At 36.5% G+C, this 135170-nt stretch overlaps 11 protein-coding genes, 1 long non-coding RNA gene and 1 pseudogene across 17 annotated transcripts; 8 read left to right on the forward strand and 5 right to left on the reverse strand.

The window, feature by feature from the left end:
• Nucleotides 1–6810: 6810 nt before the first annotated feature.
• On the forward strand, nt 6811–11343 carry LOC141596163 (14-3-3-like protein C). Its single transcript, XM_074416254.1, has 7 exons — nt 6811–7044; nt 7401–7707; nt 9050–9137; nt 9941–10050; nt 10146–10294; nt 10916–10968; nt 11056–11343. Exons 1-7 carry the CDS (start codon nt 6972–6974, stop codon nt 11056–11058), a joined length of 783 nt encoding a protein of 260 aa, XP_074272355.1. The 5' UTR covers nt 6811–6971; the 3' UTR covers nt 11059–11343.
• A 1177-nt stretch (nt 11344–12520) lies between these two features.
• On the forward strand, nt 12521–13787 carry LOC141596164 (pollen allergen Che a 1-like). Its single transcript, XM_074416255.1, has 2 exons — nt 12521–12787; nt 13185–13787. The coding sequence occupies exons 1-2, from the start codon at nt 12619–12621 to the stop codon at nt 13535–13537; spliced, it is 522 nt and encodes a 173-aa protein (XP_074272356.1). The 5' UTR covers nt 12521–12618; the 3' UTR covers nt 13538–13787.
• Nucleotides 13788–28773: 14986 nt separating this feature from the next.
• On the forward strand, nt 28774–29226 carry LOC141594023 (uncharacterized). The gene is made up of 2 exons (XR_012521981.1): nt 28774–28829; nt 28963–29226. It is a non-coding gene; the product is annotated as an uncharacterized LOC141594023 (long non-coding RNA).
• A 4738-nt stretch (nt 29227–33964) lies between these two features.
• Nucleotides 33965–35846, reverse strand: LOC141596159 (uncharacterized). Of its 2 annotated transcripts, none has more exons than XM_074416249.1 (4): nt 35762–35846; nt 34811–35650; nt 34633–34696; nt 33965–34511 (listed from the first exon to the last, which is right to left on the reverse strand). In XM_074416249.1, the coding sequence occupies exons 2-4, from the start codon at nt 35575–35577 to the stop codon at nt 34326–34328; spliced, it is 1017 nt and encodes a 338-aa protein (XP_074272350.1). In that variant the 5' UTR covers nt 35578–35650; nt 35762–35846; the 3' UTR covers nt 33965–34325. The 2 variants fall into 2 exon arrangements, with proteins under 2 accessions (XP_074272350.1, XP_074272349.1); XM_074416248.1 differs by having other exon boundaries at nt 34237–34550.
• A 3199-nt stretch (nt 35847–39045) lies between these two features.
• On the forward strand, nt 39046–40130 carry LOC141596160 (23 kDa jasmonate-induced protein-like). The gene is made up of 2 exons (XM_074416250.1): nt 39046–39577; nt 39682–40130. Exons 1-2 carry the CDS (start codon nt 39131–39133, stop codon nt 39862–39864), a joined length of 630 nt encoding a protein of 209 aa, XP_074272351.1. The 5' UTR covers nt 39046–39130; the 3' UTR covers nt 39865–40130.
• A 126-nt stretch (nt 40131–40256) lies between these two features.
• LOC141596161 (DNA oxidative demethylase ALKBH2) lies at nt 40257–43318 on the reverse strand. The gene is made up of 5 exons (XM_074416252.1): nt 43223–43318; nt 41674–41954; nt 41451–41567; nt 40884–41073; nt 40257–40661 (listed from the first exon to the last, which is right to left on the reverse strand). Exons 2-5 carry the CDS (start codon nt 41929–41931, stop codon nt 40459–40461), a joined length of 768 nt encoding a protein of 255 aa, XP_074272353.1. The 5' UTR covers nt 41932–41954; nt 43223–43318; the 3' UTR covers nt 40257–40458.
• Nucleotides 43319–45092: 1774 nt separating this feature from the next.
• On the reverse strand, nt 45093–47525 carry LOC141596162 (uncharacterized). Its single transcript, XM_074416253.1, has 2 exons — nt 47375–47525; nt 45093–46113 (listed from the first exon to the last, which is right to left on the reverse strand). The coding sequence occupies exon 2, from the start codon at nt 46096–46098 to the stop codon at nt 45376–45378; it is 723 nt and encodes a 240-aa protein (XP_074272354.1). The 5' UTR covers nt 46099–46113; nt 47375–47525; the 3' UTR covers nt 45093–45375.
• A 1610-nt stretch (nt 47526–49135) lies between these two features.
• Nucleotides 49136–54487, forward strand: LOC141596166 (23 kDa jasmonate-induced protein-like). The gene is made up of 2 exons (XM_074416258.1): nt 49136–49684; nt 54144–54487. Exons 1-2 carry the CDS (start codon nt 49232–49234, stop codon nt 54330–54332), a joined length of 642 nt encoding a protein of 213 aa, XP_074272359.1. The 5' UTR covers nt 49136–49231; the 3' UTR covers nt 54333–54487.
• A 249-nt stretch (nt 54488–54736) lies between these two features.
• Nucleotides 54737–68565, reverse strand: LOC141596165 (SCAR-like protein 2). Of its 2 annotated transcripts, none has more exons than XM_074416256.1 (9): nt 67443–68565; nt 61736–61899; nt 60533–60656; nt 60320–60452; nt 59930–59994; nt 56320–59800; nt 55724–55828; nt 55403–55513; nt 54737–55027 (listed from the first exon to the last, which is right to left on the reverse strand). In XM_074416256.1, exons 1-9 carry the CDS (start codon nt 67598–67600, stop codon nt 54983–54985), a joined length of 4386 nt encoding a protein of 1461 aa, XP_074272357.1. In that variant the 5' UTR covers nt 67601–68565; the 3' UTR covers nt 54737–54982. The 2 variants fall into 2 exon arrangements, with proteins under 2 accessions (XP_074272357.1, XP_074272358.1); XM_074416257.1 differs by having other exon boundaries at nt 60533–60664; nt 67443–68448.
• Nucleotides 68566–78538: 9973 nt separating this feature from the next.
• On the forward strand, nt 78539–79276 carry LOC141594525 (putative fructokinase-5; annotated as a pseudogene).
• Nucleotides 79277–86018: 6742 nt separating this feature from the next.
• On the reverse strand, nt 86019–87232 carry LOC141594024 (uncharacterized). The gene has a single exon (XM_074414241.1). It carries the CDS (start codon nt 86832–86834, stop codon nt 86226–86228), a length of 609 nt encoding a protein of 202 aa, XP_074270342.1. The 5' UTR covers nt 86835–87232; the 3' UTR covers nt 86019–86225.
• Nucleotides 87233–94432: 7200 nt separating this feature from the next.
• Nucleotides 94433–95935, forward strand: LOC141594025 (scopoletin glucosyltransferase-like). The gene has a single exon (XM_074414242.1). The coding sequence runs from the start codon at nt 94455–94457 to the stop codon at nt 95922–95924; it is 1470 nt and encodes a 489-aa protein (XP_074270343.1). The 5' UTR covers nt 94433–94454; the 3' UTR covers nt 95925–95935.
• A 33764-nt stretch (nt 95936–129699) lies between these two features.
• Nucleotides 129700–134475, forward strand: LOC141596169 (uncharacterized). 4 transcript variants are annotated; one of them, XM_074416260.1, is made up of 5 exons: nt 129735–129978; nt 130099–130178; nt 130629–131781; nt 131984–132814; nt 133999–134475. In XM_074416260.1, the coding sequence occupies exons 3-5, from the start codon at nt 130708–130710 to the stop codon at nt 134038–134040; spliced, it is 1947 nt and encodes a 648-aa protein (XP_074272361.1). In that variant the 5' UTR covers nt 129735–129978; nt 130099–130178; nt 130629–130707; the 3' UTR covers nt 134041–134475. The 4 variants fall into 4 exon arrangements, 3 of the variants coding, with proteins under 3 accessions (XP_074272360.1, XP_074272361.1, XP_074272362.1); XM_074416259.1 differs by lacking the exon at nt 130099–130178 and having other exon boundaries at nt 129700–129978; XR_012522398.1 differs by lacking the exon at nt 130099–130178 and having other exon boundaries at nt 129732–129978; nt 131984–133029; nt 133602–134475.
• The last annotated feature ends 695 nt before the right edge of the window (nt 134476–135170 follow it).

Below are 135170 nucleotides of genomic sequence, written 5' to 3' on the forward strand. Positions count from 1 at the left end.
AATGGGAGAGGTTTCTCATTAATATTTATGAAAGACCGTCTCTCTTAAGAATTTGTGAAATTTAAAAAATCTATGAATTTAAAACACGTGATAAAATTAGGCTATCAAATTTCTATGTTATTTTAAATAATTGTATTTGATATATTGACTCTATACCAAAGTAGTTACAAGGATTTGTATAATAGTAGATAAGATTTTGCTTCATAGACACTATAATCTGATTGTAAGTACAAAAGCTTAATATTTGTTTATTCTCTTCAACCCGATTAATGATTATCTATTTTTGTTGGTAAAAGACCAAATTAAAGTAATATGTGAGAGTGATTTTAGACCACGTAAAATGCAAATCCCCACCTACAAATGAAAAGTACCATTAAACTTTGAATAATACACACCAAAAATGAAAATAGATAACTTCTCACCTAGACAAGGGTAATATCACATAAAAGTAATCGTTATAGAGTTGTGTTCTTTATAAGGCATACCATCAAAATATAAATGTGTTCGACAATAATAATACAAGTACAAATTTTTCATTTGCGGTGGCCGGAAATTACCACTAGATAAATGAGGCAAGATTACAAAAAAATACTCCGTAACCATTTATGACAAAAAGTGACCAATAAAATGTTCACTTTCTAATGATAAACCGGTGGTAAACTGGTTGTCACTCCTAAGTCCTAACCCTCATATAGCTCTTGTTTGCTTACAATTCTTTAACATAAATAATTCGAACTATAGGTGGTCTTCCCATAATAATCTAAATTATATGTAACTCAAAATAAACCCAGCTTTGGATATCCTTTTTGCAAAATAGACTCACATAATTTTTATTATGATATATTAAGTTAAAGTTGACGTGGTGTCGACTTGTGAAGTCGATGTGGCAAAGGCGTGGCTTTTACATATTATTAAGGCAAAACATTTTGTTTTAAATATGTTACACCATACCGAGGCCGTGTTGCTCCTGTGGCTTATAGACACCAAAAAAGTATAAATAAATAGGGTAAATTAATAATTTATAGGTAGTAACTCCACTTTTCAAACTATACCTAAGATAACCTTTTTTTAAAACTTATACCTAATAATTTAAATATATTTTTTCCAAACTTAATGCCAAATTAAAAAAAGAAGACACGAATTGGCTATTATGCTCTTACTAATTACCCAACCCACCTTTCCTCCACCATATTTACCCATCAACCTTTACCTACACATAACTCCACCACCATCACTGTGATCCACCGCCTCTCATGTCGACACCGCCATCTACCCCGGTGTTTCCCATGTGTTGTTCTCTCTTGAACCCACTACTACAGATACATGCTATAACAACGGTTAAAAACCCTTGTTATATAAAAAAGCGGACGTTGTTAAAGCGTCCGTTGTAAAAGGTTTTAACAACGGTTGATTTTCTTAAGGAATCCGTAACCGTTGTTAAAACTATTAACAACGGTTTTAAGTATAAAAACCCGTTGTGGAAAGTGTGACTCAATTTTGGGGGGAAAGTTATAACAACGGGTTGTAATATACAAAACCGTTGTTATAACTAAAGACAACGGGTTGTTTCTCAATAACCGTTCTTGTTTGTTTTTTTAAAAAAAAAAAAATTAAATATTACTAGATGCATGCATAATTACGGCTCGTTATAATTCCGACGCATGCAATATTACTGTCATCCCTGTGCATATGAATGGACAATATGGAATGAGAAGGGTTATAATAAGATTTGAAGCAGCAGAGAGAGATATGATGATGATTATGGCACAACTTCCTAACATATATTAATTAAAAAACAACTCAAACCACACATTACTTAGTATAAATACATGCATTATCTCAACTACCATTCCATTATCTCACTATCTACAAACCCTAACTGCTAAAACAAACTCCAAATCCTAATTAATCTTTCAAACAAACTCCAAACTTCATCAACAAAATGAATGATATCATCCTTAAGACTCTTACTATGATCGAGAACAACAACAGTTCATCCGCCGGTTGCTCCACATTGAGGACAGTTTCAGGAGCTACCTTGTGGATGCTCGATCCGTACTCAAGGACGCCAAAAAAGATGGCTTGACAGAGCAACAGTTGTTGCAGCTATATGACGATATAACAACTGCTGAACGGAACCTTCAAATAGCTAAGGAGGAGAGGACGGATATCATAGAAGAGAATAAGACTCTCTTTGAAAATATAAGAATTGCATTTTTATTAATGTAATTTTTTTTTAATTTATGTATTTATATATATATATATATATATATATATATATATATATATTAAGTTTATCATGCATTCCCCCCTATCATCTTGCTTCTTCTTTGTTTTATTTAATTTAATTTATTTTACTAGCTAATTAAGCGAATAATACTTAGAGAAATAACATAATGATCGATAAAAACACATACATGCAAATGAAATAATTAGAAAAAGAAAATAAAGACGATGAAACCAACAGTGACGGCGAGATTTACCTGATAATTAGAGAATGTAAGAGACGATGAAATCAATAGTGACGGCGAGATGATAAAGCGACGATGAGAAAGAGAGAAAGAGACGATGAGAAAGTGTGTGTTTTGTGTTTGTGTTTGTATTTGTGTTTGTGTTTGTGTTTGTGTTTGTGTTTGTGTTTGTGTTTGTGTTTGTGTTTGTGTTTGTGTTTGTGTTTGTGTTTGTGTTTGTCTGTGCTTGTGTTTGTGTTTGTGTTTGTGTTAAGGTTTGTGTTTTGTGGCTGTAGCTGATCTGTGTTTGTGTGGTTTATAGTATGGAAAGTATTGACAACGGTTGTTAAACAAAAACCGTTGTTAAAACGTTTTAACAACGATTGTAAAACAAAAACCGTTGTTAAATAAGTTTTAACAACGGGTTTCAAAAATAACCGTTGTGATTACTTTTCACTAACTTTGCGTCAATTTTGCGCCAAATTATTAACAACGGTTGTGCATGTTTGACCCGTTGTTAAAACTTATAACAACGGTTATATAACCATACCCGTTGTAATTAATTTTAGTAAAATTCGCGCAATACATTCTACAACGTCTATTGTGATTTTCGTGAATAAGCGTTGTTAAAGGGGCGTTGTAGTTGCCTGGATTTGTAGTAGTGACCCACCACCCAAAATCCACAACCCCCAACAATCATCACACCCCCACCACTATCAACACTGCCGACACTAACACCATGCATCACTTCCTACCCCGTCAAACACCCACCATTCCAAAGCATTAATTAGGCATCAATATCTAGCCAAAAAAACTCTCTTCACCCCTATAAACCACCTCTCCCACCCTAAAAAAACATTAGGTCATGTGCTTTAACGGAGGAGGCAATTTCGGTGATAGGGAAGGATTTTCTTTGGTGGAGGTAGTTATTAGGGTTTCGGCGTCTGGATGGGACATTAGGGGAGGGGAGCGACTGCAATTATTAGTAGTGGTCCCGATATGGGAAAGAGATGGGTGATGGTGATGGGATGTTTATGTGTAGTGGATGTGAGAGTTAATGGGTTAAGGTAGTGGGAAATGGTGGTGAACGGTTGGGAAAGTGTGTAGGAAGGGTCACCAGCGAGAGGTCGGTCGTGGGACTGCTGCAAGTGGTGGTGGTGGTGGTTTTTGGTTGGGGTAATGGTAGTAATGATAGATGTTTAGGTCAATGGGTGGGGGAAGGGTGATATGTTATTTAGTAAGGGCAAAATAGTTAATTTATGACTTTTTCGGAGAATTGATATATTAAGTTTGGATGAAATTAGGATTTTAGGTATAACTTTTACAAGAAAAGTTATCTTAGATCTAAGTTTTGAAAAGTGGTGTTATATTAGGTATAAATTATCAATTTGTCCAAATAAATATGATATACTATAGGTTTATAATTTTTCTTTTCATAACAAAGCCCAATTATACTTTCAATTTCGATAAAAAAACCAATAGTGCTGAAAGACAGATAATTCAGGTCTCACACTTTAAATTTTTGTAGACAGTTACACGTACACTCTTAATTCTCTTATAAAGTTTTTTTTCACAATAAAGATAGTTTCCTTACGCAATACCTACCCGACTCTCCGAGTCGGACTTTATTATTACATTATTTGAAACGGAAATTAAACTAAGGATGGAGTTAGCAAGCAGAATAGGTTTCTTGAGGGGACGATATGAGCTTGCTAAATGAGCGAAATCTTTTTTTTCACTTCTTTATCAATTAAAGTTTAGAAGAGTACTTGCAACAAGACACACTTACGCCTCAAGAACGTAGAAATTTACGGAAGAAGGATCTACTTGTAGAGAGTAGATAAATTATGTCTATTCTCTTATAAAGTTAAAAGGATAATAAAACAATAATCAATGCCAAACTCTAATTAATAAAACAAATAGTCAAATACTAATAATTCTAAAAAACTACCTAGTACCTATCATTTCTACAGTCAACCTTTTTGCTTGTGTCCGTCACAAAAAGACGAGATTTTATGACAATTTTATGACCAAATATAACCACAATGTTCTATCTAGTTTTACGACTTATGATAACTTATTTTTCCAAAAATGGTTACATTTGACCAATGGTCTCAAATATTGTATTTAAAAAAAAAGAGTAAATTATAAATAACCCTCTTATATAATCGACCTTTTTAAACTAACTCCCTTTTTTTAATTTTTTATTCAAATAACTCTATTTTAAAACATGTTTTTATACAAAACAATGCCTCTTCACCAGAATGAGACTTATTTTTGAATTTTCTGGCCAAAAAATCGTTTTTCCTTCATTTTTCACTTGTATGAGATGTTAAATTACTATTTTGCCCGTTCTTTCACTATGTACTTCTTTAAAATGAGAGAAAACGACGAATTTATGCTTGATTTTTCTTCGTTCAGAGTGTATCATTTGAATGTATTTTACTTAAAGAGAGATTTAGAATTGGTCACAAGTTATGAAAACATATTAGCGATATAGGGATTACGTTATAAGAATGGTAAATCAATCAAATTATAAAAAATAAATCTAGTTCCAGTGAAGAGACATTGATTTGTTGAAAAACAAGTTTTATAAGGGAGTGTATTTGGATAAAAAAATTATAAAAGCGGATTATTTTCAAAAAGATGATTATATAAGAGAGTTATTTATAATTTACTAAAAAAACAAATTAATCCGTCTTAAGGAACAAAAACTATATTATTTTAAAGATATTTACTTTAGAAAATTTCTATGTTTTCTGGAAGACCGTTCTCATTACTCCTAAGAACAATCCATCAAATAAAATACGTAATTGCTAAATCTCGCGCACAATTTTACTAAATCACGCGCACTTTGCTTATTTTTTCCATCCATACCCTTATCATTAAAGAAAAAAAAAAATACAATCATACTCCTTCAGACCACCGTTCCCCCTCCCCTGACCAACCATCCCTCAACACCGACGACCAAACCATGCGCCGGCAACCACCCTTGCGCCGTCGACCAACCACCCCGCGCGCCGTACCCGTCACCGTGTTGTCGTTGTGCCTTTGTCATCAACCTGTCATTCCCTATTTCAAACCCTAATCAAAATTGTCTCATTATTTTCAATTATGAAAATCTTATTAACAATCAAACAAGTAATTGTTTCATTTTATTGATTAAATCATATAAATTTTAATTTAATTGGAGTTAATCCTAAAATTTTCAATTGGGATTGTTACTTGAAAGTGGTGGTTTTGGCCAGTGTGAGAGGCAGGGTAGGGCGCCGGCGTGCAATAAAGGGCAGCGAGGGCGGCGACAATGACGAATGGTGGGGCTGCACGGTGGTTGCCGGTTAGCAGGTGGTGGGTGGTGGGTTCACGGCTCTATTTCTTCTCTCTCAGTTGTTGTAAATTGTGGGTATATAGTGAGAGGGGTAAAATCGGAAAATTCTAATAATTTGCATAGAATTAAGTAAAATTGTGCGCGGAATTTAACACGTCCTATAAAGGGGGTGTTTGGCCAAGCTTTCTAAGTGATTTTCTAATTGTAAAAGTAGAAGCAAGGTCAAACACTATAATTTTGGAAGATAAAAAAGTACTTTTAAAAAGTCAGAAGTTAATAAAAAGCTACTCCCTCCGGCTTGCTGTTATCTCCCAATTTCATTATAATACTCCTCACATATATTAGAGAAATAAGAAGAAAAATAAAAGCAGAGAGAGTACTAGAAACAGAAGCACCAAATTGATGTTTCTGCTTATACTTCTACCAAAAAATCTTAGGATTATGGAAACTAAAAAAAAAAAACTAAAAAGCAGTAGTAGGCCAAACACATCAATTTGTTAAGAAACTACTTTTACAAAAGTTAGGCTAAACAACCACAACTCTTTCAAAAAGTAGTTTATGAAAATACAGTAGGTCTCCCTTGCGACGGGTCGGATATTGCGACGGGTATTATGTGGGTGGAAATGGGTAGAGGGGACAAGGTGGGCACCCACCCCATGTGCTTTGTCTCTCACCTTATGGGTTTTTTGTGAGACGATATGGTATCCGTCGCAAGTTTGCGACGGATACCCTCCGTCATAAGGGAGATTTTGTGATGAAAAAACTCATTCTAAAAAGTAAAAGCTATTTATCACAAATTCTCATTTGTGACGGCGATATCCGTCACAAACTTGTGACGGATACCGTTTCCTCTCACAAATGACCCATGAGAGATGAGTGGAGAAACACATGAGGGATGACCCACCTTATCCCCTCTTCCTTTTTGTGAGAGGTCACATAAACTAGGTCAAACAGCACCAAAATATGATTCTCACACGACGACGGACACAATAATTTTTCTTACTTTATGAGTGTGCGACTGTACATGACCTCATTTGACTAAGACCCATAATTATCCTTTTTTGACTGCAGTAATCTAAGTTTGAGTGTTTGACTACTCAACTCCTCAACCTTCCTCCTTTTTCCTTAACTCCTCACTAAAATTTTCCCCCAAAATCTCTCATAAACCCTAATTTTCTCTCTCTATCTCTCCCATGGCTTCTCTTCCTCAACGCGATCACTTTATCTACCTCGCTAAACTCGCCGAACAAGCTGAACGCTACGATGGTACACTTTCTTTTATTTAATTATTCATATGTTCTTCAATTGATTTAATTATTTTCATGTGTTTCAATCAATTCTTCGCATAATTAGTGGATTCTTTTGATACTTTGTTCATTAATTGAGTTTATTAACTCTATATTTGATAAATTATTGGCAGAAATGGTAGATACGTTTAATTAATTGAATTTATTTACTTGATGAATTATTCGCAGAAATGGTGGATGTTTCTAATTAATTGAATATTCGTCAATTGAATTTATTTACTGGAGAATTATTCGAAGAAATGATGGAGTCTTAGAATTAATTGAGTGTTTGTGTATTGAATTTGTTAAATTGATGTCTCAATGAATTATTTGCAGAGATGGTGGATACGATGACTAAATTGGCGAAATTGAACATAGATTTGACTGTTGAAGAGCGAAATCTGCTCTCTGTAGGGTACAAGAATGTTGTCGGATCTCGCCGTGCTTCGTGGAGAATTCTGTCTTCCATTGAGCACAAGGAGGAAACTAGAGGAAATGAGGCGAATGTGAAGCGTATAAGAGATTATCGCCATAAAGTTGAGGCGGAACTTGATGATGTTTGTGGCGATGTTATGAGTGTTATTGATGATCATCTTCTTCCTTTCTCTTCCAGCAGTGAATCCACTGTCTTCTACTATAAGATGTTAGTGTTATTATCCCAATTATTGTTGGTGGTTTGTTTTTTAACTGCGAATTTCGTTCATATGTGATTTTGGGTGTATGTAATATAAGTAAACGGACTATTGCGGTTGTATATACAACCTACTTATTGAGCTCCTTTAGAAAGTTTGAGCTTGGAGCTTTTAGTTGCTGAAAAACTTGTTAAGGAACTCAACAGATTGTAAGGGAGGTCAGGAACTTTCTGAAGGAGCTCATTAAGGAGCCATCTGTTGTATATATACAAGTATACAACCGGTGGTAAAAAAAGAAATGTTGTATTTGCCCGTTGGTTTGAAATACTCCCTCCCATCCACTCTTTTCTTCCCCTTTGAAGTGGGCACGGGATTAAGAGTGGGGAGTATAATATTGATAAAGATATGAGTGAGGTTTGGTAATTGGAGAGAGTATGGATAATTAGGATTAAATATTAATAAAGGAGATGAGTGGGGTTTGGTTATTGGAGAGAGGTAGGAATAATTTAAAATTAAATATTAATAAAGGATATGGTGGGGTTTGATGAGTGGAGAGAAGTAGGAGTATAATATTAATAAAAACTTTCCCAAAAAGAAAAAGGGAAGAAAACCTGAATAATCCGTTTTAGAAAATAGGGAAGAAAAGAGTGGATGAGAGGGAGTATTATGTTTTTTCCAGCTTAGTTGACGCTAGATATTGATTAGGCATTGTGATAGGTAGAGCTTTAGATAGTCGTCTGTAAGACGTACGTAGATAGGCTGGCTAACCTCTAGTCATTTGTTCAAGTGTCTTGATTGGAAGCTATGTAATTATACTCCCTCAAATCGACAATACTTTCCCCCCTCCATTTATATGCAAGAATAAATGCCAATACTTGTGTTGTGTGTTTTTTTGTTTTATTTTGACATCTCTTGGATGAGTACTATATATTCGTCATTGAAATGGAAATAAAAGAACAAAAGCACTAATATTGGTATTTTTATGTATAGAATACAAAAGGTATTTCTGATTGAGACAGAGAGTAAAAGGTTTCAAGTTCTTCTCTGGCCTCCTAATGTTAAATACGTGATGAAGAGCTGGAGACTATAGTGGTGCTTTATGATATAGAGAGGACTATGACCCTTTTATATATGTATTTACAAGCAAATGGCGTCCCTTCCATCAAGGGCAACTATCCATATCTTAATTAGAGGCTATTGGCTAACCCCTTGTAACATTATTAAGTATGTAGTAATGACTAACATGTAGTCTCGGAAACACGTGGTAATGAGTAATGACTAATGACTAAGATGTAATTTCTGTAACAGAGAATTGATTTCTTTGGTGGTTAAATAATTAATTTTTTGTTGCAGGAAAGGTGATTATTATAGGTATCTTGCCGAGTTTAAGAGTGGTGATGACAGAAAAGAAGCTGCCAGTCAATCCTTGAAGGCCTACGAGGTATAGTTTAGTGATTTGTGGACCAGGTGTTAAATTATGACCTAGATATATAAGAATAAATATCCCCCCTTGCAAATGGAAGACAGAAGTCAACTTTAAGGATTGATGGTTTGCGTATTGCACAGACATGAAATCATATTGCATCAACAACATTACCTAGTCCCTCAAGGGCTAACGCAAAATTGCAGGATAGTGCGTGGGTGGGTGGGGGGCTGGATGTAAGCAACCTTACCCTTATGTTTGAGAGACTGTTATGGATGTAACTTGAAACATGCGCTGATAATTGCTTCTAGTGACTGCTTCACACTAAAAAAAGTGCACCTATTTTATTGAGCGATTTTACTTTATTCCATCATAATCCGTAACCAAAGAGTAATGTACTAATGTGTCTTTAACCCATTGAAAATGGAAATATGAAATCATGTTGCATACAAGATGAAAATAATTATCTACTTTATATTTGTGGAGAGGGCGTTTGAAGCTGTTATTTACTGTATTAAGAATTGGGTATTTCAGAAGCTTTCATGCCACTTTTCCTGCATGATCTTTATTAACTGTTACATCGCTTAAATCTGTTAATTCCAGGTTTTTAGAGTTTTCAGAAGCTTATGATGCACAATTCTGTTTATAGAGACGAGAAACCAACCAATTTCATGTACTGTTTATATATTTGGTTAAGTTAGAGGAATGCAATTTTAATTGTCCAGGACGAATAATACAGCTTGAATTTCTAATTTTCTACATTATTTTTACTTAAGAGTTTGGCCTAAACTTTGCTACTGGTGTTTGTTTTGCTGATGCAGTCAGCAACTGCCACAGCTGAGGCGGAGTTACCATCTACTCACCCAATTCGTTTGGGATTGGCCTTGAATTTCTCTGTCTTCTATTATGAAATTATGAATTCTCCTGAAAGGTAGTCATTTTATTGTATCCAATTGTTTCAAATTCACGTGTGTCTGTGTAAGTTTCCCTTTAGCTATTTCTTACAAATTCCTTTTGTATGTTTAGAGCATGTTCCTTGGCAAAAAAAGCTTTTGATGAGGCCATTTCAGAGCTGGATTCTCTAAGCGAGGATTCTTACAAGGATAGCACATTGATTATGCAGCTTCTGAGGGATAACCTTACACTATGGACTACTGACCTTTCAGGCGAGGAAGGTATGGACTTTTCTTTTTAGGTTAAACGATTAATTTTAATGTAGTTACTGCTGCAGAGGCGCTACAGAAACTTTGGTTAAGCTGTGCTATTTTATTGGTCTTTTACGATGATTGAAGTAGTCTATTAGGTGTGCAGGAAATATAAACAAAAGCACCATATTGGTGCTGCTGTTTTTGTGCATTATTATTTGGTTTTATGCTTCAAAACAAATTGGTTTTGACTTCTAAAAATGCTGGGTGTTTTGCCAAGTTAATGGTTATGGAGAGTAAACCTACAAAAGCTTGATAACCTTATTGTTAATTGTGTTGTTACCTATATTTAAAACCGTCGTTACATCCCTCCTTCCTTTAAGGTTACCTAATTCGATATGTTATATGCCACATTCAATATGTGATACTCTTTGTAGTGTCTAATATATAGATTTTGAGGTCGACTATGTTAGACCACAGTCATACTGTTTCGCGATTCGCTTGGTGTTAGATCTGTACCTAGAATCCCTCCCTTCAAACCAAGTTTTAGAGGGTATAGAGCCGAGTGCCAGAACTGTAGCAAAAAGAACTTATTTTGGTCTCTTTTAAATTCTTAGCTTATTAATTGTTAATGTTTTAACGACTTGCCAGATGCTGCTCATAAGGTGGATTCATCTCTCGCAACTGACGGTTGTGAACGTGAAGTAAGTAGTACCTATTTACCGATTTATCTTCCATTTCTCAGTTTTTTGCCGTAGAATATACTCAAGTATTCTATTTTATTCTTGCAGTGAACCCGACTAAAGTGAGGATATGAACTTTGCAAGTGGTGTTCTAGTTGCTGTAGATCAAGTTAGTTAGCCTTTTCGTTTCTTATGGTTTCCTGTAGTTTGAAAGACATGGAGCAATACAGGTAAGAGTGTAGTTGCGCTCATGTAGTGTGTTCTTTAATGTATCGAGTGAATGTTTTCTAGTCACAGCTTTTCGCGACAGTTATTTGGTGTGTGAATGTAGTGTGATACAATGATATTAAGCCCTTAGTTTTTAGTGTGTTTTGCACGAGTTGTGTGCTTTATTCATGTCGTTCATTTAGAGCACTTCGATAATGCTCGACCATTTCGTTGACTTGGCTTAGTGTCATCCTTGTACAGTCGTACTGTAGACTTGGTTTCTGAACCAGGGGTTGGGTATTCGGTTAAACTCTTAAGTTCTAGCAATTGAAGGATGAAATTTTATTTTTTGATTGATACATTGGACAAGAATCAAGATATGCAGGTAAACAAATGATTGGGATAAAGGGAATATGCATTAAGCTCATTTTTATTCCAGCATTCGTGGTCCTTTAATGTGAAATGAACTTAAAAAAAAAAATTAACAGATCAATTATGCATGTTATTTGTTTCTCTCAAACACCTCTTAAACTATGACTTGACATTAATTTTGATTGATGTTAGGAAGATCAGCTCTATTGTAAATATATTGTTCACACTTGAGTCGATTTTGGTGGACAACAAGTTACAAATTTGACCATTGATGCTCGATTTATAAAAATGATTTGTACTCGTATCATTTTAATGGGAGAAATATGATTAAAAGTTGATATCAGTTAACCACCAAAGTCATTTGGAAAATATTAATTTTTTTTTTTCGAGTTAATATCGGTCAACGTTTATATTACAGCCAACTAAGTAAAATGGAGATAATGCAAATGGGCCTAAAGGAGTGTAGCTAGTCTTGCTATAGACGGATATATCCGTCTACAACTAAAGACGGGTCAAATAGCTTGAAAGTGGTGACATTTTTGGCCCCACCACCCACTTGTTGTTTGTCCTATTAGGAATGTGGTATTGTATTTGACCCGTCTTTAGTTATAGACGGATATGTGCCGTCTATAATGAGATTTTGTGAAAGGAGTGTTACATAAGGCCTAATGATAAAACATTACCCCATAAATTTTTAACAATTAACCCTTTACATGTTTACCACCGACTTACCTAAGATGAAAATTGTTTTAGAAGTAACAACCAAATTACTAAACACTAAATTAGGAAACAATTATCTGTGGTTCTCCTTAGTTGTAGCTTGTTTATAATTAGAAAAAAAAACCAGATTAATTACGAAACAAAAATAAACCAGTCATTTTATATCAGTTACTATAATTAGTAAAAATCCAGATAACATAACCTATAATTAGCAACTTTAATCTCTTCTGTATAATATATAAATTGAGAGAATTTCTTTCTTAATTTTCTTAAGCTAAGTCTTCAGAATTCAATCAATCTCCAACAAATTGCAAGAATACCTTGTTTACTTTTAAAGGAGTGCCATCTTTTAAACAGCACAAGATCAATATAATGGCCAAGTCTCAGGCTATTTTGGTATTTGTGGCGGCCGCTATTTGCCTCCTGTCGCTGGCTGGCGTTGCTACTGCCACCGCTGACAATAAATTTTTCGTTCAAGGCATGGTTTATTGTGACACTTGCCGTATTCAGTTCATGTCCCGTGTTAGCTATATGATCGAGGGTAAACTATCTTTTCTCCTTGCTTGTTTTCATAATAAAAACAAACCGTTAATTAGTCATTTTGTTATATTCCATCATATTAAAAAAAAATAAAAATATCTCAGACGTGGAAATTAAGGCCATTAATTTGATGACTATGAACAAAATCCTGAAAAAATTAACAATTAAATAATGGCAGATTCTCATTTCAGTCGGTTGAATCTATCTGAAATTAATACGAATAAAATATGGCTATTTTACAAAATATGAATATTTCCTGATAAAAAATGACAAGCTTAATTATAACGTTTAATAATGGTTATCCGTTTTTTTATTATAAAATAGTGAAAATTTTCTCGTCCTAACTTAATGAGACCGTCTCAGGAGAGACTAACTATTATGGTATTATGGTATGACAGGTGCAACTGTAAAGCTAGAATGCAAGAACATTACAGAAGGAACAGTGACATTCAACGCCGAGACCAAGACAGACAAGCTAGGATTATACAGTATCCCAGTCGAGGGTGACCATGAAGACGATATTTGCCAAATAAGCCTCGTGAATAGCCCACAAGCAGAGTGCTCTGAGATCCCAAGTGACGCATATGCGCAAATGGCAGCTCAAGTATCTCTTACAAACAACAATGGTGAAACAGGTCCTGTTCGCAACGCAAATCCCCTGTGGTTTATGAGGAAAGACCCTCTCCCTGACTGCCCTGAAGTGCTTAAGGAGTTGGATATCGTTGATACTGATCTCAATACTCAAGCTTGATTTACGTCGACTGCTATTAATATGAATCGAGTACTACAACTACAATAAAACATGATATTTGATTATTTTCGACAAAAATGGGAGAAAATTTGGTAGTATTTATATATAGATTGTGTTTTTTCGGGTTTTTGTTTCAATTTGGTTTGTTATGTGTTGCACCCTTTGTAATCAATTTGGTATGAGATTGCATTGTTGATTTGTTGTATATTCAAAGTTATAATATGAAGAATCTATAATCTATAATTCTATATATATATGTTGTGATTATTTGTTTGTGAAAATTGATATGACGCCACCAGATAATATTGAGACCTTCGATTTGTAACAGAACATCTATCAGCGTCAATGAATCGTTTTTATGGTAATAGTCGTTGTCAATTTGTCATGCTTGGAGTTTTAAAGCTGGTACTGTTTATCAATTAATCCAAATACTTTTAGCATAATGTATTTTTCATTTATAGCAAACTTTACAAATCCCAGCTTATAAAATTGTGTGAGTCGCCATACATAAAATCGACAAACAGAAACTGAACTTTTGATTGTCCTTCTCCACGAAGTTCGTCGTTGATGCCTTGCAATACCTGTCAACCATAACCATTGCACTTTTCAATCGCTAGCATGCATGTCTATTCTTGAATCGAAACAATGTGATGCGAAATCTAGGCGTCATTTTGGAATTTGGATTAAATCGTCTTATAATGTGTTATGGTGAAATGTGTTGGAAATGTGTTGGAAAATGAGTTAGTGCCACGTTGGAAAATTTGAATTACCTCATCTTGTTGCGAGTCTTCGAGATGGAAAAGATCGCCTTCAAACCCAAGTTCATTCATTTTCCTGCACAACAATGTATACTAGTTTTATCCCGTGCAAAAAAAAAATGCATGGATCGGTTTTAAATTATCATATACTGATCTTCTATGAATATAATTAGATATAATATTTATTTTATCAACATTTAAATAAAAAAAAATATGAATTGAAATTAAATTAATTAGAGAATTGACATTGAATTAAATTGGAATGTAGTAATAATGAATTAAATAAATTACCCAAATACTTTAGAAATTTTGATGAAAATTTTAATTAATTGTTTGTTAAGATCATGGGTAGACCCACATTACTCCCTATGTTCCGATTATTTGTTTATCTTTGGTTAAAATACACCTCACAATGAATATAAAAGATTAAACAAATAATTGAGACAGAATGTACCTTATAATCATATCTGAAAATGGTACCCCTTCTTTCTGACGCAACTTCAAATACGCTCTCGAATTGAACTTATAAAAACTTATTGACACTGCATAGTATGCAAAGTCCAACATACACTGTTTGTACAAGGATACATCCTCAACAAACCTTCTTACATCGTCCTTGTTCCAAACATTCAATCCTTCAAGCTCCAGAGCAAGCATTTCCATATGTATCGCAATCTTCCTTACCCATTTCGTTGATGTATGATTTAAATAGAAGAATCGCAAACTTAAGTTAATTCCATACTTAACATAATCCTGAATGTCTCTAGCAATGTCGGCCTTGATTAATTCACTCTGATTTACTCGACTAGTTTCGATCTGTTCAGAGTAATTTTTCCTTAAGTTACTGAATTTGTCATAAGCAACTTTCATTTCATATCGAAGCTCCTTAATAAGGCCGGTCCAGTTCTTTGGCAACCACGTCTCAAGCCGTTCCATGGTCATGTCGATTGCCTGTTTTAGACGATCTTGTGCGTCTTCAGTAATACGGGCCTTGGTGGGCTTCCTCCATTTTTGCCTAATGGCGTTAAAATCCTTGCATTTATCCAATAGGCTCATGATTTCGTCCTTACCGTCCTTGATTACTTTTACGTATTTGCACGAGTTCGGGTCTGAATTGAACGCTTCCATATCCTTTAATGGCACTACATCGTTGAAGAGTGTTTCGGCGAGTTCTTGTAGTTCGGAATCCTCCGTTAGCATCACGGTACTGATCTTTTTCCATAATTGATCCGACATTTTTGTTTGGTATGTCTACTATGGACATTAGGCCGCACGTTCAAATTCCCGCTCCTCTTAATTAAAATCACGAACAAAATTGAGGTTTACGATGTTTTCTCAATTTTCTAGTACGGAAATAAGAGAAGAAAAATATCACATAACCAAATAAATCAAGAGTTAATCGAGAAAAATTTCACCATTTTCATAATATAAAAAGTGATCATTTAACTAAAATGGTCACGTTTCTAACAATAAATTGATGGTAACCTTTTTCTATATCAGGATATTTTCCTATTCTACCGTAAAATAGTCACATTTATTTATATATCCTTCCTAATTTCAGATAGACGGATACCACCCGTCTGAAATGTGAAGTTGCCGTAAATCAATATAAATTCTATAGTAAAATTGCTTATGGAATTCATTTCCTACATTAGCAACCAAATAGTTTTGCGGAATTCACCTAATTGTCTATCAGACAAGTTACCCATGCTGCTTTTACAAATCCTTGATCAATCAAACGACATATTATGATAAATTTCGCCTCACAAACAGACTAATTGATTGATTAATCAATCAAAAAACCTCACAATTCCGCCATTATCGCTCAAAAAAATTTAAATACATGCATTAAGTATTTGTATCTAATTGTTGCAAACATTGTAATTCGTATGTTGGCTTGTAAAAGGGAGAGCAACTTACAAGTGCAAATGGCAATCGGATGTAAGATTGTTGACTTTTTGAACTTTGATGCAAATGGCAATCGGATGTAAGATTGTTGACTTTTTGAACTTTGATCATTTGTCGAAGGAACCTGTATCAATTATAGTAGTTCGTGCGTGGACAACGTCGTTGCCTCGTTGGGTTACCCATTCAAAGGGCTGACTAGTAAGTCCCGTTTGTGACCGTTTTTTTCAAAAAGACCTCTCACAGCCGCTCTTCCATTTGCTCTACCACTTTCCGCTTCTGAGAGATTTTTTTAAAGTGACGAAAAATATCTGTCTTCAATGAGAATTTATTTGCCCCGAATTGACACAAAATGAACAATTTAAATGAAAACTGGTTTTGGTTTCGGTTCTTAAAAATAAAGCTGGTTAACCAGTTTTTGAACTCGATTAATTAGCTGAAAAACACAAAATTCTACTTTTTAGTATGTGGGAAGAGACAAGATAAAAGTTTGTTCATTTACATGCAATGGCATGAATTGCGAGGTCGCGGGTTCGACTCCCTGCATGGGCAGTATGCAGTTATTACACGGGGACCTCCGAGGTATGTTAAAAGAGGGTGCCGGCTTACCGTGCTGTCGCATATCTCTCAGGGTTTGGTTTCTCAGAGGTGTATCACCCTAGGCTGCTAATGAGAGATGTTCCTCGTTACCAAAAAAAAGTTTGGTCATATATTCGTAATAGCTAGGCTGCATGCCTACATGGCTTATGGATGTTTGTTGGTAAAACTTAGAATTTTGCTTGGAATCACATTCTTAAATCACGGTGAAAAGTTGAAAACTAATTAAGTGTCTTTATAATGACTAAGATGTAGAAAAAATTGAAATCGCCTTCACTACTACAAATACAGGCAACCACAACGCCCCTTTAACAACGAGTATTCACGAAAATCACAATAGACGTTGTAGAATGTATGGCGCGAATTTTACTAAAATATATTACAACGGGTATGGTTATAAAAACCGTTGTTATTAGTTTTAACAACGGGTCACACATGCACAACCGTTGTTAATAATTTGGCGCAAAATTGGCGCAAAGTTAGTGAAAAGTAATCACAACGGTTGATTTTGGAACCCGTTGTTAAAACTTATTTAACAACGGGTGTTTTTTACAACCCGTTGTTAAAACATATTTCACAACGGTTGTTGTTTAATAACCGTTGTCAATACTTTCCATACTATAAACCACACAAACAAGTCTCTGCTGAGCCCACAAAACACAACCCTTAATACACAAACACAAAACAAAGCAGACAAACAAACACAAAACACATACACACTCTCTTTCTCTCTTTCTCTCTTTCTCATCGTCCCTTTATCTTCTCGCCGTCACTGTGATTTCATCGTCTATTACGTTCTGTATTTATCAGGTAAATCTCGCCATCCGTTAGTTTCATCGTCATTATTTTCTTTTTCTATTTATTTCTTTTGCATGTATGTGTTTGTATCGACCATTATGTTATTTGTTTAAGTATTGTTCGCATAATTAGTTAGTAAAACAATGAAGAAGCAAGATGAAGAAGTAAGATAAACATAATTAATATATATATATATATATATATATATTTATAAATACATAAATTAAAAAAAAATTACATATGTAAAAATGCAATTCTTATATATTCATAGAGGATCTTATTATGCTCTATCGTATCCGTCCTCTCCTCCTTGGCTATTTGGAGGTTCCGTTCAGCATTTGCTATATCGTCATATAGCCGCAATCGCTCTTTGCTCCGTCAAGCCATCTTCTTTGGCGTACTTCGGTGCGGATCGAGCATCCGCAAGGTAGCTCTGAAACTTTCCTCAATATGGAGGAACCGGCGGATGAAGTTGTTGTTGTTCTCGATCATGGTAAGAGTCTTAAGGATGAAATCATTCATTTTGTTGGAGTTTTTTGAGTTTGTTTTGAAAGATTAAGTAGAGTTTGTTTTAGCAGTTAGGGTTTGGAGATATGAATATATTGAGATAATGGAAATGTTAGTTGAGATATGCAATGTATTTATATACTAAGCAATGTGTGGGTTGATTTGCTTTTTAATTAATATATATGTTAGGAAGTTGTGCCATAATCATCATCATATATCTCTCAATAATGCTGCTTCAAATCTTATTACTAACCCTTCTCATTCCATATTATCCGTTCATATGTACAGTGATGTCAGTAATAATGCATGCATCGGAATTCTAACAGGCCGTAATTATGCATGCATCTAGTAATATTTAATTTAATTTTTATTTTATTTTTTAAGAACAAACAACAACGGTTATTTTAAAACAACCCGTTGTCTTTAGTTATAACAACGGTTTTGTATATTAAAACCCGTTGTTATAACTTTCCCCCCAAAATTGAGTCACACTTTCCACAACGGGTTTTTATACTTAAAACCGTTGTTAATAGTATTCACAACGGTTTCCTTAATAAAACTAACCGTTGTTAAAACCTTCTACAACGGTAGCTTTAACAACGTCCGCTTTTTTATATAACAACGGTTTTTGACCGTTGTTATAGCCTGTATCTGTAGTAGTGCTTTGAAATCCATTTTCTGTTAACTGGTATGTAATTTTGGTTTACAAATTGTAAAATATAGCGTGAAAAAAGAAACATATTTTGAAAACAGGTTAAGCCGAACCTAACTTAAAAATTGGGTTGGTTTACCGATTCTGCTCTTCCCTATCTAAAATCATTCAACCTAGACTCATTCATAAGATATCGTACAACTTTTATTTTCGAGTTATTAACATAAACAGTGACAAAGTTTTTTATCAACGTTAAGGACGCGAACTTTGAGTTACAATGTCCTTTTTATCATGGTAAAGTTCTCCTTCATGTTTTTTAACACCGCTACATGAATACTAAATTGCTTATTTTATATGGGTGTTACAACCACTACCCGTTAAAAATAATAATCAGAAAAATCTAGACTGAGAATCATGTAGATTTGTGAAAATGCTATCTTGTAAATCAATCAACTTGAAAATGACACTCCACTTTGTATACAATCAACAAATAAACAAATCAATAACAAAACATTCACATACACAATCAACTCTCCCTCGTTCAAATACCTTGTCCACGCTTACATACAACATAAAACTAACACTGCCCCCGACACCACCTCATTTTAGCATCTTGTCGGTTATGCACCACCTCCTCCACCGTCCACTGCACTACCTCCCGATCTAAGTAAATGAGGACGTGTTTGAATACTGATGATACTTCGGCGTGCTAAAGTATTGGTGGTTCGAAGGTGGTGGTAAGCAAAATATGGTGCATAAGTGGTGAAGCAAAATGAACAAAAATTTACAAATATAAAGTCAACAAACTGAGCTTTTGATGTATTTTTACCAATTAAAAAGTCAACATCTTTATAAACATAGTTGCTATAAGACTAAGATTAACGGGGACGAGCGATGAGTATGAGCAACAGTACCAGCCAAAAAGTAAAGAAAAAGCAACCTTACTGTAGCAAAATCTTAGAGTGGGTCTTGGAAGTGTTTTGTTTGTGTAAAAGTGGGTCCTTTTTACTGTTGTTGAGATTTTTGATAGGTTTGAGGTATAAAGTGGAACAAATAAGAGAGTCTGAGTTAAGTCTTAATGGTAAAGTTGATCTTATTTAATGATGTTAAGACTGATATTGGGTTTGTGAATAAATTCATGTGAATTGTAAAAATGTTGTTTGGTTGTCATGTGGGAAATGAATTCATGTGGGAAGTTGCACTTACCAAGGGGGAGCTAGGTAAGCAACTTTCTACATTATGGATCGATGAGTATGAGCAACAGTACTAGCCAAAAAGTAAAGAAAAAGCAATTTTAATGTAGCAAAGTCTTAGAGTGGGTATTGGAAGTGTTTTGTTTGTGTAAAAGTGGGTCCTTTTTATTGTTGTTGAGATTTTTGATAGGTTTGAGGTATAAAGTGGAATAAATAAGAGAGTCTGAGTTAAGTTTTAATGGTAAAGTTGATCTTTTTACTGTTGTTAAGACTCATATTCGGTCCGTGGATAAATTTAGAAATCTTGGAATGACACTCGTCTTTGAAATAGAAAGTCAGCAAACTGAATTTTTGATGTATTTTTACCACCAAAATCGTTGATGATGCCTTGATATACCTGTCAACCATAACCATTTTCAAATTTTAATGCTTGGCACGCCTGTTCGTAACATTTTATGTAATTAAGAGTTCGTCTAGGCCCTGGATTGTATAAAACCGTTTTATAATGTATTATGGTGAAACATTTCGGGTGAGACACGAATTCATGAACGTATCAAGTTAAAAACTCACATCCGAAACCAATCTGGGGTATGTATGACATAGAAAATTTGAATTACCTCATGTTGTTGCGAGGCTTTAAGATAGTGAAATTGATTAGCAAAACCAAGCTCATTCTTTTTCCTGCACAATGTTTAAATACTTAAATCATAAGTAATTCGCTAACTCATTAAAGGTTAAAAATTAAGAGGTGATTGTTTTTCGTGAAATCACTGAAGAACAATGTATATCACATCGCGGAGCACAAATTCTTGTTTTTCGTGAAATTACATAAGAACAATGTATATCCAAATAGATACCAAATCACATGATAAGTTGTCTAGAAATACCAAAATCTTTGTTCTTATTAGCAGCATGTGAGTATTTGGATTCGTTCTAGAAATAAAATAACGGTTACTCTGTCATAAGCAAAACTTACTCTTTAATCAGATCTGAAAATGGGATCCCTCCCTTCTGACGAAGCATCATATACTCCTTCGACTTAGAGTCATCCAAACTTCTCATCGAATTGTCTGCAAAGTCCAACATACACTGTTTGTACAAGGATACATCCTCAGCCAACCTTCTCAATTCGTCCTCATTCCCAACATTCAGACCTTCAAGCTCCCGACCAAGCATTTCAAAGTGTATCTCAATCTTCCTCATCCAAAACACTGACATATTTTCCATTTTAGAAAAGTGCAAATTTATGTTAATTCCATACATAACATAATCCAGAATGTCTCTAGCAATGTAGGCCTTGATTAATTCACTCCCTTGATTTCCTCGACCAATCTCAATCAAACCAGAGTATTTTTTCCTTAAGTTAATGAATTTGTCATAAGCAACTTTCATTTCATATCGAAGCTCCTTAACAAGGTCGGCCCAGTTATTTGGTAACCATCTCTCAAGTCGTTCCATTGTCACGTCGATGGCCTGCTGTAAACGATCTTGTGTACCGTTGGCGTTGTGAGCCTTAGGGGGTTTGCTCCATTTTTGGCTATTTACATTAAAATCCTTGCATTTATCCAATAGCCTCACGATTTGGTCCGAGTATAATTGTACATAGTCTTTCCTATACTCCGGCACTAGTTTGAGGAGATTTCCAGCGCTTGCTCGTAATTCAGAATCCTCCATTACCATCACAAAACCGCTTTTTTTCAAAACAATTTGGTACGTCATTATTATTTGGTATGTCTATTGTAACAATTATCCAACGAGCTAGGACGACTGGGTAACGAGTACTATAGAAGTATAGATATTAGGTCGCAGGTACGAAATCTGTACCTCCTCCACCTCTATTGAGAAAAACTAAAGATAGACGTCAACAATGTTTTCTCGTTTTCCTAGTACGAAAAAAGGACAAAAATTACCACGAAAACAAATAATTCAAACAAAATAAGATGTAATTTATAGGCTAATAGCAGCAGGTAAAAATTTGTGAAAGGTAAGATCCAAGAAATACCCAATCTACATAGTAGTTGACTAAAGTAATCACAATTCCTCCACAACAGCCAGATAAAATTATACAAATTCTTATTAAAGACGGTCAAATATCACAACAGCTAGTATTAAAACGGGTTAAATATTACAACAGCTAGACAAATTCTACATGGTTAATAGGACAAATATTTTATGCTTGTATTTTAAGTCAAATAAATGCATTTAGAAAAATAAAAGATTTGTCCTATAAACCAATGTAGAGTGATATTTACCCGTTTTAAATTTTAATATTAGTTGAATAACTTAAAATACAAGCATAAAATATTAGTATGTAATTGTTGCAGAAATTGTAATTCGTATGTTGGCTGATAAAAGGAAGAGCAACTTACAAGTGCAAATGGTAATCGGATGCAAGAATGTTGACCTCGTGAAGTTTGATCATTTGTTGAAGGAACTTGTATCAATTATAGTAGTTGGTGCGTGGACAACATCGTTGATCGAGTTTGCCAACCAAAGGGCTGACTATATCTACACCCGAAAAATATACCCTTGGCCTTGATGAATAAGTCCTCTTATAAGTTTGATATGGGCTTATCAAATTGGACAACCTGATTATAATTCGAAACTGAAGTTGACTTCATCTAAGGTGTTGTTTGGTCTTGCTTATGTAAAATGGTTTATCCTTTTTTAAAGGAGTTTATTCACAATTTACTTTTTGGAAAACTTTTGGTTGTTTGACCGTACTTTTGTAAAAGCGGTTTCTCATAAAATTTATATGTTTGGTCTAACTACTTTAATACAAGTTTTGTTTGTTTTTTTTGTTCTTTATGTGAAAAGTAGAAGTAAAGGTAGTAAATATCCACTTCTACTTTTGGAGGTGAATAATTAGTTTTTGACTTTTCAAACACCTTTAAAACTCTCTAATTTATCGTGTTTGGCCAAGTTACTACTTTTTCAATTACAAAAACACTTTTGAAACTTGGCCAAACAGCACCTAAGTCAAACCCGACTCAAACTTTGTTGGGATTCAAAATGACTTGCTTTGAAAATGACCCGAATTCAAAATCATGAAAACCGAAAATAAACCGATCCGAAATAAAACCGTATTTAGCCTAAAAAATTGTAATGAGTTGTCGTAAGTGATCTAGGGTGGTAAGGTGGCAGTGTCGACGTGGAGTGCGGTTCGACGTAATACGATGAAAGTGACAATGTGGCACACACTTTATTTGAGGTGATGATGTGGCATGTGATCCGAGGTGATGTGTTGCAGTGCTGATGTAGGGTGCGGTTCGGCATAATACCATGAAGGTGACAATATCGCACACACATTGAGGTGATAATGACATGGCTTGTGATCCGAGGTGATGACGTGGCAGTGCTGACTTGGAATGCGGTTAGATGTAATACGGTGAGAGTAATGACGTAACACACCCTTCAAGGTGATGACGTGGCATGTGGCCCGGGGTGATGACGTGGCGACGTGGAATACGGTTCAACGCAATATGGTGAAAGTGACGACGTGTCACACTTTGATGACGTGACATACCGCATATATACATATTTTTCCTCAAAATTTTTATTATTTAATACATATTTGACATTGTGTATTTTCACAAAATCTCATTGAAAACGGAACGTATCCGTCACTTTGGAGTGACGGATACCATTTCCTCTCACAAATAACCCAAATAGAGGAGAGAGAGAAGCACATGGGGGTGCCCCCACCTTGTCCCCCCTATCCGTTTTGTGAGTAGCATTACCCGTCACTTGCTCCGACCCGTCTTCAGCAAGACTTATTGGTGTATTTTAAGGAAGATATATTGTTTGGACCAACGGTCAATCCGTTACTGGTCCGGTTTTGACCCACTATTCACCGGTCGAAACGGGTTCGGGTATCTTTCAGGTTCGAGTTGAAAAAACCGTGTTATTTGCGGGCTATTTACGGGTCGGGTTATGGTCGATTTTCGGGTTGGATCGGTTTTGATAGGTCTAGTGGCTAGACCTGGTGAACAGGTCAACCTGGTTGGGTAAGTTTGGGTTGAGTCACTTTCGAATGATTATAAGAGTTCGGGTTAGGTCGGACCGGGTTATCTTGGATTCGAGTCATTTTCGGATCAATTGTTATCAAATTATTTATGGATAATAATCAATTTGTAACAATAAACATTCGAGTCAAACTCGGATCTTGAGTTCGAGTAGGGTTTTGAATGCCTTATGAGTTCGGATCATATTGCAATAATTAAACAAAATAACTATACGTTCCCTAAACCGGTGAACCAGTTTGGCATTAAAAATAACTAAATTACCCTTACATCGACTACCTATTTACAAGTTTACCATCCACTCACCCACTCACCAACTACTTATTTAATCCACCTAAACTCATGTGGCCCCAATCAATATTTCCTACTTTACCCCTCACTTTTCCACCTTTTTCTTAAATAACCTATTTTTGCTTATGTTTACATCTGTTGGATCGGAGGGAGTATTTGTTCTACGCATCTACCTTTTTGAAGGTCAACTTTTGAAAATTTTGACAATTAGTAAAGGAAAATATAATATTTCATAGCATGATATTTTCATACTTGACTTTGTTATAAAAAACTCTTTTATAAGAATTTATTTTCATAAAAAAAAAAAAGTATAGAAATGGATAAAATGATGGTCAAAGTATCGTTTAGGAGGCCGGGTTTTAAGAAAAGAGAGGCAACTTCGTTAAGTTTCCCATCCAAAGGGCTTACTTTATCTGTACCTGTAAGGATATCGCGAATGCGTGCTCTGATTAGTTTGATTCGGCCTTAAAATTGATACAAATGGACAGCCTGATTACGATTTGGAATTGAAGTTGACTCGGTCTCATTCAAACGCAACTCCGAGTAAGTGGGCTCGACGAAGACGCGGAAGTTGTCACGACAAGCGTGTATCTAGTCGACGATGCCAAGATGTGGTGGAGGGCTAGGTGCAGGGAAATTGATGCGGGCACGATTTACGGTGATATCGCGGGCCGACTTCAAGAGTATCTTGAAGGATCACTTTTACCCCGAGAACACGGAGTTTGTTGCTCGGAAGAAGTTGAAGGAAATCAAGCACACCAAATCAATCCGGGATTATGTGAGGGAATTCTCTGGATGCTCGAGATTACCGAAATGTCCGAGACGGACAGGACATTCGAATTCATTGACGGGTTGAAGAGGTGGGCACAACAGGAGGTCATGAGGCAGAATCCCAAAACTCTGTCTTCGGCCATATCGGCCGCGGAGCGCCTGCTCGACTTCCACGGGGAGCGAGAGGCACCAAGAGTTGTGGCACCAACGGGGAATACTGGTGTGTCACAGAGTGGGTACAATGGAAAAAGGCCACAAAATAGCGCCATTTCAGTTGGGAACAGTCGGTTCCGCTCGCAAGGAAGTCAAGCCCAATCGGCGAGCACTACGAACTCGCCCTCAAGCTCGTCTTCGAAGGCGGGAAACTCAACTGCTTCCACAACGAAGAAACCGTTCGCGTGTTTTTTGTGCAAGGGTCCTCACAAGATGGTCGATTGTCTGAACAAAGCGGAGTTCAATGCCATGTTCAAGAAGATGCCGAAAGGGGCTCAAGAACGTCTTGATGGGGCATTGGTCGACTATCACCAAGAGTATGACGAAGACTCGAGTGATGGTGAAGACCAACCACGGATGGGCTCACTTAAAAGGATTAGCGCGATGGGGAAGTATGAAGATTCCTGGGCCAAGAAATCCAACGGGCTCATGTACGTGGACTTGATGGTGAATGGGAAGCAAGCACGAGCCTTGATCGACTCGGGCGCCTTCCACAACTTTGTTACGAAAGGGGAAGCTTATCGGTTGGGGCTAGTTCTGCGGGATGCTAACAGCTGCCTGAAGCCGGTCAATGGGAAAGTGAGACGCGTCCAAGGAGTGGCTAAGAAGGTCGCGGTCCAAGTGGGTGAGTGGGCAGGGGAGCTCGACTTTACCACCGCCCCGCTGGATGACTTCAAGTTAGTACTCGGGATGCAGTTCTTTTAGAAAGCATTGGTAGTATTGAAACCGAGTGACGGATCGATGCTACTAATGGGGTCTATCGTAGTGAAGACGGTAGACAACGACGAAGACAAGGGACAACATCGAATTTCGGCTATGAGGGTGATACCGACGCCGAAACAAGGGATGCGACCTTGGAGAATGCCTAAAGGTTCGGTGGAGCCGAGGGCGAACAAGACCCATGCTAACTACGCTGCTAAGTGGCCTGGGGGACGAAAAGAGGGTCTACCACCTCGCCGAGGAGTAGACAATGAGGGCCGAGATGCCCAAAGAAGTAGGCCTCGTACCATCAGGGGGCCGCGTCGATATGCTGAATCGACGTCCTGGTTTGCGGGTCAGTCGACCCAAGAGATAAGGCCTCGTACCATCAGGGGGCCGCGCAGAAATGTTGATTCTGCGTCCTGGAGATCTCACATGTCCTTGAATCCAGGTACCACAATGAAGATAGACAAGGGGAAGGTCCATGAAAGCAAGTGTTTGGAGAGGCCCCGAGAGATGTTTACTCGGACAACGACAAAGTGGAATTTCCTGGAAGACAAGGAGCGAGGAGTGGACTTGGAGAACATGATGTTCGGCAACTTCCATGTCAAGGAGCTTCAGCATATCCTTGAAGGGACGATGACGCCGATCATTGTGTGGTCAGAAGTTCGCCCACAAGCCGGAGTGCAGAGAAAGCCAATCCCAACACAACATGGACAACCAGGGCTCAAGCACGATGTCTCACTGAAGCACCATTCAAGACTATGGCGTTGCCGAGGGCGGCAACAAGATTAGGTGGGGGAGAGTGTGATGATCCGCACACTTCGAACCTTTAGATTTATTTATGCTTATGTAATTTCATTTTCCTTGTATATTTGTAGTAAATACTTTCCTAGTTTAGAATAGTTAGTATAGCTTTTCTTTCCATAAATAGGTATATCGCTATTCTACACTAGTTTTGTAAATTCAATGTTTCCTGCTACCAGGATGTAATAATCAAATTTCCCTCTTTAGGGAGTACTAGTGAATGAAAATATGCTTCCTACCTTGTGCCTTCGTATTGCTTGTTGTTGCTTTGTTGTGAACGACTCTTTGCCTTCACTTTTCTAACAAGCCGTGTTTGTGGGATCGACACTAGGATCCCGACTCACACACCGAGACCGATTACGAATGCCTAGTGTTTGACAAACACTAGTGCTTGACGCTCTCGTTGCAATCCTGTCGAGTGTTGCCGAGACCCGAGTATCGTGCTAGGGAGCGATATTTCACTAGTACGAAGATCCTTGTCGCTTGCATCTTGCCTTGAGCCGGGCAAGGGTGCGCGCCACGATCCGGGAAAAGTACCGGACTGTGACACTAAGTAACCCTTGTCAAAAAAAAAAGTTAAAGGTAAGATATAAGATAAATTTGAAAATATTTATTTGTTAATTACTTTAATTAAAGCAAAAATTCTACCGTCCTCCCGGAGGACGGTACTCCTCACACACAAACACAATCCACCCAATTGGAATATTATAATGGCTTGTGTGTGAGGAGTACCGTCCTCCGGGAGGACAATAGAATTACTCTAATTAAAGTATCACAAATTCTCATTTTTTACGAGCATATTCGTCGCAAGCTTGCAACGGGTCAAGTACTACCCATGTGGAGTAGGTAAGACAAAAGCAGAGTGCCTAGGGAATAGTAATCTGTTTTGTCTTATCTAACCACATGAGTATTATTTGACCCGTCGTAAGCTTGTGACGGATATACCTGTCACAAGAGAGACTTGCTGTTAAATTATAGGTAGTGGATAAGAATCCTTGGAGTTAACGGGGTTAAGCCATTGCACTTGGGTCTCATGTGTTTGTCATTTTACGCAAATTCTTGTTTAAGACGATCATTTCGTTTGAAACAAATAAATTAGAGTTTCGTGACCATATAATAAATAATCTATTTGATGCTAAAGTTTATAATAACTTGTTTTTCAAAGGTAATCACATTTGACTTTAGATAGTCTCATGAGTCATGACCAATAGCATCTTTGAAGGGAGACCAAGTAGCTCGTCATCTTATTCACATAACATAGATTAACGAGTAGCTAAGCATGGTATCCGGCATTCTCACGTGCATTTTGCAATAAGATTCCTGATTTCCCGTTTACGATGGATTGAAATGCACAAACAAATTGGTTGTTAGTGAAGCCTATAGATATTAATCGATCATCAAAAGGCGAGGAAACATAAACAAAGGAAAGGAAATATTTGCTTTTCACTCTCCATTTCGCTTTTATCTTATTAATACTATCGAATACACATACACCCGTCTAAAGTTTAAGATGAATACACCCGTTTTAAACAAGATTTTATCATTATTGTATCATTTCTTCGTAAAAGCGAAGACTAGAATGAGTATGGGACAAATGGACAATCTCTCGTGAATTGGAAAAAAAAAAAGTTAATTATGCCCTCATGATCTTCCAATTGTCGCCTTGTCGGTTAAGAAACATATTTTACGATGGATTGAAATGCATTTGTAACGATGATCCAACTCAAATTGACCCGATCCCGATTGACGCGTTTGCCAAGTTTTTTTTTTAGGATAAGACGATGGATTGAAATGCGCCAATAACGATGATCCAACTCGATAACACGGGTTATATAGGAGCTAGCATACTATTCGGATATGTAACACAATATATTTTAATTTAGTTTTCAAACAATTTGCATTTCCCAATGAGTTTCCCGTTGTGTTAGTAAAGGCACTATAAATGGCATGCATAGCCAAGTAATGGACTCATACCACAAGCAAATCATACATAGAAATTACAATCTTCTCTAAAAACAATGAAAAACCTAAAGCCCGGCCACCACTGCGTGGTTTCCTGACACTCCTCCACCCAATCAGGTATGACCGTTTTAAATGAGAATTTGTGAACTATATATTTTTAATTTCTGTTTCAAACAATCACTTTAGTTCCTAATACTATTAAGGGAATATTGATTGTACTAATAATGTTGTTGGTATATCAGATATTCAGATAGGTCACGCAAGACGGAGGTGATGTTTCATGCCCGGTGTAATATGCATCGTGCATATTTACTAATTGACCTTTATGCTACCAACAATAGTTTCTAAGTGTGATGTTATGTTTTCGTTTTAAATCAATTTCGTTTATGGTTCAATCCCAGACTTTGAGTTAACCAATGTGAGTGTTCGATATACATCAACCTCATACTCGTAGGCTTATAGTCATATCCTTTGTATATTTTCACTATAATAATTAAAGGTCAAGATTTTCTATATACGTTGTATTCGTTTATATTATTATCTTAGGCTTTATCTACATCGTGCTTTAACATATATACTTCACTTGTATTCTTATAGAGTAAGAAAGAAATATATACAATGAACCGAGGTTAAAAGTGAATGAAAAAAATAACTTAAATAAAGAAAAAAAAGGTAAACGAAGTGTTCACGCAAATGTTTTCATGAAGTTGTATCGGAATCTTTGCTTGGGTTATTAAATTCACAAACTTTGTACTTGTAGATGTTCATGTTTCATGTATTATGTACATATTTATCGAAGGCAAACATTAGTTAGCGACACTGCATAGTTAGTGAAGTTCTTCATACACTCTTTGTACAAGGCTACATCCTCAACAAACCTTCTCACATCGTCCTTGTTCCGAACATTCAATCCTTCAAGCTCCCGAGCAAGCATTTCCATATGTATCGCAATCTTCCTTACCCATTTCGTTGATGTATGATTTAAATAAAAGATATCGAAGGCTTCCATATCCTTTAATGGTACTACTTTGTTGAAGAGTGTTTCGGTGAGTTCTTGTAGTTCGGAATCCTCCATTAGCATCACGGTACTATCGGTTACATACACATTATATACATATTTGTTATCTAATTACAAGGCTAAATATATGGCGGACAAAACAGAGGAGAAAAAAATAAAAAATCTATTTTTCAGGCTATTATCCTTTTTGTTATCGAAACCAGAGCACCAACCCTAATTGAATCAAATGGGTAAGAAAAAGTCTTGCTTCCATCGCCAAATATAAAGTCAACGAATTGAACATTGGATGTAATTTTTCCACCAAAATCGTTGCTGATAGCACGACACACCTGTCAGCCATAAGTTCATAACAATTTATAATTGTTGACATGCTTGTTTGTAAGTTGTAACATTCTATGCAATACAACTAAATTGAGTCTACAAACAGAATATTATAAAGGGAGTATGTTAAGGAGTACGGTTCTTCAGAAGGATCCAGGAATTTTTCCTAGTCAAATGCATAATCTCGTGAGCAAAAAAACTCAAGTAAAATACCGTTTGTAAAACAGACGATCTGTCTATGGCTAACTCGAAATCTTAGACCTTTTCTCTTTATTTTCTTATAATTTCTAGCAATGGATGATGAAGTGGTGGTAAAATAATAATACAGATTACTCGTATTATGTAAACTTATTAGAGGAAACCGATAGAAAATGCAAAGAATCTTGACATTACCAAAACTTTCCGCAAAGTAAGTCTTGCTTGTTCAGTTTGTTTTATCTGTTCAAATGAGCATACTATGTTGCGGGTGAGAATCGAACTCCCAACTTCATGGTTGGGGTAAGAGACCTCTTATAACCACTACTTGAGTTAACCCTGTTCTCATCTTGCTTGTTCCGTGGTTCCTTATGTCTAAATTAAATAGCTCAAAATCTTAAAAAAAAATCAAATTCTTTATGTTCACTAATTAATTTTGTTCTTATAGGATTGTATAACACTAGGTTTTTGTAAATTAAATTCATCCGCGACATTATGACCCATATTAGTGAAACCACGGTTTACGACTACCAAAAAACGGGTTTTACTATGTACTATACCCATATCACATAAATCAACTGATAAAGGGTTGTTCTACCATAATCAAAGGTCTTGGGTTCAAGTCCTAAGAATAACCGAATAATTACCTGAAGTTGTCGCTCGTAGCCAAGACTATCAAATTCACTAAGTCCCATGCGCTCTATTTTCCTGCAAAATATTTGATTGATAGATACTTCAAAAACATAATTCATATTATCAATTCCCGATCATTTAAATTCAATTAATATCACCTTTCAATCAAATATGAAAATCGTTGTCCTGATTTCATAAGCAACATCGAATACGCTTCTGATTTCAACTCTTTCCCAGAATTTAGAAAACAGTCTCCAAAGTCCATCATACACTGTTTATACAAATTTACATCAATAAACAACCTGACCATCTCGTCCGTTTCCCGTGTTGGAAATAGGGGCTACTATTTGCATAGTCTTTTTTTCCATTTTGTCCCACATTGGTGAGGAATAGTGTTTGTGTTGTGTTTATATATGACCACACTCCTTACCATATCACTAGTGGGTCATGGGAGGCTTTGTGGAAATGGCTGAGGTCTTTAATTCCAGCTCGCACACGCGTGCGTGCGTGGGCCGGGCCGGGCCCGGGCCCGGGCCGGCCCGGATTCGGATTCGGATTCGGGATTTGGCAATCGCCTGCGGCGGGCTTTGCCTATCTTTTTGGGCCAGAGCCGTTTGTTTTTGACTGAAGAGTACCAGTTGCTCTATGCACTAACTGTTAAGTGCTGTTGGTAGTGCTGTGAGGCTCCCCTGCACTGATCTTCTCACATTCTTCAGCATTAATCACAACAACAATCACTCTCCCTTCTCTCTAATCTTCTCTTCTTCTCTTATCTTCTCCTCTATAATTCCTGGGTGAAGTAATAGATTCTGTCGTTCCAAGTCTCACAGTTCCGAGTGGGCGAAACTGAGTTGGAGACTGTAGTGTTATCCTTGGGGAACTACCGGCACTAGCTGATCGCCACCACGGTCGTACCGGAATATAGTTTTCAAGGCAGTGGCTCCCTTACCACGGCACTACTAATCGGGTTATTTCTATTCTGGTTTTCTTGCTTTTCATTGTTACTTCTTCGATTACACCAACATCCCGAACATTCAATCCTTGAAGCTCCAAAACAAGCATTTCCATGTGTATCTTAATCTTCGTTACCCATTCCAATGATGTAAATTCTAAATAAAAGATTTTCAAACTTATGTAAACTCCGCACTTAACATAATCCTGAATATCTGCAGCAATCTTCGCCTTGATTGTATCAGCCTCGTGTTTTTCTTCACTAGTCTCAATCGATTCAGAGTACGTTTTCATTATATTTACGAATTTGTCATAAGCAATCTTAATTTCATATTGAAGATCCTTAACAAGGCCGGCCCACGCCTTTGGCAACCACCTCTCAAGTCGTTTCATGATCTTGTTGATGGACCGTTGTAAGCAATCCTGTGCAATCTCGCCGATGTAGACCTTGCGCGGTTGGTTCAATTTTTGGCTAATGATATTTAAATCATTGCATTTATCCAATAAGCTCATGAGTTCGCGGTAAGCGGTCACCTTCTTTCTCTTGTGTTCGGCCCAATTGGGTTTTGAGAAATGAGGATGTTTCAAGATTAAGTTGAGGTTTTTCTCGGCGAGTTCTCGTAGTTCAGAATCCTTCTTTAGCATCACCATATAGCAACTTTTTATTGGGTTTTGTGTTGATGATGACGTGCCCATGTGTCTTGAGAATGACGTGCCCATGTTATGTTATAAGGGGAACTCGACCACTGTCATCAAGCAAGAATGATCAACTAATAATGATGGATGTTCTTCATGAAGATTTGAGTCAATAATGTTGTAGCATTGATGTAAGGGTATAAGGGAATAAAACATACACTTTAGTATTAAGTAGATCTAGTAAAATTAACTCGATCCGAAAAGACTTACGGAGTTCCGAAAATGACTCAAGCTACAATTTCCGAATGTGACCCAGAACCCCGAATTTTCGCGATCCGGCCCGAACATAACCCGAGCTTTGTTGACCCGAAAAGACCCGACAAAATATAACTCAAAATGAAATAAAAAGACTTGAGATGACTAATTTAAAAGTAAAGTTAAATATTATTTGCATTAATAATAAAAAAATTAACTATCAAAACTAAACTAAAAATAGATAAAAATACTAAACGTGCTTTTTTATCTTAATCGTTGACCGGAATCCGGCCCTTTTGACTCGACCTTCGTACCCGAAAAAACACCTGAACCAACCTGACCCGGCCCGAACTAACCCGGCAACATGGCAAACCCAAACTCACCCACCCGAACCCGACCCAATTAACCCGTTTAATAAGTCTAGCCTATTAAACCGACCCAATTAACCCGACCCAATTAACCCGTTTAATATATGCATTAATTGCATTGATTCATATGTAATTTATTCTCTAATTTCTAAATTAATACCAAATTTGAAACAATATTAAATGCTTAATACAACTCAAATGGGTTGTATATAGCACCAAAAAGAAATAATTGATTGATGATTTAACCAAATGGAAAAATAAGTGACAATTCGTCCATTTCAGCTCAAAAAATTTAAATACAAGAGTAAAATATTTGTACCTTAAGGTTGCAGAAATTGCAATTCGGATGTTGTTTGATAAAGGAAGAGCAACAAAAAAACTGCAAATGACAATAGAATGTAAGATTGTTGACTTCTTGAATTTTGATCATTTGGAGAAGCAACCACTATTAATTATACTAGTTCGTGCGTGGACAATGTCATCAGGTTTCCCATTCAACGGAGTGACTATTGTTTAATAAGTTTGATTCGGCCTTAAAATTGTCACAAAATGGACAGTCAGATTATGACCCGAAACTTAAGTTGACCTGGTCTGATTCGAACCCAACTCAATTATTTTGGATACGGAAAATGCCTTGTTTATAATTGACCATTGTTGTAGAGCATATAAATTTGATTTTATCAATATTTTAACGATTTTTCTAAATATGGTACTCCCTCCATTATTTTATGTCATTCTCATTTTTTGAGACATACTGGCGATTAGCCATTTGATCATGTTAGGCTTACAGGATCTACTCCTGATGAATTCCAAAACGAGTACGGTTAGCCGTCAAAGATCAACTTTAAACAGCGAATTCACTCAACAACAGAGTAAATAGAACTGATAATTTTATTGAACAAAATCACAAATCGAAATCTGTACATGCTCTTTCTATATACAACTTCAGAGATCTTCAGTACAATGTAACAACTTGCTAACTGAATCTTTAAGTTTGTTACGACAAGCTGACACAATGCTGACTTGGCGTAACCAACTGAGTTGACTGCGGCTGACTTGTCGTAACTAACTTGACACTGCAAAGCTGCAATGCTCATATAGTCTTCACAGGGCATCACTATTTCGAAACAAAGGGAGCCGTCTAGACTGTTGACGACCAATTAGTCGGGATGTACTATGATCATGGTATATGATCCGTGGGCCCTTAAAATGGACACCCTCGCCCAGTTGGTATGTTCAATAATCACCATCACTGCCACCATATGAGACGACAATGTCATCAAGCAGCTCTTCACTAAAGTATGTTGGCTCTGTCATTTCTGGCAGAGTACTAGTCTTTCTTCCTTCACCAAATATAAAGTCAGCAAATTGAATATTCGATGTAGTTTCTCCGCCAAATTCGTTGATCATACATTGGTATACCTGTAAACCATATCCGTTTTTAATCGTTGGCATGCCTGTCTGTAACAAAGTATGTAATGCAGAAATTTAAGGCAAAGTTCTGGTCAAAACCATCTTATTCAGAATAGAAAAATTGAATTACCTCAAGCTGTTTCGAGTCTTTAAGCCTATCAAATTCACCTTCAAATCCCAACTCATTCTTTTTCCTGCACAATATTTGATACACTTCACAAATTATTCGCACAATCGTTCCAAATTAAAAAAACACAACTGAAACAAGTGATTGTTTTTCGGAAATCATGAAGCTCAATGTATACCACCTTTCAATAATATCTGAAAATGAGACACCTCCTTTCTGAAGCAACATCAAATACTCCTTCGAATTAACCGGGTTTGAACCACTTCTAGTATCGCTTCCAAAGTCCAACATACACTGTTTGTACAAGGATACATCCTCAGCCAACCTTCTGATATCATTCTCCTTCCGAACATCCAAACCTGCAAGCATTTCAAAGTGTATCGCAATCTTCCTAACCCATCTCGCTCGTGAACCACTGTTCCGAACACGTTGCAAACTTATGTTAATACCATACTTAACATAATCCTGAATGTCTTTCCCAATCTCGGTTTTGATTAATTCACTCCCTTCATTTCCTCGATTTTCCTTTACTAATCCGCTTCCTAGACTTCCATAGTACTTTTTCCTTAAGTTCATGAATTTGTCGTACGCAACTTTAAATTCATATTTAAGCTCCTTAACAAGGCCGTCCCATCCAAACCATGTCCGAATTATTTCCAAGGTCATGTCGACGACCTTGTGTATTTCATCCCGGGTGTCTTCCATTACGTGGGCGTTGATGTTTTCGCTCCGTTGTTTGCCAAAGACATTAAAATCATTGCATTTATTCAATAGGCTAATGATTTCGTCGTTAGAGTCATTGCATTCTTTGATGTATCTAGCATATTCGGGTTCCGAATTAATGGCATCCATTTGTGCCTCTTCTCGGTTGAAGAGCATTTTGGCATGGTTTCGTAATTTGGAATCCTCCATTAGCATTGTGACTTCGCCCTCTTCTAAAATAACCATTATTATTCGGTTGGCTGGTTAAGATGGAGGTATTGTGGATATTAAGTCGTAGTTTGGAATAGCGTCCACTATACTGAAAATAACAAAATTGAGTTCACATCGTAACACAAATACAAGCATGAAAAGGTAAACAAATGATTGAGACAGAATTGTAGATTAGCTGATTAAAGGAAGAGCAACTTACAAGCAGAAATGGCGATCGGAGGTATGAATGTTGACCCCTTTAATTTTGATCACTTCTTGGAGAAGGAACTAATATCAATTGCAGTAATTCGAGAGTAAACGACGTCGTTAGGTATCCCGTCTAAAAAAGGTTGACTATATCCTAGGCCTAATAAACTTACCCTTGAATGTGCATCCGACAAGTTTGACTCAAGACCTAAATTTGAACCAAATTGGGCAATCTTGTAGTTTGTATTACCCTTGGAATGCAGCACCTGCTAGAAGGGCTAAGAGAAAAGAGTATCAATTTTTTCATTTCGACGAACAATATCATCCTCCTCTAAAAAAGTGCCGTCTTTCTAGTTCGGCTAGCTACTCTTATATCGCACTTGTATCTTTAGTGCGAGTACCTGGGTTTCTAGTAGCCTAGATGACTCAGGTGCTCCTATGTTTGTATTGTAAGACGTTTTTCTTTAAATCACAGTTTATTGTTGTCAAAAAAAAAAGAAAAAAAAAATTGGGCAATCTATTGGAATAAAAAACGCGAGTTGAACTCATTTAACCTGACCCGAACTTTAACTTCGTTGGATTAGAAATTGGCTCAAGTTGAAGATCATGTGGCCTAAAACAAACTACTTGATTCTATTTGAAATTACACTAAATAACGGATAATAACTAATTTTAAAAAACACGTTTCATAATTTATACTAAAAATAGCTAAATTCCTCAATAACATGATTTAGAAGCGATACCTAGCAAGTCTAATTGACCGCCTTGAGTTATGTAACCACTAACCCCAAATGACTCGACTCAAACTGACCGGACCGTATGTAACCCATATCCGTAGTGAGCAAATAACCACACAACCTAAATTATATGACAACCCTCAACATGATCAAATCCTAAGTTATCCTCTCATACTCATCTTTATTAAAGTAACAACCACAGTTCAAGTGTCAATTTGTTATTGAAAGTACATTATTGTCAATTTGTTTTTAAAAGTACATTATTTTATTTTATTTTATTTTTAAGTAAGTACCCCACACTGTCACCCACATTGTCTACCATCTTTTTATAGAGTAAGAAAGAAATATATACAAGAAGAAACTAAATGAACCGAGGTTAAAAGTGAATGGAAAAAAATAACTTGAATAAAGAAAAAAAGGTAAACGAAGCGTTCGCCGATGTTTTTATGAAGTTGTAATCTTTGCTTCGGTTATTAAATTCACAAACTTTTTTTTTTTTTTTTTTTTTTTTTGACAGCAAAATTCACAAACTTTGTACTTGTAGATGTTCACGTTTCATGAATTATGTACATATTTATCGAAGGCAAACATTAGTAATATTGGGTGGCACATAAATGACATGTAAGATTAGAACTTTCATTGATTAACTGTAGTGGACGGGAGAGTATCATGTTCCATAAATTCAGATTTACAAAATACAAGTTCTCACTTAAAACCAATATAACTTGCAACAGCAGTGTAAACTTATTTAAATCGACGCTTTTTTTTTACACAAATTCTCATTGAAGACGGGACGGGCACTATCCGCCACAAGCTGAAGACGGATAGTGTCCCTCTCACAATATGCAAGTAACACTATCTATAGGGTGCTTCACTTCCCTCCCACTTGCCTTCCCACTTGCCTTATTGTGAGAGGGACACTATCCGTCATCAGCTTGTGACGGACACTCAAATAAATTTCGCTAATCACATTAATATACTCTCTCCATTCAAATAAATTTCACACTTTTTGCTTAAAAAAAATACGCTTTTTGCTTTTTTTTATACAGTTAGTCTTGCTGAAAACGGGGCGGAGCAAATGACGGGTAATGTCACTCACAAAACGGATAGGGGGACAAGGTGGGGGCACCCCCATGTGCTTCCCTCTCTCCTCTATTTGGGTCATTTGTGAGAGGAAATAGTATCAGTCACTCCAAAGTGACGGATACGTGTCGTCTTCAATGGGATTTTGTGTTTTTTATATTGTACTAGTCTTTTTCTACAGTGCAAAAGTACTTTACTTTATCCCCACATTTACGGTCCGTCTTGCTTAAGACCGCCTTATTTCAGACCGTAATAAGACCTCTTACAAGTGAGAAGCACATGGGTGGTGGGACACCCCCATTTGTTTTCCCACTCACACCCTAAATGGGTTTTTTATGAGAGGAAATGGTATCCGTCTGATCATTTCAGACGGATATGACGGTTTGAAATAAGAATTTGTGCCACATTTATATAACTTGAGAACCACCAACACAATTTGGTTCATCTTCCAAGACCACAAATAATTGCAACAACTTGTCCATTAATTTAGCTCATGAGGAGATGGTTGATTAGTGACCAATTGTCTAAAATTGGTTAAAAAAATACGACTTTTTTTTAAATTTGGTAAAGTCAATGACTTGGCCGATGAAAGGATTTGATGACCTTTTTTATTTGCTTGGTCAATCTTGACCATTCTAATGTGATAGTGATACACATAATAGGTTAAATTGACCGGACCTGAATAACCCGATTCGTACCCAATCACATCCAAATTGTAGGTCTGATTCTGAATATGATCGTAACCTATTCAAACAACACTTTTCTTTTGGGAGTGATGATGAAAATCACCTCTCCGTCGTAAGTTACAACAATTATAAGTAAGAAGACTTAATATTTACAAAAATACACCATATTTAACTCGACATATTATATTCACTTAAACATAATACAGTTGGTCTTGCTTCAGGCGAGTCATTTTGGTCTCATTTTGGTCTAAAGCAATAAGACAGGATTTGATGACCTTTTTTATTTGCTTGGTCAATCTTGACCATTCTAATGTGATAGTGATACACATAATAGGTTAAATTGACCGGACTTGAATAACCCAATTCGTACGCAATCACATCTGAATTGAAGGTCCGAATATGATCGTAACCTATTCAAACAACACTTAGTAAGACTTAATATTTACGAAAATACACCATATTTAACTAAACATGTTATTATATTCACTTAAACACAATATAACTGGTCTTGCTTCAAACGAGTCATTTTGGTCTGAAACAATAAGACAGGATTTTATAACCATTTTACAGCCAAATATGACCAATATTGAAAAATAAGTTACCATAAACTATAACTGCCTGTAACACTGGTTGTTGTCCCAGTGTGGTTACATTTACCATAAAATAGCCAAATCCCCGTCTGAAACTTCAGACGAAAAATGGTCGTCTGAAACAAGAATTTGCAAACACAATAAAATACAAAAGAACTAGGTGATATTGAAGTAGTCTCCTACAAAGGACATGTACTAAAGTTTGTCCCTACATTTCTATAACTTGAGAACTACAAACACAATTTGGTTCATCTCCAAGACCACCAATAATTGCAACAAAACTAAAATGGCTAATCCTTTTGGTGAGTTGGTCAACGACGATAAGCTAGATCAAATGTCAAGATACGTTGACCAACCCAAGACACAGGAAGATAGAGCAAGAGAGGCTATGTATCTAATCAACGACAAAGCCAAGAATTCGGACGCCGCAAACTATGTGCAATCCGTCAAGGACCATTATGGTAATGGGGTCTCCGCACTGTGTGTTATATACAATGGCACCGGTGACACAATCCATTACGTAGCGGACCATGATTGGTACGGGTACATTGGAAGGACTCTGTACCCGGTTGAGATCGGGAATGGGCAATGGGCAGGTTTTTTACATGTTCACCGGACTAGTGAACCGTCTGGTAGCGAAGCTGCTGTTGTGTACCGCGGTAAGAACAGGAATGGGGATGACCGCGATTTTTTGATTGCTTGGAATGTTCCTTGGGGTTGGAGCTCCAATTCGGTACTTATTCTGTCTACTATTAAACTTTTTACTTTTTACTTTTTAACATTTTAACCAAGGACAGGCGTTCAAAATCTCTCTGATACTTCCTCGTTATTGTACAGGTATATTGTGCAGTGGGAGAAGTGAATGGTTTCCAAAGTCGTTGGGATGATATCTATAACAAACTTAACAACGGCAAGAAGAGACATACCAGCGATGCAGAGGAATGCCGTTTAGTGGTTGATATTGCTAGTGGCACCTCTCCTGTTTTCCGTGCCGTGCTCGAGACCCCTTACAGTTCATGACCAGGCTCTTGTGCCGCTGTACACAAACAACAGAGATGATGTACCTTCTATATTACAGTAGATGAGATGCAAATACATTAAAAAGAGTCAGTTTTGTACTTACAGGTCTTATCTGAGAGTTTGTGAATGTAATAATGTCGCTTCCCTGCAAATATTTCGACTTTCCACGTAATTCTGCAACTCACACTGCAAATGTATTGTTTACTGGCTTCCCAAAATCAAAAATGAGTTGAAGAGTCGCTCAAACGTCTCTTCTTCTAATTCCCTTATTCCTCTTGTATTTTGCAGTAGTTATTTCAGGCATGAGCTACAATGGGCGTAGAAAACGGATTTCCACTTGAATTAAGGTACTCGTAGAGTCGTTTGTCCTTGATTCAAAGAAATACCGAGTAAAAGAGTTTCAACCACCATTTCTCAATGTTGATAATCTTACTATGAATAGTCACATAAATAGTCAGTTTGCAGAAAACTTAGAAGTCCAGAAATTCATCATCTCCGGCACGTATACATCTTACAAAAGAGTTTCTTACCATAATCTAGCAGATGTACATAGCAAAATTCAGAAGGAAAGTAAAAGGCGAATACACACCAAAGTTAGAGGACGAGCCTAAAGGTAAGATTTATCCTGACAGCATCCACTTTAGCACGCTTAGGTACCGAATGAATCCAATCCCTCTGGGTGTTGCCTCTCATCACCAGCATTGATCCATGCTTTAATATGAAAGAATGCTGCTCACATTTGTTGCTGTTCTTCGACCGTTTCTTAGCAGGCTCCTCCTCTGATGTCTTTTTCAACCCTAGAGAGAAAGGCACACACAAACGGTCTGATTACATATTGATATGGCCTAACGTTGAAAAGAGATAATCCTTATTTCCTAGTACAGTATTCATGATCTTCGTAATCTCTACCATATACAAAACACACAAAAATCTATACTAGACGGTTTTATAAATGAAACCAACCCATTACCCCAATTATAGAATACAAGAGACTAACTTATACGAGTATAAATATATACCTGGAGAGAGTTTAGGAGTTTTTTGCTTGAGAAAAAATTCGCGGTCGCACCCAAAAGAAAGAGAAGCAATCTCAGGAGTAGGACCGTAAAGGCTTTCATCATCAGAATGCCAGCCAACATAATCATCGCCACCCTTGTACCGATTCAAGAGCAAGCTGTTGAAATGGCTTCCTGGGAGAGCTTTCTGAACCTTCAATCCATTGAGGAACTTAAACATTAGCCTACCTAACTCTGAGAAGGTTTCCTCTTAACACGATTGGCAATGGGATGAACTAACTTATGAAATTATTCACAAATAGTCCACATTGATCAATCCGAGACAGTTGCATGTGACAAATAGATGGGATACAATCAACCACTTTGACAAGACAAAAACCTACCTGACATCAATAACACAGTGAACTCTATAACTCCGTCTCTCTTTTGCAAAACTCTAACCAAACCTATACTTGGTGGTTTGAGCAGTGCATCCCTTCTCATTCGAAAGGTGAGAACGAACACAGATTTCTCAGCTCATAACCATAAATGAAAGGGTATCAAACAAAAAAAGAGGAGATAGAAAATTACAATGTGGAGAAGATCAAGAAGGGGAGGGAAGTCGTCCCAAGAGTGAGGATGGGGCTGATATCCACTATACACCAGCTTGGGCAGCCCTTCACGCGCTACATAGCATGTGTCTCGAGGCTGCAATTTGAACACAAAATAAGCGATAACTACAAAGTAAATAAAATGAATACCACAAACACATTGATGATTGTGGATATAAGAAAAACCAGAGAGGGAGAGAGACCTGAACACAGGAGCGTCCGAAGACACGTAAGGTGGGACGGGTCCATGGAATATGCTTGTTGAGATAATTAAAAAATTCCCATGCTTCTGCGTATCCTACTAGCCTCGGAATGTACACCACCTGGCTTCCCTTCCCTAGCTCGATTACCTTTTCTTTTAGCGGTAACATTTGTTCATCACTGGATTCCCTGCCTTCTTTCCCTTTTCCTTCCTTGATTTCATTTGCTGACGCTGCTGCTTTACCCGTCTCTTCCGACATCCCTCGTCTCAGATTCAATTGTACTGTTTGCCTCTCATAAAAGGTACAATAGTCATACCAAGTAACCACCACTCTGAGAATTAATCAGCATTATCACATGGGTATATCCGTATATATATGATGTCATATGGTAGTAGACCTACAAAAGTGACCCAATCCGAATTCACCCTATTCAAATTTCAAATCCAAAAAGTGCAATTCAATCCGAACTGTGACTCGATAACAGTACATCAAAAAATGATCGCAGCAGAGGAAACCCGAACCTACTTAATTTGAATTACCTTTTACCTAAACGATGGTTTAGCAGAGTAATTAACCTCTGAGCTGAATTGCATAACTTATTCATACGAGTATGAAATATAAGGTCGTCTCACAAGTAATACCTAGAAGGCACGACTAACACCAACGAGGCCTGGCACAAGCTGGCTTGATCCTTGGTACTGCCTTATACATACAGCCGGGAGTAATATTCACCAAAATGAAAAATGATAATTCTGAACAAACTATATAATACTCCCTACGTGCATTCATTTATTTACCTTTTTTTATTCTTTAATCAAAGGTAAGCAAATGATTGTGATGGAGCGAGTAACTTGTTTCAGTGAATATCCCCTCATGAAATTACCGAGTACCACTGTACCAGTACTCGTAATAAACCATACTTACAGGAGCACGATATAACAACTACTGGTTTACTCCCTCCGTCCCAGTCATTTGTTTACCTATTCCAATTTGGGGTGTCTCACTCAATTCTTTACCTTTCTATTTTAAGAATGCCTTTGATGGGCGGTTTGATCCTCCTCACTCAATTTGGGCTACTTATCATCATATAATTCAACCCCTCCTCTTTCTTTGGTCTTTGCCAAAACCAAAGGTAAACAAATGCACGGGACGGAGGGAGTACATATCCACACATGCATACATTTTCTCTCAATATCTGTATGCTCCCTCCGTCCCAATCATTCGTTTACCTTTTTTATTCGTTGTGAGGGTTATATTAATCAAAGTTATAACTTTTGCTAGAAATTTTCAGCGGAGTTTCAATTAAATTTCTCTAATTCTATAGTCACAAATTAAGCACATCAATAATTCTAAAATTATACGGAGTACCAGGTTTATAGTAATAGAATTGCAGAAAACCCTAGAAATTAAAATTAAATCAACAATTGGAACAAGTTTATGCAGCAATAACACAATCTAGCATGAGAGATTAACATTGTTACTACAAGAAGGAAAATAATAATGAATATTTCGATTTAATTACAAATTTATCGAAGCTTTAGTGGAATACCTTGGTGGATTGTCGTGAAGGAGCTCCAATGGCGATTATGAATTTGCAGGAGTCTAAGAGAGGGAAGGAGTACGAGAGTTGGGTTAACCAAATCATTACGACGTAGCGGTTTGTTGAACCGAACTAGACCTGGCAAAACGGTTCAACGGGTCGGGTTTGGGTTCGGGTTCGGGCCAGATCATTACGGGTTTCTCAAATTTTCGGGTCTTTTCGAGTTTACGGGTCTGTTTCGGGTCAAGCGGGTCGAGTCATATTCTGGTCAATGATTAAGCGAGAAAAAGGCATTTCAAGTCTTTTGGGTTAAATTAAAGTTATGTTTTGTCAGGTCATTTTTGGGTCGGGTCTGTTACGGGTCTATGAAAGCTCGGGTTGGGTCAATTCGGGCTTCTGGAGTCATTTGGGTGCGGCAGTTCGGTTCGATTTCGGATCTCATGTCAGCCTTATCGGATCGGGTCAATCGAATCGGGTTGATTTTGTCAGGTCTAAACCGAACCATTAACTTTGTCATGCAAATGGAACCATTTGGGTTCTAAATTTTAGAAAACCGGTGGATTGAACCTCACCGTTTCTCTAAAAACCAAGAAAAAAAATGAAAATATCAAATAAACTGCCCAGTTTATCATATCAAATAAACCGAACCCGAGGCAACTTGATCTATTCGTCATATCTAGTTTTGGGTATGTTGGTCGAGTTAGGATATTTCGGGTTGGGTTATTTTCAGGTCAATGCTTAAACCTTCGTTTGGCAGTGCACTTTAGGTACTTTATTTGCTTGAAATAGCTTTTTTGCCAAGAAAATATAGGTGCTTTATCTTGTTTTTTTTTTTTGGTCAATCGAAGCGCGCACTTAAGTCGCATTACAATAGGTGCTTTATCTTGTTTAGCACTTTAGAGTGCGGCAACTATCTTATTTGGTTTAAAAAGTTACCTGAAATGAAATGCTATCTCACGTAGCATTTGATGAGGATTGAGGTAGTATTTGAGAGAGAAGGTACTAATATATGGATTATTAATGTGTGTCCTAACCCTTTTTTTGTTTACCTCTTTTACCCTTAAATTTTTCACTTTTTGTCTAACTTAATTTTTTTTTTTTGTGTATGAGTTTAATAGAGAACTAATTTTATATTCATAAAGTACATTTTTCGCCGATATATTGTTAGGGATTTTTTTATATTTTACCTAATCGTGATATATTAATTATTGTTCTCATTCTCTTTGAAACATGTTGGAGACTTGTGTAAAAATATTGAAAAGACTATATTGTGAGTTTATGACATTATTACTAACAGACAACAACAATAACACAAGAATAGTAGTAAAAACATATAAGCGATAGCAATAATAAACCATCTTCTTTTACGTCATTTGGTCAAATATCAGCTAGCTTTTCAGCTAGTTTCCAAACAATTTTAATAAAAATCAGCTACTTTATCGGCTCTTAATTTTCAGCTATTTTTTCAGTAGTTTTGTCAAAAAGAGCCTAAATAGAAAAAAGTATGTTTTGAATTATCACCGTTTATGTTTTGTGAGGTAGTTTATTTTTATAATTGATTCTTCATATTATCGCAAATAATATAAAGTATGATTTCAAATTAGTAATTTCAAGACTTTTTTAATCCACTGGAATTATGTTTTGTCGGGTTATTTTTTTTATGTTGGGTGGTTTCGGATCGGGTCATTTCAAGTCGGGCCGCTCGGGTCATGTGTTAGGGATAGGTCAGGTCAATTTGGTTTCGGGTCACATTTTGGATATTATAGTTCGAGCCAGCCATTTTGGATTGATCAATCAGATCGGGTTGATTTTGTCAGGTCTAGTGACGTAATTTGTTTTGATGAGGAAGAAGAAGGAACAATATGACAATAAAAATATATTTGGTGTAATGTAAAACACATTCATATAATAATGAGTAAATGAACTATTTAAGAACTATAGAGCACAATTACTTTCATACAAAAGTTACAAGCTCAAAATGAAATTCATGACATACTAAAACTTATCATGTGATCCTAAACAAATATGACATGAACTTCGCAATTTAAAAGATCATTAAAATTGGCTTAAATTCATCTTCAAAACAAATCTCATTCCTTTTCCTGCTCAACATTTGATAAATACCTCAATCGTTTTTCGCAAAACCATTCCGGATTAACTACTCACTCCAAGATACGCTGTTTGAACAATGATACATTCCCAACCAATCTTTTCATATCGTTCTCATTCCGAACATCCAGACCTTCAAGCTCCCGAGCAAGCATTTCAAAGTCTTTCGCAATCATACTAACCCATTTCGTTCGTGACCGACATTTCCCAACACATTGCAAACCTATGTTAATTCCATACTTAACATGAACCAGAATGTCTTTAGCAATGTCCGCCTTGATTAATTCACCTCCTTGATTTCCTTGACTCGTCTTGATTAATTCACTTTCATGATTTCCACAGAACTTCTTCCTTAAGTTAATAAATTTCGCATAAGCAACCTCGATTTCATCTTCAAGCTCCTTAACAAGGCCACTCCAGTTCTTTGGCAACCAGATTTTTAGTCGTTCCATGGTCTTGTCAATGGCCTGCCTTAAACAATCATGTGCGACTTTGGAGTTCACGGCCTGTGGGCCTTCGACCTCCACGTGACATTGCTCCGCCTCCGTGATTTCACTCCATTTTTTGCTTCGAGCATTGAAATCATTGCATCTTTTGAGTAGGCTAACAACTTTGTCATTAGCGTCGTTGCATTCTTTGAGGTAATTGGCATAGGCGAGTTCAGAATTAAAGCCATCCATGAAAGCCGCTTCTTGGTTATACACTGTTTTGGCGAGTTTTCCTAGTTCAGAATCCTCCATTATCATCTCTATATCGCCCACTTCTCTATTGACCATTATTATTCGGTATGCCTACAGTTACCAATTATCCGCATTTAGGTAAGTATTAATTATGCAACATTTAGCCTGGTGGCTAAACCATATGGCTGACATTACTCTCCTCCAATAACATCATCAGAGCCTTAATCCCAAAATGATTTGGGGTCGGCTGACATGAATCATCCTTTAGAACCGTGCATGGGTGAGGCGGTGGGCACACCTCAAAATGCGAACAAAATAGAAAAGAAAAAATGAAAAATAAAAGGGAGTGTGAAACATAATACAAGGTGAAAGTTGGTTGTAGCCTCGTAGGTGGAGATGGCCAACAACTCAACAAGGTTGGTCATCCCAGCCCAACTCAGCGGTCGGGTCCGGTCCCCACTCCCCATCAGTGGTGGATTAAGGAAGGGGAAGCTAGAAGGACAGTCGCCTCAACGGCAACATTTGACTCTGCCACCGGTACTTATACTTGGCAAAACAGTCAACCAGACCAGGTTTGGGTGTTGTTTGAGTTAATTTTGTCGAGTCTACGGGTACTCCATACTCCTAATCCATCTGACTTGAACCTAGACCTTGCAAACGGGTCAAATGTGTCGGGTTTAGGTCAAGTCAGTTTGGATTGGGTCATTTTCGAGTTTGACTTAACATAAGTCATATCAGGTCGCGTCAGGTCATTTCAGGACTATAAAATTGTACTCTCTTCGTCTCGATCAATAGTTATCTATTACTTTTTGCACAAAGATTAAGAAAATAACTATCGATAAATTTGGACCACACAAATCACTTAACCCACATGCAAATGGTCCACAAAAGATTACCAAAAACAGAAATAAATATCAATGATACACCCAAAAATGGAAATAGATAACTATTGACTAGGACGGAGGGAATATCAATAACTAAATAAATATTCGGGTCAAGTCATGTTGGTTCTTGTTAACTCGGGTATTGTTTGGGTTGGGTTATTCGGGCCAAGTCAATTTTGCCGGGTCGAAGTTGAACAACACAACCCAGCCTAAACGCCACCCTGCATCCGGTCCGGCCTTTTTGGAAAGTTTCCGACAGAAAACCAACCCTACCGGCCTCAACCACATATGGATTCGGTCTTAAGAAATTCCGCTTCATAAGTTGAAAAACGTTAATCGCAATTCTTCCGATTATTATAGCTCAATAAATTAAAAGACAAACATAAGATATTTATCCCTAATATATAGCTGCAAGAATTGTAAATTGAGTAATATTTACAGGAAAACAAAATTGAAAATCCTAGCTTAATACAAGTAAAGGAACTTACAAGTGCAAATGGTAATCCGATGTAAGATTCTCGACCCCTTAATTTTGAACTTTTGATCAGTTGGAGAAGAGCCCAAAAGGCTGACTATATCTAGAGTCAATACATGCCAATAATTTAGACTTGGCTAAGTCGGATATATTCAAGCTCGGTTATCATCCGATTTTTAGTTGAATTCGCCAGGTTCGGTTCGGTTCGGTTCGATTCGGATTTGGTCGGGTTTCGGGTATTTTAAGTTATCCGTATCAAATGTTTGATTGGATATCAATTCCGCTACTTCGATCGGTTTTTCGGATTTGGGTTCATTTTGCCACGTCTAGACAACATCACTAGTTGATTTACTCCCTCGGTCCCGGTCAGGGGCGGACCCAGGAGTTATTTTTTGGTGTAGCAAAGAAAAATATAATGCTAAAAAACAATTAACACGACTCAATTTTATGTATTCTTTATAGAGTGTATATAAAACTATCTTTTAAATTACAATTCTTTGCTATTTCTTTCACGTAGAACTTCTGCAAATTATTTATTTTACTTATAGATTATGGTATCTTGATAATATATTAAAAATAGCTTAACCTCTAAATACAAAATAATTTAAGTTTATGAAAAAAAAAAGAAAGAAGCAAACAAACAATTAGAAAATCACATACAGACATACTAATCACAAATCGACAAATAACTGAGCAAAATGATTGTCTAATTTAAAATTTGCCCTTTGATCAATTTCAATAAAATTTCTACATGTTCTTTATCATTTTTTTCTTTGATAATTTTGGAGCAAAAAACAATTAATAAGATAACAAAGATTTAGAGGGTTAGTTGGAACTTTGAAGCATGGAGTAATTAAGATGATATGTAGATTAATGGAGTAAATGAGATATAAATAGGGTGTCATTAATAGTAATATATTGTACTAATATACTATGGGAATTGTGATTTAAATAAGATTATAGTGGGGAAGAATGATTACGTGAGACATAATGTCATCTAATGACTAATTAATACATACTTTATGGTGTAGCAAATCTTCGTTTTCTCATTAATTTTTTGGGTTTTGGTGTAGCAATTGCTACACAACCGCCCCTGGTCCCGGTCATTTGTTGTCTTATTCTATTTTTGGACGTCTCAGTCAATTGTTCTTCTTTCTATTTCAAGAACAAATTTGATGTGCAATTTGATCATTCACACTTAATTTGTTTCACTTGTCATTTAATAATTTACTCTCTCCTTTTTTCTTATCTTTGTGCAAAAATCAAAGGCCAACAATTGACCGGAATGAAGGAAGTATATCTGACGAATATCCACACATTTTGAATTTCAAAGATTCATATCTGGATCAGTAAAGGCCCAATATGTTAAGAAAACCATAATATGATCAATGTGTCTCATTGTACATAGACCTGGTAAACGGATCATTCAGTTCGGTTTTAGATTAGGTTAAATCGGTTCGATTTAAATGGGTTGACCTTAGTTTCGGTTTTAATTCGATTTTGACCGGATTCATTTCAGTTAGCCACTTTATTCGTTTTGTGCTATTTCACATATCTAAATAAATGAAGAAAATTAGACATTGGTTTATAGGTGTAAAAGTGACAAATTTTAACGTGTGTCTCACAATCATCTGTGTCGGACACAAATAAACTGATTAAGAGGAGTGTCTGTCTTACCTAGTCCAAAAGTCCATCTCCCTTTCCACCTTTCTTATTCCATTTTTCTACTTCCTTTCTTTCCTTCCAACGACTAGCTATTCATCTTTGAAACTTTCATAGACGAACCTTTCACAAAACTCATCCAACAACAACAAAAATTACAAACTCACCATCAATTAATTATCTCCAAAATTCCCTAAAAAACTCAAATATGAACCCATTTGGTGCACCCATAACCAACGCAACCTTAGCACCTATGAAACGATACCGAGGCAAAACAATAACACAAGAAGATAGAGCAAGAGAAGCAATGAGATTAATACAAGCGGGTAACAAAAACATGAATGCTCTTAACCATGCTTTGAGCCTTAAGGCGGATTATGGAGACGGGGTTAGTACTCTAATTCTTATATATAACGCGTCAGGGGATACATTAGAGATTGTTGAAGACCAAAAGATGGATTGGCTTGGTAGTGTGTATAAGGAAGAACCACCAAGAACGTTTGAAAATGGTCAATGGCTCGGGTTCGTACATGTGCACCCGACTAGCCAGAGCCTTGGCTCGAAAGGGGCTCGAGTTTTTCGAGGGAAGACTGTTGATGGACAAGTTTGTGACTATATGGTCGCTTGGTGTGCACCTTGGCATAGAAAATATGACAATTCGGTATGTTTTATTTTATGTTTTTTTCCAAAAAAAAAAAAAAAAAAAAATTGTTTGTACTCAGTTCGGGCTTAATTATTGTTCAAGTCAATTAATCCGAAACGAATATATGACCAAAACCTCACACGAAATTAATGATTTAATAACTGGCTTTGAATCGACTTGGATTTAGATGAGCTCGGCTGTGAAGAATCTTGATAAATTTCATATCTGAGTGTTCCACATTGATAAAAGGAGAGAGAGTCTAACATTTTAGTGTAAAAATTAAGGGACTACTCCCTTAGAGTGGAGCTAATAAGATATAAATAGATATAATAATTGAGGTCTTAACCATCATCAGTGACATTTCTCACGAGGGGTTCATCTGCACCCCCTTTCCCCAAAAACAATTACGGAGTACTCCCTCCCAGTCAAAATAAACTTCCCTATTTCTTTTTCCGTCTATTCACAATAACCTCCCTATTTCCTTTTTTGGTAAGTGTGTGTGGTCCAAATTTAATTGTATGGTGGGGTAGTGTATTTGTGTGGTTGAAATTTAATTATATGGTGGGGTAGTGTGTTTCCTTAATATTTGTGCCAAAATGAAATGGGAGGTTTATTGTGAATGGGAAGGAGTATAATTTTGTTTAGTAAGGGAGCACATAAATTATATGGATCTAGTCTCTAGTGGAGGTTAAGAATATTTTTTAGTTAGAGCCTTAAGAGAGTTAGAGATCATGGATTCCATTTTTGTATTAAATAATTTTAATTTTATCCAATATCATATCACCATACATTTTGTTTAACTAAACAAAAATTTTTTTTTCAAAAAACTCGATATTTTCATTGTTTAAAAATTTTACACACCTCAATATATCAAATTCTAGAATCGCTTCTGATCATCTTAAGCAAAAAGCAAACGTAATTTTCAATTTTACGCACCCCGTATGTAGGGAGAAAAGTATCATATACTGAAATCCCTTGCTAGGGTTAGTGTTATTCACATCATTATATAGGAAGTATACAATATTGTTAGAGGATTACATTCCTTATAATTAGGAGATATATGCTAACTAAATTAGGTAAAAGAGATATTTACTAGACTAACTAATATATACAATATATATATCTAACACACCCCCGCAGTTGGAGCGGTAGGAGCACGGACGCTCAAACTGGATCGAAAACGCTCAAACAAATAACGCGGTAAACCCTTTGTGAAAATATCAGCTTACTGGTATTCAGATGGCACATGTAAGACGCGAACTTCACCAATACGAACCTTATCACGAACGAAATGTATATCAAGTTCCACATGCTATATCTCGCGTCATTTATAGAATGAATTTTACTCGAATTAAGAGGAGAGGAGAGCATACCGGAGTCGGAGACCAAATGAGATGAAGCGCCCGTATCCATGTACCACGGGTCCATTTGATGTTGGACCGAGAGAGCTTGAAAAGCTTGCGTTAAGTCCGTTGGTTGCGAGGGCTCACTGTCGAGCATATAGGCCTAACCCATAGGACGAGTTCGCTGTTGGCCTCGACCAAAAACTCGTGGCTGCTGCTGTGACATTGGATACGGCCACGAATTGCCCAACCCGGGTATGTGGGGTAAGGGCACGGTGGGGGGGTCCACGGGGATGGCCAACCATGGAGAGAAGGCCACGCATAAGGTGGTGGCAGTCCTTGGGGTGTCGCTTGTGGTGGCGCAACAGTGTTACTATGTGGCGTAGTACTATTATTATTGTTATTATTACGGTTATTATTATTGCGACGGCGATTGTAATTATTGTTATTATTATTTTGAGACGAGGACTGACGCGGGGGACCATGGGTGGCCTTGGGAGTGGGGTCAACCCACGGGGGTCGATCGGGAGCGCCGGGGGTCGCCAAAGCATGGCGGTGTCTTCTCTCTAGGACTTGCGGTGGAGTTCAAGATCTAGCATACTACGAGCCGTCTCAAAATTAGGAGACGATTGATTAATAAAAGATGCAACCGTATCATACTCACCGGGTAGGCCACGTACCAATTGAATAACAAGGCGAGCATCGGACACCGGAGCATCAACATCCTTAAGCATACCAGCGAGCTCCTTCAAGCGTTGACAGTATGCATCCAAAGATGGCATACTCTCGAGTCGGAGGCCATTGAACTCGGACTCAAGTGCAGCAGCGCGGGCCCCTTTGTTGTTGTTGAAGATATTTTCCACCCGGAGCCATGCTTCGCGAGCGGTCGATTCGTCTTCAAGAACCCGAGGCAGGAGATCGTCACTCATCGTCCCGTAAATCCATTGCAAAACGTGCGCATCTATCTTCTTCCAATCCGTGTATGTATCATCAGTCGAAGAGGAGGATGCTGGGGCCGGTGTACCGTCGATGTGAGCGAGTACATCGTACCCTTCAGCGTGAAGACGGAAAAGGCGAACCCATGTCGCATAGGTTACCTTGGTGCCGTCGAGGACGCGAACTTTGTTTTGGATATTGTTTACGGTGAATACAGGGTGAAGGTTGCTTTTGGAAGAGGGAGGAGGAGGAGGGGTATTAGCGTCGACAGTCATGGTGACAAATATCAGGGGCGAACCTAGAAATAAAATTTTGGGGTAGCGAATTTTTCTGATGTTGTTTTATACTTATGTTAAGGTGCATATTTAAAAAAATTGGGGTAGCAAAAGTCGATAATCTTAACCATTTTCCGGGTATTTGGGGTAGCGAGTGCTACCCTTTGCTACTATGTAGGTTCCCCCTGGTGACAATGGTGGTATCGAAATACCTCCGGGCGGCGCTAGGCTAGGATCGAGGGAGAAAATCGAGATTTTCACCAATGGAAGCCTGATACCATATCATATACTGAAATCCCTTGCTAGGGTTAGTGTTATTCACATCATTATATAGGAAGTATACAATATTGTTAGAGGATTACATTCCTTATAATTAGGAGATATGCTAACTAAATTAGGTAAAAGAGATATTTACTAGACTAACTAATATATACAATATATATATATCTAACAAAAAGCTCTCCTTACCTTAGCAGTTAGTCTTGCTTGTGACAGGCTAATCCCGTCACAAGCTTGTGACCTCTCACAAAAAGAGAGAGGGGATAAGGTGGGGCACCTCCATGTGCTTCCCACTCACCTCTCAATGGGCATTTTGTGAGAGAAAACGGTATCCGTCACAAGCTTGTGACGTATATCGCCCGTCTTCAATGAGATTTTGTGTTACCTTAGTTGGTTAGGACAAAGAGTTATAGGCAATTATTGAACACTCAACTAGAAAGAACAAGTGGAATTATTGATAAGACAAAACATACTTGACCCCAATATTTAATTATTTACATTGACGAAGTCTTAGGATTCAACATACACAAAATCTTGTTTGTGACGGAGGGTATCCGTCACAAACAAGAGACGGGTACCATATTGTCTCACAAAAAACCCATAGGGGGTGAGAGAAGGAGCACATGGGGTGGGTGCCCACCTTATCCCATCTACCCATTTCCACTCACAAAATACCCGTCGCAAGATCCGACCCGTCACAAGGGAGACCTACTGTTCAACATAAGCAAACATAATTTTCAATTTTGTATCTAGCAAAAGACTTAGAAAACTTCCATTTTTCAATTATTTTAACTCAAACAAATTATTTAAGATTTATCTCCGCCTAAATTTAGGGTAATTTTTCAACAATTTCTTTAACTCAAGACAAAATATCTGTGATTTGAATAAAATTAAAATATAAATCATGCCAGGTCGCTAACAATAGCCCACTAAAATGACCATCGCATTAATGTCATGCATGTTAAGAACAAGATTACAAGAGTTAACTCAAGTAATAAGAGTTGTCGTAGCTTATTCCAACGTGAAGTTAAGGGGTTCAATTTTTACTCACGATATAGTGCGCTTATTTGAACCCAAAAAAATAATCAATGTTAGGCGTGTTACAAAATTTAAAGACAAACTTTTCAAGGTGGCCCGGTGTATCACACTCGTGTTTAAATAACCAACTAAAGTTGTTTGGTATAAACGGTAAGGATTCCTATCTCTTAAAATATTGGTCAGGGATCAATTCCAGACTTCCGCGAGTGAAAAAAAAAAACATATTTGAGAGAGGTAAACCCTTTAAATTGTCTTTAGGATTCCGAAAAAGATTGTCCAAACTCCCAACTGCCGATCATAAATACTCCTAATCAACACAGAAAAACGCATTTGTGTTTAAATAAACAAATTCACAAATTCTTGTCTCATATGACCATTTTGGTCTGAAACAATAAGCCGGGATTTTATCATCATTTTATGGTCAAATCACAAATGTAACCCCAATGGTTCAGCCAATATTACATCTTATGGTGACTTGTTTTCCAGAAATAATCACATTTGACTATCAAATAGTTATAAAATTCCTTCTTATTATTTCAAATCAAAATAGTCCATTTAAAGGGAAACCAACTCAAACAAATTTGAGTATTTTTATTGTTTTGACAGGCTTATACAGAAGTCCGAGAGAAAGACTACTTCCCACAAGAATGGAATCATATAAAGACAAATCTACTTGAAAAGGCCAACAAAATAAGCAAAGATGAGAGACACCAATATTGTGTATCCACTGTTAGTATTGGAGGCCTTACTACTTGCGAATTTGTTGCCATACTCAACCACAAATTCACCCCATAGCTACATGGATAAAACTCATTTGTACCCGTCTCATTGACATCCCTATTAGTAACTTGTAACGATCAAAGATTATCAAAATGTGTGTATTTTCTGTTTGCAAATGTACCTCTAATTTGACACGCGTGCATGCAATAAGACATCGACTATTGAAATTATGCTCAAATGTTTCTCAAATTCTTGTTTCAGACGGTCACTTTTCATCTGAAGCTTCAAACTGGCATATGTGACAATTTTACAGTCAAGTGTAACTACAATGGTACATCTAGTGTTACAGCTTATGACAACTTGTTTTTCAATAGTGGTCACATATGATATGGCTGTAAAATGGTTACAAAATCCAGTCTTATTACTTCAGACCAAAATGACCCGTCTGAAGCAAAACCAACCGCAAATGAAACAAACATGACATGAACTAGACTTGAACTAAACAATGTAAAAGATCATTAAAATTAGCCTAAAAAATTACAATAAACATGAATTTAATCACATGAATTAAAAAAATCGAGGTCGTACGAACTTACATGGGCAACCTACACAACTGTGTAATCTTATTCATAGATACAACCACCATTATTCACAGAAAATCTTGACTAATTCCTGAGATCTCTTGTACTAATACTATACCTAGAAGACGCTTAACATCGCCTACATCACGTGTCGCTCCAACTATCGTCCTCACCATCGCTTCCTACAGCCTGCAATGCAAAACCATGCAACAATTGAAGCGTGTACAATAACATGACTTGCTACGAAAACATGCTTCCATATTTTTGTTTCAAGTCGGGAGTCAAAGATCCCGCCTCAAAGATCCCGCCTTTGGCATATAATAGGGACCTTGCCTAATAGTCGAGTGGCTTACCACAAGCGAATAGACTAAACTAAATCCAAACTTCTAAAACACCAAACGGGTTATCTTTCAATTACTCCCTCCATTTTATTGGGTTGTATGCAAATTTTAAAGCATGTGAGAAGGAACTTCCAAACTACTAAGACGGAGGGAATAACAAATATAATTTCAAATAGCGGTCTTGAATCTTGATGGTTGTGACAAGGAGAAGCAATAGACTAACCTTGCGAATCGCACTTGCCTTCTGCAGGATAGCAGTAACTTTGGTGCTGGTTGGAAGGCTAGGTGTTGTATAAAGTGACCGAGCTGTGTCTGTACGTTTAAGATTGAAAGACTGGAATAAAGAAAGAATAAAGTCGTTAGTCAGTTTATCACAGGATTTGAAACATCCATTTAACTGCAAAAAGCTAGGCTAGGAAGCTCAATTAACCATAATAATAACACCACCATTAAAGTTCTGATTTCCGATTACAGACGACTGCGTTTTAATGTTATAGTTCAGTGAAAAGGCTCAAGGGAATCTTAAACAAAGTTTAGTCCTTACTTTGGCTCGAATTTGATTTAGAAAATCTTCCTTGTCGTCCACGTTCTTCTCATCAGCCGCATACAATTTTTGCTTTTGATCACGCTCTTTGGGCTCAGCTCCCGGCTAGATTCACAGCAAGAAACGATTCACAACAAGAATACAATTAGACAACACAATGGCACAAATTCTCAAAAACAGACGGTCTCACAAAATAATTTCTTTTGAGACTGCTTCATTTACCCATTTACGAGTATTAATCATTAATACAGCCCTTAGGGCTGTATTTAAGAACTAAATTACTTCCCAAAATGGAATTAAATTAGGAATTTAAGACACAATTACGCGTAAATTGATGTCATTAATGCTTGATTTAAGGTTTTCATTCCTTTTTTGGCACTTTAAATACAGCCAAGGGTTGTATTTATCATTTTCCTTAATACAATCAATCCAACTCTTGTTGATTGTATGTCTCGTAACTTTTACGAATGAGACAGACTCTCAAGAGACTATCTTGTGCAATGGAAATAGGTCAAGTATATTCAGCAGCACAAAATATAGATCAAGGAACTACAGTATCAGACTATCAGCAAGCAGAGATGTGAGTAATCAATCACCTTTTTTTGTTTCACAATTGTATCTGACTCTCGGAATCTGCCTTGCAATATAGCCGAGTCATTTAAATGATGAGAATCAAAAGACCTATTCAGCCTGTCAGGTCCTTGTTCTGGCTTGTCTTCCACTCCATCTAGCAGCGTTCTTGATACACGCCACTCTAAAGGCGGAAGAGGAGGTAGTTGAGGCATTATGTCCACACCTGGACTCAGACACGCTTTCATTTCTGCGTAACCAATCTTTGTACCCAAAATTGTCGATTGACCTGTGGGGCCAGTAGGTATACCCCGTTGGGAGATTTCATCATGCTGAGGAGAGCTTGAGGGTGATTCAGTTGACGAGATTCTGCGTAATCCATCATAAGATGCATGGTCATTACTTTCTGAAGAATCCTCAGATTCCCACTGTTCAGAGCCTGAATCCGAAAGATGGCCCAGAGAATCATCACATGGGTATGATCGGCAAAACGTATCGTCATCAGAATCAGAACCCATATCATGATGCAACCTAGAGGATTCTGGAACCAATTGAAATGAAGGGAATGTTTCTATACTACTTTCATGGTGATCAATCCCTTCTGGATATTTGAGTTTTAGTTTGGAAGTTTCCAAGCCATCGATAGGCCGAAAGGATATCTTCATAAGCTCGAGTGGTGGTGATGGTGGAGGTGAGTTCGCTGAAACTTGCGATTTTTCATCCACAGAAGCTGGCAAAGGATTATTTGGGGTTTTCTCAACATTAGAGTCCAATGATCCACTCCTTCGAAGACCACTTTTTCGTAAATTTTGACCAAGCAACGATAGCAAAGATGATCTATCTTCAGTCGTATTAGTGGTTGCAGAACGTAGATTTTCCGAATCAGCATTAGATGGAACTTTACTTTCAAGAACATTGACATGGCCATTACTCAGATCCTGTAAAGCTGAATCGTCATTTCTGTTTCTTTCATCGTGATCCAAAGATTTATCACGCTTCTTGTGTAAGACATCATGAGACACGTGCTTCAAGGAACCAACGTCTTGCTTATTACTGTTGAAATTACCATCATGGTCATAGTTTCTCACAGATGAGGACAAAAATCTTCCAGGAACATCATCGACATGGCCATTGCCACAGCTCATAAGATCAGAATTTGACATGCTGGTAACAGGTGGCTTTGATGGCTGTAGTCCGAAAAGGGTCCCATTGGTCCATGAAGCATAAGGATAGGAACTGGTAGATGATTCCAATGGCATATCTCCAGACACATGAGGTGGTGCACAAACAGTCTTGTCATCAAGGGAATCTTGTGAACTAGATTCTACAGGTTTGCTGACAGCAGGTTGCAATCGTATTTCAGCGGCATTAATACACACATCTGTGCCCTGAGAAACAGTGGGTAAAGATGGAGGGCTTTCTACAGGTTTGCTGACAGCAGGTTGCAATCTTGTTTCAGCGGCTTTAACACACACGTCTATGCCCTGAGAAACAGTGGGTAAAGATGGAGGGCTTTCTACAGGTTTGCTGACAGCAGGTTGCAATCTTATTTCAGCGGCTTTAACACACACGTCTATGCCCTGAGAAACAGTGGGTACAGATGGAGGGCTTTCAAAAGACTGCTCATTAGAAAAGCAAGGTGGCGGGTCTCCTTCTTCGATTGTAGCGCCTTCAGACTGGTGGGATTCCACTGTATTTTCAAGATTCTCCACATTTGTCAGATACAGGGGAGCATTGGGCTGTACGAAAACATCATAAACTCCATCCTTCTGGGCAGTTGATGCATCTTCTAGCAGTTTACATTCCGAAGTTGATGCATCTTCAAGATTGTCCAAGTTGGTCAGATACAGGGGAGCATTGGGCTGCACCCAAACATCGATAACTCCATCCTTCTGAGCAGTTGATGCATCTTCTAGCAGTTCACATTTAGAAGTCAAAGATTCTAGTTCTTTTATGGTTTGGGTCTCGTATTCGCTCTCTGATTCCGAGTCAATTGTATTAAGTGCATCAACAAAGTAGTCAGTTTCACTGTCGATATCCTCGGGATAAGGCCATTCAAGTAAACTCGCATTATTCACTCCTGTAGAGGTATCCACAGGACCATCATATTCTTCAATGATCGTCCCTGCGTCCAACATGGACTTTTCAATATTAGTCTCAGATAGACCACTCGCAAACTTGTCATTAGTGACCAACTGGAGAGGGTTTTCAACTTTGGACAATTCTGCTACCGGGGCAGATGAAGTACCAACATGTTTTGCCTCGATTGTTTCTATCGCCCACTTGTCTTTTTCAATAGCCTCAAGCATGTACTGAACGTCGCCTATCCTCAACTTACTGTCTAAAGGATCTGATACAAAGTTGCCTTTCGGGATCAACATGGGAAAGTTTTCATTTTCAAGAAATCTCGCAATTTGAGGAAAAGAATCTGGAATGGTTTCTAGCGCTAAATCACACTCTTGATGAGAATTCTGACCTTCAGAAAATCTTGTCACTTGAGAAAAAGGCTCGTGAAGGTCAAAGTTTGTCTCATCCAAGTCTCGAACATCATTAATCCCACAATCTTTATGACTCAGCTCCGTGTCCCAATCAATAATTGTTGTGGGGTCCTTGTCATGTTCAGGTACGCCTTCTACATGATGGAGATTTTTAACATTTACAGGCTTCACATCTGTCTCGTGAAGGTGACTTGGTCCACTTGCTTCTATGAACTTCCCATTTATGGTTGTTCCAAGGTAATGCCCATCAGCATCTGATTCTGAGCAGCTTGTAACTTCCGATACGTTGTCCGCTTGGGAACTTTTAGCATCAACAGTCTTTACACGCTGCTCGTAAAGACAATCAGCCTCGGACGTTGTAGTGCTTCCGTTTTCAGATAAGTTGTCCACTTGATTGATACTTTTCGAAACAAAAGGTGCTGTTTGATGAAAAGGCTCATGAAGGTCAACATTTGACTCATCCAAGTCTCGAAAATTATCAAGCCCACTATCCTTCGGAGACAACTCCATGTCCTCCCAATAAGGAATTGTAGTGGGATACCTCACCGTTTGCTGGAGTCCTTCAGGCATTGGGGTGATGTTGTTTGGCTTCATCTCTGTATACTTCTGATCAGTCTCGGACTTTGTAATGCTTCCATTCTCAGATATGTCGTCCACTTGATTAATACTCTCCGTAGAGTCAGGTTTCATGTCCTGCTGATGTAAAATATTGTTCTTCTCAAGGGTATGTTGGTCATCTTCAGCTTCATAATTCACATCCATATGCTCCATAACTTCCAACTTCTCATCCCAGGTGACATCAGAACAAGGGGGTTTGCCTCGAAGTCCTTTATCATCCACGGAAATGCGTTCACTATGGTAATTTGTTTGACGAGTGTCGGGTAGTTCCTTAGTCGTCGTTTTATCAGGCTGAACAGAAATTTTGGAGCTAAAGGAATCTGACTGATCTCCGAGATCTGATCTAAAAGTCCTATCCAATGAGGAGCCTGCTTGAGAAGAAATCTGCACTCTGAAACCATCAAATCATATCGACTTTAGCTCAGAAAAGAAAAGCAAAAAAAAAGAAAAAAAAATTGGTGACGGCCATGCAGGATCTTTTAAGGCTCTTTTGAACAAACAAAGAGTTTAAAAAAGATACCTTTCACTGTTGTTCACACTAGGTACACAACTTGAGAACCGTTCACTATGTCGCCATGACCTTCCCTGAAAAGAGCAGATGTTAAATTAGAATCTTAACACGTGACTTAATTACTGAATTTAAAAATTCAAAATTCAAATACAATAACGCACTCAGTCTCATACGAACAAATGATCCTACCAGCAGCCATAACTATGAAAGAAAAGGGACGTGTGGCAACATACTCAATGTCGAAAACAAAAGCTAAAACTCATCAAATTGCAAGGAAATAAACAAGATACATTGACAATACGAATCATTTAGAGAAATGATCATTTACAAAGATAATCAAGAAATATTTTGCGGCAAATGTACTTGTTCTTTTTTTTTTCATTACTTTAGAAAATGTACCTTGAATTTGCGAGTCTTCCTTTCTCTTTGAGATTTCTCTCTGTTACGTGCTTCGGAGGTGGCCGATGCCCGCCTAAAGAAGGTTGGATCTGAGTATCTCTTTAAACACGACCCGGAACCACCCGTGTCAAACCTTTATTGCAACAAGCTAACTGTAAGGCACATATTATCAATTAAACTAGAATAAGCTGAAGTTTCAGAAGCCGACTCTACCTATCAAGCAATTGTAGTCGAGGAGGTTCGTGGCATTCTTCATATGTGTCCATGATAAAATGAGGCAAGTCATCACATATAAAATGATTTTGCTCATTTTTAATTCGAGGATGCCACTCGGAGCCTGCAAAACTGCTGATCTTGAGAAAAGGAAGTTTCGAGAGTTCATATTAATAGCGACAAATCTTATATGCAGTCTGATAAAGAAATCCAAGCTCAAGGACAGATGTAGATCAGTATATACTGTAAATTATTTTATTTTTTGGGTTACGGATTAGAATCGAACCCCCAACCTAGCAGTTGGGGTAAGAGAGCTCTTACCACTTGAGCTAACTCTTGTTCTTTGTATATACTGTAATTTATAGGAGTACTTAATTAGGAGTACTTAATTACACTGTACCATGATAAACCTCACTCAAGAAACTGAATTAAATCACGGGCCCCAATTTCTGATCATGACTGTGTAAGCAGGGCGCTAAAAATGACTAGGTATACCGGTACTAGGACAATAGGACATTCATTAATTCACCAAAAAAAAAACATTGTATTTATTGACCTTTATGAACAGAAAGCATCCAAAGACCAAAGAAAGTAACCATACTGCCCTTGCATTAAAAAAAAAAAATAGCAACAGACTTGTGGAAACTTACGATTTCTTACTAACACCATTTCAAGATGAAACCCAATCTTTAGAGTTTTACGAGGATTCAGATTAACATTATCAATTAGAATAATTTATGGTTGGCTCGGTTGGACAAAAAAATGAAGCATCCAGATCCATTTATCAAAAACCCAATTGAAATTGGGAATATATTGAAGATTATTACTTGTATTATACATTTTATTTACGTTAACTTTGAACTAACTGTTTTGATTTTAAATACAAAATATTTATAGAATAAACAAACAGTATTTTTTCTTAAATCACTCGGAAAAAAAAAAGTACAAAATATGTTGAATATTTAATTTGACGAAAGAAAAGAAAAAAAAATGTGGTATCGGAAAATTTTGTCCTATATGTGCAAATCGAAATTGGGGAGATCTTTACCCGGAGTAGAGCATAAACCTAAAAGAATTAATTAAAAAGGCCCATTCAAGAACAAAAAAATGACATCGTGATTAGGATTGGATCTCGATGAACTGATACATCAGTCACATGACTAGCCAACTAGCAAACTGAGAAATATATGAGATAAAACATACCAGGTGAGTAGGCAAAATGCATGTGGCTAGTTTGTGACAATATGGCCTTTTCAAGAGATGGCAAAGAGGTTTCAATCCGTTGCACGCGAGTAACCAGCTTACGACTTCTAGAGGCAGTAGAAGCCACGTCCTCTTGCAAGCCATGGAAAACCTCGGCTGCAAATCTACAAGTCCACAATACATGGTGCAAAATCAAATTAACAAACATTCTGCAAATACCATCACTAAGAACTTAGTAGAACAGTAATGAACCATGCATCTTCTCCCTCCCCTCCCCTCATTATATCTTAATAAAACAATAGCGAACGTTTAAAAGAACTTAGTGAAACATGAGAGTACAACCAGAACATTACAACAACAACAACAACATCAGAGCCTTAATCCCAAAATGATTTGGGGTCGGCTGACATGAATTATCCTTTCGAACCGTCCATGGGTGCACGCACGCCTCAAAATGCGAATAAAAAAGGGAAGATAAAAAACAAAAGGGAGAACGAAAATGTAATGGAAAGTCAAGGTGAACTTAGGGGTTTTAAAATCGAATTCCGTCTTTCTTTTATAAAAACTTAAAATTTAAATCGAGAGAAAAGATTAAAACGATTTTTAAAAACCGAAATAGAGTTAAGGATCCGGAATGAACCAGGTAAAATCTATAAGAAAGTGGTTGTTGAAAAAGTGTGTAATAAAGGGGAGAAAAATAAATAAATTAATTTCTTTAAATTAAATAAATAAATAAAAGCACTAAATCATCAAAAAAACATCAAATACTAAAAATCCACATGTATCCTTTCCCTCCATTGTGCCCTCTCCGTCACCATACTCTCCTCAAGCCCCGGAACTCTCATATCGTGCTCTATCACTCTCAACCATGTCTGTCTCGTCTTCTTCCTCTCGCCTCTAGGGACCTTTTTTCGTTCTCCAAGTCTCCGGCCTCCTAACCGGTGCGTCTATAGGTCTCCTTCTCACATGGCCAAACCATCTTAGTCGGTTTTCCATCATCTTGTCCTCTATTGGCGCCACTTTAACCTTTTCCCTAATCACCTCATTCCTTAACCGATCTTTCATTGTATGTCCGCACATCCACCTCAACATGCGCATCTCCGCCACACTCATCTTTTGAATGTGACAATGTTTCACGCCCAACACTCTGAGTCGTAAAGTAGGGGGAGCCTAATTGCCGTGCGATAAAATTTTCCCTTTAATCTTTGGGGCATATCTTTATCGCATAGAAACCCTGAAGCACTCTTCCATTTCAACCATCCCGCTTTAATTCTCTGAGCCACATCTCCGTCTAACTCCCCATCTTTTTGAATAATAGATCCTAGATATCCGAAGAAATCCGAACCCTCAACAACATTCCCATCGAAAATAATACTCCCCGCCTCTGTCGATCTCAACCCCGCCACCTTAGTGAATTGACACCTCAAATACTCGGTCTTACTCCCTTTCGGCTGAACCCACGAGTCTCTAAAGTCCGCTCCACAATTCCAACTTTTCTCCACCCCTCTTTTGTCTCATCAATCAACACAATATCACAAGAAACAACATACACCAAGGGATGTCGTCCCGAATATCCCTTGTCAACTCATCCATAACTATAGCAAAGAGAAAAGGACTAAGTGCGGAACCTTGATGCACCCCGATGGTAATAGGAAATTCTTCCGTTCTCCCAACATTAGTGCGAACACTTGCACTAGCCCCTCATACATGTCCTTTATGAGGTCAATATATTTTCGCGACACACCCTTTCTCGCCAAAGCCCACCAAAGTACTTCTCTTGGTACCCTATCATATGCCTTTTCCAAGTCAATAAAAACCATATGCAAATCCTTCTTCTTGTCCCGATGGTATTCCATCAACTGTCTCATGATAAAAATCGCATCCATAGTCGATCTCCGGGGCATAAATCCAAATTGGTTTTCCGAGGTGTCTACATATCTCCTAAGCCTTTGCTCGATTACCCGCTCCCATAACTTCATTGTATGACTCATAAGTTTAATTCCCCGATAATTGGAACACTCTTGGACATCACCTTTGTTCTTGTACAAAGGGACAAGAGTGCTTTTCCTCCAAGCCGATGGCATCTTGTTGCTCCTCCAAATCTTGTTGAAGAGCATGGTTACCCATTCAATCCCTCTCTCCCCGAAGCACCTCCAAACTTCTATGGGTATACCATCCGGTCCCTCAGCTTTCTTTGACCCCATCTTCCTTAACGCCTTTCTAACTTCACTCTTTTGTATTCTACGCACAAATTCTCGGTTAACCATGCTTGGTGTTACCTCTACATCCCCAAAACCTTGTTCCCGATGTCCATTGAATAAATTATCAAAGTAAGAACTCCATCTAGCCTTTATCTCGTTATCCCGAACGAGTAACCTTGTCGTCCATATCTTTCACACACCTAACTCTCCCAATATCTCTCGTCTTTCGGTCTCTTATGCGAGCGAGTTTATAGATATCCTTCTCTCCTTCTCTCGTGTCCAACCTGGCATACACTTCTTGGTTAACTTTTGCCCTCGCATCCCGTACGGCCTTTTTAGCGGCTCGTCTAGCTTCCTTGTACTTTTCAAAGTTCTCATCACTCATGCATTTCCCCAAAACCTTATAGCATTCACGTTTAGTTTTTATCGCTTGTCTCACCACATCGTTCCACCAAGATGTGTCCTTACTTGATGGTCTATTCCCTTTAGATTCCCCTAATACCTCCCTCGCCAACTCCTTTACAACATGCTCCAATTTATCCCACGTTGCATCAATATCTTTCTCCTCACAATCCGACCAAATATCGCTACTTCCAACCTTATCCAAAAACGCTTGTTGGTTTCCCCTTGTAGCTTCCACCACTTGATCCGTGCCTCACCGATTATCTTTCTCTTCCTCAAGTCTCTCTTACCTCGAAAATCAAGAACCACTAGTCTATGTTGTGTTGCGGCACTTTCCCCGGTATGACCTTGCAATCGGTGTACTCTTTCCTCCACACATTCCTTACCAAAAGGAAGTCAATTTGACTAGCATTACCTCCACTTCTATAAGTCACCAAATGAGAATGTCTTTTCTCGAACCAAGTGTTCATTATACCCAAGTCATATGCCAAAGCAAAATCCAATATGTCACTTCTTGCTTCATTTCTCTCCCCGAACCCAAAACCCCCATGAATGTTCTCAAAGCCAACTCGACTAGTACCCACATGCCCATTGAGGTCACCACCAATGATCAATTTCTCTCCAATAGGGACACGTTCTACCACCTCTTCCAAATCTTCCCAGAAGGCTCGTCGAAAAGAAGCATCCAAACCTACTTGGGGTGCGTAAGCACTTATAACCGTCACCACCTCATCCCCGACTACAAGCTTAATACTCATAATCCTATCACTCTTTCTCGATACCTCTACCACATCATCAATGTAATCTTTATCAATGACAATACCCACTCCATTACGACTTTTGTCTTTACCCGTGTACCAAAGCTTATAACCCCAAGGCGCTATCACCCTTGCTTTATCTCCGATCCACTTTGTCTCTTGTAGACACAATATATGCACTCTCCTCCTTTTCATAACCTCCCCTACCTCAGCTAATCTCCCTGTCAAAGAGCCAACATTCCAAGTACCAAACCGTAACCTACTACCCTTCCTAAAGTCATGTCCTGATTTCTTTACCCGCTCTTGACCATGCTTCCTAGATCCAAACCTATTTGACACCACACCCATACTTCGAGGTGGCGCGCCGCTTTTGGGCGACGACCTAACAACCCTTGCATATTTTTCACTACACCCGGGTCTAGAAGATGTAGCGCACCCTTGCCTATTTGACACCACCCCCAGATGTAAAGATGGCGCGTCGCTTCCGGGCGACGACCTAGCAACCCTCACATACTTATCACTACACCCGGGTCTAAGAAGTGCAGCGCGTCGCTTCTGAGGAGACGCCCCAACAGTACAACCAGAACATTACCACTCGTAAATTACAGAGAAGATTCTTTCATCGTAGGGTACAAGTTATGCAACTTTAAAACATGAAGCACCTTCCTACCTTCAAAATGTACTCCCTCCATCAAATTTATACTCCCCTACTTGACTTTAACAAGCAAAAGTTATCGACTTTGCCTGTTATATTTCACAATATCCAATAGATACGATTTTTTGACAATGGAAGCATGAAAATAGTACTTCTGATATAGTAACTGTAGCTACATTGATAAAGGAATTATTGTTCAAAGTTGACATTAGTTAAACCCCAAAGCCATATAGAGACAATATAATTGTGATGCGGATAGTAGTTTCTTATCTCAATTACTGACATGTGATTTCCACCGATTAACCAGCAAACCACGAATTGTGAGATGGGAATATCATAAATGGGAATATCTGGGGTTTTAGCTCCGAAAAGAAACAAAGAGCTGATGGAGCAGAGAAGATCCTAAGGAACTAGCCATCAGCACGAAGAAAGGTTGAAACAGGCTGTAACTTCAACGAAAAGGCTGTCCTCCTTCACGAAGAGCATGTCAACTATACTCACAACAGCATTGGATGGGATCAAATGAGTGTCTGGCATAGTACGCTATAAATTTTGTGGCCCACAAACAAATGCGTAAGCAGGTGTGGGACGGGTTGACAGAACAGTCTCTAAATTTACTGAAACATTGTACATATCACTCTCTTTTGTGGGTCAGGTTCCCATGGAAAGTCCCGTCACTCCCGTGCTTGATCATCTCTAAATAGGATCACCGTCGCCCATAAAACCTCCAATTTAATGTTTGCTAGAAGCTCAAAAGCCCAGACAAACTTACACGATATTGATCACATTTACAAAACTACCCTTCCCTCACAGAAGAATTACCATTACTTCTAATAGTAGCTTCTCACCCAAACTGCTAAGGAGTACCAAGTATCAACCCCATAAAAGGTGCATTTCAGTTACCCATCGACCGTAAACAAAGAGGACCACCACAGGTTTCAGCAATTGCATGTACATGGGACAATGAATTACACAGCCATTATTGCAACTATTAATTTTCTACAGTCTCCTCATTTTCACAGCCCCTCAATTCCCTTACCAAACATGATACCCCAGCTCCACTGCTGGAACAAGGACGACAGTGGCAGACAACAAAAAACAACTTACTCGGTCCAGATAAATTCAATCAATCGTTCCACAGTAACAAAACAATTTACAGCATAAAGGGAGCCACAATGGCGATATTGATATCAACGGGTTTCAAACCCGGGTCATGAATATCACCACTCACTCACTGTCTTCTAGGATTCCTATGCAAACGGGTTTTGTACAATCGTACCCAAATCATGACTATTCTTACTCAATAATTCACACTCGACGACTTTACCATTTAAGCTAGCTGACTTGATTAATTGGTAATCCAATATAGTCAAGATTATTACTCCCTCCGTCCCGGTCAATTGTTGTCCTTTGGTTTTGGCACAAAGACCAAGGAAAGAGGAAGGGGCCAATGACTAAACGACAAGTGGAACAAATTGGTGTGAATGATCAAATTACTCATCAAATTCATTCTTAAAATAGAAAGAACAACAATTGACTGAGACACCCAAAAATAGAAAAGGACAACAAATGACCGGCACAGAGGGAGTAGTATACTTAATCAAAATCAATCATTAACTCCAACCTTAAAATAAGGCAAATAAATCAAAATTAACACAGGAAATTTAACAATTAGAGAGAAAGGAACATACTGTGAGAGATCACCTAATTGGCGAAGAAGACCAACAAGACCAGCAACAGCAACACCATCAAGAACAGCTTTTGGATCTTCACTCTCAACCCCATCTTTATACAATTCCTTAACTCCCAAACCATACTCATTTTTCACAGCAAACCTTCCCAAAGGCATCTTTTAACTCAGCCCACAACTACAACTACTCCAACTTAATATATCCCGCCTTCAGGCGGGTCAGATGTACGCAGCCTTACCCTTAACAAGTCGAGTCAGGACACACTCAAATTATGAAACTATATGACAGCAATTATAGTTTTGCCTTCTGGGTTTCCAATGCAACTAAGAAATATTATAACTTTGCTAGTAAAAACCCCGGCTTGATCAAATCAGATGTACGCAGCTTTACCCTTTATCTAGTTGAGTCAAAAGACACTCAAATTATGAAACTATATGACAGCAAATCAGCAATCATGATTTTCTGTTCTGGGTTTTATAATACAATAAAGAAAGATGAAATCTTTGCCAGTAAAAATCTCTACTTTGATTAAATCAGATGTACGCAGCCTTACCTTAATTAGTCGAGTCAAACCACACTCGAATAATGGAATTATATGACAGGAATCATGATTTTGCCTTCTGGGTTTCTGATATAGAGTTAAAAAAGAAAGATATTAAAACCTTTGCCAATAAAATTCCGACAGATGTACGCAATCTTACCCTGAATCAATCGAATCGAGTCAAAACAACTCGAAAAAAGTGATATGATGGAATAGTAAAATAGTAATGATGATTGTTTTTTTTCAAGAGAATTTTAAATCATGCAAAATTTGAAGTAGTAGGTAGTAAGAAAAGAGCATTTGAACAACTATTGATAATGTTGGGTTTTTTTTTTTGTGTTTGGAAAATCACAGAAATTTGGAGGATGAAGAAGACATCTTTGATTGCCAACTCTACAAGGTTGCTTTTAAATTTTGTTTGTTTCTTTTGAGAGGTTCATTTCACACTCTTCATATACCTCTATTGAGTGACAGTATATACTTTTGCTGATTTATTTATGAAGAGATAGAGATGTGTTGTTTTGATTGCTCTTTGTTTTCAAGGGTGAAATTGGCTTAAGCCAAGGGAATTGGCTTTGCAATGACTATAGTACCCTTAGGCCTTAGACACGGTTCTGAACTGAATTAAAGTGAACTGAAATTAAACGCAAAAAAATAGGACTTTGAACTTTTACTTTATGTATTAAAATCGGAGAGGTAGTTCGTTCATGTCACAAACAAATACAATAGTACCGTATTTATAGTACTACAAAGATCTAAACCTTCGTACCAAAAAAAACAAAGATCTAACAAAGATCTAAACCTAATTGATGGGGCATATTCTGCACCCGCTGACCGAGTCAACATATTGAGCAAGGTCAAAGACATCCACAGCAAGTCAACGTATTAGACAAAATTTAATCGACGCAGCCCTGCGCACTGTCGACTGTCACTTTGGTCGGCCAGTAACCACCGGGAGGCATATCCGCGTACTCACATCCAAGACCCCTCGGCATGGAGTCAACTCGGCCAGCCGGCCTGCCATGGGTCCCTCGGCCGAGGGTAGAACAGTCTTTCCACCTGCTCTGCCACTTGGCCACTACGTGACAAGAGGTGAAAGTTTATAAATACTCCACTTCTCTCATTGAGAAGAGGATCCGAAAAGAATCAAATAAACTCACTATTCATCTGGTATTAACTCTTTTATCTCTCTACAATATACTTTGCCAAGTAACACACAACTTAACCTCTTTAAGTTTACTGACTTGAGCGTCGGATTGAGTTCGCTCGGTACCAAGCCGAGCCCTCAGTTTGTTCATTGTTTCAGGAGAGGCCGAAAGGAAGAGTCAAGCAAAATCATCATTCTACAAGCTTACGTGTAACAAATCCTGCTCCGGAATTACACCCGGAACACTAATCATAAGATCTCCTAATAATGGTAACATAATATAACTTATTCCATAATATGGTATTATTCTGATTACAGTATAATATAGCGTAATCTCTGTAACTATGTGGCCCTTCATTTTCTTTTTATTTTCATTTCGGTTCCTCGTACTTGTTAAGCTTATGTGAATTACTCAATCTCGTACCGAAATTAACAAATATTACCTCCTATTTCATATGTTGTTCCACTTTTAATAATATATGTGAGTAGTATTTTATTAAAAAGGGAACAACAACATATGAAATAGGAGGGATTACAAGTAAAACATACTAAGATTTAAATACTAGTATGATTTAAATGCGACCCGAAATTTAGTTACATAGATTTACCTTATACTCGGCCCAAATTTTATTGTATTTGCTCTTAAATAACCCGAGTCAAATCAGTCTAAGAAAAAAACATATATGAAGTGTCATATATACCCTATATTAGATTAGTATTGTAGTAGTGTAGTACACTAGTTTATAACTTTAGCAAATAGCATAAGGGTTTTTCTAACCTGTTAAGAAGTTGAATTAAAGAAACATTTACATGAACATTTCATTAAATATGATAAATGTTAGTTTGTACATTAATTTAAACTTTAGCTCAAATCAAGTCAACGTGGAGCACTCAAATAGTTGAGTAAAAGAACATGCTTGCAAAATTTAATAAGTTACATTTAGTTGTTCAGTCATTGGGTTATTCTACATGAACTAGCTTAATTTGAGTTACAAGCTTCATGGAACTAGTAGCTTAAATGGACTCACGAAAAAAATATTTCCTCTTATTGAATAGATTTTTTACATTTTATTAAAATACTCCTCATAAAACAATAAAAGCGTAAATAACCTTTTGAATAGAAAGGTATATACCAATTAAATAAATATATGTAAGTCCATATAAACCATAGTTTGTGTTAGTAGTTTAGGCATTGGGAGAGTTTGCAACTTAAAAGTGTGACAGCTAACTAAAAAATTAATGGGTAAAGTTAAGCTAATACTTGTAGTATTGTAATTTAAAAACTTACATGAAAAAGTTAAGCTACTAAGCTAATAGTGTTATAACGTATCATTGGAAATGCTTTTAGTTACAACCTCATTTTATTTCAACATGTATTTTACTTCATATACTAAGATTATGACTTCACCTATCCTACCATAGTTTCTACGAAGTATTTATCAAAAATAAAAAGGACAAAAAATGCCCATGACAGATCACATACGTACGGGTTTGTGAAAGTTTGAAGGCTTCTATTTGTCATTTGCAAAAGGGATCTCGTGGCTTAATTGGTTTATTCCGTGGAATTATCAACACCTTTTATCCTATGCATAAAAAGAGAAAGAAATGTTGATAGAGGCTGAAAAGTAAATCTCAAGTGAGTTTGATTTTTCACAAAATCTCATTGAAGACAGTGTCGTATTCGTCACTTTAAAGTGACGGATATCATTTACTCTCATAAATGACCCAAATAGAGGAGAGAGGGAAGTACATGGGGATGCCCCCACCTTGTCCCTCATATCCGTTTTGTGGGTGACATTACCCGTCACTTGCTCCGACCCGTCTTCAGCAAGATTAACCGTTGATTTTTTGTTTGTTGATTATGACTTGAGACATTTCACCTTATTTTATGGGTCCGAGAATCCTACTTATTTATTGTGTTTGCCCTATTTGTAATCTTCGCCTTTATGGCATTATCTTGTTTTAAGTAAAGAAAAATTGAACAATGTAGAACAAAAAGAGTTGGAAGCAATAATTTGTGTAATTTGTGATGTTTTTAGACTTTCAATAGTGCATATAATTAAACTTATTAAACATAGATAAAATTTGTAAATTTGTAAACTTTGACCTGTCGCCTGAAGTGAATTAAGATAAACATAGGATTATGTGAGAGAATAAATAGGTTTGAAGTTTGAACCTCTGTCTAACTAGAAGGTCTTACTTGTGACCGTCATAAGCTTTTGACGTCTCACAACCCTTCTCTCAGTTGCAATCCTACTTGCTCTCCCATTTACAGCTTGTGAAAGGTTACAAGCTTGTGACTAAAAATGTCCGTTAATATGAATTTGTGCTGTCTAAAAGAGTTGTATGGAACTCATGGTCAAACCACACTATAATTAGTTATAAATAGGCCACTTGTTGAAATTAAATACTCAATGGTTATTAATATTGATTTATAACTAAACGAACTACTATAAAGTATTGTGAAAATTAATTCAAATTAAAAAGGATGAGTTATAGCATAGTAAATGACAAATGAGATACTCTTTATATCTATATGTTCATTACGTTCGTATTTGATTAAACTTATCGAAAAAACGATTGAGATACTCTTTATATCTATATGTTTATTACGTTTGTATTTGATTACTTATCGAAAAAACGATTTTAATAAGACATCTGGATGAAAGGAAGCTATATGTGCAATTTAAATAAGGATAGACATATTTCCATTGCCTTTATTTCCAATTCATAGAATTACTAGTGCTAGGGTTTGTTTTATGGTTATGGCATGTCTTAGGGTCATATACTCATATTAGATATTTCACCTTCCCTTAATCAAATGTACACTTAAAGAGGTCTAATTAATGAGCTCATCTAAAATGGATCAACTATTTGGATATGAAGCTCACACCAAGTCAACTCCATACCTAACTTTTCTTATTTTAAATGCAATTTATACTTGATAGACTGAGTAATTGCAACGATGCTCCTGAAATAATTGCAAGAATTCACGTGTAACGTTGAGGATTAGATCTCACTTTGTTTAAATAATGTTTAACATTTCATTGTTAATACCGTTTAATAAACTAAGGATTGATGACAATGGATTGCGTAGAAGTGAAATTGACATCTTATTGATTTACTGACTTACTAAGGGTGGTCGCATATGGACGTCTAGAGCGGTTAAGTCTGACCCAACCCGAACCCGAGCAAACCCGACCCGACATGACCCGAAAATATTGCGACCCGAAATCGGCCCGATGACGACCCGTAACCTGACACGACCTGATTATCAGTTACCCGAACCCGACCCAGACCCGATCCGATATTGACCCGACCCAATGCTGACCCGATTAAATTGATGGCCCAGTAATTATTAAGCTTAATTTTGATCAAAATTAAAGTGATTTTGTGTTTAGATTGATATGTCTGACTTAGTAATGAAGTAATTAAACCAAATAATAGGTTAAAAACTAAATTTAATAGTAAAAAATTGTAGTAATTAATGCGATTAAGTAACCGGACCCGATAATGACCCGACCCGATTCATCATTTGACCCGAAATGACCCGACAACGACCCGAACCCGACCCGACTCAACCCGAAAGGGTATGCTGACCCGATATGACCTGAACCCAACATGACCCGACCCGACGTGACATGACCCAAACCCAACCCGACTGACCCGACTCAACCCGAAAGGGTATGCTGACCCGATATGACCTGAACCCAACATGACCCGACCCGACGTGACATGACCCAAACCCAACCCGACTGACCCGATTGCCACATCTATGGACGTCAAATAAATATGAAAGGCCAACAATTTTTAACTCTGATTCTTAGAATCTTTCGAACTTGTTAATCAACGACATTATATTCTATAATTATACAAATTTAATAACAGTTTTTCTAAAATGTGCCCTAAGGACACATGTTAATTACCTTAATATGGTAAGTTTAACAATATATTCTCACTAATTCTGGTAATAATGAGTTTATAGTTAAATATCTCATGAGAATATGTTGTCAATCTTACCATATTAAAGTTATTAACATATACTCTTAAGACACATTTTAGAAAAACTCATTTAATAATTGCAACTACTTGGTATATTAGTAGAATTCTTTACATTTACCTTAACACCAAGTTTAAAGATGAATAAAATGTACAAAGTTATTCATTTTCAAACTTTTATAGGTCACTTCCACATGTATATGTAGTATTTTTTTATTTATTTTTGGTAATGTTACAAGGTTAAAATATATATAAAGGTAATAGAAAGTTTCACTTGTGAGTTGTGACGTCTCACAACCCTTCTTTCACTTGTAATTCCATTTGCTCTTCCACTTGCAGTTAGTGAGAGACTAAGAGGTTATAAATAAGAATTTGTGCTAACCTAAATAAATGATTGATATGCATAGATAAAATATGCAATGAATTCAAAAATTGAAGTGAGTCAAATTTAGTAATTTACCATCTCACAACTCTTTATTAGAGTTGTGATGAATTCAATTTCAAACTGCTGATGAATTTGGGCCAGTTCATAAGCGGCCCATGAAATACTAAAAATGCCAAATTAAAGCCCGTTTTGTTTTTAAGCTTTGCTATTCTACAGAATTAGATTGGGCTGAATGGCTTGGACTTCAAGGACAATAGTACAATACGGCCTTATGGGCTTAATTTCAGCTATTTTTAGTTAGTTCATTCTATTCTGGTTGATTCGATTAATTCACCATTCATTCGATTGATTGATTTAAGCGCCATGTTCTTCTTGTCTTAATTTCACCTACTTTTAGTTCAGCCCAGTTCTATTCCGTTCGGTTTAATTCACCTTCAGTCAGTTATGTTCAGTTCACCTTTTTCACAAAATTAACTCTTACCTCAGCTCCATTTACTTGAGCTCATCTCCATTCAGTTTAGTTTAATTCAGCTCGACTTCATTCAATTCAATTCAACTCATTTCAGCCAAAAAAAACAGACCTAACTCCTCATAAATTAATTTTTACTTCAGTTCAGTTCAGCTACATTCAATTTAGTCCAGTTAAGTTCAATTCAGCTCTTTTCAACCAAAAAGAACGGGCCTATGTCTTACAAATTGGTTATTCAATCATTGATAACCCCAAAAAAAAATTACAAATAGATTATTCGATAAGACGGTTTAATAAGTATTATCACAATCATAAAGGTTTTTACTTATTTAAATTTCTACTATTTAATTTTGAAATCTGTTAATTATAAATTTGGTTCATTGTCATGATAAAATATCAGATTGAAATGTCGAAATTTATAGTTTAAATTTTTAGACCTTTTCGATTTTTCTTTATAGCACTAGCAATTCATCACCATTGATATTCCCCCCCTTTTTAACTTTAAAATTTAAATCCTAACTCAGCCACGGTTTCTAAGTATGGTTTACTGTGGTAAAGAAAGAGCGTAATAACATATATACTCCGTATAAATAATTAAATTTGGTCTTACATGTCCAACGTACCAGCAAACTATTCAAGCATTATATATATGATTTATGTTCTTTCAAGAATGAATACAAATATACTAAAATTCAACACAATTTTAGAATCTACATTATGGTCATACATGCTACTGATGCTAGTACGAAGAGTGACATTCATTTAATCGAATATATAACTTGTCCGACTGATTGGTATTACTCAAAATTACTTGTAATATTTTCTTATATTTATGCCATTTATCGTGACCATTTACTTTTGAAAACGACTCTACCGATTTAATGTGAAAGAATTTTTGAAAGATACCGGTAAGTCAAGTGAACGATAGAATTAACAAAGTCACAGTCGATATGTGACAAAGAAAATATCGGATAAAGTCGTCAATTCAAATTTAATTTATTGTTATCAAAATCAAATCGATCAACATCAAGCTCAACCATACATGTCACTAGGTCAGTATGTGAAGCATTCAATCACAAATTACATCACAAAGAAATCCCAAAAAGCTACTAATACCTAATTGATTATCACTTTAATTAATTATTAAGGAAGTTAAAATATCATATAAATATAAATAATATAATAATATAATAATAATAATAATGTTAGGTTTTGCTTGCTTTCATCCAGTTGGCCTCCAAAGATAGTGGGGCTAAAGCCAGCTTGCTCAATGGCTAGATGCCTAGATCATCATTTTCATAGGTTAGCCTAGCTACACGTCCATTAATCGGAAAAACACAAATTCTCGGTTAAGATGAGTATATCCGTATTAAGTTTTAGAATAATACAAAAGCAAAATATATAGGACCAAACAATAAATTTGTCCAATATAAACATGCAAGATACAATATTCAACACGTTTTAATATTAGAACGGATGTTAAAGGAGACTTACCGAAAGGAAAAATGATATCCCTAATTATGCTAAAGAATATATGGTTAACAAATGTCAAACAACATTATAATCACCGAAAATGTCTTAGGTTAGTGGTTAAGAAGGAGGTAACAATAAGTCACAATTCAAGTTCATTTTCCCCACCCCCTTACTTTGGCGTTTGGTTCAAAAGATCGGAATGGATTGAAATGAAATGAGATACCATGAGAGCGAGAATGGATTTATAACCTCATACATATTGGCTTACGTTTATTATTTGGTTTACTCTAAAAGTGTATGGAGGGGAATGGAATCATAAGGGGGAAAGTAATTTTATTCACTACAATTCTCATAATTGAACAGCTGTATTCAGCATTTCTATCCTTTTAATTTCTGTCTTAATTTATGATCATATCAATCTACTTAAATGATAACCCGAAGTACTAAGTTGTAGGAGCGAGACCAGAAATAAAATATTAGGACATTAAACTTTCTCTGTACTTCAATATCTTTGCTAAGTTCATATATTCGAAGATTAGTTTCCAAGTAGTGAAAACTTTATTAATTTACTAATTTTTTGGATTTTGGGGAAGTGAGTGTTACCCTTGCTACATACTATCTAAATCTCATGCTCAGTTGTCACCTCAGGCTCAACTATATAAGAATTTACTAGGTTTTGTCGCTTAAATGTCCATATTTTGAATCACAAATTCTTACTTAAATACTCCCTCCATTTTTTTATATATGACGTTTTGCATTTACGAGGTAAGCCTTTGACTTTAATATTTATAAAAATATATTTGTTCAAAAAATATAAAAATAGTACCATTAAATTTCTTACGAAATTTTTTTTCTTATGAGTATACAATATATCATAATATTTAGTCTTATATTTTAAGAGATATTGAAGAGAGAAGGGAGTATCTCGAAATGTGAGAAAGTCATATATAAAAAAACAGAGGGAGTATCAGTTTTAAGGTTAAGACGAGTTAAATGATGATTTATTTATATAGATAGGATAAGCATCTTGACATTGAATAGATTATTTTGAATAGATTAGGGGCCATTTATTGAAGGTGCTAATAATGAATATTAGTAGACATTTTTAGTCCATCAAATTGTTGATAAGCTACTATATATGTCTTGCTCAACGTAGATATCGTTCGTTTGTTTGTTTAATTTGTTTGTTTATATTTAGCTTATGAAAGTTGTGGCTAAAACGATTCATGAACTAAACTATGAATTTGATAATAACTTAACATTTTATAGTACATCTATTAGTCTCTTTTCCACTTGAAATTGATGGAAAATGACTAGGGTGATAATGACCAAAATTTCATATGCCTAGTGAATATGAATTTATGTATATTTGTCACTTTGGAGATTGGACTTGCATGTAAAGTTATTTTGCTACACATGGTTTGGTATGGAATGATGAGTTTCTCGATCTCGTTCATTTATATATTTACTGTTCTTATTCGTTGTGAAAAATATTTTAAGTAAAGTTAAATAAATGATTGAAACAAAATAAATATTACTCATCTAATTATAAATGAATAATTGAGATTGTCTACCTATAATGAAATAGATTTACATTTATTCGAAAAGATAATTAATATTTTGTTCTCAAATAGTCAAATATACATGTGCAAATTAGAGTGTACACTCGGATTCGCTAGAAATTAATTAGTGCATTCCATTTGATACAAAAAAAATCTTCTAAAAAAAACTTTAAAATGGCCTATCCATATGATGGAATATTTCGGCCCCGTTTGATAAACAACATACCGGCAAATATTAGCATATTCCGGGTTAAATAGTAGATTTCACCGATGAATGTGCTATTTTAATGCGTTTGGTAAATACTGTAGTAAATTCCGACCGCATATTGGAAGCAATCTAATATTTTCCAATACTGCTAAGAGGCTAGAGCAACATACTATAATAGTAGATTTACTTATACCTTTAGTTAACTCAAAAAAAAAAATTTATTATGGTTAGTCTGCTATTTACCAAACAATTAAAGATGCTTCTGCTAACGAGATTTATTAGTCAAACATGCTATTTAAATATGCTAACTGTATTTTGCTAACAGTATCTACTATTCAAAATATGCTTCTACTGTTTGTCAAACATGGCCTTCATATCATAACTAGACATTTATTCCAACTCATTAATGTTTCTAAAAGAAGTCAAATGATCTCATTTCTTCAATATCATTCTTTTATGATCCGCAATGGCACATCAAAACAAAGTCCGGATGTTGATTTCAATTAAAAGCGATTTATATAATTATATATCAAATTAATGCAATATACATTAACTTAACAATAACTCTTAATAAAGTAATAATTGTAGAGAATATAAGAGGAGAGTAATTATATGTACTGTATTATTTAATTGTATTGAATTGATGAAATATTATGAACATATGAGATTTTATTTATAAAGTATGATAGACTCCTACCCTATTACATTAAACTAGGAGATCAAGGCGAGGCAATCCACACAGTGATGGACGAGCGCAGCGGGAGTTCAATCTTGAGAAGCAGCAGTTGGAGGCGAGACGATCCACACAGTGATTCAAACACTATCTTCTTCTTCTTCAATAGAACAAATGACAATGTCGTGGCGGAGTAAAATAACTTGGAATGTCCAATGCAATTTGGAAACGGATGACCAAATTAATAATAAGAGGTGACCAATTTTAAAGAAATGGCTAAGTAGAGTAACCAAGTTGATTGGGTGGTCGTGTGTGCGACCAAGTATATAAGAGGTCTCGTATGAATGATAAAGTGTATAAGGAGTGGCCACGAGGGCACAAGGAGAGATAGCCACAAGAATGCATAAATTTAAAAGGAGTGGCCACAAAGACACAAAATATATACATAGGCCACAAAGGTGATAAGTTTAACCATTCATACTTAAGCATCATATATCGTGTTTAAGCTTCAAGAAACGTATATCTATAGTTTCCTCATACTTCCATACATTATTATTAGAGATTTTAGATATATTCATCTAAGAAAGAATTAACGTTAGAGTTTAGAGGTGACGACTTCACCACCAACTATAAATACAGATGGTGTATGTAGGCCTCAACAAGGAAGTAAGAACAACCTTAGCATTTGTGACATTGAACAAAAATGGAGAAAGAAAATTTATTTTCTATAGAATACTTAGTGTTGACATGTGCCTAATAGAGTCGGAGCTCAATGTAAATCTTATCAAGAAGGTCCAAGGTTTTTCAGTATGGCTTTATCAGTTTGATTAACAAGCCATGTAGGTGGGCTCATTTAGCCGCCATAAAAGCTGTCAAGGAAGCCGATATCATTCTCTAATCTCGTATGACCCTAATGTTAGACTCCCTATTTGGCTTCTCATGACGCTGCTAGGGATGACATAAATAGAATTTTGGAATCAAGCTGGTATCATGACCAAAGTGAGCGATGATGAGGTACAGTTCCTAACACAACAAGATCCAACCAAGAAGAAGTTGTCAAGAGCTTGTGTCACAACGTTTTCAAGTTGCTCATGTTATTGTCGGCGACAAAGGTTGAAGATAATTCACCAAGTCCTTCAAAGGATTTATGAAAGGATTCACTATCAATACAGTCAATACAACAGAGGCTGGAGATGCATTTGTTGGCTCCTTCTAATATTCTCTAGCCAAGGATCCTTTAATCTTACAGGATAAGAGTAAAAGGAAAGAAACATTACCATTCCCAACATCTGCGACGCAATCGCAACAACCTAGGGAGCCATCCCTGCTCCCCAAGCCTTAATTAACCAAGAACTTGAATTGGTTAACAAGAAGTGAATTTCAGAAACCATAAAGAGTTTCAATTCCTAATACCCAATAAACTAAAGATTAAGAGTTTCTTAGTTAACTTAATTTTGCAATAATAAGGATATTGCATTGATTGACCTACGATGAAAATATCAAAGATACTGATAATATTTTACAAAATAATAAAATAAAAAAGATAACGTACTGTTATTTTAAAATAATTAAGCATCTCCCTAATATATTTTGCAATAATATTTGTGAGAGGTTCTATAATAAGGAGTTAGAGTGTTTTTAAGTTAAGAAGGCTTTAAATTAGAAATGGTAATTTGTTGTTCGTAGCCCCTTCGTCACAGTCATTTATTTAGCTTTTTTTTATTATTATTTCTGAGAGGTTCTATAATCAAAGCTAAACAAGCGAATGAGACGGATGAAATATAACATTTGTTAATTGTTTTTGTAAGGGATTTTAATCTAAAAGTTTCGAAAATATGATTTAAAAAAATTTAATACTCATAACCAACTGTTAAATTCGGCTCAATCTTTGCATGCATTAAGTTAAAATATGAATAACAAATTTTATTACAAATACATATTTTATCTGATTTGATATAAATCTCATGCGATTAATGTCTTTAATGAATATAATGATATAATAACATTTATTTTCTAAAATAAAGTTGACAAAGTAATTAATCCAAGTAAAATTCATTAATTTATTCGTGGCAACAGTGTTGATCTTTCTATTTTATTTCTTCTAATACGAAATATTATCAATATAACCCCTAAACAAACTGAAAATGAGTTGAAACTAATACTCCGTACTTTATTACAAACATCTCTAACAATAACATCTAAAACATACCGTGCTGTAGCACGAGAGCCATACTAGTAGCATAATAATAAGATAATATGATTATCTCTAACAATAATAACCAAAACTAAAATTCTTGCCAATTAATTTTTCAGGATAATGATCCAAGCAAAACATTACAAAATCAAAACTCGATAATAACCCGACCCACTTAATTTGACAAGTAACTAACCCAACTGACCCATTGCCTCCAAAAAGCATCTAGCTAAATAAGGTAACAAGTAAATTTTTTTTATTACATTATTATCTTTTCAATTAATATATTCTTATAATTAAACTCTAATCTTTGAATTAAAATTCATATTTATGACTTTTTCATTAAAATCCATAATTTATTATGCAATCATTTTCATTTTCATAAATATTATTCTTTATCAGTTACCCTTTAAAATTACGCAAACCTACTTCTTATGCAGTCTTTAACATAATTATTGTCATCACTTACACCTTAAAATTACGTAAATCTATTTCTTATATTATCCTTCATCAGTTACACTCGAAATATGGTGTATATTTTAAAGGACGTAATAATTCTAATGTATTTTTTTAATTAAAATAAATATATTAGTCTACTTATTCGTAAATTGTCTTTTTAAGTGCGTGGTATACTGTTTTTACCTGTTTTTTTTATAAGGTTTATATGCGTTTTAATTAGATTATATTTTTACATCACTTAATTGTAATTTAATGTCATAAATTAGTTTCATGCAATGATATAGCATTTTAGAGTTAATTTTTATAGTAAAGTAATATAAAAATGGTTTAAGACAAAAATAAATAAACTTTCATTTTCTACCTCTTATTAAGATTATATTAGTACATTATAACATTAAAGGTACAGTTAATTTATGCAATTAATTTAAGGAGAATGTCTCTTTATAAAATAAAACTAAAAAATACCGTGCTGTAGCACGGAGATCCACACTAGTTAGTAATTACTGTATAACATGGTCTCATATTATGAAACAATCCATTTATATAAGAAACACTCATTTATTAATAGTAATAAGTATAATAATCGAAGGAGTTTCTTATATAAAACTAGTTTTGTGACCCGTGAAATTCACGGGATGTTTTGTTTTTAGTGTAATATTTTTAGTGTTTCTAAAAATTGTAATTTTGTAAAATAGCAAACTACATAGTAAGATCAGCTCATGAATAATTGATGATAGATCGTGTACTTAAATAACGGGAATTGACATGTTAACGTAAATATTAATGTCGATAAATTAAATAAATCAAGTAGGTGAAAAATGCTATTTTTTTCAAAGGTAAAATGATGAAAAAACCCAACAAATACCAAAATAAATCATACATTTGAAAAAATTAAAGAAATTATTAGTCATTCACGTTGATGTCGTCAATCTTGTAGTTAGTCTCCAATATATATTTGTTTAATCAATCCTATTATTTCACTTCTACATATCGTCTTCGTTCTCCAATGAATCGTCCCTATGAAAAAAAAAACTCAGTAATTAGTACGAATTAACCAACAAAATAATTGTGTTTTATTAGAATGTTGACGATATTTTTAAAAGTAAAATTGAACACCAATGTTTAACTTTGATTATAAATGTGTAACAAATTATTGCACAAATTACGATATATAGTACAAGATAATTACATTTAAAAAAAAATATAAATAGTTTGAATTACGAAAACAAATATTTTTTGTGTGTCAATTACGAAGACAAATATAAGACTATGAAATAAATTATTGGTATTTTAACAAAATTGTTATTCAAAATTTGTTTCAGAAACTTTCCAATCCATTGACAATTGACACAAAATATGTGCTCTTTTATTTGAGATTATCTACTAATAAATAATACATTCATAACTTATGAGTTTATACCTTAAATTTTCTTTACCTTTGATTTTACCTCATTTTTGTGCCTTTTGTTTTTCTTTCCTCTTCAAATTACCTACATGATGTTTTGCTTATCTGCAGTCACATACATTTCATGATACTTTATAGTTTATATAATAAAAATAAATGATATTGACCAAAGGGTAAAACATTAACATGACAACAACTTGACAAACGAATAATAATATTGTCACATGTAAATCATTCAAAAACCAAATGGTAAACATGAATTCAGATATAAAGCAAGCAATTCATAAAAACCAATAACATAAAAATTAAAATATACTTTGTAGGACTACACCACCACCACCACCACCACCACCACCACCACAACAACAACAACAACAACATACAAATATATGTTATCATCCTAATCAAATAAATGGATTAAACCATAAAATATATAGCCCACAACTTAGAAACTGATGGGTAAATGAAAAATAGGTATTAAATAAATAATTGAAGTGAATATAAACTATTATAGGTATATTATATCTTTTATAGCCATTACACAACCATAAGTTCCAATATTTAAATTTTATTTTTAATTTATTTTGTGTTATGGTTATTGAATAAGATAATTGAATGCAGAGAAACTTAAAAGGTGAATTAAATAAGAAAAAATGTTAATGAAAATGGTGGGGGTTAAGCAATATGAAGAGTTTTAATGAATTTATTAACATATTTTATTATTAAAATTAATTAAATAGGAAAAAATATTAATTAATTTGGTGGGTGTTAAGTATTATGAAAAGTTTTAATCAATTTATTAACATGTTTTATTACAAAAATGAATTAAATAGGAAAAACAACTTAATAAAAATGGTGGGGGTTAAGCAATATGAAGAGTTTTAATGAATTTATTAACATATTTTATTATAAAAATTAATTAAATAGGGCAAAATATTAATTAACTTGGTGGGTGTTAAGTATTATGAAGAGTTTTAATCAATATATTAACATGTTTTATTACAAAATTTCAATTAAAATGTCAATTTTAATTATAAATTATGAACTTTGATGTAAATTTGTAAGGTTTACATAAATTTTGGAAAATAATATATTTAAATTAATGTCATGTAATTAAAAGTTGATAATGCATGTCATATTTATTCGCAATGTCACATTAAAATTTGTCATGTCATGTGTAGTAAGTGACGTGGCTTTTTGTTGATGCTAGGTGACATTATATACGTGGCATTTTAAGTTCCCCTTTTAATAATATTGTATAGATTACCGTTTTACATATGAAACCGTCATCATATTTTATAACTTATGTGCCACAAAATATTATTAGAAATTTTATTACAAACTTGAGATGCCAAATTGATACACCTTTAAACATGTAAGAAATTATTAATAGAGGGGGTTCACTTAATAACCAATGAAATTAAAATCATGTGGAAAGTGATGCAATGGAAAGCATGATTTGTGGTACAAATGGGAGGCCCATTTCCAGGGCCAGGGGAACATATCACATTATACAACCCTCCTCCTTAATTCACATTTCATGTCCCCCATGCTACTTAATTTACTAGCACATTAATATTGGACCACCCCTTTTTAATTATTTAATTAACCTTATTAATTATGATGTTGTCTATATTTGTGCTTTAATCATATCACTTTGTACTACTTTTTTTCTTAAGCGGCCGCTTTTTTACCTTTTTATATTAGTGATTTACCATGGCAAAAAGTAATTAGAGTATGATTATTGATCCAAGGCTACGAGCTCTTTTTTTTCTAATTAATTAAAGGGAATTGGAATATCTTGTAGCCTTTATAATAAGGAATACTTGAAAATAATTTTAGTTTTTTTTTGTTTTTTTGTTGTGTGTAAAGGGAGTCACAAAGGTGATTTTGATGCTGACGAGATTTAAATCAGGTGATAGGTACCACCTTTCATGATTTTATCAGCTAAACTAGTTGACATCTGCACATACCAGTAGGCAGTAACCAAAATGTAAAGGAAATTCAATTTGAATAAAATGGATTTGATCATATAAAGCTACCTGTAATAAGTCTATAGGAATAGGTTAGTTACGTAGGAATGATATTATTACTCCGTATATAAGAATTTCTTAAAAAGTATTCCGTGTTGAAAAGGTACACTACTGATATTTGACTGTATATTCGTCTTTCTCTTTTTTCGTACATTATATTCATCCTACTTAAAAATTAAATCATCTTGATCATAATTTCATAGGAAGAATATATGCACAAGTACAATCTACATTTAGAAAAAAATAGTTTTTATAAAAGATGGTCCCTTTTTTCCATTTTTGTTATTCCAACTTTTAATAGCACTAGAAAATATTAGGTATAAAATTGTCAAAAATATGACATTGCTTATTGAGCATCAATTGTACATCTTGCCTAGTACTTTAGATACTAAAGTCAATAAGTCATGATGAGTAATATAAAAAATTCTTGACGAAAGAGTTTTTAATTTGCTTTTGTTAGAATGTGTTATTACTTCTTAGTTGTAGTAATTATTTTTGTATTGTTGATTGTTATTAATGAAATCACAAAAAATTTAGAGAGACGGTCTCTCAATAGCATTATCGAGAGACCGCTCACATAATGAGGAGAAGAAGTTATTTAATTTCCATTTTTCATGTTATGTCTCTCACTAATTTATTGGGAGACGGTCTGATTTTTAGGAACCGTCCCTATTATAAAAAGAAAATCCTTGAGTTTGTTTACGTGAATTCTTTTAATCAATTTGAACCATGTAGTACTCCGTATTATTTTACGACCGCTGCTATTTACGTATTGATTATGTTAGATTAAACTGTATTCCATAATAAAATGCCTAAAATTTTACTCATATCTCGTATGAGATAGTTAAGTTGTCATTTAATTCATAAACAACTATATATAGATTTCCAATATTCATAAACCAAGTATTCAAGTTGTTTGACTAATTCCATAAGCTTAAAATCATAAAATGAGAGAGGCATAAATAAAAATCCGAAATCAGTAAAAACATATTTTAATTTATTTTCTTAATTAGAAGTATTCAAGTTATCGTTTTTCTAGAGCAACCGTCTCTTCTAGACATTTCCGCATCTTATAAATTATTTAGGTATAAATTAAATGATGCAAATCATGCAACCCTTACGTGGTTCAGTGATTGCCATAGTTGTTTTTTTTTTTTTTTTTTTTTTTTTTTTTTTTGCAAAACAAACGATGCACATTAATAAGTTGGTGCACATGCACTTTTTCTTAAGTACTACTCCGTATAAACAAAAGAAATTTGCACAACTGTTTTTTGACTCTCGGATCAAGAGCTACTACGTACAACGTAGTTGCGCAATAATGCTTAAACTTATACGTGAGACAATACGCTTTGTTAAGCAACGATAGGATTTGGTAGCTAATATTAGTCCCTTAGCTTAGACCACAAATTCTCATTTGTTACGGCACTATTCCGTCATAAGCTTAGACGAGTGACTAAAGTAATAGGGAGTAATCTGGAAGACAATGAAATATAAGATTTTAGGTATCATGCACTTCTAGAAAAAAAAAAGCCCGGACTTTTTATTATATAAGATTACCGACAAAAATAATAATGTATAGACCGTGACATTGAGTATTTATAGATAGTGACAGAGACAAGATTAATTGTCTGGGTCGAAATTTTTTCAAAGGGAAACTTGTTAACCCGACTTGTCCAAGGGATTATCGACAGTAAAAATATACAAAGCGTCCCTACTAACGCTCTGTTCTCTTATATTGACACTTGAAGTGTTCTACATGAGACTTAATTTCGGATTAAAAACTGCAATTATCAAGGATCAAGCTCTAAAACTACGCCTTTTGCATGAACATAAGAGCCATGGTGTACTATTTAATTTTGAGTAATTGAACTTACAAAAAATAATAAATTATACGTATATAACTGAGTATAATGAAATTGTAGTACGATAGCATAAAAAACCTACAAAAATAATTAATAAAAAAACAAATAATAGTAGTATCAAAAATCACATCAAATCTATATTAGCTAAATTTATCTAATACGATCATTATATTAACATGCAACATATATATCATTTTGCTTTATATTATCATATGTGTACACAAAAATGTCCGATTTCTTTTTAAAGACAACTTTCTGTCTCTTACACTAGATTAATTTCTTACCAATACAAAAAAAAAAAATAAAAAAAAATTAAAAACAAATCAAAAACTCAAATAATTATTTGGTAAATGATTAAATAATTATTTATTAACTAATTATCATAAAAAGTTTCAGTAATGCTCTCTAAATGAGGTCTCCAAACAGCCACACGCCCTCGTCTTTTATCTCTTTGACTTGATACTTTCTCACTTAATATTTCACTTAAATACTTATCATCATCTTTACTTAATGATCCCATAATTCCATTATTAATACAATTACCATCACCATCATTATTATTATTATTATTATCAATACGACGATAATTACTATTACTATTATTATTACCGGGAGGGCCAACCTTCTTCAGTTCGAGTTCATCCAGCTCCTTCTTCTTCTTCCTCCTCCTCTTAGATGAACACGTGGCAGGATCACTTACTGGTATCAGGAAGTAGATCTTGCCACGTTGTAGTAACGCGTCAGGTGGGACCACTACGATGGTGGGCCTATGATGGGCTGAGACGGTCTCTATATACTCGTCTGAAATGGGCTTTGTAGTGGGCTTCTTTAGGATGTGTTTTGGGTGGGCTTTCATGACTTCGGACGCGTATATGGTGCCCGTTATCTCCTCAACCCGCCCGTTTACGTGAACTATTCGGATCACGTCTAGGGCTCCACATGGTAGTATGCATGATATGCAACACCTTATAGCATTTCTCATTATTATAGAGTAAATTGTAATGTTTTGATTAATTTTTATTTTTACAAATTCATTGAAGAGAAGAAAAGGATGAAAGAAAGTATTATAATGGAAAAAGATAGTAGTGTATATATACAAGATAGATTTTTGGTGATAAAGATAGTGGTGCTTTTTAAGGGAATTCTTCACTTTCTTTATGTAGTGAGGAACTTTAGCTTTGGATGAATTTCATGGCATGAATTATTGCCATTCCTCCCCCCTCTCTCTATATAAATCTCTCTTCTTTGTGTTGGAAGAAGTGGAAAAGAGTAGAAAAGAATACTAGGAATGTTTATAAGTAGTGATAGTGGGACATAAGGGTAACCAGTGACGTAACCAGGATTTTTAATTAGGGATAAAAAATTTTTAGGAGGTGAGAATATTAAAGAAGTGGAAAAGAGTAGAAAAAGAAGACTAGGAATGTTTATAAGTAGTGATAGTGGGACAGAAGGATAATCAGTGACGTAACTAGGATATCAATGTTTATAATTAAAAATATCGATTTTTTTCATTAAAGCAAGCCGACTGCCTATGTTAGCCCTATTGCGATCCTGTCACTTAAGGTAATTAGGGAAGAAAGTTTTTTACTAGGTGAGAATATTAAAGAAGCGGAAAAGAGTAGAAAAAGAAGACTAGGAATATTTATAAGTAGTGATAGTGGGACAGAAGGGTAATCAGTAAAGTAACCAAGATATCAATGTTTATAACTAAAAATATCGAATTTTTTCAATAAAGCAGGCCGACTGCCTCTGTTAACCATATCGTGATTCCGTCACTTAGGATAAAATAATGTCTTATTCAAGAGACTTTATTGAAATAATTAATGTATGGATTGGTTATAAGTAAGAAGAATAGGTGTATTAGTATGGGGTATGTTCACTTTGGCCTTTTGGAAGGATCACAAGAGCAAAATACATGAAAGGAGGGCCCTAGATTAAAGAGTGACACCAAATTCAATAATTGTAAAGAGTTTGGAGTTTGTGATTTAGAGTTTGGAGACATATGGATGGGTGAAATGTTTTGATTTTTGAGTGGATGACTTTGTAGTACTCACTTGTATGGAAGCTAGCATTATAAGATTTATGTATACTATGCTACTTGTCTACTTATATCATTTATTATTGTATTTCTCAAATCATTGCTTCTTATCTTTACAACTGTTGTTATGTAGTCTTGCTTGCCAGATAATTGGTATTGCTTTGGAAATTCATTTTACCTAAACATGTGCATAAAATAGTTTAGATTTCTTAGCACTTTTCTTTTCGTAATAGTTGGTAATTGGTTAAATCATGGATGATTATCTATGGCTCTCTAGTATAACCCTTGTAGGATAACCTTTGTAGGAGTAGTTGACTTAATCTACGTGATTTGCAGATTATTATATCTGTCCTACGCTCTACATATTATGTGTGTATCTTGTAAAAAGATAGCGACTGTACAGACTACTTAAACCGAAAAAAAAGATGATTTTTGTGCAAATATGAACTCCATTAGCAAGCATAACATTTTTCTTTTTAAATCTCATAATAATTCATCTCAAATACTCCAAATTTGAGTATATCATTAAATTATGTATATAGAACATTAGAACTTAAGTATATGCATAATGCATGTCAGCCTATAATAAAATTTGGTAGTATAACCATCCGAGCATGAGAGACGCCGAGTATCAATTTTTGCACAAACCTTCGTCTAAAATACCATTGTCTGCATACCAAACTGTACTCAAAACCAATTTAAATAATATTAAAATGTATAATGAATTTTAAGAAGTTTGGTTTTAACTTAAAACCGTGTTAAACAAAACTTGCTATAATTTTCTCATATGAAACTTGGACCTTAATCTTCATTGGTAGGTTATTGGAGTAAAGTCAAAAGTAGATCCAAGAGAGAATAATTAGTGTCACTTACAAGAGTAGGACATCTATTAGCAAATAGTCATGTTTTTGGCTTCATACCGTGATTGGGACAACTAAATAAGTTCCGGTACAACATTACAAAACATACCATTTGCTAAAAGAGATGAATAAGTAACTCCACGTGTCAATATACTAGTGTATGTAACAACACCAAATGAGACTTGTTAAAGAGGCTCTAAGTTGAATTGTTTTAATAGTCAACATAACAATAATTAGATTTATTTTTTTACCAATGATAAATTGTGTTTAAAAGATAGCGTTTTATAATATAAATATATGAGCACCTGAGTCACATAGACTATCAGAAAATAAACCAGGTACTCGCACTGAACGTACAAGAGTAGCTAACCGAAGTAGAAAAACGGCACTTTTTTTAGAGGAGGATGATATTGGTCATTGAAATGGAAAAAGTGATACTCCTTTCTCTTAGCCCTTTTAACAACTGCAGCATTCCAGGTGTACCTGCAATTTGCAAACGACATATGAAAACGCTATAGAAATCGAAGATCGTTTTCTTAAGTTAACACTAGCTTGAACCACTCGACTTCAGCGATGTGTATAATCCACCACTTGTCTACACTCTTTGCTTGATGGGTGCGTACTGCAACAAACTGAAACTGAATCGCGGAAACCTTGCTAGTGAGAAAGGACCCCGATTCAACGTAGACTCATTTAAATAAATAGTTTAAAATAAACGCGGATTCGATAAATAGTTTATTAACAAATATTAAAAATAAAAGAGAATCACTTTTCACACCAATTTGGCCATCTGGCAACTTTGTATACGGAGTATGTTGGAAGTTGGATGAGGAAGTCGGAAGCCCAAAATATATATAAAGCCCAGCTAAAATAATCCAGCATGGGTCAACTCTCATAAGTCATAAGCCCAATTATAATTATGGGGAAGTTTATGTGTTAGAATACCCAAATTATTTTAATTATTTTAATATTTTTTTTTGCAGCAACTCTCCTATAGGACCGTCTTATAGCATAAGACTGACCCAATAGGAGAAAAGCCCAAACTTATCATTAGATTATATTTGTATTTTAATTTTATTTTAATAACTCGATATTTTATGAGTAATATTGACACATTTAATTAAGTAAGTTATCAATATAAAACATTAGGTTATCAAAATAAAATATTTTTTTTACTAATTTATTAAAGAATTTTATTGGGCTTTTTGTAATTAGACTTGTCTTACACATGAAATGGTCTTATATAACAATTAGTATTTTTTTTGGGTTATATTTAATTATTTTAATATACAGTAACTCTTATATAGAATCGTCTTATAGTAAAAGATTAGTCCAAAATGAGAATTGCCCAAAAATAACATGTAAATTTATGTACAGATTTTATGTACATTTTAACTTTATCTTAAAAACCCTATAAATTATGATTAACACCGACATATTTAAATGCAAAAATTATCAAATAAATTATTGGATTTTCAAAATAAAATATTTTTGTACAATTTTATTGGCCTGATTTTTATATTCTAGCAGTTTAATACTAATAATCCCAAAAAAAAAAAATACTTCCTAAATATTTAAAATAATATTTTATTTTGATTATCGGACAGTTATATTAATAACTTGTATGTTTTAAATATATTAATGTAGTAATTATTATTTCGTATAAGATATCAAATTATCAAAATAAAATTGAAACATAAGTAAATCATAAATATTACACAATAATTATCTATTTATTTAATTGATAGGGTCTTGTGGTTCATCTTTCACAAAATAATCTATTTTTTTTTTTTGTAAGAACAATAAATAACTATTGACTGAGACAAACAAAGTATCTTTATAACTCACAAATACGCCATAATTCTCTTATTATATAACTAGTGTAGAACCCGCACAAATACGCGGTTTTTTAGATAATAAGATACAAAGACGTTAAATATTATAGCTTGGTAAGCGGTATAAGAGCGAAGATTTGATAGTTTTCACACCAAATAAATTTGATATTTAACTGAAACTAATTATATAAATTATTACTTAATTATCAAAAATAATATTATTTTACAATTACCTTTACCAAAAGAATAACCTCAATTATACAATAAAATTTGAGAATTTGCAAAATGAGATAGTCAACTTATAGAGTACCTTTGTAGCAAAAAAAACAAAAGGAAAATAGAACTATGAAAAAAATTGTGGAGAATATTTTTCTCATATCATTCTCATTATTAATGCAATCCCACATGTATAGTAAATCAAAATATCTCATTAATGTGTTTACATATTAAAAATTAGTAATAGTATTTATGGTATATAACTAATACGTGTATGATATAGTGTGAGGAGTGAGGATCAATACAAAACATTTCACTTAAGCGGGAAAAATTGAGAGACCTCTTATTCTTTTAGTAGAAGAGGATATGTTAAGTTACTTTCTAAAGTAATCATTATTGCATTATGAAAAAATTAGCAACTTATAGTATATAGTTTAAATTTTATTTTATTATAATGAAAAAAATCATAATTTTGATTGAATATAATTGGTTTTATTGCTATTGTTAAAATAAAATAATTTTTTTAAGAAAATCAGCTCCTTAATAAATGAGGGCTGTCCAAAATTTGGACCCAATATAAAGCCCAAATTCGGCTCAAAATTACATTGCACCTTTTTGGACTAGCTCATGGGTTGTTTCGGGCCTAAATAAAAGGCCATAATCCCTGAAAAAATGTGGGTTGCTCTAACTCTCACCTCTAATCACCCTTGATACAGCGCCATCCGGTAGCGCCCAATTTTGGCGTCACCCTCTCACATGTATTTGTTATTGGGATAATGAGATCCCGACTTATATTACATGTGATGTACCCATTATTATGGGAGTCCCCACTTATTGTATGGGAAAGGATGGCATCGAGATTAGGCTTCATCCGTGGCGCTAACTCATTTTCCATTCATATGGATGTGTAAGTAATAACCAACATAAAGTATTGAAATAAAAATACCAATTATTACGCAGTAAATAAGTTGGTCTGTTTTTACATATCAAATGCAAAATATTTACCATTAACTGTAAATCATAGCTCCACCGCTACTTACAATTTTTAAAACTCCGTGGGATAGTAAAAATACTCTTAATCACCTATTCGCTATTCACATGAGTTTTCCAGGTACCACCTAGTAAGTAGTAACCCTCACAATAACATAAATTCTTGTTGAACTCGGAAATATTTGGCTAAACCTTAAGACGAGTTAAATAAATACCAAATTATCAGGGTCGGCCATAAGGGAGTACAACCTGTTCAATTGAACAGGGCCCCCAAAAATTTGGGGCCTCAAAATCTGATTGTGCAACCCAATAATAACTGTACAAGTGACAATCCCCTACTACTAAGAGAATAAAAATTCTCTTAGTTTTTCCGCCTAAAGAGACTTCTTCTTAATTGGGCCCATTTTTTTGGATACTACTAACACAACAAAATTTGATGGATTGTAAATTGTGAACCTTATACGTAGCCCACTTTCTCTATCTCATCTATCAAAGTAAAAATTATTAATAACCCATAATTTTGAACTCTACATGTCATATTATAAGCTAGATAAGTGAACTTGATTTCGTATAAATTTAAATTTATATTATATTTATATGTTACTCCCTCCATTCAACTCCACTTTGCATGTTTCTCTTTTGAAAAAATACACAAGCGGACATTCAACTTCAATTTTCTCTCGATATATAAGTTAAAATATATTCATGTGGGATCTTATTTGATTCGTCTTTAAGAGTTCATTAAAAATATCTAACTTTTATAATTTTTGCAAATACGTAGCTAAAGATATTTACCGCGTAAAAGTCATGTTGGCAAACGTGATAAAAGCAAACATGTAAAGTGGAGTTAAATGGAGGGAATAACTCTTTTGTAAGAAATCATCAGTTATTTATTATGTAAATTTCTGTCTTAGTAATATGGACTATTTTTTTAAGGATATAAAAACACTTATGTATTTTCTATTAGAAATAATAAAGTGAAAACATTATTTTAATAATTCGTAAATCGTCTTTTTCGACGCGAGGAATAGTTTTTACTGCTTTTCGTTTTAAGGTCAATACGCGTTTTAAAAAGATTATACAACTAACTTAATAATTGTACTATTAATGTCATAAATTAGTTGCATCCAACGGAATAAAATTATTGTGTTATTTTTAATAGTAAAAAAATAACTTAACTTAAAATGTCTTTTTATGGTAGTAAACTTTTTTTTCAACCTCTTATTAATATTATATTTAGTAGATTATAACATTAAATTAAAAGTATACTTTATTTATGCAAATAATTTAATTGATAATATCTCTTTATAAAATAAATCTAAAAAGTACCGTGCTATAGCACGGGAACTACACTAGTATTTACTAAACCATAGAAAGTGACAGTGTAGTATGAAAGGGGCCCAAACTACCAACATACGTATAAATCTTCTTTGATTGTTGCGGTGTCTTTTTTTTTTTTTTTTTTTTTTTTTTTTTTTTTTTTGCAGGTAGCTTTTTATAACACTTTGGACAATATTTTTGTTTTTGATAATTTTTTGTTGATTAAGTGGTTCAACAATTTATTCTTCAAATAATATTCCGAGTATTTTGGTAGTCCGGGCTTAGCAAATTTATATGTGTAGTCGTGAAAAATATATACTCCCTCCGTCTCGGTCAATTGTTGTCATTTGGTTTGGCACAAAGACCAAGAAAAGATAAAGGGGTCAATTACTAAATGACAGGTGGAACAAATTGAATTTGAATGATCAAATTGTTCATTAAGTTCATTCTTAAAATAGAAAGGACAACAACTCACTGAGACACCCTAATATGAAAAAGGACAACAATTGACCGGGACAGAGGGAGTATATATTTTTTTAATAAGTATATGTATTCCTAGTCGTATTAGTTAGGGCCCATTATAAAGATTCCGTAAAGGGCCACCAGAATCTCCCAGACGGCCCTGCAAATTATAAGACAAATTGCCTATAAAATATCAAACTAATTTTGTCCCTATTAATATCATATGGTAGTATTGGACCAGTTTTAAGATTTAAGATGGACACTTCGTCTTTTAACCAGACTTAGGCAGTTAGGCCTTGTTCATTTAAACTGAACCCGTTTAAACTGAACCCGTTTAAACTGAACTGAACTTAATGAAGCTGAATTGAACTGAACTTAACTGAACTGAAGTAGTAAAAGAGTTAATTGTGAAGAGAAAAGTTAAACTGAACAAAATAAAGGTATATTGAACTCAAATGAGTTGAAATTAAGTCTAAAAGAACAGGCGTAACTGAATAAAGAACACAAAATCTCACTTTAAACGGGACTATCCGTCTAAAGTTGTAGTCGGATCAAATATGTCACCACTTTTATAATAAGACAAACAACAAGTGGGATGGTAGGGGTTATCTTATTATAAAAGTGGTGATATATTTAACTCGTCTACATTTATCAACAGATATACCCGTCTACAATAAAACTATAATTAAATAAAGAAAGCGTTACGGATCTCTTCAGCCTCGTGGTAAAAAGTAAACGGTAAAACAAGTCAACATTTGCAAATTCAGTAATATATAAATCGGTACCCATATAATCCAAGATTAGTCATCTACACAGTAACACAAACTTTCATTTTCCAAAACTACAATCCATCAAAACACACGACAAAAACACCTGACTAAATGGCAAAAGCTAACCATAACCTTCATATTGTTTTCTTACCCTACCCTGCTCCCGGACACACCATTCCATTACTCGACACGGTCCGCTTATTTGCGGACCGTGGAATAAAAACCACAGTCATAACAACCCCTTTAAACGCACCAAATGTCGCAAAACACCTTAACATTACTAATGAAAATAAAATGAGTAGCGACTTTATTCCGAACCTTCATATTATTCCATTTCCCTCCCCTAACGTGACCGGTCTACCCGCCGGGTTTGAAAATCAAGCCTCTTTTACGTCTCATCTTATGGTCCAAAAATTTATACTTGCCATGGAGTTATTTAAAGACCCAGTTGAGCAATTCTTAGGGGAAGTTAAACCAAATTGTTTAGTTTCGGATTTATTTTTTACATTTTCTACTAATCTTGCTAAAAATCTTGGTATACCAAGATTAGCTTTTCAAGTGACAGGATTTTTTCCTATGTGTGTTATGATGGGGTTACATGAAATTAGGGAAAGTAGGTGCATTTTAGATGATGATGAATCATTTATTGTTCCTAATTTACCCCATGAAATTAGATTAACTAAATCACAACTTCAAAAAGATGGAAATATTGATGGATGGGGTGAATTTATGGGTAGGGCTATTATGGGTTATATGAAAAGTTATGGTGATGTTTTTAATACATTTTATGAGCTTGAGCCACATTATGTTGATTTATATAGGAAAAATCATAATTGCAAAAAGGCTTGGCATATTGGGCCGGTTTCGCTTTGTAATCGTAAAAATGAAGAACAATTTCAGAGGGGTCAGAGTGCCTCGATATGTGAGAATGACTGTTTGAAATGGTTAGACTCTAAACCGGCTAATTCAGTTGTTTATCTTTCGTTTGGAACGTTAACACATTTCAAAGCATCACAACTTAGAGAAATTGCTATTGCTTTAGCAAATGTGGGACATAACTTTATATGGGTTGTTCGGGCACGGGATAAAGGTGATGAGACAGAAAATGAGGAATGGTTGCCAGAGGGGTTTGAAAAGAGGGTGGAAGGTAAAGGGCTAATAATTCGAGGTTGGGCCCCTCAAGTTATGATCTTGGAACATGAAACAATTGGTGCTTTCGTGACACATTGTGGTTGGAACTCGGCGCTAGAAGGTTTTTCGGCCGGGGTTGCTATGGCTACATGGCCATTGCATGCAGAGCACTTTTTCATTGAGAAATTAGTGACACAAGTGCTAAAAATTGGAGTAGAAATTGGGAGTAAAGATTGGAGTTTTGGTGATGATGGCACATTTATTGATCATGTAAAAATAGAGAATGCACTTAAGCAAATTATGGTGGGAGAAGAGGCTTTGGAAATGAGGGCTAGGGCTAAGAAGCTTAAGGAATTGGCTCATAATTGTGTGAAAGAAGGTGGATCATCTTATAATGATCTCACTAATTTGATTCAAGATTTAGCTAATTACTCATGCAAGGGTAATTAAGGGTAATTTGCTCAAGTATTTTATTTGTAAATTACTTGTATATGGTATATTCTAATCATATACCATATCTCTTATTTACTTCCTAATAGAATATCACGATCAATGTGTTCTGTTGAAAACCACGTCAAAATATATTCTATTTGTCATTTTGTCCCGATCAATTCTTTACGTTTACTTTTGACATAAAGATCATGAATATGAGAGATGTTATGCTTTAAAAAAATACAATAGGTGAAGAAATAATTTGCACAATAAAAAAGATTGTCAACTTATGTAGTTTAAAATATAGAAATGTAAAAAAAAACAAATGAAATACTTAAATAAAAAAAACGTATAAAATTGATTGAGATGGAGAAAACAGTGAAAAATTGTGAAATTTATGGGAGTAGTTAGCAATCATGATAATTAAGTGACTTGAGTCCACTTATTAAGATTTACAATAACGGAGTCAGTATTTATATTTAAAACGGTCAAAATATTTTAGCGAGATAAGTAATGTCATAAAATAAATTTAAATAAATTTAAGTTTTTTATTAAATTTTCAAATATTTTATTTTGAATGGAGGCAAACGCTCCGGCTAACCCCTAACCCAACATCTAAAATTTGTGAGGACAGTTTGCGAGGAACGCAAAGGCGGACATCATCACATCAATACATGCAGTTAGTCTTGTTGAAGATGGGTCGGAGCAAGTGACGGATAATGTCACTCACAAAACGGATAGGGGAGACAAGGTGAGGGCACCCCCATGTGCTTTCCTCTCTCCTCTATTTGGGTCATTAGTGAGAGAAAATGGTATCCGTCACTCCAAAGCGACAAATACGTACCGTTTTCAATGAGATTTTGTGCAATACATGTGTTGCCGTATGGTCCCATGCTCCAGATTATGATACTTGACAGTTCCACATTAATGACAACTTTGACGAGTCATATGTAAACATGTAATCCTTTGGTGTTGCAGTTGTTGTCCTTAGATTTTTGTATAAAGATTAAGAAAAAGAGGGAGTTAATTACTAAACGACAACACAAAATCTCATTGACGATGGCATGTATCCGTCACTTTGGAGTGACGGATACCATTTTCTCTCACAAATGACTCAAATAGAGAAGAGAGGGAAGCACATGGGGGTGCCCCACTTTATCCCCCTATCCGTTTTGTGATTGACATTACCCGTCATTTGCTCCGACCCGTCTTCAGCAAGACGAACTGAAACGACAAATAAAATAAATTGAGGGTAAATGATTATATTGTTCATTAAATTTATTCTTAAAATAAAAAGGGTAATAATTAACTGATAAACCCAAAATAAAATAGGACAATAAATAATCGTGGGACACACAGGAGTAGTTGTCACCAAATAGTGGAGAATTTTCTTCGTACAAAAGCTGGGAACTACTACCTCCTATTCATCTTAACTCTCCCCCTTTCCTTTTTCATCTATTCATATAATTCTCTCCTTTCCTTATTTAGTAAATTTTTATACTTATTTTAATCACCTTACCCCACAACAATACCCCACAATACTCATACTTTATCTTACTACAGCTATATCACGCCCTCTGTTTTACTTGTTACGCCCCCCTTATTTTTTCACAAATTAATTTTTACTACAGCTTTATTCATTTCAGCTCAGCTCCATTCAGTTTAGTTCAATTCAGCTCGTTTCAGCTCATAATCAAATCATTAATTATAATTGGTAAATTTTTCTTGTATGTTAGTATACATCTAATCTAGTTTTACTAATTATTGACAATTACTCCCTTTGTTTTTTCCTATATAAGTCATTCTCACTTTTCGAGACACTCATTTCTCTGTTAAATATCTCTAAAAATATTAGAAAAATATCATGAAATGTATACGCATAATGTATATTCATATAGAAGCTCTATTTATAAGGAATTTAATAGTGTCATTTTAATTTTTTTGTAAAAATTAAAGTTAAAGGGCCGCCTCGAAAAACAAAAACGTCATATAAATAAAAATTAAGGGAGTATGAATATGGTCATTGGGCATTGTGATCCATTATGATACTTTACGAGTTCATGTAATTAGGGTTCTCACATATAAAGTGATTATACCTCTAGTTGAGATGAACTTCAAAGTTAATTTTTTTTTTCATTGAAAAACTTGCGATGATGGCCTTTCTACGAAAGGTAGACTTCTAAAAAGTCATATTAATGTCTCAGCTCATTGTGTTTTGTGCAATCATCCTTTTAAGGAAAAAGATCATTTCTTTTTCAAATGTCCGTTGATTGTTTCAGTTATCCAAGACATGAACATTATTAGTTTTAATAATTTTTTGGCAATAAATGATAGTATTGCAAGTCAAAGTTTTATAATGAAACTAAACTTCAAAGACTCAATTCCAAAAGTTAATTAAGATTATTTTATATGATGGAATCCATGATTCTATAGAAATGATATTATCGTTAATAATGTTCATTTAGATATCAACAAACTTATTCTCTTACTAGTTTAGATCATGCGCAATAAATGCGCGGTATTTATAGAGTTCTTATTTTTGTATTACTAAATCATACTAAATTAACACCTCATTAATTTTTTATATTTATGTACAAAAAAAATCATATCTCACGTCATTATATTTTGATATGAGAAAAAAAATTGAGCCGTAAAATTATTCAAGAAAATTGAGTAAAATTAAACTGTAAAATAATAGTGGTATCTCATTAGTTGCTCATTTTTCTCGTTTTATTTGTTTCGAGCAAAAAAAATTAAAACTGAAAATTAATCAAAGTGAATTGAGTAATGTACTTAAATATATAATTTTTTAAAAAAGTTTATTTTTATACCACAAAACTAATGGTTTATAGTTTTATATTGTGTATACTTTAATTAAAATATTATAGTTTAGTATTTAGTGAAAATTATATATATTGATGAAGATTAATTTTAATGAAAAGAAATATATAATAAAATACATTATAATTATTAATTTCCTAATTTAGTAAATACAATTAAATTATCAATAACTTCTTTAATTAAAAAAGATGCTTTTTGGAGGGAAAACTTGTGAGCCCACCTATTCATTTATTAAATAGGGGATGCGGTAATAACATTATGATTTGGAATGAGACTAGACATAAAGATCTCAGCAATCCCGAGAAAGACGAGTCAGCTAACAACACTACTAATTTTGACGGGTCGAAAATAGATGGCAATAAAGCTGCCTTGGGATACTCTATAATAGTATTTTTGTTACGGAAGCTCTCGGTTTAAAATAATGCATTTGATAGTCTATCGCACACCTATGCAAAAATAATATTTATACCCTAGACACAAATTAATATAGTACGTAGGGGTCGAATCCACAGAGAGACAGGAGTTGTAAATTAGTTGTTATGGGGTGAATTTTATCAAGGTCGATTACGTTTGAATTGGTTTGTTGGTTAGTTTGATGATTAGAAAATAATAAACTATATGATAAAAGGAGTCTAGGGAAGTCGAGTCACACATGCAAATTATGTAAATGCTTAAATTAAACATAGGAGTTGATGAAACGTTAATTGTTTAGGCTTAGAGACACCCACCTTACGATATTAGTGTCAACCATAGACCGGGTCCTAGAGAAACTCTCGTCCATGACTAGGTCGTCCTACTACACATGCTTAGTCTAATTCAATTCCGTGCCTCTCGACTTTTAGAACGAATGAACAAACTTAATCAGTGAATAAGGCCTTTAAACAAATATTAAACGTTAAGGTGCAAACATGTGATAGAAACAATTAGACAATATTATAACATCCTAGTTTATCATGTTACAAATAATTTTTATGCATGGCTCCCTTCATTCCCTAGACAAGGTAGACTACTCTAACATGATGTAAATGTAAACTAAACTAATGACAATTGAAATGATAAACATAATGAAGATAGAAAAAGAATTACCTTGAAAAGGATGGAAATAGAACTAGGAATTGAAGAACAATGCTTAATAGAAATAATCTTGAAATGTAACTTGAATATGACTTGAATGGAAATTGTATTATAAATTGAAATGCTTAAGGGAAATGTAAACAAACTAAGATAAACTAAAACTAATCTAAGCTAAGCTACTACTAATATATAGAGAGAATTTTAGATGGAAAAATATGTGTGTCGGTTCTCCAAGAAGTGTCGACCAAAGCTTCTATTTATAGGAGTGAAGGGAGTAACGGAAATAAGCTACAGGGGGCTAACCCCGATCGGGGCCACCCAACCCCGATCGGGGTCGTGGTATTTCTCAAATTTCTCTTAATTCCGTCTTAACTTTGCACTTAATGTTGATGCGGAATCCGATGCTTATGTCTTAATGCGTCCGTCTAAGGTATCTTAAGCATCCTTTGGCATCCAATGAAAACTCTTATCATGGGATTTCATTTGGATTTCATTTCTTTACATATCCACCAACTAAGATTGGTTTCCTCTTGCTCGGGTTTTCCAATTTCTTCCCAAAATGCCCCTATGCTTCCCGAAACTCCTTTGCATGATCAAGACTTGCTCTCATTAGCCTCGTGAACTCTTGTACTTGCTACTTTGACGGGAAAAAGCTACTAAAAGCTTAATTTCCTACAAAACACAATGGAAAACAAACAAGCACAACTAGAACACGGAATTAGCTCACAAACACTAACATTAGTGCAAATGACATGTAAAATAGAGGTAAAATAGGGGGTTAAAATGTATATAAAATGGACCTATCAAACTCCCACAAGCTAAACCCTTACTTGTCCTCAAGCAAGATCATCCCAACATTGCAAATCCAAAGTAGCTAACAAGCAATTGATTCAAATCCCGAAACAACATGGGCATAAGGATAAGCAAAATCATGGATGAGATTTACATGGCGGCGTAGCGTAGAAGACTTCAAGTAAACTTTTCGGCTCTTGCATGATCTTTTGACTTTCGGACTCTCACGATCCACTCATAACTCAATTTTGTGTAAAGGACATTTTGTGAATAATCACTCAACTATCCTCGACTCATGAGAATGTGCCCGCAATCTAATATGGTAAACAATCAAATCATAAGCAAAATAATCAAATGCAAGCAAATAATGAAGCCAAAAGGTTAGAAGAAGGCTCTATTGTGATATGGGACATAAGGGGGACAAATGATTATGGATATGTGGAGCTAATGTTAAGCTAGCAACAAAACCATGTAAAAATGCTCATTCCAACCCAAAATAGCCCAATTAGAAGACAAATGACTTCTTACATTACTCATCATGAGAAATTCTCCATAAGATATTGATAAACACATAAGAACTCTTAATAACACAACCTCTTCTTCCTTTCTTCCAAATTACAATACTTTATTCTTTTTCATTTTTTTCTTTTTCTCTTTTCATCATTTTTTCGGACTTTTTTTTTTTTTTTCTTTTCTTGCTCCAATTCTTTCTTTCATAACTCCGGAAAACAATGACATATCCGGCAAACCAATTTCACAATGATATAGATTTTAAAGATCATTCCAATTTTGAGCATCCCATCACCAAAAGAACTTAGCTACTAGCTTAACAAGGGTAGGCAATTTATATGTAGCTAGGGAATAAGAACATGTGAAAGGGCTAGAAAATGGGCTAATTTATCAAAGTGAAGGGCTTCAAAAATGCATAGCAAAATGAAAGTAATGCTTAAAGAGATGAGTTAAAGACCATACTTGTGCGTTTTGATGTAACACACACCATAAGGAGACCTACCACTCACCTAAGTGAGACCGGGTATGGATGCACCGGCCTAAGGAAGCTCTACCTTACCATTTTGTGGCTTGCCAAAAGTCAAGATCAAGCTTACTTGGTCCAAAATCCATCTTCCACCTACTATGTCAAGACATCCCCATGCATACTAAATCCCGTCAAACATAGTGAATCAAAAGCTATCAAGCTAAAAATGGGACAAACAAGAGGGCATAAGTAGGACAAGCAAAGAATTAGAGCAAAAACAACACAAATTTTTCAAAAATTCTCACTAAATCTACACTAACTAAATGCAAACCAACACAAATTTCGAAAATTGTTGATTTTTTCAATTTATTTGAAAGCAATAAAACAACTAGACACACTAACTCCCTCCCCCAAGGTAGAACATCACATTGTCCTCAATGTGTAAAACGGGGTTGACCACAAAAGAAAGACAAGTAAAGCCAACAAGGGGAGATGGAAATGACACATGCGGAAAATAAAGAAAATAAATGCATACTACATTTTATAAGCCTCCCCCAAGCTAGCTTGAGAAGGGGCTTGGGAAGAAAGGACTTTTGTTTCTTAAAAAGCTCGTCAAAGCCCTTAGAAGTCTATCATATACCTGCGCATGAGCAACATGGAAGCATATATACGCAATTGATAAGATATTAGCATGAATGATCAAAGGTAAGAAATAGGATATCTTATCAATTGGCGCATGAGAGACTTCAAATAATACCACCATATCACTCCACTCGTCAGCAAGAAATGGAGTATCGTTCTTAAGACCACAAAATAAATCGTTAGAGCACAAATTATAATCATAAAGGGTCTCAAATGGGTGGTAAGTAGAATGAAAGAGGAGAGGATCATCAAAAATGGGGGGTTTATCCCACTTAATTTCTAAGTCGAAAGTGCTTAGACCTCTATCTTCCTCAAATGGATCTGTTCCGGGTATAATTCCAGAGCAAATATTTGTTACCACTCGTAGCTCGTAGAATGACGTCTTTGCTTGAATCCTCCTTTTGGTCTCCTGAAACGATGAACAAACTGAGGGCTCGGCTTGGGGCCGAGCGAACTCACTCCGACGCTCAAGTCAGTAAACTTATGGGATAAGTTGTTGTTACTTGACTAAATGTATATTGTAGAAAGATAAGGAAGATAATACCAGATGAATAGTGTTTCTTAGGTTAAAATGTGGATCCTTTCCTCAATGAAGGTTGAGGAGTATTTATAGTCTTTCACCTTTTGTCACGTAGTGGCCAAGTGGCCAAGTGGCTAGCAGGTGAAAAGACCGTTCTACCCTTGGCCGATGGACCTATGGCAGGCCGACCGAGGGTTCTTGGATATGAGTACGCGGATATGTGCCCCGGCTGGCAGGTTTCCATGCCGAGACCCAGTCGACAGAGGCCGATGGGTCGATCGGCTAGGGTGTCTAAGTCGTTGACTTCTTTGTGGATATCTTTGACCTTGCTCAATATGTTGACTTGGTCAGCGGTGCAGAATATGCCCCATCAATTTGCCCCCAGCGTAGTCTATGCCGTGGTATGGGCTCCGATGTATGTTTGAGCGTATATTCTGCGCAAGTAATTTGTAAAAATTTTTTTGCATCTGCTTCTTCTACTGCGTCGGCTTCTTTTACCTCTACTGGTCTTTCTTAGGCCGTACCATATCCCCTCCACATGGATGTGTAAAGGGCATCCGATGTGGAAAAGAAACCGACGACGACCGAGACCGGGGTTGAGAGAGAGCCGGTTGTTTTTGCTTGCCCCGACGGCGCTACCTAGCTTGGTTGATCATGTGGCGGCGGAGGGAGATGCTTGGGAATTTTTGAGGAAGGTGAATAGGCGGAGATATGTGAATGGGCGTGTTGAAGACGCTTGGTCACTGTTGCATTGATTGACGTTCAACTGTTGCAACGATTGACATCCCGTGGTTGCATGTCCGACACGTGTCTGCACGCTGATTGGTTGACGCTTCATGGGTCATTCACGATTGGTCCTTCCTTATGGGCTTTTCCCTATAAATAGGCGATTATTCCGTGAAATTGGCCACCAATTTCATTCTCCAAAATTTTCTTCTCTCTAAACTTTCAAGGGCTTCTTTGTCTTCTAATTTTCAGAGTTGTTACTCCGGCGGGTGTTTTTCTTCAAGGTAAACAAACAAACTTTCCAATTTTTTAACTTTGTAAGTTTTTACTGTAAACATGTCTTTCGCTGATGCCGGGACTAGCAAACCGCGCGCCGGGGTTCCCGTCGCGTCTTGATGAGGAGGAGAAGTGGACGCCCTCCCGATAAGGCACAGGGGCCCTAGGTCTCCTTCTCCGAAGTTGATCCTCAAATTTTGGATGAATGGGAGGATGTCGATGATGACGCAGACGATTTTGGTGATGATGCTGAAAAGGCTCGTCCTAAAGAGGGGAGGCAGTACGTTATGGATCACGGTGACGCTTTGTAAGGTACGCGTTGACCGTGCTTGGACCCATAAGTTAGCCGATTGTTCCGCGAGACATTTTTCGAGGGCCATTTCTTCTTTGGCGGGGATACAAAATTGTTATCCCCGAGGAGGGTCAGCCGTCTGTTGCCCTCCACCGGGCTACATCGGCGTATACATGCGACACTTGGAGTACGGGCTCCGGTTTCCGCTAAATGAGCACGTTATGGCCATCATTAGGGCCATGAACGTTGCCGTTGCCCAACTGCACCCGTTGGCTATGAGGACCATAGTCGGCTTTGTCTGGCTTTGTCTCTTCAAGGGGGAGGCCCCAACGGTGAATTTATTCCGCCGGCTTCATCATCTCCACCGTCGATCTCTCGGCCGCGTCGGATGGTACAAAGTGTGCACATGGAGAAGGGTTATGTCTCTGTTGACAAACTTACTTCTTGCAAGGACTGGAGAGATCGGTGGGTGTACGTTAAGGTGCCGGATGACTATCCGCCGCCCGCTCCTTCGGCACCAGGTTAATTTGCGGTGTGAGACTAAGGCGGAGCATGACAGATGGGTCACCCGGAAAAAGCTCAAGATGGATGCCAGCAAGGTCCTTCTCAAAGAGGATGAGAAGTCGGCGATGAGGCTTTTGAGGCGGACAAGAGTGAGGTGCCGAAAAGATGGATTCCCCCAACGCAGATCATTCTTCGGGATGAGCCGCTCGCCATGTCGGCCTTATACCGGCCCTAGCACGGGGTGAGTGGGGTCGGTGTGAGGCCCATCACCGCTCTCAATGTTCCTGTTTTTCGAACTTCGATTTATTTCTTCTACTTAATCCTTGCTTTGTTTCCTTCGTAGATCACTTTGGACCGGATTTGTCTGAGGATATCCTCCAGGAGAATGGGCCGCACAAAGACAAAACCGTTGCTAACTTGCATCCCAAGGCTCTGACCCATGACCGCTGGACGTCGCCGAATGATCTCATGGATCGCGGTGAAAAGCTTGAATGTGGTGGAGGCCCAGGCGAAGGTTGTTAGTAACATGCCGCGCCATACGCGAAAAACAAATCCTTCGGCGGCGATGGCGTCGACGTCGGCTCCACCTCCCATCCCCCTGTTCGAAGAAGACGGTGGAGATCGTTGATATCACCAATGGGGATGACTCCGATGAGGAGGGGTCTCCCCTTGTCCGTAAAAGAAAGGAGACAGCCTTTACCATTGCCGTTTCGCCGCTGCCGGCGAGGAAATGCATCCTCCGGCCAAGAAGGCCAAGCACGTGATCGATCTATCCCGTGGCTCGATTCAGCCGGTTCATTAGGCGCCGCGATGACAGCTCTCCGGCATGTCCATGTATGTTGATCGATGCTCTCTTTAAATTTTGCAGATCGCCATTTGTCGGCCGCCGCTCTTATTGAGCGAAGAAGTGGAGGAGAACCCGCGCAGTGGTGATCATACCGTCATCATTGACTCTTTATCCCGAAGGCTTCCCTTTCCCTACCGCAGGCTAGTGATCGAAACGTCACCGCCGACTCTTCATCCTGAAGGCTTCCCCTTCCCGCCTTGTAGCGGAAAGCGCGAGGTTGATCAAGAGGTCGGCGAGGTGGAACGAGCCGACCGGTGCTCGTATCATGGAGCGGGAGAAGGCCGTGGCTCAATCCGCTTTTGAGCTTAATGCCACTAAGAAGGTGGCCGCGAAGACGAAGCTGGATCTCCTCAATGAGCAGAGGCTTAGGGGGATCGAGAAAGCGCTCTTGGGCCGAGAGAAAGCTCGGGGAGGACGCCGAAAAGGAGGTCCTTGTTGAGAGAGCCAAGGCCGAGGCCGCGCTGCGGCCGAAGTTGAAAAGTCGCCTGGCGAAGTGTGACCTTGTTCAGAGGCACGCCGACCTTTATTTCCAGCAGAGGAATGAATTCGGGGATCGGTTTTGAGATCCGGGGAAGGTTATTCGGAGCAAGGAAGCCATCATCGACAAAAGGAGGATGACATTGAGATGCTCCAAACCGTCATGCTCCCTAACATGTGCGCCGAATTCCGGATCCGGCCGAAGAAGCGCCAGGGAAGTGATTGGGAGCTCTTCCCTCTTGATGGTTCCTTTCCGTGGGGCAAATTTAACGAGCTGTTTGACGATAAGCTCAAAGCTAAGGAGGATGCCGTGGAGGAGAAAGCCAAGGAGGCGGTGAGGGTGAAGATAGAGAAAGAGGCGGCCGAGGAGGCAGCAACCCTTGCTGAGAAGGCTAAGGTGGCCAAAGAGGATGCCGAGAGAATGAGGGCACCGAGGCCGCCGAGGCCGAGGCCGAGGCCGCCAAGCCGAGGTCGCTAGGGAAACCGCGGGTTGCCCATCGAAGAAGATGCCGCTACACGCTGGCGATGGCGAGCAAAGAATGACATAGGGAGATGATATCTCGTAACCTTTTGCCTTTCTTTTTTTTATATTTTGTACAACTTTGGTAGGTGGTCTTTTGGCTTATCCTTATGGGGACGGCCGTCGTTTGCATTTCTTGTAATTTGTTGAACATTTTTAATAAGAGCTCGTTTCTTCTGCCTCTGGCTTGGCCGAGGTCTTTACCTCATTCCTTTTTCTTGTGCTAATAGTTGAGCGTCTCAATCTGTACTTAGCGTTTTCACTTTGCCTCTGGCTTGGCCGAGGTCTTTTCTCGTCTTCGTCCGAGTTATTCTCTTATGTTATTAATTGAGCGTCTCTTTTGTTTCCGCCTTGGCTTGGCCGAGGCGATCTAGAGTGCGTTCCTCAACTGTGTTTAACGCTTTTAAGGCATTTTGATCGCTTTGCGAGCATCAACTGCGCTGGTCGTGACCGTCGAGGTGTCTTTTTCCTGAGGGTGATTGTCATTCTTGCCGGCGTGACATTGTGAGCCGGCGTCTGCTCCTTGTTATTGACTACCGTGGCGTCTACCACTTGGAGTGACTGCGACGGCGCCTACTTCTTGATGGAGACTGCCGTGGCGTCTACCACTTGAGTGATCATGCGACGGCGTCGAACCTCTTGGGGTGGCTGCCGTGGCGTCTACTACTGGGGTGACTGCGACGGCGTCGAACCTCTTGATGGAGCGCCGTGGCGTCTACCACTTGAGTGACTGCGACGGCGTCAAACCTCTTGGGGTGATCGCCGTGGCGTCTACTACTGGGGTGACTGCGACGGCGCCTACTTCTTGATGGGAGCTAGTGGCGTCTACCACTTGAGTGAGCTGCGACGGCGTCGAACCTCTTGGGGTGATCGCCGTGGCGTCTACTACTTGGGGTGACTGCGACGGCGCCTACTTCTTGATGGAGACTGCCGTGGCGTCTACCACTTGGAGTGACTGCGACGGCGTCGAACCTCTTGGGGTGACTGCCGTGGCGTCTACTACTTGGGGTGACTGCGACGGCGCCTACTTCTTGATGGAGGCGCCGTGGCGTCTACCACTTGGAGGATCACTGTGACGGCCAAACCTCTTGGGGTGATCGCCGTGGCGTCTACTACTTGGGGTGATCGCGACGGCGCCTACTTCTTGATGGAGCGCCGCTCTTGTCGGTATGATGAAGTGTGAGCGGCGTCACATCGATAAAGGCGCCGCTCTTGTCGGTATGACAGTGTGAGCGGCGTCTCGCGTTTCCTAGTGACTATGGGGAAAATGAACATTTTGATGGAAGACTTGGACGATTTTTCATTAGATAAAAACATGCGTCGGGGTGCCCACAGCTGTTTTGGACACCTCCGCCGCTATATAGAGTTTTCCCGATATTACCAGTGTCCTAATGGTTTATCAAAGGCACACCTTCCCAGTCAGCCGCTAGTTACATCCATGAGGTCGCCCTCCTGTTGTAAGGATATACTTTTCCCTTTCTCGATTTCTTTGCCACTTTGAGGGATTGCATGTTGCATCCTCTCGGCAGCCTATCCGGACGTTGACCACCTCGTCTTTCTCGTCTTTGGAGACGAGCTTATGCGCTTCCCCCCGGTCCGAGACATACATCAGTGTTAGGGCCCGGATGGACATCACTGCGTCGGCCTCGCTCAGGGTGACTCGGCCTATGAGAACGTTGTAGGCGGACGAGCCGTCGATGACCACGAACTCAGCTAGGACATTCTTAGCCGCATTCCCTTCGCCGAACGTCACCGGAGTCCGATTGATCCCGGTGGTACCAGGCCGGAGAAGAGAAGTGTATAGTGGGTTGGTGCGGGGGCTCAAGTCCTTGACTTTCGGGCCGAGGCCGAGGAAGCATTCCCGAACATGATGTTCGTGTATGCGCCTGTGTCAATCGGCACCTCTTGACCAGGTGGTTGGATATGTCCAAATTGACTACAAGTGGGTCGCTGTGAGGAGCGATGACTCCTTCGTAGTCCTTCCTTCCAATAGTCATGTCGGGGATGTTGGAAGAGAGGATCGCTGTGTTGGGCACAAAGTTGATGGCCTGATATAGCTCGTTCAGGTGTCGTTTGTGCCCATGAGCGGACCCTCCGTTCTCGTTGCCCCCGATGACAACATGGATCACTTCTATCCGTTCGAAGACGGATTTCTTATCGAACCGCCGCGTCGTCTTTTGGCCTTTGGCAACATACTTGCCGAGGCTCCCCTTCCGGATCAGCTCTTCAATGGCATTCTTCGGATGTCGGCGATCGTTGGTTAAATGGCGGTGTGGCCGTGGTACTCAAGATCTTGGCTCGTGTCACCGTCACTTTTTGGCTTGGGGGTCTCTCCCACTTCTGGCCCTCGTTTTTGCTCAGGCGAAGACCTCGGCGGCCGATACGACGAGAGGGGTTTTATCATTATACCGCCTCTGGTGGTACGTTCCCGAACTCCACCGGCGCCGTCGAGCCCCTGTTTCTGGCAGATTTGTCGGCCGTGACCTATTATTGTCACGGCGTTTTTCATCGCACCGTGACCCGTTGTTGTCATGGCGTCTTTCATCGGACCGTGACCCATTGTTGTCACGACGTCCTTCATCCGGGTTGTCCTCCCGGCTCTTCTTTTTCGAGTGCTCGGCCTCGCTGGGCCTACCAGGTCTTGTGGTAGTCCTCTACCTTGATGGCTTGGTCGGCCATCTTCCTGGCGGCATCCAAACCCAGGCCTCCGCACTTAATGAGCTCGTTTTTTAAGTCTCCCCTTGGGAGGCCCTTCATCAGCGCGAAGGCCGCCAGTTCGGGATTAATTTCTCGAATCTGCTGGACCTTTCCGTCGAATCTCTTCACATAGCTTCGTAGAGACTCGCCCCCCTCCTGTTTGATAGTTAGGAGGTCTGACGTCTCCACGGCCCTTCTCTTGTTGCAAGAGTACTGGGCTAAAAAGGCGTCCCTTAGGTCGGCGTAATAGTATACCGAGCCGTCGGGAAGCCCCTTGTACCAACTTTGAGCCATCCCATGCAAAGTTGTTGGGAAAACTCGGCACCAGACCTCATCGGGCTGCTCCCATACCGACATGTAAGACTCGAAAGCCTCGGCGTGGTCGGCTGAATCACTATCTCCTTTGTATGATATGGGTGGAAACTTGAGCTTAGTTGGCACCTGGACTTCTAGGACGTAGGCGCTGAGGGGCTGTCTGACCACGTGTCGTACGACACGCGGCGATCGGATCCTCGCGTTCCTAGTCCGGCTCCTCCCCTCGTAGCGGGAAAGACTCCTTCTTCGACTCGGACTTCTTCTCCGACTCTGCTGAGTCGGACTCCTCTGGCTCCTTTGGGGTAAGCCTCGTTCATGCAGCGGGGACGCTATCCTCCCATGAGTGCGGGAAGGACTTAGGTCTACCACGCCCACTTTGGGCTCCCCCGGCGACTTGACTGGGTCAGCTTCTCCTAGTGCTCCGTTCAAATTTCTCGGAGTCACATTTCGGGCCCTGGTCTCCTGGACGGTTTCCGCCGCTCTTGTCGGCGTGACAGTGTGAGCAGGCGTATTACCAATTAGGTCCAGGAGCATTTTCAGTTTTGCTACGTCAACCACATGTCCCATGATGGTGACCTGGTTGGCGGGTAGCGGCGTGTCTGGTATTATTGGCATCCCGAACTCCGGTTGGATTACTCCGCCGGTGGAGGGCTGCACGACTCCAGAATTGTTGAAGGTATCATCTTGGTAGAGTGCGGTTTCGTCGGTCACGACTGCGTCTTGTTGTTTCGACATCCTCTTAGGTTTTTGGGTGGGTTTTTTTTTTTTTTTTTTTTTTTTTTTTTGTTTGGGAATGAATGTGACTAGCTTCTAGTAGCGATTCCCCACAGACGGCGCCAATTGTTCCGGGTATAATTCCAGAGCAGATATTTGTTACCACTCGTAACTGGTAGAATGACGTCTTTGCTTGAATCCTCCTTTTGGTCTCCTGAAACGATGAACAAACTGAGGGCTCGGCTTGGGGCCGAGCGAACTCACTCCGACGCTCAAGTCAGTAAACTTATGGGATAAGTTGTTGTTACTTGACTAAATGTATATTGTAGAAAGATAAGGAAGATAATACCAGATGAATAGTGTTTCTTAGGTTAAAATGTGGATCCTTTCCTCAATGAAGGTTGAGGAGTATTTATAGTCTTTCACCTTTTGTCACGTAGTGGCCAAGTGGCTAGCAGGTGAAAAGACCGTTCTACCCTTGGCCGATGGACCTATGGCAGGCCGACCGAGGGTTCTTGGATATGAGTACGCGGATATGTACCCCGGCTGGCAGGTTGCCATGCCGAGACCAGCCGACAGCCGATGGGTCATCGGCTAGTTGTCTAAGTCGTTGACTTGCTGTGGATATCTTTGACCTTGATCAATATGTTGACTTGGTCAGCGGTGCAGAATATGCCCCATCAGGATCAACAATATCTTCTACAAATAAATTGTCAATGGGGTCAAAAGACTCGGGAGAAACCTCATTAGAATTACAAAGAATCTCGACAAATTCATTTATAGAAGGTGACTCATCTACTATGGGGTTAATGTCATCAACATGAGTCTCAACATTTTCTATTTGAATGACATTAGAAGGGATTTTAAAAGATAAAATCGGACCATCATCATTATCATCCAATAGGTCAAAATCGTTAGTAGCAAAAAACTCACAATGGGGAGGTAGAAAAGCAAAATGAGAGAAGATAGGCTCACGTCGTCTCGGCTTCTCTTGAGAATTTCTTCCCAAACGAGCTTGTAAAACTTTAACCTCTTCTTCAATGCGCCAATAATGGAATTGGCGTGCTAATTCCCGACATTCAGAAGCCATGAAATTTAAGAAATTCCAAAGTTCCGGCCCAATCATGTTGTAGAGATTCCCATTACTCAATTTTAGAGCCAATCCACGGGTCTCGGAATCCATGCCGCCAAGCACGAAATGACCCAAGTAATCCCCATCAAGGACATGTCCAAAGGAGATGAGACTATCGCAAAAGTAGTAGAATCGGTCAAGATAGTCAGGAAAAGGCTCATCTTGAAGTTGTGGGATGAATTCGTAACTCATTATGAAAGGCCAATAGCTTTATCACCTACAAGAATAGGCACTAAAACTACAAGAAAACGGTGAGATGAATCTCAAGGAACAAGTGTTCCTCGAGACAAAATAAAAAGATAAAATTCAACAACTAATTAGCAAACAAAACCGTCTCCCCGGCAATGGCGCCAAAATTTGATAGGCTATCGCACACCTATGCAAAAATAATATTTATACCCTAGACAGAAATTAATGTAGTACGTAGGGGTCGAATCCACAGAGAGACAGGCGTTGTAAATTAGTTGTTATGGGGTGAATTTTATCAAGGTCGATTACGTTTGAATTGGTTTGTTGGTTGGTTTGATGATTAGAAAATAATAAACTATATGATAAAAGGAGTCTAGGGAAGTCGGGTCACACATGCAAATTATGTAAATGCTTAAATTAAACATAGGAGTTGATGAAACGTTAATTGTTTAGGCTTAGAGACACCCACCTTACGATATTAGTGTCAACCATAGACCGGGTCCTAGAGAAACTCTCGTCCATGACTAGGTCGTCCTACTACACATGCTTAGTCTAATTCAATTCCGTGCCTCTCGACTTTTAGAACGAATGAACAAACTTAATCAGTGAATAAGGCCTTTAAACAAAGATTAAACGTTAAGGTGCAAACATGTGATAGAAACAATTAGACAATATTATAACATCCTAGTTTATCATGTTACAAATAATTTTTATGCATGGCTCCCTTCATTCCCTAGACAAGGTAGACTACTCTAACATGATGTAAATGTAAACTAAACTAATGACAATTGAAATGATAAACATAATGAAGATAGAAAAAGAATTACCTTGAAAAGGATGGAAATAGAACTAGGAATTGAAGAACAATGCTTAATAGAAATAATCTTGAAATGTAACTTGAATATGACTTGAATGGAAATTGTATTATAAATTGAAATGCTTAAGGGAAATGTAAACAAACTAAGATAAACTAAAACTAATCTAAGCTAAGCTACTACTAATATATAGAGAGAATTTTAGATGGAAAAATATGTGTGTCGGTTCTCCAAGAAGTGTCGACCAAAGCTTCTATTTATAGGAGTGAAGGGAGTAACGGAAATAAGCTACAGGGGGCTAACCCCGATCGGGGCCACCCAACCCCGATCGGGGTCGTGGTATTTCTCAAATTTCTCTTAATTCCGTCTTAACTTTGCACTTAATGTTGATGCGGAATCCGATGCTTATGTCTTAAGCATCCTTTGGCATCCAATGCAAACTCTTATCATGGACTTTCATTTGGATTTCATTTCTTTACATATCCACCAACTAAGATTGGTTTCCTCTTGCTCGGGTTTTCCAATTTCTTCCCAAAATGCCCCTATGCTTCCCGAAACTCCTTTGCATGATCAAGACTTGCTCTCATTAGCCTCGTGAACTCTTGTACTTGCTACTTTGACGGGAAAAAGCTACTAAAAGCTTAATTTCCTACAAAACACAATGGAAAACAAACAAGCACAACTAGAACACGGAATTAGCTCACAAACACTAACATTAGTGCAAATGACATGTAAAATAGAGGTAAAATAGGGGGTTAAAATGTATATAAAAGACCTATCAGCATTTTAACAGGTAAATAAAAAGAAGACATTTTAGCAGCTAAATACTTAGAATTTCAAAGTTAATTGTGGAAGGTGTTAACTTATGTGTTATTGTGAATATATGATGTATGTTATAGTAAGTCAAACCATTGACTACTAGTTAGTTAGTTAGCACTTAACTAACTATATATAGTCTGATATTGTAACAGAATTACTCATTCAATTCAATACACTTTATCTCTCTAATAAACTCTACTCTCTCTCTATAACTAACTCCCTAACTGATTCATTCAAGCTTCTAGCTGATTCATCAATGGAGATTCCACCTGATTCACATGGTATTAGTCGCTCGAGGTTCATGATCATGTGATTTCTCTTTCTTTCATCGCTTCCGCATCTATTTCTCTGGCGTTCTTCCATTGTTTGGTGTGAATTCTCCTTCTTCTATGTTCTTCGATTGATTGATCCTTTATATTGATACTCGTTCTTCGTATCTTCATCTTTTTCTGCATTTTTTCTGTGTGAATTCTTCATTTGAATCAATCATGCCTGATGATACAACTTCTTCTAATATTCCTGCTGCATATGAAATCTTTGATGATCCTTTGTATATTTCCAATTCTGATCAGCCTACTTTGAAACTTGTTGAAACAAAATTTAATGGTCAACACTTTATGCAATGGAAACGTGAAGTTTATCAGGCGTTAGTTGCCAAAAATAAGGACGGATTTGTTGATGGTTCATTTAGGCTTAATAAAAAGGTTAAGAAATATAATCATTGGATTCGTTGTGATTTGTTGGTCAAGAAATGGATCACCAATTCTATGGAGTCTCATATTGGCGAGACAGTGCAGTATGCTAGTAGTTCTAGAGAGCTATGGAGTGAGATGATTGAGCGTTATGGTCAAACCAATGCTCTTGAAATCTACCAGTTAAAGAAGGATTTTGGTCAGATATCTCAAGAAAATACTGCTTTGATAGAATACTATAGTAAGCTCAAACATGCTTGGGAGGATTTGGATGCTTTAGATCCAGTCCCTTATTGTTCTTGTGGTGCTATGGATGCTTGTAGTTGTCAGATGTTGAAGAGAGTTCTGGACAGGGAGACTAACTCTAAGTTGATCCAGTTTTTGATGGGGCTAAATAATGCATTTGAAACAATTAGGACCACTGTGTTGTCAATGGAACCTCTACCTCCATTAAATAAAGCCTTAGGTCTCTTGCAAAAGATAGAAAGGCAGAGACAGATCTCTGAGACAGCTGCTATACACCCAGAAGCTAATGCATATGCATCCGTCAGATCTGATGATGTTACACAGACTGATTGGAAGAGACAAAAGTTAAATAGTGCTGATCAGAAACCACAGAAATGGTGTACTCACTGTAAGAAGGATAGTCATAACTTGGATGAGTGTTTTCACTTTAAAGCTTGTGCAGTCTGTGGTAAGAAGGGTCACCCAGTTTCCAACTGTTTCTTGAGGACCAGGGGTAATAATTCTAATTTTGCACGAGGTAGAGGGAGGCATAATAATACTGGCAATAGATCAAACGTTTATCAGAGGAGAGCTTATAATGCTGAATCTATGAATTTCCCTGATAATCCTCTTGAATTGACAGGTGAAGCAGTTGCAGATGCTTCAAGTTCACAGATGCAAGGTGTCAGTCAAAATGTTATTGATGGCATAGTGCAGAATGTTGTTCAGCAAGTGTGCAAAGTATTCTCAGACAAGACTCCGTCTGCCATGGCTTCTTCTTCTGTAAACTTTGCAGGTAATGACTTGTACTCACAAGCATTCACTGTCACACAAAGTCATGTTCCTTTGTCATGGATAGTTGATACGGGCGCATCTGATCACATGACATCCAATGAAAGTTTAATGCATAATATTAGAGTATTATCTAAGCCTGTTGTGATTGGTTTACCTGATGGATCTATTAAGTTGGTTCACAAAGTTGGAGATATTGCTTTGACATCTGAGGTCTATCTACATAATGTTTTGGTTGTGCCAGATTTTAGACAAAATTTGTTGTCTGTCAGCAAACTCATTCAACATACTTCTATGCTTGTGATATTTACCTCTACACATTGTTCCTTCCAGGACCCTTCCAGTAAGGTCATCCTTGGATTAGCTGAAAGGAAGGGAGGTTTATACTGGTTTACTCCTACAGTGAAGAATAAAGAGCAGGGTGGTGTACTGCTAGCATCTGTACTGCAGAATGCTCCATCTCAGAATGGATTTCCCTTTTCAGTAACAAATGTTTGTAATAAGGATTGTAATATGGATTTGTTGCATTTTAGACTTGGACACAGTTCCATTGAGAAGTTAAGGCATGTAATGAATATTTCCAGCAATCAGAAATTGATTTGTGAGACTTGTTCTTTATCAAAGTTGCATATTCAACCTTTCAATAGGAGCCAATCTTATGCACTAAAATTGTTTGATTTGGTTCACCTGGATTTATGGGGTCCTTATAGGACAGCTTCTTTATCAGGAGCAAAGTATTTTCTAACTGTCTTGGATGATCATTCCAAGGTTACTTGGATTTATTTGTTTCAAAACAAGTACCAGGTGCCAGATTTAATTAAAGCTTTCATAGTATATGTTGAGACACAGTTCAGCAAGAAGATTAAGACTTTCAGAAGTGATAATGGCACAGAATTTTTCCAAGAACATTGTTCATCTATTTTTCAACAAAATGGCATTGTTCATCAAAGAAGTGTTGTGGGTAGGCCACAACAAAATGGTCGTGTTGAAAGAAAACACAGACATTTGGTTGAGACAGCAAGGGCTTTGAGAATACATGCTAATCTCCCTATCAAATTTTGGGGTGATAGTGTTCTCACGGCTACTTATCTTATTAATAAGATGCCTACATCTGTATTAGGATGGAGGACACCCTTTGAAATATTATTTGGAAAGAAGACAACTTATGATGAATTGAGAGTATATGGGTGTTTATGTTATGCACCAGTCACAACAACTAATGCAGGGAAGGATAAATTTGCTGCTAAGGCAAGGAGATGTGTCTTTATAGGTTATCCATATGGCCAAAAAGGATATAAATTGTATGACTTAGAGAAACATACTACCTTAGTTGCCAGGGATGTTTTATTTCAAGAAGATTTGTTCCCTTTCAAGCAACAGTTGCAACCTGTAGAAGATATAGTTGATAATACACTGGTTGACATTTTTCATTATGATTCAGATGATTCATTGCTATCTTTTTCTCAGCACACCAATCCTGGAACTATACCTGATACTTCTGTTAACACTGATCAGATCATACAGCCTAGGTAAATTCTACCCCAGCTGCTGATATACCAGTTACCAGCAGCTCACAGCAGTCTGTCACACATGCTACAACTCTGACTGCAGGGAAGACATCTAAATCAAGAAGTATTCAAAACAATGATCAACTCAGGCAATCCACTAGACCTAGACAATTGTCTACTAGGTTAAAGGGGTTTGTGCTACCTATACCAGGCAGCAAGACAGTCCATCAATCTAATGCTGTTTGTACTGCAGTATTTGAAGGCTTGCAAGATTTTTCAGAAGAATATAAGAGATCTTTGGCCAATGTTATTGCAGAAATTGAGCCATCTACTTATAAACAAGCTACAACAGATAAAAGATGGATAGAAGCAATGAATAAAGAACTTCAAGCCTTAGAAGAAAATCATACATGGGAAATGGTAACATTGCCTACAGGCCATAAACCCATTGGTTCTAGGTGGGTTTACAAAATTAAGCACAAAGCTGATGGTACAGTTGAAAGATTTAAGGCTAGGTTAGTAGCCAAGGGTTATACTCAAGTCAAGTATAAAGATTATACACATACATTCTCTCCAGTGGCTAAATTTGCAACTGTGAGAGTATTATTGGCAGTAGCAGCAGCAAAGCAATGGCCACTTTTCCAGTTGGACATCAATAATGCCTTCTTACATGGCTTTATTGATGAGGAGGTGTATATGTTACCACCAGAAGGCTACAATAAAGCATTGCCAGGGCAGGTTTGCAGGTTGAAGAGATCTCTATATGGCCTGAAACAAGCCTCACGACAGTGGAACATAGAACTAACCAAATTCTTGCAAAAACAACAGTTTGTACAATCCAAGCAAGACTACTCTCTATTCACAAGGTTTAATTCCACTACTAAGAAGTTTACAGTAGCACTGGTTTATGTTGATGATTTGCTACTTACAGGAGAATCAGTTGCAGAAATTGAACAATTAAAGAAAGATTTACATCAAGCTTTTACTATTAAAGACTTGGGGTCTATGAGATACTTTTTAGGATTGGAAATAGCCAGAAATGAGACAGGCCTGTTGATAAATCAAAGGAAGTTCATCTTGGATATCCTTAAAGATATGCATATGGAGGATTGTGTGCCATCTGACTTTCCTATGCCAAGAGGTTTGAAATTATCCACTGATGCAGGAGAAATTCTTGATAACCCAGAGCAGTACAGAAGGCTGGTAGGAAGATTGCTATACCTCAACATGACAAGACCAGATATTTCCTTCTCTACACAGCATTTAAGTCAGTTCTTACAACAACCAAGAGTGCCACATATGCAAGCAGCTGTTCATGTAGTTAGATACTTGAAAAACACTGTCAATACAGGTCTTTTCTATCCATCTGATATGCCTCTTTCTGTCAGTGCTTACAGTGACTCAGACTGGGCAAAATGTGCCTTCTCCAGTAGGTCACTCAGTGGCTTCTGCATATTTCTAGGGGACTCACTAGTTTCCTGGAAAACAAAGAAACAAAAAACCGTGAGCAAGAGTTCAACAGAAGCTGAATATCGTTGCATGTCATACACTACTTCAGAGATGGTGTGGGTCAATAACTTGCTAGCAGATTTGCAGATACAAGTTCCTAAACCAATACCACTGATGTGTGACAATAAAGCAGAAGAGCATATAGCACATAATCCCATGTTTCATGAAAGAACGAAACACCTAGAGGTTGACTGTCATTATGTAAGAGACAAACTGCAAGAAGGATTTCTGGAAACACAGTATGTAAGATCAGGAATGCAATTGGCTGATTTAATGACTAAAGCCTTAGGATCACAGCAGCATAATTTTCTTGTTTCCAAGCTTGGACTCAGACACAATAAGATGAGTCAAGCTTGAGGAGGGGATGTGAATATATGATGTATGTTATAGTAAGTCAAACCATTGACTACTAGTTAGTTAGTTAGCACTTAACTAACTATATATAGTCTGATATTGTAACAGAATTACTCATTCAATTCAATACACTTTATCTCTCTAATAAACTCTACTCTCTCTCTCTATAACTAACTCCCTAACTGATTCATTCAAGCTTCTAGCTGATTCATCAATGGAGATTCCACCTGATTCACAGTTATTAACTCAACCCGTATTACTTGGGAAATTTCTTGTATTATCAAGGATGTGAAATTAGACCTTCATTTTTTCGATGAAGTGATAATTAAACATTACTTTCGTAAAGCCAACAAGATTGCTGACTTTATGACTTCTATTGGACATTTTTTTTTAACACTTTCGAGGTGGTTTGAAAGTCGGTGGCTTCAACTTACCTCACTCATTCGAAAGGATGAGATAGGTTGATCATACCCCAGAGAATCACTCTAGTTTTCTTACCTCGTTAAAAAAAAAGTAACTAACCACCTCTTGTATTTTCTCTATTTCTTATTCTATAACAATTTTGGCTGAATAGTCATCAACTCCAACATATAAATCTTCCATAAGATTATGTGAGAGGACGATACCAAGTCTAGATACCAATGGTGCCCTATCCCTTTCATTGAGTATATTTACAATATTTTATTACTTTATTTATTAGTGGTTTTAGGCTACTATTAAAATAAATAAAGGCAGTCAATGTTGTTAGGATGACGATAATCTTACTCTGGATGATGATGTTACGAGGATCAAATCGGTAGGATCGCATTTTAAAATCGTAAGAACCTACAAACTAACTAAAATGCCTAATTATGTCATCAAAATGTGTTAAAATCTATAGTTAAAATCTCAAAACACTATTATTTTGGTGCTGTTTGGCCAAGCTTAAAAAATGCTTTTGTAATTGAAAAGGTAGTAGCTTGGCCAAACATGGTAAATTAGAGAATTTTAAAAGTGCTTTTGAGAAGTCAAAAACTGATTATTCACCTCCAAAAGTAGAAGTATATATTTACTACTTCTACTTCTACTTTTTACATAATGAACCAAATAAGCAAACAAAAGTTGTATTAAAGTAGTTAGGCCAAACATATAAATTTTGTGAGAAGCCGCTTTTACAAAAGTATGGCCAAACAACTAAAACTTTTCCGAAAAGTAAGTTGTGAATAAACTCCTTTTAAAAAGGAAAAATCATTATCCATAACCAAGGCCAAACAGCACCTTTGTCATGTGGCACAAATTATTCTGGTTTTTAGTAATTTTCTATCTTAGGGTCATATATAAAATTTTAGTAGCCGAAAAAATGGAAATGTTACTTATGTAGGATTGCGTCGTGTAATCTTTCGGATTTTAGGATTGGGTTAAGAGTCTACTTTTAAAAAAATTGAGACAAGTTGACTCGTGAGATCCCACAAAATTAATATCTTACCTAGAATCATCGAAATAGATCACCACTTTTAACATCGTAGAATTGTAAGATACTACGATTCGAATCGGGAGTCTAACAACTATGCTTATAGTAGTGAAGCTCCAATTTGAGCCTCAAACTTTCTCAAAGTCATCTATTAAAACTAGGCACATTTTTTTTAGACAACAACGTACTATTTTAATAGATATTAATATTCTTATGCACCAAAAAAAAAAAAAATAGATATTAATATTGAGTACAAACAAATCTTTTACAAAAACAAACAAGGCACATTAACCAGCTTAATTTTGTTGTACGTACAGTCATAATATCTCTGTACTCCACATAAAGATGTACAAACTCGAAAAATATTTGATACTTCATTCATGACGACTGACGCATTGCGAATTGTCTTGTAGGAAAAATACAGTGGTCGCCTTTTGTTTTTCTGGCAATTTGATGTCCTCTAAGAGTCACGGTGACGATTGTTAATAAATACGGAGAACATAGTATTGTGCCTATAATATACTACGTAGTTTTTTTTTTTTTTTTTTTTCTTTTCCTTAGAAGGTAAGAAAACGCGTGACCCAAACAAATGGAACAAAATGGACCAAATATGATTGTCATCGACAAGCATGGTGTAGTATATAAAATTAGAACTCAACAAGTCCGTAAGAATCAAAATAAGCAATATTATTTCTTACAAGATTTAAGCACATAACTACGCGTCTTATAATATGTGTAAATAAAGGTAATATGAATAATTATAATAGTTGTGCCTCAACCATCACCTTAGGGTTTTGGTTGAGATGGTTCATCTATCATGATGGTTGAGATGGTTCATCTATTATAATTATTCATATTAAAAGTAAAAAATAAAATCAATAATATTACGATTTTAAAGATTTTTTTTGTTATTAATGTAAACAAAATAGAAAATAAAATCAATAATGTTACAATTTTTAAGATTCTTTTGTTATATATGTTCGATCCATAATCAAGTCTGCGCTCCAATCGGTTTGGCCCGAGACCAAAATAGAGTAAATGGTCTGGTGCAGTCTGGTCTTTGGTCTGAACCGATTTTGCCTTATTAAATAAACAAGTTTGTTACAAAACTTTTAAAAGGCACACCTAATTTACCCTCTCCCCTATTAAATGTTAATCGTTCTTAACTCACCGTGAAGGCATCATGATTAGTTAACAACACAAATGATTATCATTATGATCGGTCGATATGCATCCATTACTCATTCACGAGGCAAACTGAACTTTGCGTCATCAATTTAGAATTTTAGACCGACGTACCTCAAAACTTTGCTAATTCACAATTTCCTATACTTTTTATATTTTTCCTCGTCATGCATATATAAACCGTAACTTCAACATTCATCTATGACCTAACTATTTTTAAATCCTATCAATAAACATACAGACAGGTAGGGCTGTTCACCGGTCCAGAACTATTTTACAGCTAGCTTAGGGCAAAAAATCACCAAGTCATGGGCAAAAAGCAATGTGGGTCACAAGTCATAAGAACCATAAATGCGCCAGTACCCTTAGTATGGTCCGTGGTCCGGAGATTTGACCAACCACACGTGTACCAAAAACTAATAAGGAATTGTACACTGGTATCAGGTTTAGGTGAGGTCGGGTCAATTAGACAGGTCCAATTTATGTCAGGTATGCCTGGAAAGACGAGTGTGGAGCAACTCGAGGTTGTGGACGAGGAGCACCATGTCATTGTATACCGAGTGATCGATGGGGATCATAAGTTGGTTAATTTCCATGTGACCACCATGTTGCATGAGGTGGTGGTAGCGGATGGGATTGTAAAGACGGTTGTGATCGAGTCGTATACGGTGGATGTGCCTGAGGATAGTAACGAGGAGGATACATGTTGCTTTGCTAATTATATTATTGGGTTTAATCTTAAGAATTTGGCTCTTGTCGTTGAGAGAATGGTTTCCTGAGTTACAACTTACAAGAATGGAGAACCCTATTAATTGATATTATATTGTATTCATTTGACTCGAAATGACCCAATTAATAGTAGAGTCGGTTTATAGTAGAACGACCGAACGAGGCCATAAACTAAAGTACATCATATACTCGGGTTTATTCATGCAAATAAATTAAGAAAGTATTGAAAAATGGTGTATTATTATTTACGTTTTAAGTGTTAATAAAAGTTCGGAGCTAATGTATAGCTAAAAGTACATTCATTTCCCTAATTATTCCTCCTCCGAAAAATTTAGATAATATGTAATTCTTTTTCAATATCATTCCATTCATTTTTTTTTTTGGTGCTAATAATGAGGGGCGAATATCATCTCATTCATTAAAGACGTGATCAGATGGCTCAAGCTTATAGGTCTAACCCGGCACAACCTGCTTTTTTGAAGGGTTCGGGCCTTTTGTTTTGGCCCAAAAAACCCATGGACTGGCCCAAAAAGGCAAATACTAGTTTTGGTCTGGATTTAGGCCAAGCTTTTGGCTTGGCTCGATCCACATTTATTAAAAGTCAGCAACTCTTCTATAGGACCGTCCTATAACATAAGACTGACCTAAAAGGAGTATAGCCCAAAATTAATATTTTATTTTATTTATATTTTAACGTTATTTTGATAACCCGACATCTTATGATGAATACCGGCGCATTTAAATATGAAAGTTATCAATATAAAATATTAGGTTATCAAAATAAAATATTTTAATATATATTTATCAAATAATTTATTGGGCTTTCTCTTATTGGGTTAGTCTTATGTAAAAAATGGTCTTACACAACAATTTGTGATTAAAAGTATAATATTTTTGCTTTTAAAATTTCTTAGAGTAGAGTTAAACCTATAAACAACTCTTTAGAAACTTGTGTATATTTATTGAAATTTAAAAACGTGTCAATGTAATACAAATCTTATCTATGAATACATGATTAAGTATTCTAAAGTAGAGATATTTATCTTTATTTTATTTTTAGAGAATCATTTCATATGGCTTTATCATATTTTGCACAAATTTTATAAAAAATCGATGTTTTTAAAGTAATAGTTAAATGTATTATACTACTTAGTAGTTAGTACTTACCACCTTGGGTAAGTCGTAAATTTCAGGGCCGAAAAGCCCATTTAGCCCCGAAAGCCCAATTTTGCCCATAAAGGTTGGGTTTGGGGTCGCTAAATAGGCCAGCATTTTTGGCTCGATCTGGCTCGCCCAATTTTGTCGACAATTTAGAGTAATATGTCGACGGGAAATAGGGATTGGGTTTTCAATTGGCAACGTTTATGGGCTCATGTTGTCATACATCTTCAATTGTATCATTGAATGTGACTTGTCACACTTTGGTCCAAGTCCAATATGTTGGAGACAGTGGTTTGTTTCCTTGGGCCGTTCTATCAAACGATTACAATGCTAGAATAAATGTTGTAAGTTGTAACCCTTAACTTTTTGCAAACTCGATTGCCCGGGACGAAGGTAGTAGCTCTTAAATATATTGAGTTGAAACAAAGGAAAGAGCACAAAAATTAATTTCGATAAATTTTTCATTTATATGATATCTCGATTTTGTGAATATTAGACATTTTTAGTCTTTCCATATTTCCAATGGAGCCAAAGATTCATTACTCTTTGGTTCTGGATTATGATGGAATAAAGCAAAATGGCTCACTAAAGTGGCTGCGCTTCTTTCTCTTGTGAAGTAGTGGTCCTTCGATGCAGTTCTCGACGCAATTTTCATCTTGGGTCATTCGGAAACAGCCTCTTTGTGTTGCTAACACAAGGGTAAGGCTGCGTACATCCGACTCCCCCTTACCCCGCAATTTGCGGGAGCCATTAAGGCACTGGGGTAATGTTGTTGTTGTTGTAGACATTTTTAGTTATATCAGTCAAAACTCAAAATATACGTAGTATCCTTACTATCCTACTCCCTAATCAGTAATCCTTAGAGTATGTTAGGAAAACAATTTATTATGTTTGTGCCGTTTAACTTTCTTATGTTGAAATTAATAGCTCACTTCCTTTTAATCTACTCTGCACACATTTCTAACTCTAAATCATAATTTTATCACCAAGAGATGATATGGGTGATAACTGATAAGTACTCTCATCCGCAATGATATGAAAAACCAAACTTGGGAGGATTCAGCCAATTAAATTGCAATTTGAATACAAATACCAGTAAGATTACGACGTATTAATGAGTAAGACAAATGAAGAAGAAAAATAATTTCTCAAATGACAAAACATAAATGAAAACAAGGACAAATAGCAAAAGCACATGGAGGATGTAATAAGGCAAAGGGGTCTACTAATTAACATCTACTCCCAACTACTATGATGAAAATATTGCATTTGCTTTAATCACATTATTATCATTATCATTATCATCTACAATGCTTAATGATCGTGGTCCCTTCGAAAACGAGTATGCTTAATGCGTACTAAATATTTTGGACCCTAAAGTTACGTTTGTAAGTTGTGCTCCAACAATATGAGAATTGAATGAATGATGCACAAAATTGACATAAATTGCGGGTCGTCTAAATAATCCCACTTACCGGCCACTACTCTTGTGGTTCGACTGTTCAATTGGGGTATACTTGGCTTGACTTTTGGCTCTTTCCCTCGTGTCATGTCCGGTATTGGAAAGGTAGGCAATAGCCATCCACAAAGATTGGATTAGGTTCGAATTGGGGTCGATAAATTATAGGATTATTTTTGGGTCAGGTAATTTCGAATTAGGTTATCTTATTGGGTCGTTTTAGGTCATTTGAGTTGTTTGGGGTCAAATTTTTTGTCTTGACCTAAAACTGTCCAATCACACCCCGTCGTTGACTGCCGCCGACCCCACCATAGACGCTGACCACAGTCGACCCCACTAATTAGCCCTTAACTAATTCAGACATAAACCCTAATTAAAAAAGAATAAAATTGTAAGGAAGAATCAATTAAATTATTAATATGGGATTAACGAATTAAATACCTACAATTCAAATAATCGTTCATAATTGAAAATTTTTAAAGAGGTTGAAGAAGATTAAGGTTGCAACAAGAGAGAAGGGAGAAGTTTGATGTGTTTCTTAGTCGAGGGTAGAGAAATGGAAATTTGTGTACAAAAAGTACTGTGATGAGTAAAAAGTGTACTGCGAAAATAAATTACGTAAAAAAATGTACGATTTTATTTTAGGAATATTTATTTTTGAATATACAAATAACTTTATACTCTATAATCCTTAGTTACTTTAATACATACTCTCTCCTATTTCATTTGTTCTTCCCCTTTTTCTTTGGGGCAAGAATTAAGGGAATCAATTTGGACCAGACAATACACATGATTCCACGTCAAATTGATTTTGAACCATGCAAAATTGTCCAAAAAAGGAAAGAGGAAACAAAACTGAAATTGGATGGAAAAAAGAAAGGGGAACAACAAATGAAATAGGAGGGAGTATATGGACACAAATTCTCATTATAGACGGACATTATCCGTCTATACATATAGACGGATACCATTTCCCCTCACAAAATATCCATTTGCCATAAAGTGGAAAACACATGAGGGTGCCCCACCTTGTCCCCCCTACCCATTTTATTAGAGGTCTTTATCTGTCTGTTCGCCCCACCCGTCTATACCAAGACCTATTGGTATATGGAGTGATATTAGTGAATATATTATCATCACTAGTTAGTGCTGATATTAACCTTATTACGCCGACTACTCTTATTTCTTACTAAGCATTGCTTTTTTCGTCTCATTTATTTATTTACCTTTTTAATTCTTTGTAAGGAGCATTTAATTCAAAGGTAAATAAATGAGAATAGTTTTGTCCGGCAAATTATATCCTGCTCCCAGGAGTATGGAGCAGGATACTCCCATAGAAGTTATAGGAAAATTAAAAATAAATAAAAAATAAAACAAAAAAAATAACTACCCAGTACATGTTTTCAAGTCATGTTTCATTGTACGTTCCCCCTTTTTTTTTTTAAATTACTCAATTTCTCAACTTTAACATTATATCAGATTAATTAAATTCATAATTTTCATCTAGTCGTATTCAAATTTTTCAAGTTCATAATTCATAATCATCAAATTAAGCACCATATTCACTAACTCAAAGTGAATATAATAGGGTCATAGGGTGAATATGACTCATATTCATTAAATTAAACTATGATATTCATTAAACTCAAAATGAATATAATAGTGTCATATGGTGAATATGACACTACGCAATACATATTCATCAAATTATGTTATCATATTCACTAAACTCAAAATGAATATAGTAATTTCATATGGTGAATATCATAATATATAACACATGTTCATTAAATTACACTATCATGTTCACTAAACTCAAAATGAATATAATATCGTCATATGATGAATATCTCACTAGGTAACACATATTCATCAAACTAAATTACCATATTCACTAAATTGAAAGTGAATATGATAATTCCATATGATTAATCACACCCTTGAAATCACAAATCTAACAACGAATAATGAGAGATAAAAAAATAAAAATTCAATTCAATTAATACACTTACCTGTTTAGTAGATAATCATTCAAAACGTAAATCTATGATTACAAAACTAATAGGTTGGATGGAAATTAAATTTTATGTATAATTCTTTTGATAAATATGAAAGATCTAGGTTTGAAATGGGAGGAAGAAGAGTTTATGTTAAACGTAAAACTAATAACTGCTTAAGAAAGTGGGTTTTTATCTTTTAATTTTTGTTTATTTTATTTTTTAACTAGTAGGAGTAGGAAGCACCCTACACCTGGGTGTAGGGTATAAGGATTGGTTTTGTCCCATCAATTTATATGGTTTGCTACTTAACGTGTCATAAATTTAAGAGGAATATTATCGTTTTGAGAAACACTAATTGTTGTTATTTTGTATAAGATTTATTTTTCTTAGACGATCTTTTTTAACATCGTCTAATATGAAAATTTATTATGCCGATAGTTTAGTAGACGTGGCCATTAATCAGTAAATAGTTGGTCTTTCTCCAAATTGATCATTTTAGTCTGAAATAATAAGATGAGATTTTAAGACCATTTTACACTTAAATGCGATAATTTTTGGAAAATAAGTTATCGTTACCATTAACTCGTAACACTAACTAAATTATTATGGTTATATTTAATTATAAAATGATCATAAAACCCCGTCTTATCTGAAACGAGGAATCCCCCTACTACTAAGAGAATAAAAATTCTCTTAGTTTTTCTCCAAAAGACATCTAGCTAAATAAGGTAACAAGTAAAAAAAATCATTACATTATTATCTTTTCAATTAATATATTCTTATAATTAAACTCTAATCTTTTTAATTAAAATTCATATTTATGACTTTTTCATTAAAATCCATAATTTATTATGCAATCATTTCCATTTCCATAGATATTATTTTTCATCAGTTTCACTCTAAAATTACGCAAACATGCTTCTTATGTAATCTTTAACATAATTATTGACATCACTTACACCCTAAAATTAAGTAAATCTGTTTCTTATATTATCCTCATCAATTACACTCTAAATATGGTGTATATTTTAAATGACGTAACCATTTTTATGTATTTTTTTTAATTAAAAATAAAAAAAAATATTATTCTAATTATTCGTTAATCGTCTTTTTAAGTGCGTGCTATACTGTATTTACCTGTTTTTGTTATAAGGTTTATACGCGTTTTAATTAGATTTTATATTTTTACATCACTTAATTGTAATTTAATGTCATAAATTAGTTTCATGCAATGATATAGTATTATAGAGTTAATTTTTATAGTAAAGTAAAAATGGTTTAAGACAAAAATAACTTAACTTAAAGTGTCTTTTGATGGTAATAAACTTTTCTTTTCTACCTATTACTAAGATTATATCAGTACATTATAACATTAAACGTACAGTTAATTTATGCAATTAATTTAATAAGAATATCTTTTTGTAAAACAAAACTAAAAAATACCGTGCTGTAGCACGGGGATCTATACTATGTAGTTGCTATCAGTAAATGGTTAGTCGGTTAATGTTGGTTACAAAGGGGGTGGTATTGTCTTTTCCTGTTCCCACCAAAGTAGACTCTACGTTGCTGTGGCCCACACCACTCACATTCACGGGTCTAAATTCAGTTAGTGGCTCGAGCCACTGACCGCTGACATCTCCCTTCATCCACTTATACATTCTATTTTCCATGTGACTTGATTTCGTATGAGAAACTTTCAACGTCACACATTTGACAAATTCAAAAAAATCTACAATGTTACTTTCTTCTATCATGAGTTAAAAAATTACCGTCCATCTTATTGAAGACGGTCACTATCTGTCACAAGTTGAAAATGGATAATAGTCCCCTCACAAAAGTACAAGTGGAGGGCAAGTGGGGGTATCCATTTTACCCCCCACTTGTACTATTCATTTGCATTTTGTGAGAGGAACACTATCCGTCTTCAGCTTGTGACGGATAATATCCGTTTTCAACGAAAATTTGTGAAAAAATTATTACTCCGTAGTACGGTTTTTTTGGTAGGAGGAGTCAAACATGAGGTCTATAGACTATAAATTACCATACTTACCTACATAATCATTAAATCAAGGCTCTGTTATTTTTTTTGTTTAATTTCAGTATTCATTCAGCTCACATCAGTTTAGATCAACTCAACTTATTTAAAACTATATTTGTATTAGTTAACTTCTGTTCAATTTAGCTCCATTCAGCCAACTTCAGTTCAGTTCAGCTCCATTCAACTTATTTCAGTACAGTCCAACTCCATCCAGCTCACTTCGGTTCTATTATTTGTCATTTACTACAAGCTTGTGACCGTCGGAAATAAAAATCAATGGACACATTAAAGACTTGCATTACCTTCTTCACAAAGCTCACTAATCACTCGTTAGTCGTTACTAGCAATTAGTCTATGTTTGATTTTTACACCAAAAGAAAACAATAAATAGCCGAAATAGTCAAATTTATATCATAATGTAAACATAAGCAGACAAAAAAGTAGAAATATTAAAATTGTGAAGACTAGAATCATGAAAAAGTATTGCATGTTATCTTTGGACTTTTATAAATCTTCTTCATAGTCTCTCTTCACTCTGTCTTTTTGAATTTTTCCAAGCAAAATGTAGGACCAATTAAGGCTATAACACGCCTTAACTTAAGGAGAAAAGTTGGGACCAAATCTCTCAATCAATGTGATTTTCCTAAATTTCCTCTTTTATTTTTTTTCTTTTACTTTTCTTATGTCTTTATTTTTTTTTTTAATTTGCACTTCCTGATTTAGTTTATATTTTATCCGGGTAAGATCATAAGGACGTAATGGAGTTTCTAACTCAATGTTTTGATTACCAGATCTTCAATGGTGTTTTATGAATCTATAGTTGTTTAAGAATCGTCTCGTTTAACACATAAATGTAACAGATATACATTTTCAAAGCTATATAGACCGCCTAGTTAACATGTCCAAACTTAACAGCATGTTCAGTTATAACGAGATAACTCATTAGAATCATTCCGTTCAATCCATTAAAAAGTGCACGAAGCCACGAACATGTATTTCCGAAAATGTTGGAAAAATTTAAGTTTTTAGTTGCAAATTTCGGTTTTTCCTAGTTTCACAAATTCTTGTCTTATTTCACCATGTGGGTGATACTTGACCCGTCACAAACTTGTGACAGGTATACCCGTCACAAGGAAGACTCATTGTCCTAGTTTACTTCACAACTTTACTAATTAGCTCACGTTACCAATCGTTGGTTGGCGCAGTGGTAGCATGAGGCTGCGTTTGGTAGGGAGGTCTGCGGATCGATTCCCCACAACTGCGATTGAGAGGGGTTTAAATATCGTAATCCTTGGACACGCCCCGAAATTCGGATTAGTCGGCCCAATGTGGTTCGGATTACCGGATGGTTTAGACCAAAAAAAAAAAAAACTAATTAGCTTCCGTTAAAATTTCTCAGTTCCCTTAACATTAAATTCTGACTTTACCCCGAAATATAATTCACTAACCTATCTCAAATCCATTAATCTGCACATTTCTAACTCAAAATATAACTTCGACCTCATCGAATCCAAACTCACATTCGATCACCCATGGCATGAACCCATTGATTTTGTGGCCAAGGGAGTGTCTTTAATAAACATGCTACAAAAAAGCATAAATCACATCATACTCCAACTAACTCACTCAATACTCACTAGGAGTACTACTTACTTACTTCCCCATCCCCACTATTCTTCAATGCTTTGCCTTCATTTCCACTCAATTCCCTCAAACACCCTTGACCCTCCTTCATTCTTCCCCACATACTCTTATCATTTCATTTCTTCTCATTTTCCTTCATTCTTAACAACAACACCAAGGTACCTTTTTACATTTCCTTTTAAATTTCATTTTTGTCTTATTTTTCCATGATTTAATTTCTTGTGTTACTCCTAATGAATTCTTGATAAAATGTTGAAATACTTTTTATATTTACATAGGTAAATATGACATATATTTCAAGGCTGCGTACATCTGACCCTCCCGTTAACACGACAACTAGGGTGTTGTGGGGTTGAATGTTAGTTTCTTGTACAAACTTTTTCTTGAATGTGATGTTCATGTTCTTGCTCAACTCTTGTGACTATATATTCAGTTTGTGGTTGAAGCTATCTTATATTGGATAAGATTACTATAATCCAAAACCCAACTTGTGTTTTGTATTTCTTATATCATTTTCATATTTATCGAGTTTGTTAGAATACGCCTTGAATCGGTTAAGTCCCCTTTTCGAACACATTATTATTGTTAGTAAACCACTTTAAATACACGTTCTTTATTTATCTTTCTTGCATCAGTCGTAACAGACACGTATATAATCTCAATGAACAAATTTCTCATCTTCTAATTTATTTTGGTATATATCTTGATCAATTAAATAAATGTTACTAAATAATGCAATTTCCTCATTTATTGCATTTAATTAATTTATTACAATTTTCCTGATAAGTATTCTGTTCTGATATCACAGAATTTTTCAGAAAATCAGCATTCTGGCAACATTCCTGCAAATCCTTACATAATTTCCTTACAGTAAAATTTCCGAGGTAATGGAGAAGAAACAGTTAAACTTTAGTGCCCCGATTATATCTGCAAGGCGATACTCGTCTCCATTACGTTCCTCAGAGCAAGATTTGAGGAGGGATCATCCTATAGAGGACAGAAACCCGGTACTTACAAAACAATCTGACCTTCATTTGGGTGAGGTTGTGAGACCGGGTTCTATTCCTTTTATGTGGGAGCAAGCACCGGGTAAAGCTAAAGACGGGATTGAGTCGTATGTAACAAGTCCCGAAGAGGGTCCGAGTACTCCTAGGCTTCCAGTTAGTATGCCATTTCCACCCGGGAAAAAATCGGGTGAATTGAATGGTTACAGAACACCAAACATGTTGTCAGGGGAGCTTAACATGGTTAGCGCCCTTAAAAACCATAAATATTCCGGAGAACTGAACATTTATCGACAGCATAACAAACTGTACTCGTCGTTGAATGAGAGTATGGGAAGATGGGACAGTTCAAAAGATGGGACTGAGATGAATCCAAGTTCCGAGTCAGAAGAAGAGGAGGACGCTGCGTTTTCTGAAGCAATTGAAGGGTTATCATTATCACAACACGGGTCATTCTCGGTCAATTGCAGTGTAAGTGGAATAAGTGGACCAGAACGACCCGAATCCAAATATTCTGAGTCAATCTCGACTGATCCAAGAGCTCGAGATTTCATGATCAATCGGTTTTTACCTGCAGCAAAGGCCATGACTATAGAACCATCTCAGTACGCGTCTAGGAGGCAGATTGTGGCTGTTGACTCAGCATTGGTTCCGAGAGCTATGACACCTTCTCCTTCTCGTAATGCGTGTCACATTGTACCATACACGGGTCAGGATATAGGGTCGGAAGAAAGTGAAGAGGATGAAGATAGCAGCTTTGATGACAGAAGCAATATTTCGATCAAAGTCAAATCTTGTGGATTCCTTCCTTGGTTTTGTACTAAAAACGCTCTGCGCCTTATTAATCCGTTACCAGCTATGAAGGATAAGTCTAGAAGCGCTTTATCGTCTGCAAGTAAAGTCAGTAACTTGATAAAGACGAAGTCTTGGCGGTGTCCTAGCCCTAAGCTTTCTAAGGTAAATTACAGTTGAGCAATTTATGTCTGTTTTCGTGAGTTATTGGAGGCTGTCAGGATTTGAACCCGTGACCTTTAGTCACTATGGCTCTGATACCAGGATAGATGAACCATCTCAACCAAAACCTTAAGGTGATGGTTGAGGCTCAACAATTATATTTATTCCTATTAGTATTATTACTGACAGCCGAAAGTGTTTGCAGAAGGATTCAAAGAGTTACCACAACCACAGAGTTGCTCCTGCATTCAAAAGCTGCGAACTCCAAAAGCCGCAACTTACTAACAGACCGATGTTCTACTCTGGAGAGTTGGAGACTAGAAGCGGTTCACCCTACCGAAGTTCCAGGAGAAGCAGTGTGTCCCCGTCTAGGAATGAATCCCTTTATCAAAAGGGAGTTGGGTTTCTTCCGGTTCCTAAAAATGTCGATTCATATGATGATTATAGGTCACAAGTTTCTTCTAACAAGGGTTCTAAGAGATATGGCTCGAGAACTCCGGTCCCTGAGAAAACACTGTACATAGATTCTGTAAATATCCCGAAAGTCTCTCATTCAATTATGAATGTATCAAAGTCCAAAAGGCAAGTACATGGTTCAACAAAAAGCGGACCTCTCAGCCATGTTCCGAGATCAGGGTCTTCATTACAGTATGGAGGTCGTGTCGAGCTTATGAAAGCCAGGGGCATGAGTGGGCCCCTTGTTTATCAGGGTGCTGAGATCAGTAGTAGGCCGCCAAGGGTGTCGGAATACAGGAATGCAAACCCATGCAGGGAAATAGTCATGGTGGAAGACGACAATGCTGTTCAGTCTTCTCTTACACCGCCCTTGCCTAAATCACCATCAGAGTCTTGGCTATCGCGCCAACTGCCATCTGTTTCACCAAGGATCTCACCTAGGAACTCGGTTTCTTACACAAGCCTCAACTCTAAGATCAGTTCCAGGAAGCAGAATTCCAAAACAACTGCTTCTGGTGCTAAGTGGGAAACCATTGTCAAAAGCTCTCATTTGCGCCAAGATCATGGACGTTTCTCTGAGGTAATGATCCATTAATCTAATCCTTCATTTTCATTACTTTCCCCCATATCATTGTGTTAACTAAATTATATGGGATTTGTTTCGTAGTGGACTTAAAATGATCCGAACTTGTCAAGAAACCATCTCAGCCAAAAGCTTCTTGGCTTAAGCTGATGGTTCAAGTCCCATGATCGGTTTTATATTCTAACACGCCCCCTCACACGAATGCCCGTTGGGCTTGAAGCTAGGTAGCACGAACACTCCTCCTAATCGGCCTTCCCGTGTCCGACACCCGTGTCAGACACGACACTCGTCGGACACACGTCAAAACGTGTTGGACACTTGTAAAGCCGTCTCTAACTTTCATCTTTTTTTTGGGCACGTGTCCGACACGTGTCCATGGTATTTTGAGCCGTGTCCATGGTATTTGGACATACCTTCAAACGGAATCAAGTTGAATTTAAAGTAAATGGCGTGAATTGTTATATGATTGAATTTGGTGGGGAAATAAGTTGAATTGGGGGCAAATGATGTTCTTTAGACTAGTAATGAGATGTCGAAATAGATTGATTATAAGTTGGTTTTTGGTTTTGGAAATGAGAATGAGTTATAATTAACGTCAAGTCTTACCTTCACTTATTTAAATTTAATATTCAATACTTTTTCAAAAATAAAATCACACATAAATAACTATAAAATATATATTTTATTAAATTTAAATGACGTGTCCCGTGTCCTAAATTTCATGGGATGCCGTGTCGCGTGTCCGTGTCGTGTCAGTGTCCGTGTCCGTTTTGGTGCTACCTAGGCTTGAAGTGTAGATGCAACTGCAGGCCTCCCCCTCCCCATACCTGGTGCTAATATTCCACTTTAAAATTGAAGGGGTGGGATTCGAACCCGTGAACATTGGCTCTGATACCATGTCAAGAAACCATCTCAACCAAAAGCTTAAGCTTATAGTTGAAGTCCCATGATCGGTTTTATATTCTAACAGAACTGACTGTAGTTCTTATCGAATCACTGTCAGTTTGGTATAAAACACATCAGTAATTGATTTATTTCGGGTCTGAGATAACAGGTTCCCGTGCCAGTTTTTTTTTAACAGCAAGTTTGTATCAGAAATTTTCATTCGGGTTGCAATTCTTGCAAAGTTGAATCGGTTTTGTTCAGCACCGGACTCAATACCCCTTTTAATCTGTGTGCAGGAACTGGTGACTCATGTTCGTCAACCACAGATATGGAAGTAAAGTTTCCTGCACATTCTGAACACGGTAACATTATACGCTAATGGCGATAGCCGACAAGAAGATTGTTTGGCTACAACTGAAGATTTCTCGGTTTTTTTCTAATGAATCTTCGGTTTTCTAATCGCTCTTAGACAATTTATCATAGGCGATTCTTGTTGTTAAATTAGACATAAATACGTGTGCACCCTCGACTATTCGTCTCGTGTAAACTTGTAGGAGAGTGTGATGTTGATTTAATCCATCCTAATCTATGGAGTTCCAACAAGCAGGTTTGTTGTGAACCAAAGATCCATCCTTTTTTCTTTACTGGATTCAGCTTTGTTTATGAGAAGCTGTAATAGAGTGAATGTTAGTATAATTCTTGGTTTTGTAAGGCTTTAAACTTTAAGGACACTATTATTTTGAAGTAATTCATGTTGTTAATTATGTTGCTCAGACTCGTTTATAAATGCCAAACATAGCACGGTTGTATAGTGCCACACTGTCGAGTGTCAGACAAGGCTATTATGTGATTAACCGTGAAAATGTGAAAAAGTTTGTGTATTGGTACGCCAACATGTCTTGTCATTTCGGAAGGTCAAAATATAGATTTTGAGTCTTTTTTGAAGCTTTGTCGGGTACTGCTGTATTCGGGCCGAGTTCGGACCGTGCTGGGCTGGGCTAACATGGGGCTGACCGGGCTCACCTAGCTAGGCCCTTAACAGGACCATGGGAGAGGCGGGCTTGGCCGGGCTGGATAATCGTATGATCCGGGCCAGACTAGAAACTGGCCAAGTGCGTACCAGGCTGGCGGGCCTCACATATATATTTTGTAAAAAAATTTCCTAAAATAGCGGGCTAGGGGCGCGACAGGCTGGATATATGGAACTCGGCCCGACCTGTGTATTGGGCAGGTCTTGCATGTTGTTGGGCGGGCCTGAGCGAGCCGTGTGGCAGGTTGGGTCGGGCTGATCCATTCCTTTAGCAGGCTCTATTGTCGGGCATCAAGGAACTTGACATGTGATACTTTTTCTTTTCCAAATTGATAGAAATTTTGATTGATCCTCTCTCATCTTTACCGAGAAAAAGAAACGTATATCGGATGTACTATCTCCATTTTTTTTGTTTTTGAATATATATGTATTTTTTTG

Source organism: Silene latifolia, chromosome 8, assembly GCF_048544455.1.
Source record: "Silene latifolia isolate original U9 population chromosome 8, ASM4854445v1, whole genome shotgun sequence".
Taxonomy (NCBI): domain Eukaryota; kingdom Viridiplantae; phylum Streptophyta; class Magnoliopsida; order Caryophyllales; family Caryophyllaceae; genus Silene; species Silene latifolia.

Excerpts from the sequence above, each read along its gene's own strand:
- LOC141596162 (XM_074416253.1), bottom strand. The coding sequence starts at position 46,098 with ATGGTCAATAGAGAAGTGGGCGATATAGAGATGATAATGGAGGATTCT.
- LOC141596159 (XM_074416248.1), bottom strand. The coding sequence starts at position 35,577 with ATGGTTATTTTAGAAGAGGGCGAAGTCACAATGCTAATGGAGGATTCC. Across the intron at positions 34,697-34,810 it reads TTTTCAGATATTATTGAAAG|GAAAAAGAATGAGTTGGGAT; the intron begins GTGGTATACATT and ends AATATTGTGCAG. Across the intron at positions 34,551-34,632 it reads AAGACTCGAAACAGCTTGAG|ACAGGCATGCCAACGATTAA; the intron begins GTAATTCAATTT and ends ACTTTGTTACAG.
- LOC141596169 (XM_074416259.1), top strand. The coding sequence starts at position 130,708 with ATGGAGAAGAAACAGTTAAACTTTAGTGCCCCGATTATATCTGCAAGG. Across the intron at positions 131,782-131,983 it reads CTAGCCCTAAGCTTTCTAAG|AAGGATTCAAAGAGTTACCA; the intron begins GTAAATTACAGT and ends AAGTGTTTGCAG. Across the intron at positions 132,815-133,998 it reads ATCATGGACGTTTCTCTGAG|GAACTGGTGACTCATGTTCG; the intron begins GTAATGATCCAT and ends ATCTGTGTGCAG.
- LOC141596161 (XM_074416252.1), bottom strand. The coding sequence starts at position 41,931 with ATGTCGGAAGAGACGGGTAAAGCAGCAGCGTCAGCAAATGAAATCAAG. Across the intron at positions 41,074-41,450 it reads TTCTTGATCTTCTCCACATT|GTTCAGAAAGCTCTCCCAGG; the intron begins GTAATTTTCTAT and ends AATGGATTGAAG. Across the intron at positions 40,662-40,883 it reads AACTCCTAAACTCTCTCCAG|GGTTGAAAAAGACATCAGAG; the intron begins GTATATATTTAT and ends CTTTCTCTCTAG.
- LOC141596160 (XM_074416250.1), top strand. The coding sequence starts at position 39,131 with ATGGCTAATCCTTTTGGTGAGTTGGTCAACGACGATAAGCTAGATCAA. Across the intron at positions 39,578-39,681 it reads GGGGTTGGAGCTCCAATTCG|GTATATTGTGCAGTGGGAGA; the intron begins GTACTTATTCTG and ends GTTATTGTACAG.
- LOC141594024 (XM_074414241.1), bottom strand. The coding sequence starts at position 86,834 with ATGAGAAATGCTATAAGGTGTTGCATATCATGCATACTACCATGTGGA.
- LOC141594025 (XM_074414242.1), top strand. The coding sequence starts at position 94,455 with ATGGCAAAAGCTAACCATAACCTTCATATTGTTTTCTTACCCTACCCT.
- LOC141596166 (XM_074416258.1), top strand. The coding sequence starts at position 49,232 with ATGAACCCATTTGGTGCACCCATAACCAACGCAACCTTAGCACCTATG. Across the intron at positions 49,685-54,143 it reads ATAGAAAATATGACAATTCG|GCTTATACAGAAGTCCGAGA; the intron begins GTATGTTTTATT and ends TTGTTTTGACAG.
- LOC141596165 (XM_074416256.1), bottom strand. The coding sequence starts at position 67,600 with ATGCCTTTGGGAAGGTTTGCTGTGAAAAATGAGTATGGTTTGGGAGTT. Across the intron at positions 61,900-67,442 it reads CAATTAGGTGATCTCTCACA|ATTTGCAGCCGAGGTTTTCC; the intron begins GTATGTTCCTTT and ends GTGGACTTGTAG. Across the intron at positions 55,514-55,723 it reads TAAATCAAATTCGAGCCAAA|TCTTTCAATCTTAAACGTAC; the intron begins GTAAGGACTAAA and ends TCTTTATTCCAG.
- LOC141596164 (XM_074416255.1), top strand. The coding sequence starts at position 12,619 with ATGGCCAAGTCTCAGGCTATTTTGGTATTTGTGGCGGCCGCTATTTGC. Across the intron at positions 12,788-13,184 it reads TGTTAGCTATATGATCGAGG|GTGCAACTGTAAAGCTAGAA; the intron begins GTAAACTATCTT and ends ATGGTATGACAG.
- LOC141596163 (XM_074416254.1), top strand. The coding sequence starts at position 6,972 with ATGGCTTCTCTTCCTCAACGCGATCACTTTATCTACCTCGCTAAACTC. Across the intron at positions 10,051-10,145 it reads ATTATGAATTCTCCTGAAAG|AGCATGTTCCTTGGCAAAAA; the intron begins GTAGTCATTTTA and ends TTGTATGTTTAG. Across the intron at positions 10,295-10,915 it reads TGACCTTTCAGGCGAGGAAG|ATGCTGCTCATAAGGTGGAT; the intron begins GTATGGACTTTT and ends ACGACTTGCCAG.